At 32.5% G+C, this 117,774-nt stretch overlaps 1 protein-coding gene across 1 annotated transcript; it reads left to right on the top strand.

Annotated features, from left to right (window-relative positions):
- The first annotated feature begins 13,586 nt into the window (after positions 1-13,586).
- On the top strand, positions 13,587-103,030 carry LOC145261104 (RING finger protein 207-like). Its single transcript, XM_080119321.1, has 16 exons — positions 13,587-13,689; positions 31,184-31,447; positions 51,855-51,969; positions 56,010-56,154; positions 61,544-61,625; positions 66,338-66,413; positions 69,399-69,571; positions 73,422-73,563; positions 75,552-75,652; positions 77,449-77,535; positions 81,694-81,871; positions 88,021-88,206; positions 93,457-93,508; positions 94,171-94,288; positions 98,675-98,767; positions 102,904-103,030. The coding sequence occupies exons 2-16, from the start codon at positions 31,242-31,244 to the stop codon at positions 103,007-103,009; spliced, it is 1,860 nt and encodes a 619-aa protein (XP_079975447.1). The 5' UTR covers positions 13,587-13,689; positions 31,184-31,241; the 3' UTR covers positions 103,010-103,030.
- The last annotated feature ends 14,744 nt before the right edge of the window (positions 103,031-117,774 follow it).

Here is a 117,774-nt window from a genome sequence, read left to right as displayed (position 1 = left end):
AAGAATCAATGCAGTCCCAAGCTCGAGTGTTAAGTAATTCCTAGTAACAAAGATGGCGGCAAAGAATCAATGCAGTCCCAAGCTCGAGTGTTAAGTAATTCCTAGTAACAAAGATGGCGGCAAAGAATCAATGCAGTCCCAAGCTCGAGTGTTAAGTAATTCCTAGTAACAAAGATGGCGGCAAAGAATCAATGCAGTCCCAAGCTCGAGTATTAAGTAATTCCTAGTAACAAAGATGGCGGCAAAGAATCAATGCAGTCCCAAGCTCGAGTGTTAAGTAATTCCTAGTAACAAAGATGGCGGCAAAGAATCAATGCAGTCCCAAGCTCGAGTATTAAGTAATTCCTAGTTACAAAGATGGCGGCAAAGAATCAATGCAGTCCCAAGCTCGAGTATTAAGTAATTCCTAGTAACAAAGATGGCGGCGAAGAATCAATGCAGTCCCAAGCTCGAGTGTTAAGTAATTCCTAGTAACAAAGATGGCGGCAAAGAATCAATGCAGTCCCAAGCTCGAGTATTAAGTAATTCCTAGTAACAAAGATGGCGGCAAAGAATCAATGCAGTCCCAAGCTCGAGTATTAAGTAATTCCTAGTAACAAAGATGGCGGCAAAGAATCAATGCAGTCCCAAGCTCGAGTATTAAGTAATTCCTAGTAACAAAGATGGCGGCAAAGAATCAATGCAGTCCCAAGCTCGAGTATTAAGTAATTCCTAGTAACAAAGATGGCGGCAAAGAATCAATGCAGTCCCAAGCTCGAGTGTTAAGTAATTCCTAGTAACAAAGATGGCGGCAAAGAATCAATGCAGTCCCAAGCTCGAGTGTTAAGTAATTCCTAGTAACAAAGATGGCGGCAAAGAATCAATGCAGTCCCAAGCTCGAGTATTAAGTAATTCCTAGTAACAAAGATGGCGGCAAAGAATCAATGCAGTCCCAAGCTCGAGTATTAAGTAATTCCTAGTAACAAAGATGGCGGCAAAGAATCAATGCAGTCCCAAGCTCGAGTATTAAGTAATTCCTAGTAACAAAGATGGCGGCAAAGAATCAATGCAGTCCCAAGCTCGAGTATTAAGTAATTCCTAGTAACAAAGATGGCGGCAAAGAATCAATGCAGTCCCAAGCTCGAGTATTAAGTAATTCCTAGTTACAAAGATGGCGGCAAAGAATCAATGCAGTCCCAAGCTCGAGTATTAAGTAATTCCTAGTAACAAAGATGGCGGCGAAGAATCAATGCAGTCCCAAGCTCGAGTGTTAAGTAATTCCTAGTAACAAAGATGGCGGCAAAGAATCAATGCAGTCCCAAGCTCGAGTATTAAGTAATTCCTAGTAACAAAGATGGCGGCAAAGAATCAATGCAGTCCCAAGCTCGAGTATTAAGTAATTCCTAGTAACAAAGATGGCGGCAAAGAATCAATGCAGTCCCAAGCTCGAGTATTAAGTAATTCCTAGTTACAAAGATGGCGGCAAAGAATCAATGCAGTCCCAAGCTCGAGTATTAAGTAATTCCTAGTAACAAAGATGGCGGCAAAGAATCAATGCAGTCCCAAGCTCGAGTATTAAGTAATTCCTAGTAACAAAGATGGCGGCAAAGAATCAATGCAGTCCCAAGCTCGAGTATTAAGTAATTCCTAGTAACAAAGATGGCGGCAAAGAATCAATGCAGTCCCAAGCTCGAGTATTAAGTAATTCCTAGTAACAAAGATGGCGGCAAAGAATCAATGCAGTCCCAAGCTCGAGTGTTAAGTAATTCCTAGTAACAAAGATGGCGGCAAAGAATCAATGCAGTCCCAAGCTCGAGTATTAAGTAATTCCTAGTAACAAAGATGGCGGCAAAGAATCAATGCAGTCCCAAGCTCGAGTATTAAGTAATTCCTAGTAACAAAGATGGCGGCAAAGAATCAATGCAGTCCCAAGCTCGAGTGTTAAGTAATTCCTAGTAACAAAGATGGCGGCAAAGAATCAATGCAGTCCCAAGCTCGAGTATTAAGTAATTCCTAGTAACAAAGATGGCGGCAAAGAATCAATGCAGTCCCAAGCTCGAGTATTAAGTAATTCCTAGTAACAAAGATGGCGGCAAAGAATCAATGCAGTCCCAAGCTCGAGTGTTAAGTAATTCCTAGTAACAAAGATGGCGGCAAAGAATCAATGCAGTCCCAAGCTCGAGTATTAAGTAATTCCTAGTAACAAAGATGGCGGCAAAGAATCAATGCAGTCCCAAGCTCGAGTATTAAGTAATTCCTAGTAACAAAGATGGCGGCAAAGAATCAATGCAGTCCCAAGCTCGAGTGTTAAGTAATTCCTAGTAACAAAGATGGCGGCAAAGAATCAATGCAGTCCCAAGCTCGAGTGTTAAGTAATTCCTAGTAACAAAGATGGCGGCAAAGAATCAATGCAGTCCCAAGCTCGAGTATTAAGTAATTCCTAGTAACAAAGATGGCGGCAAAGAATCAATGCAGTCCCAAGCTCGAGTGTTAAGTAATTCCTAGTAACAAAGATGGCGGCAAAGAATCAATGCAGTCCCAAGCTCGAGTGTTAAGTAATTCCTAGTAACAAAGATGGCGGCAAAGAATCAATGCAGTCCCAAGCTCGAGTATTAAGTAATTCCTAGTAACAAAGATGGCGGCAAAGAATCAATGCAGTCCCAAGCTCGAGTGTTAAGTAATTCCTAGTAACAAAGATGGCGGCAAAGAATCAATGCAGTCCCAAGCTCGAGTGTTAAGTAATTCCTAGTAACAAAGATGGCGGCAAAGAATCAATGCAGTCCCAAGCTCGAGTATTAAGTAATTCCTAGTAACAAAGATGGCGGCAAAGAATCAATGCAGTCCCAAGCTCGAGTATTAAGTAATTCCTAGTAACAAAGATGGCGGCAAAGAATCAATGCAGTCCCAAGCTCGAGTGTTAAGTAATTCCTAGTAACAAAGATGGCGGCAAAGAATCAATGCAGTCCCAAGCTCGAGTATTAAGTAATTCCTAGTAACAAAGATGGCGGCAAAGAATCAATGCAGTCCCAAGCTCGAGTGTTAAGTAATTCCTAGTAACAAAGATGGCGGCAAAGAATCAATGCAGTCCCAAGCTCGAGTGTTAAGTAATTCCTAGTAACAAAGATGGCGGCAAAGAATCAATGCAGTCCCAAGCTCGAGTGTTAAGTAATTCCTAGTAACAAAGATGGCGGCAAAGAATCAATGCAGTCCCAAGCTCGAGTATTAAGTAATTCCTAGTAACAAAGATGGCGGCAAAGAATCAATGCAGTCCCAAGCTCGAGTGTTAAGTAATTCCTAGTAACAAAGATGGCGGCAAAGAATCAATGCAGTCCCAAGCTCGAGTGTTAAGTAATTCCTAGTAACAAAGATGGCGGCAAAGAATCAATGCAGTCCCAAGCTCGAGTATTAAGTAATTCCTAGTAACAAAGATGGCGGCAAAGAATCAATGCAGTCCCAAGCTCGAGTGTTAAGTAATTCCTAGTAACAAAGATGGCGGCAAAGAATCAATGCAGTCCCAAGCTCGAGTGTTAAGTAATTCCTAGTAACAAAGATGGCGGCAAAGAATCAATGCAGTCCCAAGCTCGAGTGTTAAGTAATTCCTAGTAACAAAGATGGCGGCAAAGAATCAATGCAGTCCCAAGCTCGAGTATTAAGTAATTCCTAGTAACAAAGATGGCGGCAAAGAATCAATGCAGTCCCAAGCTCGAGTATTAAGTAATTCCTAGTAACAAAGATGGCGGCAAAGAATCAATGCAGTCCCAAGCTCGAGTGTTAAGTAATTCCTAGTAACAAAGATGGCGGCAAAGAATCAATGCAGTCCCAAGCTCGAGTGTTAAGTAATTCCTAGTAACAAAGATGGCGGCAAAGAATCAATGCAGTCCCAATCTCGCATGTTAAGTAATTCCTAGTAACAAAGATGGCGGCGAAGAATCAATGTAGTCATCATTCAGTCATTTCGAGACAGAGGTTGGCAGCGAACTGGATTGAATCCAAAATTTAATATTTTTTATAATAACATTTGAAGCTTCTGATTGGTTGATTGTCATAACTGTGGTTATAAAAATGATCTTCAAAATCATTGGAGTCATACCCTCATTAGAAGTCTTTTGATTCTGTGCTGTGTATTATTAGCGATTTCTCCTTTCTGTCTCTCTTCCTTTTTATTTTTCGTCAACGCCTGTTTTTCTTTTTTACGCAGCACTTTTTTTTCCTGCTTCTTTCACTGTTATTTTTAACAGTTTTTGAACTCTTTGTTTTAACCATTTTTTAACGGTTCGGCTATGGCTGCTTCCGCGAGCCAGATGCCTGCCGTCATAAATATGGAGACGGAGAACGTCGCAGCTGCAACGCCGAACCCGTGGACTAAACCCCCAAAAGTCGATATTAACGTCACTCAATTCGTTGAGAAGGCAAAACAATGCCTAGACCAAGTTACTGACACAGGACTAATTGTCAACATCCCGAAATTGGAGGAAATAAGGAGAAGGTGCCTAACACTATTCGTGGTAGATAGGAAGACCAAGAAAGTGATAAGAGCAACGGTGGATATCATCATCAACCTAGTGGCAACCGCAGGACTTAGACCCTTACGCGTCATAAAGTGTAAGGGTTACAATACGTGGAGTGCTCTCTTTAACTCGTCACAAGAGTGCCTCACTATTTCCCAAAAGGAAATAATTACCCAGAAATTCATCCTGAGGACAGAATACTTAGCGAAACGACGCACGACAGTATCGGTCTTCCATGTACCACACCACGTAGATGGCGAACACCTTGGCGACTTTTTCCTAAAGTTTGGGGAAATGGTACACATTGAAATCGATGAATTCCACGGGGTCTGGTCTTTCGACATACTCCTGAACAAGGAAGATTTCATAAGCGTCCCCTTCTTCCTTGAGGTGAGGGAAGAAAAGTTGCTCATCATAGTGGTCGGCAGGCGACCTACATGCTGGCACTGTGGTGAGATCGGACATCTCACATCAGAATGCTCATCCAAAAAGCCTACTCCTAACACAAAGAAAATAATAGGCCAGCATTTTGGAGCCAGCACACCAAAAAGTGTTCCCAATCAAACTACCAGCGAAACGACCAACACCAACGACGAGACCCTCAGAGGAGAACCCTGGCAGATCGCCCCTGGGAAAAAGACCCCCGGACGTATTTCCCTCAACCAGATGAGAGAAACAGCGATGCTACAACACGACCCTGGAAGGGATAAATATATCGAAATTGTCAATCTTTAAAAAAAACTGGACGCTAAAAAACAAACAGCCTAATCCCCATGCAAGTCACCTTCACCTAAACAAAGAATCATCACTAACCCCATTACGCAGTCCCCCACAACATCCAAAACTCCTTCCCCTTTTAAAATGCCTCCTTCAGTCACAACTCCTGTCCTCCCCAAAATGCCCAAACTAATACCACTAAGTCCCCTTAAAAAACATAAATCCCCCTCTCCTGTACCAGCCACCTCTAAGTCCCCTCACAACACTCCTCCTGTATCTCCAGTAAAAACCCCTACTAATCCTACTAACACATATACTGACATGGACACTACCCCCTCACCAGAACACAAAAAAAAGACCCTCTACCTCTAAGAACTTTAAAGGTGCAGACCTCAGCAAACTAATTGATTTCAGGGAGGTAGGGGGGTAAGCTAATAGACATCCCCACCAATTTCCCTAAAGCTAGATGCATACTAACAGTAATTAGAAAAAAAGAAGAGGCAAACGACCTATGGTAAATGCACCCCTCCCTGTATAGGATAGCTAAACTAACCTATCCTCTGCATGTCAGCGGTATCTCTCATGATGGACTCATCGATACTGCGATGGGTACCTATTCCCTCACGAGAGCTGTCGGCACGCTTACGACCGCGATGTTCATTTCTGATTCTCAACCCTAAGGCACAATCATGGATCTCAAGCTTGCTAGTGTGATTGTCCGAGGACTAAGGGCTGACTCGCGAAAATGGTGCTTGAGTTTGGACCTGCAGCACCTCGGAGTGGATATTTGCTGTGTGCAGGAAACCCATTTTATTCCTGGTGACCATTTACGTGCACTGTCTAAGACCTTTAAGGATTATTCAGCGTACTTTAATTCTCACTCTAGAGGGGTCTCCTGGCTAGTTAAAAGGTCCCTAGATGCGTCGTGTGACCCGTGCTACATGGATCCGGAGGGAAGACTATGTGTTTTGGATGTTACCATAAAGGGCAGGGCATTTCGTCTTATTGGGGTTTATGCGCCCAATAGCCACGTTGAGCAGGCTGCCTTTTTTCGGCGAATCGAGCAGTTCATGGATACTTCTCGAACGGTTATCTTAGCGGGAGACTGGAACGCGGTCCTGGATCCCGAGTTAGATCGATTTGGGTTACCTTCTAGGGGAACTAACAGAGATCGGGATGCTGTTTTATTTTGTGAATTTGTGGATAAGTTTGATCTTATCGACAAATTCCGAAATGAAAAGCCCCATGACTTAGTGTGGACTTGGACAGGTAGACACGGCTCCGGTCTGGTACAGCTCTCGAGCTATATCGACTGGTTCTTAGTTAGGAGAGTCGATGTAGGAGTATTGAATTGTCCAAGTTTCCACAATATAGTTTACTCGGATCACAGACTTGTCCGTGTACGGGTAAACTTAGATAGACTTAAGCCTAGATTAGCCGGTTACTGGAAACTCAACACGTCGTTATTCGATGTGAAGGGCTTCCGGGAAGGGCTATTACTAACCATACAGCAGGAATTGACGGGGGCAATTATTGGGAATAAGTGGTGGGTAAAAATTAAGGAAACCATTAGGTCCTTTTCTGCCAACTTTAGTAAAAGACTCAACCTAGATTCTAGGGCAGCTAAAGCGACACTAGAGTCTAGATTGAATTGGGCGGTGGAGGAGGGGGATAGTGCTAGCATTAATGTAATTAAGGCTCAGCTTGCCTCTCTTACTGAAAAGGAGCACCAAGCTTTAGCGATTAGGGCTAGGTTAAAAAGAATGCCCCAGGAAGCAACAAACATTTCCAGGAGCTTTTTTCCATGGAACCCGGTCTGTCATTAGAACAGTTCGACACCTATTTGGCTGACTTTTCTCATCTTACGACGACCGAAGCGGCTAGGTATGAAGGTGGCATAACGGAGGATGAAGTCATTGAAGCCTTAAAGCGGGTCGGCCTTAATAGGTCTCCGGGGATCGATGGTCTGCCCTACGAAGTGTATTTGAGGTTGTCGCGCATCTTTGTCCCTTTGCTGACGGTTTTATTTAACTCATGGTTTAGGAACGGCTCAATCCCCAAGTACTTTACCATGGGTGTGATAAAACTTGTTTGTAAAAACAAAGATGGTGGGGATGGGTTAGGTAATTTCAGGCCCTTAACGATGCTTAACGCGGAGTTAAAGATTTTGGACAAGATTCTCGCAAATCGTCTGCAGCTTGTCTTGGCTCGTCTTATTAGCCCCGAGCAAACGTGTGCCATGAAGGGCAGGACAATCCAGGATAACTTGCACACGATACGCCTGATGATAGAAAAAGTCGACACTGAGGCCGCGCTGATCAATTTAGATCAGTCCAAAGCCTTCGATAGGGTTGATCATCGGTACTTGGGGGCTGTTTTATCGGCGGCTGGTTTTGGCCCGCAATTTCGCTCATGGGTTCATCTTCTCTATGCTAACCCCGTGGTGATGGTAAAAGTAAATGGGAGGAGGTCGAGACCCTTCAATTTGTCACGTTTAATTCGTCAAGGGTGCCCGTTATCACCCATGCTGTACGTGCTCGCAATAGAGCCATTTTTGCGCAAGCTAAGGGTGAACCCGGTCCTACGTGGAATCACTTTGCCAGGTGCAGATGCCCAGATAAAGTACTCCGCCTATGCCGACGACGTAACTGTGCTTGTAACAAGCAGTGCTGAGATTAGTGTCGTCAGTGTAGAAATCAGATTGTATGAAACGGTAACAGGGGCCAAAATTAACTGCGACAAGTCTTCGGGTTTGCGCATCGGTGTCTGGAGGGGTATGCCCCTTCAGGGACCCTTTAGTTGGAGCGACGGGCCTTGCAAGATACTCTGTGTCTGGTCTGGTCCTGACCTCCAGCTGGAGAAAAATTGGTCGGAGGTTCTGAAAGCGGTCCGATCCGCAGCTGCGCTGTGGATCAGTAGAAACCTTTCATTAAAGGGGAGAGCGGAGGTGTGTAATACCCACATCTATCCAATCTTCGTTTATCGTCTATCAGTGCTTCCAATCCCGTCAGATATACTGCTTTATCTGCAGAGGGCTCTTTTCAACTTTTTATGGCTTGGAAGGGCCCCCATGGTCTGTCGCGATGTCTGCTACCTACATCCTTCTGAAGGCGGTCTAGGTATGCCAAACGTGGAGATTCGGCTCCACACACTACGGCTCTACTACCTAGATCCAATGTGCACACAGGATAGGGACGACGGTGCCCTCTGGATGGAGGACACCAAGAAAGTCTTTCCTGCTTTGAGAGGGGGGCACGAGTCCGAGGAGGAGGCACACAGGTTGCCCCGAGGTGAATGCCCCTTCTATCACGAGTGCCGGCGCGCGCTTAAGTTCCTCTTAAGAGTTAAGGAAAGCCTCTCCAACGCTCTGCTGTTGTCCCAAAAGGCATTATATCGGGTGCTAGTGAGGGGATCCGTAAGGGATGTTATTGGTGAGGGGCTCCCTTTGGCGAAGGGACAGCTCCGCTCAATCTGGCCTTGGGCGCCTGGGTCGGGATGCCTCACTAATTACGAGGCATCTTTGACCTGGCTGGTAATTTGGGATGCTCTCTGGGTCGGTAAAAGACTTCACTCAGCTGGCTTGGCGGTTTCGCCTATTTGTAAGCGGTGCGCCGATGAGGTCGAGTCTTTATGTCACGCCTTCGTCTATTGTCACATCGTGGTGCTGCTGATTGAGTTTGTTACAGGTCTCATGGTCTGCATACTGAACGCATCGTTGTTAACTTTGGTTCCTATCAATCTATGTAGCAATTGGGCTCTGACAACAGATAGGATTAGAAAATAATTGTGTTTGACCTTGCTAGCAGTAATGAGAGGTGTTATTTGGAACACACGTATGAGAGTGGTCTACGGATCTGAGGACTTCGCTCCCCTCGACCTTATACGAATCTTCCGTTATCATTTGAAGAGTCGTATCAAGGCTGAGAGAGTTAGACTCTCTTCGTCAGACTTTGTTGAAAGGTGGGTGTCAGTTGCACGTGTGTGTCAGGTGAGAGAAGCAAGTCTTGACTGGTTCTTGGATGTCCCTTAGGTAAAGAACTTTGAGTAACAAAAACGAACGTCAGCCCTGACTCGTTTAAAGTCCAGAGTAGGTCACAGTTTAGGCAAGAGTAGGACCATTTTCTAGGCTCTTGTGTTCATAACCTAACTAGTGTGTGATAGAGATCATTAGGCCCTTTTTAAGTTTGTCCCGTTTTTTTGTTTTTTTTTTAGCCCCATTCCCTTCCCCAATTTAGGTGACAGATCGCTTGATTCGCCAGAGATGCGGGTTCCCTTTCGAAGTTTTCGTAAGAGGTGTTAAAATAAAGCGTTCGGACCCGCATCACCCTTTCGACTGGCGAATCAGCGCACCTGCCACAGTTTAGCAACAGGGGGTTCTTTTGTTACTAACATTGTATATATTCCATTTTATCTTGTATCATAAAATCTTTATATCCCAACCCCCCACCTTTTTCTTATGGGTTTTAATTAGTTTATCATGTTATGATGTTCTTATGGTAAATGACGAAGGATGTATACGCTGATGGATGTATAGTATGAATGTGGTATTGTGGTGAAAGTAGAGTGAATGTAGGAATTAGTTAGGTTAGATTAGTTAGCTTTAGACAAAGAAAACCGCCCTTCCCCCTCCCCCATGTTTCGGCCTTGTGTCAAATTTTTCTTAAAATATTTTTTTGTATTTTATGAAAATAAATATTTACCCTCATTAGAAGTCAAAAACATTTTAACGGAAGGTAATGGCAATCCACCTTCATGTATTCTGCCAACTTCAAAATCATGTGATGTTTCAAAATGGAATCGGCTTATAGAGAACACTAACCATGATTTCATCATTGCAGTTAAATGGGCTGGTATTTTTTTGAAAAAAAAAAAAAAAAGTTCACAGATAGAATTCGTCACTGCATTTCCTCCTTCTCACAATTTTCTCTCTCAACTTCCAGCATGTGTTTGTCCCTCTCACATCTGCCAACAGGCTTTTTATTAAAAGAAACTGACTGCATTTCATTTGCATTTCATTTGCATATGTGTGCGGTGGGAAGTGTGATCTCCTGTGATTCCACGAGACCACACCTTATAAAACCACAGCCGCCATCTTTAATCTCTCTCTCTCTCTCTCTCTTAGATCCCACCTGAAGGTAAGTCATACAGCTACACAAAGCACACACACATGGGCGCTTGCTTCTTTGACTATTACATTCAACTTCACACTCATGAACATGCCCCGATATGAGAAGAAGAAGATCAGCAATGGAAAATTATGTTTTAAACAAAAATATAACATTTACGAATCATTTTTTTTTTTTCATCGAAAATTAGCGTAAAATTTTTCTGGTTTCAATTCTGATAACTGGTGGACGATCTGATTTTTTCGATTCACCATTCTGATTAATCTTTTCAACACACCCACAGTGATGGGAGAGTAATAAAGAGAGAAATAAGCGACCATAGTTAATATGGTTAATAGCAAGTGTTATATTCGCATATCCCTCAATATTCACATGAATAAGCCAGAAAAGCAGCAGCAGCTACGACGGCAACAACAATGGCGACGATAAGATAAATCAGTTCGTCGATGCAATACAATTCATCTCAATAAATGCATACAACAATTTCAAAGCCCATTCTCCCACATACACACATCAATAGAATAGCTCTCACATCACTTCAACCAAGAAAACCGCTAGATAAGGCTGCACAACAAAAGAGAAAACCAAAATTAAAACACAAGATTTGTAGACATTTATGCTGACGACACTACCATTTATGGTAGCACATCTAAGACAGTAGACGACCAAGTTCTCTCCAATTCTCTCTCCTCTGATCTTGAGCACGTAGTACAATGGGGAAAGGAGTGGCTGGTTACTTTTAATGCATCTAAAACCAAGCTTCTCTCTTTACATCATCAACATTCTAATCCACATTTGGCATCAATTGAAATGAATGGCTCTCGTCTTCAGGAGGCCTCAAGTTTTGACAAGCTTCTGGGCTTGACCATTACTCCTGATCTTAAATGGAACACGTACATCAAATCTGTTGCCAAGGCCGCTGGAAAAATGGTGGGATCTTTCTATCGATCCGGTAGATATCTCACTGCTGATGCAATTCTCTATCTATATAAGAGCCAGGTACGTCCAAGGATGGAATACTGTTGCCACATCTGGGCAGGAGCTGCTAGAAAGGACTTGTCCTGCCTTGTTATAGTTCAAAATAGACTTCGTAGCCTCGTAGGAGATGTCCTTTTCTCTTCCCTGCAACCTCTATCTCACAGAAGAGATGTTGCGAGTTTGTCTTTGATGTATCGTTATTTTCATGGAAAGTGTTCGACTGAGCTTCAGTCTATGGTCCCCCCTCGCCTAACTTTCACAAGAAACACTCGTCTAGCTGTATACACTATCAATAATTCCCCCCACTCTTTATCTGTGCCTAAACCTAAACGTAGATTCCATGAACAAAGCTTCTTTCTTAGAACTGCACGCCTGTGGAATTGTCTTCCGTTTTCCTGCTTTCCGGCTGACTACAATATGGTTGTGTTCAAGTCTAACGTAAATAAGTTCTTGATGAGCCGTTCCATATAAGTTATCAAATTTACCAAAATTTTCATTACTAATGATTACTATATTGTCCAATTTCTACTGTACACTCTTTAACCCTTATCCTTGATTGTTAGGGTGGAAAGAAAGTAAAAATTTACCTTTTTTTCTAATGAATTTTAGTTTTGATTTAATAAATTTGATTCAGAAAAATAACGCTTCGCCATAACCCATCCCTTCCCCTTCTATGAAAAAAACAAAACAAATATGAAGAAAACAATTTACACTATTAACGATTACTACACTACCATCTTCCATTCATTAACCCTTATTCTCGAGCGACTTTCGGGCCTTGATATGTGGATATTCCTTGTAAAAAAAAAATCGAAACGATATTTGTACCCATGCATGACGCAAAGAAAATTCCATACATTAAAAGAATCACGTAAGATTCACAATTATCTCCCTTGTTCTGCAAAATGACGTCGAAAGATTGTCGCTCGTCGTTTAGCCATAAAATTTAAACTTCTTTTTTTAAAAATAAAACTATTTTATCAATTTACGTGGTTTTTAATGTACAGTGAGTGCCCGTCAAGGGTGCCTACATCACATCACACAGATTTTTCTTTATTTTTGATTTTTCATGGGGAGGGGGTTTATGGACTTACGCGTAGTTCTTGAAAAAAAAAAGAAGAAGTGAAAAAGTGGTCCTCGTACGCTATATCGATACAAATTGAATGTTACGGTTGTTACGCTCTTTGGTCAGGAAGTGGATGATCAGTTTACGATATAGTAATATAGTAAAATGAATTCCCAAATCTACATTTTTAATTTAATTTGTTTTTTTTTATTTCCAATATGTTGCCGTGTAATCACACACAAAACGGGATATAAAATTTTATGGAATAACAAAAAATAAAAGGGTGCCTACACCACACAAATTTTTCGGGTTTGTATTACTATACACATAGATTCGAAAAAGTTTCAAAAAACAAATATATAACAAATAAATTTTATCAAAGTTACTTTTCTACCTAACTGGATAATTTTCTAGTGTTTTTATTTAATGTCATATGTTTATTCAGCTCGAAAAACATAGTGTTTACCGATGTATGGAAAATACAAAATGGCGCCCTACTCTCTCTTTGACACGGTAAGTTTGGGAAAAGGAGTTAAAAATAAAAAATATACAAAATACTGTTAAAAACCCACCGAATATATGTCAGCCTAGGCCACGGTAACATATATTGAGCGAATTTCTAACAGTACTTTGTCTAGTTTTTTTATATTTATAACATCTTTTCCCAAACTTACCGTGTTAAAGAGAGAGTCAGGCGCCATCCTGAATTTTCCAATACATCGGTAAACACTGTATGTTTTTCGAGCTGAATAAACATGTTACATTGAATAAAAACACAAAAAATATATCCAGTTTGGTAGAAAAGTAACTTATCTTGCCTTTGATAACATTTATTTGTTATATATTTGTTTTTTTGACAACTTTTTCGAATCTATGTGTACAGTAATACAAACCCAATTTTTCTTTTTTTTTTTTTTTTTTGATTTTTCATGGGGAGGGGGTTTATGGACTTGCATCAAAAGCAATATATATACGCGTAGTTCTTGACAAAAAAAAAAAAAATGAAAAAGTGGTCCTCGTACGCTATATTGATACAAACTGGATGTTACGGACGCTCTTTGGTCAGGAAGTGGATGATCAGTTTACGATATAGCAAAATGAATTCCCAAATTTGTTTTTGTTTATTTCCAACATAACGGGAGATAAAATTTTACGAAATAACAAAAAGAGTTAAACCCCGCACAAGGTCAGGTCAAAGGATGTTTGAGGTCAGAGGTTAAAGTTGAAGGCTTGCCCTTGTTAGGCAATCAAACATGGCGGCCTCCTAATGAAAGGGAATATCGTTGTTTTACGAAGTTTTATACAAAAGTGACAGGTTTGTTTAAACTTACATATTTACACCTTGAATTAAATATATATGCATTAGATATGATGGTTTAAAATAATTCTGAACATTCGGTGCGATTTCTATCGTTTTATCGTATACGAAGCGATGAGGAAGGCTTTTTTTTTTGTTTATTTTCTTGTAGGACTTTGCATTTTTTTGTTTTTTTAAAGTTACTATAAACATTTTTCGAGTTTTGTTTTCGCTTCAAAATAACGCAAATAAAATATTAGATTTGGATTTAAATAATTATTTTTTATCTTGAAGTATTTTCATACGTTATTTTTTAAATTGTTATTTAATTTAAAATAATTATTTTTCTTTTACATAAAAAAGATGAAACTGACACCGGTATTCTATTTCTATCTTTTTTTTTCCGGTCATTTTTTTTTTTCTTGAACAGAAAAAAAAACAACAAAAAAAAACAAAACAACAAAACTTTCTCAGCCTTTTTAATAATTTTCGATGATATTTTATTAATTCTTATCGCTTTTAAAATGTGAAACACATTTCATAAGCGGCTTTCAATATAAAAATAAACAATAAAATAATGTTCGTTTTCAAACTTTATGAGAATGAAGATATGAGGAGAATCATTAACAAAGCGAAATGGAAATTACTTTTTTTTTTTTTTTTTTTTAAGATTTAACTACACCACCCGTGACCCGTTAGGTCAGTGTTTGTTATAAATATTTTTTGGCACTTCTGCACTTTTAAAACATTGGTTTCTACTAATTATTTTTTTTTGTGAATTCTAATAAATTACAATCGTAGCTTCCAAATTATGCAGTCGAAATTACCTGAATGTTATTGAATTAATAATTATTAAATCTTTAATCGTGTTAGCAGATGAAAAATTGCGGCCATCTTGTTTAAATCGAAACGGAAAATTACCCCCGCCCCCTTTAAACTCTCCTGTTTCCTACGATCATTTTTGTCAAATTCTATTTATTATTTTCTTTAATAAATAATTTTCTACCTTATCGATTTCCGTAATTTTTGGATATAATCATCTTGAAAATACGGGGAATACGTAGATACCATTATTTTCATGTGAAATTCAGTATTACGATTTCAGAAATTCCGTGCTAATAGTGTAGAAATGCATTTGGTTCTTGTCCAGAATTCCCCCGTATTAAGAAGCAAACAAAAAATAGTATAATAAATGTACCCGTGACTGAACGAAAGTGCCCTATTTCTAAAAATCACGTAAATTGATAAAATAGTTTTATTTTTTACTAAGAAAATCAAATTTTATGAATAAGCGAGGAGGAATTCACGTTGCCACTCTGAAGAAACAAAGCAAGATAACTAAATGATTTAAACTTGCGAGATCAACCTTGTAATGCCTACGAATACCCATTAATCGTTTTAAAGCGCTTAAAAATGATTTCTTTTTTTTATATAAAACTCGGTTAATTAGTTGGTACTAGTGCAGAGAGTGATCCGGACGTAAATAATAACGTTATTATTTAAAAAGCCATTCTTAACATGGGGAGGGCCAGGGAAGGGTGTTTTTTGTACCTATTCTATACTTCAACCTTACAATTGAATAAAAAAAAACATATAAAACTTTAATTAAACTTGGAAATACGATTAAAAAAATAGCGCGGATCACTCTCTACACTAGCACCAATTAGTTTTAGGAGTGAATCCTGTAGCTACAAATATATAAATATATCTAACTTCTTAACATATATCTGGAAAGAATGTGTTTTAAAATAAAATTCCTACTCAATTATTAAAGGTGAATTTTTTTTATTTTATTGTTTTTTTTTTTTTTAATCGAAAGTGAAAGAGAAACTCTAACCCGTTACTGTATGCACCCCCCCTCCCCTCACACATGCAAAACTTTTAGCTTCTGGACATGTTTATTTGGCATACATATATGACACGCCCATTCTCTCCTACTATTGCTTGCTTACCCCCATCCAGTTCACACACACACCCTGACAAAATCGAACACTAGGTCAGTTTTTTTGTATGGTTCCATTTCTCTCCCATCCCTCAATAAAGGGGAAAATAGGTGTAAAAATTAGGGTGAAAGTGCACTGGGAGGGACCACCCGAAGACTTACCTTTAACAAGTTGATTACGGGGAAGTTGAAAACAAGAAAATGCCCTTCAGAATAAACATGTAAAAATTATTTGTTCATAATTTTCAAAACTAAAATTAAATTAAATTTTCAACCTTCCTGATAGACAAAAGTCCATTAGGAGGGTTGAAAATTTAATTTAATTTTGTTTTAGTTTTGAAAATTATGAACAAATAATGAAGGTTGAAAATTTAATTTAATTTTGTTTTAGTTTTGAAAATTATGAACAAATAATTTTAGCCTTATAAGAAAATAAACAGTTAAAAATATCAACATAATATTTGCTGTATTAGCAATATTGTTTCTTTAATTTATATTAACAATGTTATCAAACGTTATGAAAGTACTTTAATTTATATTAACAATGTTATCAAACGTTATGGAAGTATTTTAATTTATATTAACAATGTTATCAAACGATATGAAAGTACTTTAATTTATATTAACAATGTTATCAAACGATATGAAAGTACTTTAATTTATATTAACAATGTTATCAAACGATATGAAAGTACTTTAATTTATATTAACAATGTTATCAAACGATATGAAAGTACTTTAATTTATATTAACAATGTTATCAAACGATATGAAAGTACTTTAATTTATATTAACAATGTTATCAAACGATATGAAAGTACTTTAATTTATATTAACAATGTTATCAAACGATATGAAAGTAGTTTAATTTATATTAACAATGTTATCAAACGATATGAAAGTAGTTTAATTTATATTAACAATGTTATCAAACGATATGAAAGTACTTTAATTTTTATTAACAATGTTATCAAACGATATGAAAGTACTTTAATTTATATTAACAATGTTATCAAACGATATGAAAGTACTTTAATTTATATTAACAATGTTATCAAACGTTATGGAAGTATTTTAATTTATATTAACAATGTTATCAAACGTTATGAAAGTACTTTAATTTATATTAACAATGTTTTCAAACGTTATGAAAGTACTTTAATTTATATTAACAATGTTATCAAACGTTATGGAAGTACTTTAATTTATATTAACAATGTTATCAAACGTTATGGAAGTATTTTAATTTATATTAACAATGTTATCAAACGTTATGAAAGTACTTTAATTTATATTAACAATGTTTTCAAACGTTATGAAAGTACTTTAATTTATATTAACAATGTTATCAAACGTTATGGAAGTATTTTAATTTATATTAACAATGTTATCAAACGTTATGAAAGTACTTTAATTTATATTAACAATGTTATCAAATGTTATGAAAGTACTTTAATTTATATTAACAATGTTATCAAACGTTATGGAAGTATTTTAATTTATATTAACAATGGTATCAAACGTTATGAAAGTACTTTAATTTATATTAACAATTTTATCAAACGTTACGAAAGTACTTTAATTTATATTAACAATGTTATCAAACGTTATGGAAGTATTTTAATTTATATTAACAGTGTTATCAAATGTTATGAAAGTACTTTAATTTATATTAACAATGTTATCAAACGTTATGAAAGTACTTTAATTTATATTAACAATGTTATCAAACGTTATGAAAGTACTTTAATTTATATTAACAATGTTATCAAACGTTATGAAAGTACTTTAATTTATATTAACAATGTTATCAAACGTTATGAAAGTATTTGAATACAGTTCTAATTAAATACACGTTTAATTATTAAGAAATAACATTACTTACTTTACTATATTTGGTTGGAATAAAAATTTTCCCTTCTAATGGTACGTATCCAAATTGAGAAAATTTAGGAAAAGAAGATGTATGTACTTTGGGGCCTTTTGGATAATTTCCCCAGTAATTTGGAACAACGCAAGAATACATCATGTTAGCAAACTGAAAACTAGAGGAAACTGCTACTGAAAGCCTAGACCATATACCTACAACTAAATCTGATAATGACGTCACGCTGTCATGTGCATCGGCCTTCTTTACTCTCGGTAGCCACGGTTAGGTGCTCCTTTTGTGGCTTACTTCTGGGACTCTTTCAGAAGTTCTGATGAGTTCTTTGAGATTCTAGAGAACATGTAGTTTGATGTAATTTGCATATCAATGAGGCAATATGAGGCCGGTTGTCAAGATTATGGGTATGGGGTTTGGGGGGAATTGGACTGAACGGATCAAATATTCAAATCCTACAAGAATCCATTTCATTTTTTTTTAATTAGAAGCTATTTCGTCCTGAAAAATAAAGTTGCTGTGACCGAGACAAAATTTGAAAGCTTCAAGGAAGGGAAAGATTAAACAAGTCACATTGAAATTTGAAAACAAATGATTAAACGAGCCATGCTGAGATTTGAAAGCCTCAAGGAAGGAAAAGATTAAATGAGTTGTATCAAACTGCAAAAATTGAAAGTGTCAAAAGAATGAGAATATTAAATGGCACGCATCGAATTTTAAATTCAGATTAATTTGCTACCTTTGTTAGAGTCCTGACGCACAGGTTTATTAGTTATAGTCTTGTGTTTCTTGACTCCCGACAGAAATGGAGGTCACGATTTAGGAATATTTTGCAACCTTAACACCAGGCCCAACTGTGATTTATCCACTATTTTGGTGTTGAAGAATTTTTGACAGATGTAATGCCTGGGAGGTTGATCTCCCAAGATCAACTAAAACAGATACTACACTTTGACTAGCTTGACCATGTAGTATCAGTGATTGTGATTTAATTTTTTCCTCAGATTTTTATAAATTAAGCATAAAATGTTCAGAATGCTTTTTTTTTTTTTAACTAAGTTGTCGACTTTTTTTTTACATGGGAGTCACGACTTAACAAAGTCTGAAAGCCACCTGAGAATAAAGTTTAATGAGTGTGAGTCCATCTTGTCCACCATTTTGAAAATAAAGATAAAAGGGAGATAACTCAGTAATTCATACTAGATTTATGTTGTAACTAGCCTGGGTACCCAGCATTGCCCGGGTGTGTGGAGGTGTGTTTGAGGGTGTTGGTTGAGAAAAAAAAAACAGCAAGTACCCGTGTGAACACAAAAAAAGAAAAATTAGGAGTAGTAGATCGGCTCGAAACCATAACACGCAGGAGGAAAAGGAGGTAAAAAAAAGCAAATGGTCTTTTATGCGACGTCGTTGACGCAAGGTTTGATTGACTTACAAAGATGTTGACGAAAAAAGTGAAATTCCTCCTTGTAAAAAAAACGGCCCAGTTTTAACGGTGAAAGAATTAATGTTTTTGGCCAATTTTTTTTATATCTGTCGTCCGAGGCATCAAGCTTTAAAATGATACCAGTTTTATCGTGGTCCGACGTGTCTGTCGAAAGTTTTTGGAAGACATACAAACACTCACACACATTTTTCCTTATATACTAGCGGGGGTAGATCTAAACAACACTTTTAATCCTTATCCTCGAGTGGCCTCTTGGCCTTGATAAGTGGTGATCACTATGTAAAAAAAAAAAAAAAAAAAAAAAGTTGTCCGGGTGTTTGGAGGTGTAAAAGAAAAAAAAAAATAGTTTCAGTAGGAAGGTAGGCTTGAACCCCCGAAGCCTTGCCGAGAAGGTGGAAACGAAATGGAAAAAAAACCCTGCGACTCAACCATCTCGCCCACGAGGGGAGAGGAAGTGATAAGCGTCTTAAGTTAACATTCATAAAGTAGAATTGACAGGTGCGAGAAAGTTAAGTTGCGTGATGTTTGACCTTGAAACATGACGTGGCTGCAAGCCAGTTTTCGCTTTTTTTTTATACTGAACAGCGTAGCGAAAACGCAGTGATCGAAAAAGAAAAATCTTGAAAATAGTGTGTAAAAGGCAGGCAAATTAAAAATAGACGCGAGCCCCCCCTTTTTTTTTTTTTTTTTTTTTTTTTTTTACATGGGGGTCACCACTTATCAAGGCCCGAAGGCCACTCAGGGATATTGCGTGTACAGTAATCAATGAGATAGTATTGTAGTAATCATTAGTATTGGGGGTTTTGATAGAGTGTCTTACTTAAGGGGCGGTTTGTTAGGAGTTTGTTTATGTTGGACTTGAAGACGTCCAAGTTGTAGTCAGGTGGGAAACAGGCAAGTGGCAGAGAGTTCCACTGGCGTGCAGTTCTAAGAAAGAAGCTTTGCTCATGGAATCTACGTTTGGACCCCTAGTCATAATTCGTAGATATTATGATTTAGAAGCCTTTGGCGGACATACACAAAAATGCACACACACACACACACACACACACACACTAGCACACATTTTTGCTTTTATATATATAGATAGAAGATAATAGATAGAAGATGCCTGCAAATTTCCATTAATCGCTTAAAAATGATTTTTGATAAAAATAAAACTATTAGATCATTTTTTTTTACAAGGAAGTCACCACTTGTCAAGGCCCAAAGACCACTCGAGGATAAGGGTTAATGAGTGTAAAGTGGTCACTGAGACAACTCCAATAATTAGTAATGGTGGAAATTGAGTAGAATTTGATTATTTAAGAGGATGGCTCAACAACAATTTGTTTACATTGGACTTGAAAACGATTATGTTGTAGTCAGCTGAAAAGAAGCCGCACGGTAAAGAGTTCTGCAGGCAGGTAGTTCTAGAAAAGAAACTTTGCTCATGGAATTTGCAAGAGTAGAGAAAATTGTTGACAGTGGTTGTAGCTAGACGAGCGTTGTGAATATTTTGCAGGGGGATGGGGCCATAGATTGGAGCTCAGTCGAACACTTGCCATGGAATTAATGAGAGCGCAAAGATAAACTTGCAATGTAGCTTCTGTGGGGAAAAGGTTACAAGGAGGAAAAAGGACATCACCTACTAGGTTTTGAAAATTTTTGACAAAGGAGTCCCCACTTATCAAGGCCCAGAGGCCACTCGAGGATAAGGGTTAATGAGTGTACGATAGACTATCGGAAAATGTCGTAATCGTTAGTAGTGGGAATTGGGTAAATTGGATTACTTGAGGGGAACGGCTCATCAAGAACTTGTTTGCATTGAACTTGAACACAACCATTCTTGGTGGCCGAACTGTTAACGTTGCAGATGTTTGTTTTTTTTTGTTGTTTTTTTTCACACTTTATTTTCCTACTTTTACTTATGACTCCGGGTTTGATCCTTCCTACTTACCTACCATAACATTTTTTAAAACTCCCCCCCCCCCCGTCCCGGAAACAAACACTCGGGCAACGCCGGGTACCCCCACTAGTATAAAATAAATGTTAAAACTTTAAAAAATCGAAAAAAGCACAAAAAAAACTAACGTAAGGCAAACGAACGATGTTAAATGTAAAAATCGAAAAAACAAAAAAGAAAACAGAAAAACGAATGTTAAAACTAAAAACCAAAAAAAAACACACTTGAAAAATGGCTTAAATAAGCCTGTTTCGATATTAAAATTTAAAAAATCGGTAGGTACCCGGATGTGTTTGGGTGTGTGTGGTCGGTCGGGGGTGTTAATGAAAATCTAAGAATAAGCGAAGTAAAAAAAACCCAGAAAAACGAACGTTATGTGAAAAATGGCTTAAATAACACTGGTTCAATATTTAAATTTTAAAAATCGGAAAAAAAAGAAGACATCTCACACCATGATTCGAACTCAAAATGTTTAGATAATGAACCAATGCTCTAACCAAATGAGCTAACACGACATACATGAAATTTAGTCAGTTCTTCAACTATTTTAACTAAATCAGGCCATGACATCATCTGACGCATGCGTAGAACCGATCTCGTCATGAGAGGATGGTTTTTGTTGACTCCTCACCCCCCTGTAGAAAATTGTTGATTTCAGGATGAAAAAATTAACGTTTTTGGCCAATTTTTTGATATTTTTCGGGCGAAGGATGGAGCTTCAATATGATACCAAGTTTGTCAATTTTTGTTCTGTCTGTCGAAAGTTTTTAGCGGCCACACAAACACACATACATACATACAAACATACATACATACACACATTTTCGCTTTTATATATATAGACTAGCGAGGGGTACCCGGCGTTGCCCGGGTGTTTTTCGGGGTATATGAAAAAACCCCAAAAATGTGAAAAAAAAACAGGTGCCCGTGAAAAAAAAAAAAGAAGCCTTCACGACGCGCAGTTGGAAAATAGTAGGGTTTAAAAAAAACAGGTGCGCGTTTTTGATTGACGTGAGCGCGATAGGTATTCAGCAGTTAGCATTTTGTGCGGGACAGTTTTGAATGAGGTCAATAAATCGGTTTGTTTGTTTTTAAAAACCCGCTCCCTGTTTATTAGGAGGAGCGAAATGAAAGCTACAGTCTGATATGACGAAGTCGAAATTGAACAAATGTTACTTAGCTCTCTTGAGACAACTGGCTTTCGGCCTGTGATTAGAGTCGAGTTTCGCTTTTTTTTATACCGAAAACTGAATGTAACGCGTGCCGATGCGGGAAATGTGGAATAATTAACGTTTGAAAGTCAATAAAATTAAATAGACAGGCGAGCTCCGTGGTTAAGTGTGAGATATTACAACTTATAGATGATATAAAAAGTTTTAAAAAGTTGTGAACCGAGCAAGCGCTTCTCTGAAAGAAGCCTTTCATGGACATTGAGGAAAAGCGTACATACATACACACATACATTTTCGCTTTTATATATATAGACTAGCGAGGGGTACCCGGCGTTGCCCGGGTGTTTGTAGGTGTGTGTGAAAAAATACAGGTGCCCGTGAAAAAAAAACAAAGCCTTGACGACACGCAGTTGGAAAATAGTAAAGTGTGAAAAAAAAACAGGTGCTCGTTTTTGATTGACGTGACGGCAATAGGTATTCAGCAGTAAGCATTTTGTGCGGGACAGTTTTTAATGAGGTCAATAAATCGGTTTGTTTGTTTTTAAAAAACTGCTCCCTCGTCTCGAAATGAAAGCTACCATCTGATATGACGAAGTCGACATTGACCAAACTGGCTCTGGGCCTGTGATTAGAGTCGAGGTTCGCTTTTTTTATACCGAAAACCGAATGTAACGCGTGCCGATGCGGGAAATGTGGAATAATTAACGTTTGAAAGTCAATAAAATTAAATAGACAGGCGAGCTCCGTGGGTAACTCTGAGATATTACCATTTATAGATGATATAAAAAGTTTTAAGAAGTTGTGAACCGAGCGAGCGCTTCTCTGAAAGAAGCCTTTTGTTGACATCGAGGAAAAGCATACATACATACATACATACATTTTCGCTTATATATATATATATAGATTAAGACTATTGTTGAGGACGAACCCCTTCTGTCTGGAATAATGAACTAATCCATGACGTCACTTTCGTCCATTACATCCCTTCCGGGTAATGAGGACCAGTTTACTAAGTCAGTCAGAGACGGATACGTGGAGAGACCAACAGTGAGCCAAGATATATATAGCTCAATTATCTTTTTTATTTATTTTCGTTAATACATATTTAATTACTGTTACTGTGTTTTCCTCATCAATTATTCAAATAGTAACACCACACAAAAAGATTTTATTTTGAAAATATTGTGTTTTACTTTATGGACTCTGCAGATTATGGCATAATCACGTTGACCCACCGGTTCCCACTTGATCACCGAAGTTAAGCAACGTTGAAACTGGTCAATACTAAATGGGTGACCATTTGGGACTTCTAGATGCTGTATGTGCTCTCTGCTTATCTCGGCATTGTTTCCAGTCGTACTGGTCTTCTCCTTGGCACTGGACCCAAACAGTGCCGATTCAGGAGAGGTGTGGTTGAGGATTGCACAACCCTTACCTCAAAATTACATGCGCTACTGCACTTACAGAGGGTATCCTTTGTCTTTCAAGACTGAACGGAAACATGGGGGGACTCCGCAGAGTGACCAAAGTGTAAACAGCTCTTATGGGTGGAGCTACTAACACTGAATTTAACTGCCTGGCGTTGTCCGAGCAGAGATAACAAAATAAGAGAGATAAGAAATGCAGGTCACAAAACTATGGATAACACCGAGAAAAGATCGGTTGTCTTGTCTAGAAAGATTGGTTGGGTGAATTGAAAAAAAAGTAATAGGGAGAGAGGTGAACGGCTGTAATTCAGTTGATCGATTCCAACTGTGGATAAAGACTTAGATTGATTTTGGCAGATCATTCCGAGTCTGAATGTAGCGTAGGATGGATGTGTGAATGAAAATGCATGCAAAATGGCGTCATCAGGAAAAAAAAAAAAGAGAAAGAGAACGATAACGTGAAAGATGCGGATAACTTTTGCAATCACATGTGAGATATGAAGGACCCTCGAGATCACATAAGGAACATCACAGCGGTAAAGGGAGAATGAAGAAATAAATGTTGTTGCTACAAAGAACAAGCGAGTTGGGATTATTTCCTATTTTTTGTTTTGGTTCCTTTTCCAACTGAAACTGAACACAACGTGTTTTTTTCCCCTGACGTTACATGAATTAGTTTACCTTGTCCTAATAAAAAACATTTGGTTTGGAAACTACAACCGAAATACAAATCTGACTTCAAATCTCACACTAGACCATTTTGTTTTTTTGGCTATAACATTGCAGTTATTTCTTAGCCAATAATTATTTTATTGAAATTTAAAGCAAAATAAATATGTTTGTTGGTCCCCCGTCAAAAGGGGGGGGGGTGGATCTGTAAATTCACCCTTTTCCGTTCGTCTGTCCGCACTTCTCTCAATAACTATGCCTTGGCATTTTTTGAAATTTTGCACAAACATTAAACATGATATGAGTAAAAAAGTAAGAGAACAGATTTTCCGGGAAAACTCTGGTTGCCCCCCCCCCCCCCCGGAAAATTTCGCGTTTAAATGCTAAAATTGACACTTTTGTGTTTATTAAAAAAAATTGATGCTTTGGATTTTTATAAAACTTTCTGAAAAGTTGTAACTAACTTCTATATAATTATGTTCATCTATACTGTGCAGTCGCTCACTTACACACACACGCTCGTACGCAAATAAACGAACGTCTATTCATCTCAATTTTCCCGCGCATTTTGCACAAAAATAAGTTCTTCTAGCGACAGCATAATTTCAAATACGCCCACACACTTTTTCTCACAGCAAAAAAAGTAAAATGAACATATTTCTGGCGGACGTAGTTGATGACAGTATCACATGACACAAGCGACCAATGAGAAAATTCAGAAGCTTGTATTTTTAACGCTTTTCCAAAAACCAAAATATCAGCAGTAGCCATCTTGTTTTGGAGCCCAAAATGTATAAAAACGCATCAAGCATTCTTTCTTCCCTTCTTCTCGCTTCAACGTCACACGAGAATATGCCTCTCATTTTCATAACATCGCCGCTGTCAAAGACGTAAAAAACACGATTACACACACCACGCGGGCATTCAAAAATCACACTTATGCACACATGCACCCATTCCGCACATTTTCTAATTAATAACAACAAATTATTTTCCTCGCGAATTACTTTCCTCATGGAACCTTTTAATAAGGCGAACTTCGCCAGTTAAAACACAAACCTTGAAATAAGGACATTATTTTCACACATGTAATTTTATTAATTCCACGAAGGACTTTCATCTAACATTCTAATCATAATGACTTCGCCAGAACTTTCATTGATCGGACCTTTGCTCATTCATCTTGTTTTTGCTAAAAAATAAATGCGGTGCGTTTTAAACGAGAAGGAGGTGTCATTTTGTTTTATTCCTTTTTTTTTATTATTTTGTTTGGGGCAAAGAGATTTAAGATTTAATTTCACTTAAACTTCTTTTCCCCTACAATACTTCGCAATAACTCTTGGGTGTCCCCCAGGGGCTCTTTTAGGGCGAATAAAAACACTCCATTTTTGGGACTATTTTAACCATATTTGTCCAAATTTTTCTGCGTATGTCTATTTAGCAGTATTGCATGGTGCTGAACTCAAGTTTAAAAAAATTAAGGCCTTGGGAACTTTGCGGGGCTAAATGGGGAGGGGGATAGGCAAATGATGTTTCTTTTTTTGCTTGATGCAGAATTCAAATTTACATATGTTAAGATCTAAAACTGCACCGTTTGTCCATTTTTACCAGGATTTGACATCCCCTGGGGACTTTTGGGGCCAAGGGAGGAGAGGCAAATGCTGAACTTAGTCATTTTTTTTTTTTATGCCTCGTTCACTATGCACTCACGGGAAAACCATGCATGCTTCACTTGTTTTTAATTGAACTGACACGCTAAAGAAAAAAGGTTTGAGCGTATTTCTGCTAGTACTTCATAGTTCTAAATATTCCTTACAGATATTACAGACCAATAAAATAGGTTAAGAAGGATTTATGTAGGGATTATTTTGTATTAATCCTTTCAGATAATCCTTTTTTTATCTCTCTCTCTCTCTCTCTCTCTATATATATATATATATATATATATATATATATATATATATATATATACACACACACACACATACATAATCTCATGAGATCTTAAAATAAACTTACGAAATAGGTTTTGTTGTAGTTTCTTCTTGGCTTATTATCATATGAAGAATGAAATTGTGTTTTCCTATAAAAGTAGCAAAAATTAACTTGATTTCTTTGAGCGTTTGTGCTGGGTTGAGGATATCTATTGCTTGCTTGACCTCAGGAGGCCTATCCTCCCAGGCAGTATCTACTTTAGAGACAGCTCTGGGGTTACTCCAATCATTTCTAATTTTAAGAAGGATTGGTTTATCAATAATTACCTATATACGGCATAATCATGTTGACACACCAGTTCAATTCTCGTTAGATCACTGAAATTAAGCAATATTAAGCCTGGCCAGTACCAGATGAGTGACCATTTGGGAATACCAGGCACTATATGTAGGAAGACATTGATGCTTTGGCAGCTCCTGCATCCGATCTGATCTTTAACTGTCTCGACCCTGTCCTTCCACTGGATCAGCCTTGTTGAGATGAGACAGTGAGGCTGGTAAACCAGTTTCAATTTAAACTTCCAGCATGTGTCGTCCATCATCCTTAGTGTAAGCAAATGGTCTTTGTTGTCCCAACAGACTAATTTTCAATTGGCTGAGAGACCTTCAGTGGGCAATACTGACTGGGTCTATTCACAGCTATTTTTTTTTACTCGCCCAAAGTGATCCCTTTTTTGTGTGTGGAGAGGAGGAGGCTAGAGTCATCAATGATTATCCTAATTGTGATGTTCATTCTGAATATTTTTTCTTTTTACATCTCATGTGCTTGTATCCGATCATTGAAATTAAATTTATTTGCCTGAGGCAATTCGTTTGCTGATAATTTTTCATTTTCTACAAATCTTGAAAACTTTTAGTTTTTTGTGTAAAGTGATAAATCTTGTTTTTTTTTTTGTTTTTTTTTTGTGTTTATTTCTAAATAAGAAGTCAAGAATTATTATGGGATAAGCTGATCTACTTATCTCAGGAATAAATGGACTCACCCAGAGACAAAAAATACAATTACCAGTGAAACTGGCATTTGCAAGTGATTTTTTTTTTTCAACTGGCGATTAGAAATAATAAGACGCTTATCTTTTGGCGATTGTATTTTTTTTTTTCACCGACAATCTTCCAAAGCTCATTAGTGAGTGAAAACGTTTTTTCAACCTTTATTTGTTTGTTTGCTTTTTTAAATAAAACAAGCAAAGTCAAATTATTTCAACAATAAAAATATCTGCCTTGTTTGAGCAGTTAAAGGAAAAAGATTAAATTAACCTTGTGTCATATTTTGACCTTGATAGAGCGTCAGAAAAATAAAGAGACTTCCTAGCTCAACCTAAATTTGTTCTTTTGTTTAGTAAACTTTCTTTTTCTGCATTATCTCTACTTTTATATAAAAGGAACTTTGTATGAGTTTGTATTGGGAACTTTCTGTCAAACTCGGGAATCTGTGTAAAATTTCAAATGGAACCCTTTATATATATATATATATATATATATATATATATATATATATATATATATATATATATTTTATTCAATTTCCACCCCAAACAAGGCACAGTGCCATTTTGAAGTAGGGGGCTACTATCGGGGACATAAATTGCAGGGGTATTATGAAGGGAGATGAGCAGCAAGATGTCTGTTCACATTACACTTGAACTTCTGCATGTCAGTACAGTTGGGAAAGCAGAATCCCAGAAGGGAGTTCCAAAGTCTAGCAGTTCTGGGAAAGAGACTATTTGAGTAGAAGGTTTTCTTACACCTAAGGATCTCTACTGTGAAGGGGTGGGATTTAGCTGCTTGTCAGGTTTGTCGGGGGCTAAGGGGGTACAAGTGCTTGTAGTTCGTCAGAGCATTCACCATTAAAGTCGTTGTAGAACAGACAGAGGGATGCAACATTTTGTCACGTGGTTAGCCTGACTCTTTATTAAGATTCACTTAAGGATTTCGCTTTCATTTCAATACAATCATAACTAAAATAAGGATTTCCATTATTTTCGTCAAAATTTGAAATTATTTTTTGTATTAATTGGACTATTATTCTCATCTTGGTTGGTTTTTTTTTTTTTATTTTTCACCGTTTCGACTGATGTAACCTCCAGCCATGTTCAGGTGCATTCACACTGGATGTTATTGCTGAATAGTGAAAAAATGTTTGGTTTATTTGCTTTTCCAATGTATACAGCCATTAGAAATTTAAAACTTTTTGTTTTTTTTTTATTTTGAAAAAAAAAAAAAAGCGGAATGGACCCGAATTTATTGATTACAAAATTTGAAAAAAATGTTTGTTATTTTGTCAAGCGTTCAATTTTCAGCAGCAGAGGTCCATGCCTGCCATTAACAATGATGGAAATGCTGCCCGTAAAAACGACCAGACTCACACCATCTGACGCAGAGCTGATTATAGTCAACACCATATAGAGCCTTGATGTAAGGGGATGTGCCTATCGTTCCATTGATTTTATTGCCCTGGGGAGCTGGTACCATGCCAGGACAGAACAACCGTTCCTGAAACATCCACTAGCAAGACACTGACAAACCAAGAAACTCTCCCCAGTAAACAATAGTTCTACAAGTACAAATAAAAATGGTTGATCTAAGAGCCAAACTTGTAGCATTAAAGGCAAGAACGTCATTTCTAACATTTAAACTTTATTGAGTCATCTTCGTGAATATGTAAATACAGGGTGGAATGATAAAATTGTCGCCCTAGAAAAGACGACATGATTCCATTTCCGTGTGATAAAAACCGGTTTTCTTTTTTTGTTGCAGACCATCTACTAGTTGGCCAGTTGTGTACAAATCCCAAGAGCGATAGGAGCCTTCTATCATGTCTGAAAGTGACGCAATGATTAACGAGCGAGATCAGAAATGTGCCATTGTACAACTCATGTTCTCTACCGATCCGAGTTATGGCAACAGGACGATTGCCAGCACCCTCAAAATGCATTACTGGATGGTTCAACGCTTGAGAGCACAGCTGAACAAAGTTTCTGGTCACGATTATGGTCTTTGGTGTGGTTTTAAATACGGGCAACATCATGCAACCTCACATCTTCAAAGTCGGCTTGAAAGTCAACAGCAAAGTGTACCTGGGTGTGCTGAAGAGTGTGGGGGTACCCTGGTGCAATCAAGTGCCCACTGGCAGACTCTAGGTATGGCAGTAGGACTCGGTGCCGGCCCGCAAGTCCAAAGAGACTCAGGGTTGGCTTCAGAATGAGTGCTACGACTTTGTACCCTTCTCTCACTGGCCCTCCTCCTTCCCTAACCTGAATCCGCTGGACTATGTCGTTTGGTCATACGATAAGGACATCACCAACATGACCTCCCACAACACCAAAGCTAGCCTGATCGTCGTCATCTGCCAAGTATTTGCAGAGCTCCCGCCGGTACTTGTAGAAAAGGCATGCTCCCAGTTCCGGACCAGTATCGAGGCAGTGATTGAAGCTGAAGGCAACTACACTGAATAGATGTCAGCTCGACCACATTATCAAGTTACCTGAATTGATTTTATCACTAAAAGTTTAAAAATAAAGCTGTTGTGTTGTTTTCTTTAAGGTGACAAATTTATCGTTCTACCCTGTAAATGGAGAAATAAAGTAAAGGGAACATATCCATGAATACAGATGAAGATAAAAAGTTAGAGAATCCCTGTTGTTACATAAATATTCCGTTACTAGAGAACAAAAGAGTTGATGTCCAATATTTTTTATTCCTAATGGAATTTTCCATGTTTTCTGCATAATATAACCTTTTATAGAAAATATTGTTTTTAACTTTTTAAGGAAGATCTTTTTCAGATTTTCTGTCCGGTGACTTAATATCTTAACACTAGTTCTAACTAATTTTTAACTTTTAACTATGCTGTCATATTTTATTATTTAATTAATTGGAATATTTATTGAGATGAGTATTATTTTTTCATTTATTTATTGCGGACTATTATCCTCATCTTTTAGTTGCTGGCCAACTATTCCTGTAGCCTTTGTCAAGTGGTAACTGCGACCGGATAAGAACTTTAAATCTCCAAACTGCATTCGCAGCAATTACTGCCTTCCATAGTTGTTGTTGTCTCACCACATTTTGGCCAAGTAAGTCTCTGGCTGACTTTGGGTAGGATTAAAACCGCTAACTTCAGACAATGCTCACCTGGAACCGTAGAGATTCAACGTCTCTATCCACTGCACCACGGGTCAAAAAATCCAACCTTGATCGCCCTTCGGAGACCGTGGTGCAGTGGATAGAAACGTTGACCAAGAAATAAGAATGACAATTTGAAAAATTGAAAAATTACAATAAAAGTTCATTAAGCAAGAACACTCCGTGTTGTTTAACAATACTTGTCTGAATGAGAACATGCTGCCTAAATACACAACACACACACACACATATATATATATAGGGTGTCCACAAAGTCTGGCTACATTATGTTGCCAGACTTTGTAGAAGCATCCTGTAGATTATGTAGCCAGACTTTGTGGGCACCCTGTGTTTATATATATATATATATATATATATATATATATATATATATATATATATATATATATATATATATAAGCAAACAGTTAATAAAATATGTTAAAAAACACTTTGAAATGAGTTAAAACATATTTAATCTGAAAAGGAAACACTAAATAAATGAATAGTCCTTAATCCACAGAGTTTCGAAGAAATACTTTCCTTCTCATCAGAAGGTAGGAATTAGCAAAATGCGGGATCGGATTTTGCATGCAGAAGTATTTGATGAAACAACAAGAATATATATATATATATATATATATATATATATATATATATATATATACACACAAATACATATATACACACACACACACACACACATATATACACACACAGGGTGCCCACAAAGTCTGGCTACATAATTCCTAGCAGCAGTGTTTATAAATAGAATATTGCACCCCCCCCCCATTTTTTCTGTAATTTAATTTTGTTCAAATGTTAAACATTATTTTTTTTTACATACATCCATTCTTGTACAGCAGATTCGGCTTGTAATTTCATTTTTTTTTGTTTTTTTTTTCTTCACAGGCCAAAGTACGGATAGAAGCGACTGGTTCCGTTTTGTCAATTTCTAATGTAGTTTAGCATGACCGTAATCAGGATGTCTGGGGAAATATTTCAGTCAGTGGATGCATGTACTGAGGCCGATTTCACTAAATTGAATCCCTTATTGTGCTTGATTTGTCGTGAACAGTATGAGAACCCATGCATGTTCAATTGCTACCACAGTTTCTGTGCCGATTGTCTTCGGGGACGAGCAGTTGAAGGCAAAATGGCTTGTCCTCTATGCAAGTAAGTAACATTGTTTAAATGGGTATTTAAAACTAAAAAAAAATAAAACTTGTATAATTAACTTGCAGGCTGCCTGATATTGCCCAATTGTAAAATCCACTTAAATGTGATATTTTAAGTTATAATGATTCCATTTTTATTAATAATATTATAGAGCCAATTCTCTATCGATTCTTATATTCTACTCAATATATAGTAGTGTTCCTTCGAATGTGGTCCTGGATATGACCTTAAACTATATTCGATGGTGAGGCCCCAGCTTGCGGGCTTTGGAGAGTGTGGTCCACCCTTTAATTGCCATTGCTCCCAGGTCCACTCTGACCCGGAGTGGTAGTACCTGTTAGGGTCCCAACTATGGGTTAAATAGAAACCGACTTGAAAAAAACAAATATATTCTATTAAAAAATTGTTCTTCAAAATAACTGGATTCTGCATTAAATAACCTGAAAAAGGTTGATATGCCGTAAAACAAAAACAGACAACCAACTATCCTTCCAATGTGACCCCATCATACAATATACTAAAATATGTTAAGGGTGTGAGTTCCGTTATAGAAGCTTTGATTTAATTTGAATAAAATAGAATACGCATCAGGTGCGTTTGAAAGCCAAATCACAAAGCAATATTACGAAAATAAACAAATATTTTATTTGCTTGAAATTTAAAATTTAAATATATTTCGGAGTCAAACACCATCCTCAGTATTTTGTACTTTTTTCTTTTTTTCTTGATGTTAATCTCGTGTAGCCAACGCATGTTCTGGGCATTTCAAAATACAACCGCTGAGAGACAACTTGCAGATCTTTGCCAACTGATTTTTCTTTCTCCAATTTTACATTATGGCAAAAAAGAAGAAGAAACAAAAGAGAAAAATGTACAGCATACTGAGGATGGTGTTTGACTCCAAAATATATTTAAATTATCATTTTAAAGCGAGTAATATTGCGTTGTGATTTGGTTTTCAAACGCACCTGATGCGTATTCGATTTTATGCCTAAATATATTTCAATTCATGCAGATTTCATATTTATTATTATAGAGCCAATATTCTATTGATTATTATATTGTACCTAATATATAGTGGTGAGTTCAAAAGTTAAAAAAAAAAACTTATATGATTTGAATACCATCAACTAGAATCGAAATCAAAAGTTTAAAAAAAAAAGTTATATGATTTGAATACCATCAACTAGAATCGAAATCAAAAGTTTAAAAAAAAAAGTTATATGATTTGAATACCATCAACTAGAATCGAAATCAAAAGTTAAAAAAAAAAAGTTATATGATTTGAATACCATCAACTAGAATTGAAATCAAAAGTTAAAAAAAAAAGTTATATGATTTGAATACCATCAACTAGAATCGAAATCAAAAGTTAAAAAAAAAGTTATATGATTTGAATACCATAAACTAGAATCGAAATCAAAAGTTAAAAAAAAAGTTATATGATTTGAATACCATCAACTAGAATTGAAATCAAAAGTTAAAAAAAAAAAGTTATATGATTTGAATACAATCAACTAGAATTGAAATAAAAAGTTAAAAAAAAAAATTATATGATTTGAATACCATCAACTAGAATTGAAATAAAAAGTTAAAAATAAAAAGTTATATGATTTGAATACCATCAACTAGAATTGAAATAAAAAGTTAAAAAAAAAAGTTATATGATTTGAATAGTATCAACTAGAATTGAAATCAAAAGTTAAAAAAAAAAAGTTATATGATTTGAATACCATCAACTAGAATCGAAATCAAAAGTTAAAAAAAAAAAAGTTATATGATTTGAATACCATCAACTAGAATTGAAATCAAAAGTTAAAAAAAAAAACTTATATGATTTGAATACCATCAACTAGAATTGAAATCAACAGTTAAAAAAAAAAACTTATATGATTTGAATACCATCAACTAGAATTGAAATCAAAAGTTAAAAAAAAAGTTATATAATTTGAATACCATCAACTAGAATCGAAATCAAAAGTTTAAAAAAAAAAGTTATATGATTTGAATACCATCAACTAGAATCGAAATCAAAAGTTAAAAAAAAAAAGTTATATGATTTGAATACCATCAACTAGAATTGAAATCAAAAGTTAAAAAAAAAAGTTATATGATTTGAATACCATCAACTAGAATTGAAATCAAAAGTTAAAAAAAAAAGTTATATGATTTGAATACCATCAACTAGAATCGAAATCAAAAGTTAAAAAAAAAACTTATATGATTTGAATACCATCAACTAGAATTGAAATCAAAAGTTAAAAATAAAAAGTTATATGATTTGAATACCATCAACTAGAATTGAAATCAAAAGTTAAAAATAAAAAGTTATATGATTTGAATACCTTCAACTAGAATTGAAATAAAAAGTTAAAAAAAAAAGTTATATATTATTTGAATACCATCAACTAGAATTGAAATAAAAAGTTAAAAAAAAAAAAGTTATATGATTTGAATACCATCAACTAGAATCGAAATCAAAAGTTAAAAAAAAAAAGTTATATGATTTGAATACCATCAACTAGAATCGAAATCAAAAGTTAAAAAAAAAGTTATATGATTTGAATACCATCAACTAGAATTGAAATCAAAAGTTAAAAAAAAAAACTTATATGATTTGAATACCATAAACTAGAATTGAAATCAAAAGTTAAAAAAAAAACTTATATGATTTGAATACCATCAACTAGAATTGAAATCAAAAGTTAAAAAAAAAATGTTATATGATTTGAATACCATCAACTAGAATTGAAATCAAAAGTTAAAAATAAAAAGTTATATGATTTGAATACCATCAACTAGAATTGAAATAAAACGTTAAAAAAAAAAGTTATATGATTTGAATACCATCAACTAGAATTGAAATAAAAAGTTAAAAAAAAAAACTTATATGATTTGAATACCATCAACTAGAATCGAAATCAAAAGTTAAAAAAAAAACGTTATATGATTTGAATACCATCAACTAGAATTGAAATAAAAAGTTAAAAAAAAAAACTTATATGATTTGAATACCATAAACTAGAATTGAAATCAAAAGTTAAAAAAAAAAACTTATATGATTTGAATACCATCAACTAGAATTGAAATAAAAAGTTAAAAATAAAAGTTATATGATTTTAATACCATCAACTAGAATTGAAATCAAAAGTTAAAAAAAAAGGTTATATGATTTGAATACCATCAACTAGAATCGAAATCAAAAGTTAAAAAAAAAATGTTATATGATTTGAATACCATAAACTAGAATCAAAATCAAAAGTAAAAAAAAAACTTATATGATTTGAATACCATCAACTAGAATCGAAATCAAAAGTTAAAAAAAAAAGTTATATGATTTGAATACCATCAACTAGAATCGAAATCAAAAGTTAAAAAAAAAAGTTATATGATTTGAATACCATAAACTAGAATCGAAATCAAAAGTTAAAAAAAAAGTTATATGATTTGAATACCATCAACTAGAATTGAAATCAAAAGTTAAAAAAAAAAAGTTATATGATTTGAATATCATCAACTAGAATTGAAATCAAAAGTTAAAAAAAAAAAAGTTATATGATTTGAATACCATCAACTAGAATTGAAATCAAAAGTTAAAAAAAAAAAAAGTTATATGATTTGAATACCATCAACTAGAATCGAAATCAAAAGTTAAAAAAAAAACTTATATGATTTGAATACCATCAACTAGAATCGAAATCAAAAGTTAAAAAAAAAAAGTTATATGATTTGAATACCATCAACTAGAATCGAAATCAAAAGTTAAAAAAAAAAACTTATATGATTTGAATACCATCAACTAGAATTGAAATCAAAAGTTAAAAATAAAAAGTTATATGATTTGAATACCTTCAACTAGAATTGAAATAAAAAGTTAAAAAAAAAAGTTATATGATTTGAATACCATCAACTAGAATTGAAATAAAAAGTTAAAAAAAAAAAGTTATATGATTTGAATACCATCAACTAGAATTGAAATCAAAAGTTTAAAAAAAAAAGTTATATGATTTGAATACCATCAACTAGAATTGAAATCAAAAGTTTAAAAAAAAAAAAAAGTTATATGATTTGAATACCATCAACTAGAATCGAAATCAAAAGTTAAAAAAAAGTTATATGATTTGAATACCATCAACTAGAATTGAAATCAAAAGTTAAAAAAAAAAACTTATATGATTTGAATACCATAAACTAGAATTGAAATCAAAAGTTAAAAAAAAAAACTTATATGATTTGAATACCATCAACTAGAATTGAAATCAAAAGTTAAAAAAAAAATGTTAAATGATTTGAATACCATCAACTAGAATTGAAATCAAAAGTTAAAAATAAAAAGTTATATGATTTGAATACCATCAACTAGAATTGAAATAAAAAGTTAAAAAAAAAAGTTATATGATTTGAATACCATCAACTAGAATTGAAATCAAAAGTTAAAAATAAAAAGTTATATGATTTGAATACCATCAACTAGAATTGAAATCAAAAGTTAAAAATAAAAAGTTATATGATTTGAATACCATCAACTAGAATTGAAATCAAAAGTTTAAAAAAAAAAAAAAGTTATATGATTTGAATACCATCAACTAGAATCGAAATCAAAAGTTAAAAAAAAGTTATATGATTTGAATACCATCAACTAGAATTGAAATCAAAAGTTAAAAAAAAAAACTTATATGATTTGAATACCATAAACTAGAATTGAAATCAAAAGTTAAAAAAAAAGTTATATGATTTGAATACCATCAACTAGAATTGAAATCAAAAGTTAAAAAAAAAAAGTTATATGATTTGAATACCATCAACTAGAATTGAAATCAAAAGTTAAAAAAAAAAGTTATATGATTTGAATACCATCAACTAGAATTGAAATCAAAAGTTAAAAAAAAGGTTATATGATTTGAATACCATCAACTAGAATCGAAATCAAAAGTTAAAAAAAAAATGTTATATGATTTGAATACCATAAACTAGAATCGAAATCAAAAGTTAAAAAAAAAGTTATATGATTTGAATACCATCAACTAGAATTGAAATCAAAAGTTAAAAAAAAAAAGTTATATGATTTGAATACCATCAACTAGAATCGAAATCAAAAGTTAAAAAAAAAGTTATATGATTTGAATACCATCAACTAGAATTGAAATCAAAAGTTAAAAAAAAACTTATATGATTTGAATACCATAAACTAGAATTGAAATCAAAAGTTAAAAAAAAAAACTTATATGATTTGAATACCATCAACTAGAATTGAAATAAAAAGTTAAAAAAAAAATGTTATATGATTTGAATACCATCAACTAGAATTGAAATCAAAAGTTAAAAAAAAAATGTTATATGATTTGAATACCATCAACTAGAATTGAAATCAAAAGTTAAAAAAAAAAATGTTATATGATTTGAATACCATCAACTAGAATTGAAATAAAAAGTTAAAAAAAAAAGTTATATGATTTGAATACCATCAACTAGAATTGAAATCAAAAGTTAAAAAAAAAAAACTTATATGATTTGAATACCATCAACCAGAATTGAAATAAAAAGTTAAAAAAAAAAGTTATATGATGAATACCATCAACTAGAATTGAAATCAAAAGTTAAAAAAAAAACGTTATATGATTTGAATACCATCAACTAGAATCGAAATCAAAAGTTAAAAAAAAAAAGTTATATGATTTGAATACCATAAACTAGAATCGAAATCAAAAGTTAAAAAAAAAGTTATATGATGAATACCATCAACTAGAATTGAAATCAAAAGTTAAAAAAAAAAGTTATATGATTTGAATACCATCAACTAGAATCGAAATCAAAAGTTAAAAAAAAAAAAGTTATATGATTTGAATACCATCAACTAGAATTGAAATCAAAAGTTAAAAAAAAAAACTTATATGATTTGAATACCATAAACTAGAATTGAAATCAAAAGTTAAAAAAAAAAACTTATATGATTTGAATACCATCAACTAGAATTGAAATCAAAAGTTAAAAAAAAAATGTTATATGATTTGAATACCATCAACTAGAATTGAAATCAAAAGTTAAAAATAAAAAGTTATATGATTTGAATACCATCAACTAGAATTGAAATAAAAAGTTAAAAAAAAAAGTTATATGATTTGAATACCATCAACTAGAATTGAAATCAAAAGTTAAAAATAAAAAGTTATATGATTTGAATACCATCAACTAGAATTGAAATCAAAAGTTAAAAATCAAAAGTTATATGATTTGAATACCATCAACTAGAATTGAAATAAAAAGTTAAAAAAAAAAGTTATATGATTTGAATACCATCAACTAGAATTGAAATCAAAAGTTAAAAAAAAAAAGTTATATGATTTGAATACCATAAACTAGAATTGAAATCAAAAGTTAAAAAAAAAAACTTATATGATTTGAATACCATCAACTAGAATTGAAATCAAAAGTTAAAAAAAAAAAGTTATATGATTTGAATACCATCAACTAGAATTGAAATCAAAAGTTAAAAAAAACAGTTATATGATTTGAATACCATCAACTAGAATTGAAATCAAAAGTTAAAAATAAAAAGTTATATGATTTGAATACCATCAACTAGAATTGAAATAAAAAGTTATAAATAAAAAGTTATATGATTTTAATACCATCAACTAGAATTGAAATCAAAAGTAAAAAAAAAAGGTTATATGATTTGAATACCATCAACTAGAATTGAAATCAAAAGTTAAAAAAAAAATGTTATATGATTTGAATACCATCAACTAGAATCGCAATCAAAAGTTAAAAAAAAAATGTTATATGATTTTAATACCATCAACTAGAATTGAAATCAAAAGTTAAAAAAAAAGGTTATATGATTTGAATACCATCAACTAGAATTGAAATCAAAAGTTAAAAAAAAAGGTTATATGATTTGAATACCATCAACTAGAATCGAAATCAAAAGTTTAAAAAAAAAGTTATATGATTTGAATACCATCAACTAGAATTGAAATCAAAAGTTAAAAAAAAAAGGTTATATGATTTGAATACCATCAACTAGAATTGAAATCAAAAGTTAAAAAAAAAGTTATATGATTTGAATACCATAAACTAGAATTGAAATCAAAAGTTAAAAAAAAAGTTATATGATTTGAATACCATCAACTAGAATTGAAATCAAAAGTTAAAAAAAAAACTTATATGATTTGAATACCATAAACTAGAATTGAAATCAAAAGTTAAAAAAAAAAACTTATATGATTTGAATACCATCAACTAGAATTGAAATCAAAAGTTAAAAAAAAAAATGTTATATGATTTGAATACCATCAACTAGAATTGAAATCAAAAGTTAAAAATAAAAAGTTATATGATTTGAATACCATCAACTAGAATTGAAATAAAAAGTTTAAAAAAAAAGTTATATGATTTGAATACCATCAACTAGAATTGAAATCAAAAGTTAAAAATAAAAAGTTATATGATTTGAATACCATCAACTAGAATTGAAATCAAAAGTTAAAAAAAAAATGTTATATGATTTGAATACCATCAACTAGAATTGAAATCAAAAGTTAAAAATAAAAAGTTATATGATTTGAATACCATCAACTAGAATTGAAATAAAAAGTTAAAAAAAAAAGTTATATGATTTGAATACCATCAACTAGAATTGAAATCAAAAGTTAAAAAAAAAAAACTTATATGATTTGAATACCATCAACCAGAATTGAAATAAAAAGTTAAAAAAAAAAGTTATATGATGAATACCATCAACTAGAATTGAAATCAAAAGTTAAAAAAAAAACGTTATATGATTTGAATACCATCAACTAGAATCGAAATCAAAAGTTAAAAAAAAAAAGTTATATGATTTGAATACCATCAACTAGAATCGCAATCAAAAGTTAAAAAAAAAAATGTTATATGATTTTAATACCATCAACTAGAATTGAAATCAAAAGTTAAAAAAAAAAGGTTATATGATTTGAATACCATCAACTAGAATTGAAATCAAAAGTTAAAAAAAAAGGTTATATGATTTGAATACCATCAACTAGAATTGAAATCAAAAGTTAAAAAAAAAGGTTATATGATTTGAATACCATCAACTAGAATTGAAATCAAAAGTTAAAAAAAAAAGGTTATATGATTTGAATACCATCAACTAGAATCGAAATCAAAAGTTAAAAAAAAAAAGTTATATGATTTGAATACCATCAACTAGAATTGAAATCAAAAGTTAAAAAAAAAAGGTTATATGATTTGAATACCATCAACTAGAATTGAAATCAAAAGTTAAAAAAAAAAGTTATATGATTTGAATACCATAAACTAGAATTGAAATCAAAAGTTAAAAAAAAAGTTATATGATTTGAATACTATCAACTAGAATTGAAATCAAAAGTTAAAAAAAAAACTTATATGATTTGTAATACCATAAACTAGAATTGAAATCAAAAGTTAAAAAAAAAAACTTATATGATTTGAATACCATCAACTAGAATTGAAATCAAAAGTTAAAAAAAAAAATGTTATATGATTTGAATACCATCAACTAGAATTGAAATCAAAAGTTAAAAATAAAAAGTTATATGATTTGAATACCATCAACTAGAATTGAAATCAAAAGTTAAAAATAAAAAGTTATATGATTTGAATACCATCAACTAGAATTGAAATAAAAAGTTTAAAAAAAAAGTTATATGATTTGAATACCATCAACTAGAATTGAAATCAAAAGTTAAAAAAAAAAAGTTATATGATTTGAATACCATCAACTAGAATCGAAATCAAAAGTTAAAAAAAAAACGTTATATGATTTGAATACTATCAACTAGAATTGAAATAAAAAGAAAAAAAAAAAACTCATATGATTTGAATACCATCAACTAGAATTGAAATCAAAAGTTAAAAATAAAAAGTTATATGATTTGAATACCATCAACTAGAATTGAAATAAAAAGTTAAAAATAAAAGTTATATGATTTTAATACCATCAACTAGAATTGAAATCAAAAGTTAAAAAAAAAAGTTATATGATTTGAATACCATCAACTAGAATCGAAATCAAAAGTTAAAAAAAAAAAGTTATATGATTTTAATACCATCAACTAGAATTGAAATCAAAAGTTAAAAAAAAAAAGTTAAATGATTTGAATACCATCAACTAGAATCGAAATCAAAAGTTAAAAAAAAATGTTATATGATTTGAATACCATCAACTAGAATCGAAATCAAAAGTTAAAAAAAAAAAGTTAAATGATTTGAATACCATCAACTAGAATCGAAATCAAAAGTAAAAAAAAAAAAGTTAAATGATTTGAATACCATCAACTAGAATCGAAATCAAAAGTTAAAAAAAAAATGTTATATGATTTGAATACCTTAAACTAGAATCGAAATCAAAAGTTAAAAAAAAAAGTTATATGATTTGAATACCATAAACTAGAATTGAAATCAAAAGTTAAAAAAAAAAACTTATATGATTTGAATACCATCAACTAGAATTGAAATCAAAAGTTAAAAAAAAAAATGTTATATGATTTGAATACCATCAACTAGAATTGAAATCAAAAGTTAAAAATAAAAAGTTATATGATTTGAATACCATCAACTAGAATTGAAATAAAAAGTTAAAAAAAAAAGTTATATGATTTGAATACCATCAACTAGAATTGAAATCAAAAGTTAAAAATAAAAAGTTATATGATTTGAATACCATCAACTAGAATTGAAATCAAAAGTTAAAAAAAAAATGTTATATGATTTGAATACCATCAACTAGAATTGAAATCAAAAGTTAAAAATAAAAAGTTATATGATTTGAATACCATCAACTAGAATTGAAATCAAAAGTTAAAAAAAAAGGTTATATGATTTGAATACCATCAACTAGAATTGAAATCAAAAGTTAAAAAAAAAAGGTTATATGATTTGAATACCATCAACTAGAATCGAAATCAAAAGTTTAAAAAAAAAAGTTATATGATTTGAATACCATCAACTAGAATTGAAATCAAAAGTTAAAAAAAAAAGGTTATATGATTTGAATACCATCAACTAGAATTGAAATCAAAAGTTAAAAAAAAAAGTTATATGATTTGAATACCATAAACTAGAATTGAAATCAAAAGTTAAAAAAAAAGTTATATGATTTGAATACCATCAACTAGAATTGAAATCAAAAGTTAAAAAAAAACTTATATGATTTGAATACCATAAACTAGAATTGAAATCAAAAGTTAAAAAAAAAAACTTATATGATTTGAATACCATCAACTAGAATTGAAATCAAAAGTTAAAAAAAAAAATGTTATATGATTTGAATACCATCAACTAGAATTGAAATCAAAAGTTAAAAATAAAAAGTTATATGATTTGAATACCATCAACTAGAATTGAAATAAAAAGTTAAAAATAAAAAGTTATATGATTTGAATACCATCAACTAGAATTGAAATCAAAAGTTAAAAATAAAAAGTTATATGATTTGAATACCATCAACTAGAATTGAAATCAAAAGTTAAAAATAAAAAGTTATATGATTTGAATACCATCAACTAGAATTGAAATAAAAAGTTAAAAAAAAAAGTTATATGATTTGAATACCATCAACTAGAATTGAAATCAAAAGTTAAAAAAAAAAAGTTATATGATTTGAATACCATCAACTAGAATCGAAATCAAAAGTTAAAAAAAACAGTTATATGATTTGAATACTATCAACTAGAATTGAAATAAAAAGAAAAAAAAAAAACTCATATGATTTGAATACCATCAACTAGAATTGAAATCAAAAGTTAAAAATAAAAAGTTATATGATTTGAATACCATCAACTAGAATTGAAATAAAAAGTTAAAAATAAAAGTTATATGATTTTAATACCATCAACTAGAATCGAAATCAAAAGTTAAAAAAAAAAAAGTTATATGATTTTAATACCATCAACTAGAATTGAAATCAAAAGTTAAAAAAAAAAAGTTAAATGATTTGAATACCATCAACTAGAATCGAAATCAAAAGTTAAAAAAAAATGTTATATGATTTGAATACCATCAACTAGAATCGAAATCAAAAGTTAAAAAAAAAAAGTTAAATGATTTGAATACCATCAACTAGAATCGAAATCAAAAGTAAAAAAAAAAAAGTTAAATGATTTGAATACCATAAACTAGAATCGAAATCAAAAGTTAAAAAAAAAAGTTATATGATTTGAATACCATAAACTAGAATTGAAATCAAAAGTTAAAAAAAAAAACTTATATGATTTGAATACCATCAACTAGAATTGAAATCAAAAGTTAAAAAAAAAAATGTTATATGATTTGAATACCATCAACTAGAATTGAAATCAAAAGTTAAAAATAAAAAGTTATATGATTTGAATACCATCAACTAGAATTGAAATAAAAAGTTAAAAAAAAAGTTATATGATTTGAATACCATCAACTAGAATTGAAATCAAAAGTTAAAAATAAAAAGTTATATGATTTGAATACCATCAACTAGAATTGAAATCAAAAGTTAAAAAAAAAATGTTATATGATTTGAATACCATCAACTAGAATTGAAATCAAAAGTTAAAAATAAAAAGTTATATGATTTGAATACCATCAACTAGAATTGAAATAAAAAGTTAAAAAAAAAAGTTATATGATTTGAATACCATCAACTAGAATTGAAATCAAAAGTTAAAAAAAAAAAACTTATATGATTTGAATACCATCAACCAGAATTGAAATAAAAAGTTAAAAAAAAAAAGTTATATGATGAATACCATCAACTAGAATTGAAATCAAAAGTTAAAAAAAAAACGTTATATGATTTGAATACCATCAACTAGAATCGAAATCAAAAGTTAAAAAAAAAAAGTTATATGATTTGAATACCATAAACTAGAATCGAAATCAAAAGTTAAAAAAAAAGTTATATGATGAATACCATCAACTAGAATTGAAATCAAAAGTTAAAAAAAAAAAGTTATATGATTTGAATACCATCAACTAGAATCGAAATCAAAAGTTAAAAAAAAAAAGTTATATGATTTGAATACCATCAACTAGAATTGAAATCAAAAGTTAAAAAAAAAAACTTATATGATTTGAATACCATAAACTAGAATTGAAATCAAAAGTTAAAAAAAAAAACTTATATGATTTGAATACCATCAACTAGAATTGAAATCAAAAGTTAAAAAAAAAAATGTTATATGATTTGAATACCATCAACTAGAATTGAAATCAAAAGTTAAAAATAAAAAGTTATATGATTTGAATACCATCAACTAGAATTGAAATCAAAAGTTAAAAAAAAAAGTTATATGATTTGAATACCATCAACTAGAATTGAAATCAAAAGTTAAAAAAAAAAAGTTATATGATTTGAATACCATAAACTAGAATTGAAATCAAAAGTTAAAAAAAAAACTTATATGATTTGAATACCATCAACTAGAATTGAAATCAAAAGTTAAAAAAAAAAAGTTATATGATTTGAATACCATCAACTAGAATTGAAATCAAAAGTTAAAAAAAAAAAGTTATATGATTTGAATACCATCAACTAGAATTGAAATCAAAAGTTAAAAATAAAAAGTTATATGATTTGAATACCATCAACTAGAATTGAAATAAAAAGTTAAAATAAAAAGTTATATGATTTTAATACCATCAACTAGAATTGAAATCAAAAGTAAAAAAAAAGGTTATATGATTTGAATACCATCAACTAGAATTGAAATCAAAAGTTAAAAAAAAAATGTTATATGATTTGAATACCATCAACTAGAATCGCAATCAAAAGTTAAAAAAAAAATGTTATATGATTTTAATACCATCAACTAGAATTGAAATAAAAAGTTAAAAAAAAAAGTTATATGATTTGAATACCATCAACTAGAATTGAAATCAAAAGTTAAAAATAAAAAGTTATATGATTTGAATACCATCAACTAGAATTGAAATCAAAAGTTAAAAATAAAAAGTTATATGATTTGAATACCATCAACTAGAATTGAAATAAAAAGTTAAAAAAAAAAGTTATATGATTTGAATACCATCAACTAGAATTGAAATCAAAAGTTAAAAAAAAAAAGTTATATGATTTGAATACCATCAACTAGAATCGAAATCAAAAGTTAAAAAAAAAACGTTATATGATTTGAATACTATCAACTAGAATTGAAATAAAAAGAAAAAAAAAAAACTCATATGATTTGAATACCATCAACTAGAATTGAAATCAAAAGTTAAAAATAAAAAGTTATATGATTTGAATACCATCAACTAGAATTGAAATCAAAAGTTAAAAAAAAAGGTTATATGATTTGAATACCATCAACTAGAATTGAAATCAAAAGTTAAAAAAAAAAGGTTATATGATTTGAATACCATCAACTAGAATCGAAATCAAAAGTTTAAAAAAAAAAGTTATATGATTTGAATACCATCAACTAGAATTGAAATCAAAAGTTAAAAAAAAAGTTATATGATTTGAATACCATCAACTAGAATTGAAATCAAAAGTTAAAAAAAAACTTATATGATTTGAATACCATAAACTAGAATTGAAATCAAAAGTTAAAAAAAAAAACTTATATGATTTGAATACCATCAACTAGAATTGAAATCAAAAGTTAAAAAAAAAAATGTTATATGATTTGAATACCATCAACTAGAATTGAAATCAAAAGTTAAAAATAAAAAGTTATATGATTTGAATACCATCAACTAGAATTGAAATAAAAAGTTAAAAATAAAAAGTTATATGATTTGAATACCATCAACTAGAATTGAAATCAAAAGTTAAAAATAAAAAGTTATATGATTTGAATACCATCAACTAGAATTGAAATCTAAAGTTAAAAATAAAAAGTTATATGATTTGAATACCATCAACTAGAATTGAAATAAAAAGTTAAAAAAAAAAGTTATATGATTTGAATACCATCAACTAGAATTGAAATCAAAAGTTAAAAAAAAAAAGTTATATGATTTGAATACCATCAACTAGAATCGAAATCAAAAGTAAAAAAAAACAGTTATATGATTTGAATACTATCAACTAGAATTGAAATAAAAAGAAAAAAAAAAAACTCATATGATTTGAATACCATCAACTAGAATTGAAATCAAAAGTTAAAAATAAAAAGTTATATGATTTGAATACCATCAACTAGAATTGAAATAAAAAGTTAAAAATAAAAGTTATATGATTTTAATACCATCAACTAGAATCGAAATCAAAAGTTAAAAAAAAAAAAGTTATATGATTTTAATACCATCAACTAGAATTGAAATCAAAAGTTAAAAAAAAAAAGTTAAATGATTTGAATACCATCAACTAGAATCGAAATCAAAAGTTAAAAAAAAATGTTATATGATTTGAATACCATCAACTAGAATCGAAATCAAAAGTTAAAAAAAAAAAGTTAAATGATTTGAATACCATCAACTAGAATCGAAATCAAAAGTAAAAAAAAAAAAGTTAAATGATTTGAATACCATAAACTAGAATCGAAATCAAAAGTTAAAAAAAAAAGTTATATGATTTGAATACCATAAACTAGAATTGAAATCAAAAGTTAAAAAAAAAAACTTATATGATTTGAATACCATCAACTAGAATTGAAATCAAAAGTTAAAAAAAAAAATGTTATATGATTTGAATACCATCAACTAGAATTGAAATCAAAAGTTAAAAATAAAAAGTTATATGATTTGAATACCATCAACTAGAATTGAAATAAAAAGTTAAAAAAAAAGTTATATGATTTGAATACCATCAACTAGAATTGAAATCAAAAGTTAAAAATAAAAAGTTATATGATTTGAATACCATCAACTAGAATTGAAATCAAAAGTTAAAAAAAAAATGTTATATGATTTGAATACCATCAACTAGAATTGAAATCAAAAGTTAAAAATAAAAAGTTATATGATTTGAATACCATCAACTAGAATTGAAATAAAAAGTTAAAAAAAAAAGTTATATGATTTGAATACCATCAACTAGAATTGAAATCAAAAGTTAAAAAAAAAAAACTTATATGATTTGAATACCATCAACCAGAATTGAAATAAAAAGTTTAAAAAAAAAAGTTATATGATGAATACCATCAACTAGAATTGAAATCAAAAGTTAAAAAAAAAACGTTATATGATTTGAATACCATCAACTAGAATCGAAATCAAAAGTTAAAAAAAAAAAGTTATATGATTTGAATACCATAAACTAGAATCGAAATCAAAAGTTAAAAAAAAAGTTATATGATGAATACCATCAACTAGAATTGAAATCAAAAGTTAAAAAAAAAAAGTTATATGATTTGAATACCATCAACTAGAATCGAAATCAAAAGTTAAAAAAAAAAAGTTATATGATTTGAATACCATCAACTAGAATTGAAATCAAAAGTTAAAAAAAAAAACTTATATGATTTGAATACCATAAACTAGAATTGAAATCAAAAGTTAAAAAAAAAAACTTATATGATTTGAATACCATCAACTAGAATTGAAATCAAAAGTTAAAAAAAAAAATGTTATATGATTTGAATACCATCAACTAGAATTGAAATCAAAAGTTAAAAATAAAAAGTTATATGATTTGAATACCATCAACTAGAATTGAAATCAAAAGTTAAAAAAAAAAGTTATATGATTTGAATACCATCAACTAGAATTGAAATCAAAAGTTAAAAAAAAAAAAGTTATATGATTTGAATACCATAAACTAGAATTGAAATCAAAAGTTAAAAAAAAAAACTTATATGATTTGAATACCATCAACTAGAATTGAAATCAAAAGTTAAAAAAAAAAAGTTATATGATTTGAATACCATCAACTAGAATCGCAATCAAAAGTTAAAAAAAAAATGTTATATGATTTTAATACCATCAACTAGAATTGAAATAAAAAGTTAAAAAAAAAAGTTATATGATTTGAATACCATCAACTAGAATTGAAATCAAAAGTTAAAAATAAAAAGTTATATGATTTGAATACCATCAACTAGAATTGAAATCAAAAGTTAAAAATAAAAAGTTATATGATTTGAATACCATCAACTAGAATTGAAATAAAAAGTTAAAAAAAAAAGTTATATGATTTGAATACCATCAACTAGAATTGAAATCAAAAGTTAAAAAAAAAAAGTTATATGATTTGAATACCATCAACTAGAATCGAAATCAAAAGTTAAAAAAAAAACGTTATATGATTTGAATACTATCAACTAGAATTGAAATAAAAAGAAAAAAAAAAAACTCATATGATTTGAATACCATCAACTAGAATTGAAATCAAAAGTTAAAAATAAAAAGTTATATGATTTGAATACCATCAACTAGAATTGAAATAAAAAGTTAAAAATAAAAGTTATATGATTTTAATACCATCAACTAGAATTGAAATCAAAAGTTAAAAAAAAAAGTTATATGATTTGAATACCATCAACTAGAATCGAAATCAAAAGTTAAAAAAAAAAAGTTATATGATTTTAATACCATCAACTAGAATTGAAATCAAAAGTTAAAAAAAAAAAGTTAAATGATTTGAATACCATCAACTAGAATCGAAATCAAAAGTTAAAAAAAAATGTTATATGATTTGAATACCATCAACTAGAATCGAAATCAAAAGTTAAAAAAAAAAAGTTAAATGATTTGAATACCATCAACTAGAATCGAAATCAAAAGTAAAAAAAAAAAAGTTAAATGATTTGAATACCATCAACTAGAATCGAAATCAAAAGTTAAAAATAAAAAGTTATATGATTTGAATACCATCAACTAGAATTGAAATAAAAAGTTAAAATAAAAAGTTATATGATTTTAATACCATCAACTAGAATTGAAATCAAAAGTAAAAAAAAAGGTTATATGATTTGAATACCATCAACTAGAATTGAAATCAAAAGTTAAAAAAAAAATGTTATATGATTTGAATACCATCAACTAGAATCGCAATCAAAAGTTAAAAAAAAAATGTTATATGATTTTAATACCATCAACTAGAATTGAAATCAAAAGTTAAAAAAAAAAGGTTATATGATTTGAATACCATCAACTAGAATTGAAATCAAAAGTTAAAAAAAAAGGTTATATGATTTGAATACCATCAACTAGAATTGAAATCAAAAGTTAAAAAAAAAGGTTATATGATTTGAATACCATCAACTAGAATTGAAATCAAAAGTTAAAAAAAAAAGGTTATATGATTTGAATACCATCAACTAGAATCGAAATCAAAAGTTAAAAAAAAAAAGTTATATGATTTGAATACCATCAACTAGAATTGAAATCAAAAGTTAAAAAAAAAAGGTTATATGATTTGAATACCATCAACTAGAATTGAAATCAAAAGTTAAAAAAAAAAGTTATATGATTTGAATACCATAAACTAGAATTGAAATCAAAAGTTAAAAAAAAAGTTATATGATTTGAATATCATCAACTAGAATTGAAATCAAAAGTTAAAAAAAAAAGTTATATGATTTGAATACCATAAACTAGAATTGAAATCAAAAGTTAAAAAAAAAAACTTATATGATTTGAATACCATCAACTAGAATTGAAATCAAAAGTTAAAAAAAAAAATGTTATATGATTTGAATACCATCAACTAGAATTGAAATCAAAAGTTAAAAATAAAAAGTTATATGATTTGAATACCATCAACTAGAATTGAAATAAAAAGTTAAAAAAAAAAGTTATATGATTTGAATACCATCAACTAGAATTGAAATCAAAAGTTAAAAATAAAAAGTTATATGATTTGAATACCATCAACTAGAATTGAAATCAAAAGTTAAAAATAAAAAGTTATATGATTTGAATACCATCAACTAGAATTGAAATAAAAAGTTAAAAAAAAAAGTTATATGATTTGAATACCATCAACTAGAATTGAAATCAAAAGTTAAAAAAAAAAAGTTATATGATTTGAATACCATCAACTAGAATCGAAATCAAAAGTTAAAAAAAAAACGTTATATGATTTGAATACTATCAACTAGAATTGAAATAAAAAGAAAAAAAAAAAACTCATATGATTTGAATACCATCAACTAGAATTGAAATCAAAAGTTAAAAATAAAAAGTTATATGATTTGAATACCATCAACTAGAATTGAAATAAAAAGTTAAAAATAAAAGTTATATGATTTTAATACCATCAACTAGAATTGAAATCAAAAGTTAAAAAAAAAAGTTATATGATTTGAATACCATCAACTAGAATCGAAATCAAAAGTTAAAAAAAAAAAGTTATATGATTTTAATACCATCAACTAGAATTGAAATCAAAAGTTAAAAAAAAAAAGTTAAATGATTTGAATACCATCAACTAGAATCGAAATCAAAAGTTAAAAAAAAATGTTATATGATTTGAATACCATCAACTAGAATCGAAATCAAAAGTTAAAAAAAAAAAGTTAAATGATTTGAATACCATCAACTAGAATCGAAATCAAAAGTAAAAAAAAAAAAGTTAAATGATTTGAATACCATCAACTAGAATCGAAATCAAAAGTTAAAAAAAAAATGTTATATGATTTGAATACCATAAACTAGAATCGAAATCAAAAGTTAAAAAAAAAAGTTATATGATTTGAATACCATCAACTAGAATCGAAATCAAAAGTTAAAAAAAAAGTTATATGATTTGAATACCATAAACTAGAATTGAAATCAAAAGTTAAAAAAAAAAAGTTATATGATTTGAATACCATCAACTAGAATTGAAATCAAAAGTTAAAAAAAAAAAAGTTATATGATTTGAATACCATCAACTAGAATTGAAATCAAAAGTTAAAAAAAAAAACTTATATGATTTGAATACCATAAACTAGAATTGAAATCAAAAGTTAAAAAAAAAGGTTATATGATTTGAATACCATCAACTAGAATTGAAATCAAAAGTTAAAAAAAAAGTTATATGATTTGAATACCATCAACTAGAATTGAAATCAAAAGTTAAAAAAAAAAACTTATATGATTTGAATACCATCAACTAGAATCGAAATCAAAAGTTAAAAAAAAAACTTATATGATTTGAATACCATCAACTAGAATCGAAATCAAAAGTTAAAAAAAAAAGTTATATGATTTGAATACCATCAACTAGAATTGATATCAAAAGTTAAAAAAAAAACTTATATGATTTGAATACCATCAACTAGAATCGAAATCAAAAGTTAAAAAAAAAAAGTTATATGATTTGAATACCATCAACTAGAATTGAAATCAAAAGTTAAAAAAAAAAACTTATATGATTTGAATACCATCAACTAGAATCGAAATCAAAAGTTAAAAAAAAAAAGTTATATGATTTGAATACCATCAACTAGAATCGAAATCAAAAGTTAAAAAAAAAAACTTATATGATTTGAATACCATCTACTAGAATTGAAATCAAAAGTTAAAAAAAAAAGTTATATGATTTGAATACCATCAACTAGAATTGAAATCAAAAGTTAAAAAAAAAACTTATATGATTTGAATACCATCAACTAGAATCGAAATCAAAAGTTAAAAAAAAAAAGTTATATGATTTGAATACCATCAACTAGAATTGAAATCAAAAGTTAAAAAAAAAAAGTTATATGATTTGAATACCATCAACTAGAATCGAAATAAAAAGTTAAAAAAAAAAAGTTAAAAAAAAAAAGTTATATGATTTGAATACCATCAACTAGAATCGAAATCAAAACAAAGTTCTCTAGTATTATTCGTTACTATTTGTGCTAACAACAGATGGGTATCAAAGATTAACAAACTTTAACATATAGCACCAGACTAGATGAATTCTTCTCGTAGAATCCAGTAAGACCAACAGACCACAAGAAAAGTTGGGAAGAGGAAAATTATGTTCTCAACTTCTTTACTCACTCAGTCTTTGTTAGATAAATAACTTCAATGCAATATTCAAATATCTATGTATGTCAGAGTTCAAGTGTTATCCCCGGGCAGGGGGCCCGTAATTTCTGAGAACTTCGACTGAAGTAAAATTAATTATTTATACATAAAAATATATGCTTCTTCTTTGTTATAATAACAAAAATTGATATATTGAATTTCAAATAAAACCTATGGTATCTAGTTATGTCACAGTAATGAACATATCTAAAAATTACAAAAAAAATGATAAGGTAGAAAATTAATTATTAATGAAAATAGTTTTCGAAGACAATTAATGAAACAATTTTGGCCTAATGTTTTCAGCTTACACGTAGAAGTCCACATAAACATTATGTTTTTGCTATATATATGAACAAATATTCTGTATTTAAATTAAATCGTTGTGTTTGTATTTGTTGTTTATCATTACTATGCATTTACGTATGTTTCAAAACTGTCGCACTTAAGTTTGAAACCGTCAAGGTTTAAATGGATGCATCTTTTGAACATCTGTTCTTGCTTTCTCTGTCTATAGTGCTGTCACTGTCTTAAAAGAAGGTGCGTGTCTTCCGTCGTCAGACCAACTCCTCAAATTTCTCGTTGAATCTTCATCGGAAGAAGAACGCGCTGAATGTGCAAACTGTGATTCTGTAAGTTGAATAAAAATTTCTTTTTTTAAATTGATTCACATGGCATGTCGAAATTAGTATAAATGCCAAAAATTATGAGAAATGATCCTGTAGATCTGCAAATCTAGTTTTGACAAAAGCAATCATAGATACTATCTGTCAGACATTTTCTATTTTTGGTCCCCCGATTTATCGGAGAGGGACCTATGTTTTCAGTGGCATCTGTGTGTGCGTCCATTAGTTCGGACGATTGCCAGATAATTATCCATTAGTTTTTCCTGAAATTTCGCCACAAATTGTATTTCATTAAATAGATGTGAACAGTAAAAATTTTTTTTTTTCAAAAATTCCCATTGCATCCCCAGGGGCTCAAAAGAGATCCAAAATGCCAACTAAAAACCAAAAATGACAGGTTTTGTCCCATAACTTAGATCCATCCATTAGATTTTTCTGAATCTTGTCCAAAATGTGGAGCCCATTGTTCTTAATATAACTCCAGTATGGGTGACCCTGGCAGAATTCTGGTTCACGTCCCCAGGGACTTTCAGTGCTTAAAATGCCCCTTTTTGTGGCTCTTTTTACATATTTTTCAACAAAAACTTGATATGTCTGATTATATAGTAGTTTTTTCACAGTGGGCAACTCAACTATACATTTGTTAAGGCCTGAAACTGCACTGTTATCCATTTACACTGGGATTTGGCATCCCCAGGGGCTGAAAAGAGATTTAAAAAAATGACCGAAAATGGCCAAAAATGACACTTTTTGCCCTATATTGTTTGATCCATCCATTAGATTTTCTTGAAACTTGGCCAAAATGTGGAGGCCATTGTTCTTAATATAAATTCAGTATGGGTGACCCTGGCAAAATTCTGGTTCACATCCCTCTGGGACTTTTAGGGCTAAAAAAAACATGCCTTTTTGGAGCTATTTTTCATATTACTTCAAAACTTGATATGTATGTCTATATAGGAGTTTTCCATGGTGCTGAATTCAAATATACATGTCTTAAGGTGTGAAACTGTGCCGTTTGTCCATTTTCACTGGGATTCGGTGTTCCCAAATGCCCCAAAATTGCAAAAAATGACACTTTACCCCATAACTTTTGCCTCATTCATTAGAGTTTTCTGAAACTTGGTGAAAATGTGAAGACAACGTTGGCCCTTCACACTTCTCCCATTCATCATTTCTTTAGTATTTTTGTGGCGTCATCTCACATGCAGCACCAGAGGGGGACCATGTATGTGCGGCTTATTTCAATGGCAGAAAGCAAGGGAGATAATTCAGTTTGTCATACAGAATTAGTTGCAAAGAACTATTCCACATTAAAACATACGACAAAACTTGATAATTTGATAAATTTTATTTTATTTGTAATTATATTTCTACTGGATCATTTTTTGTAGTTTTTTAAATTCATACTAATTTCGACATAATGTGTAAGTACGTAATTTTGCGTTTTTACCTGAAATGCAATTGTTCAGAATCCCATTATATTGCATGAGCACCAAAATTATAATATCTTACATTATTATTGTTCTCATTTGAATGTTATTTTCACAATGTTTCAGTTGAGATTACCTCCGACCTTCAGATGTATTGTGTCAAACTCTGGAATCTTTTTGTCAAACTCGAGAATCTGTGGATATGTGGCATAGTGGACATAGTATTTGCTAAAACTCAGTTGTAAGTGATACTTTTCTAGAGATTTAGGATTCGATCCTCAGCGCGGACAACACTCAAAATACAACTGCAAATTACTTCATCATCATCATCTCATCTTCTGCAGCATCAACCGAGATTGAACTCACTACACCCTTCCAGTATTTCCTATCTGTCATAGCACCCAAAAGATCTTCCTTGGAGAAAAATGTATCTTGTATCCTATCTTGAAAAGTTAACTTTCGTGATCGATTGTGAGATGATGGATGCATCCACAATACAAATGATGATGGATGCATCCATAGTACAAATGATGATGGATGCATCCACAGCACAAATGATGAAACAACTTCATCTGTAGCACGTGCACAATGCCCAGCAAACTGAACACGTTTTTTACAAACTGAGGTTGATATTCTCGGTAAGTCTCCATATATCATTTCTAGAGTTGTGTGGTTTCGCCATGAGAGATTGAGTACTCTTCTCAAAAGACGTGTGTAACATCCATCCAAACGATGCTGTTGTTTTGCGGAAAGAGTCCCAAGTTTCAGATCCATAGAGTAATATTGGTTCAATAAGTATGCAGAAAACTTGGATTTTGAATTTGCGAGTCAATCTGCGAATTACTTAGGACTCGTACCCAGTCATGACTGATGGAACAAGAGCATACTAACCCCATAAAGAGTTCTGTTTGAAATTCTGTGCTGATTCTCGAGTTCAACAGAAAGATTCCCAAGTTCTTTACAGATTAAAATCCCCAACAATCAATTTCATGTTTTTATTATATAAACAATTTGTGACCACCTGCAATTCCCATGTGACCACGCCTTCCCTCATAGAGTATTTTATGCTAAGACAAGTATGTTTTTCTATTAACTTTTTGTAGGTAGTTCCAATGAATAATTAAGTTATTGTTAACAATTGTGTCTTTGTCATCCATCCAGGTGTATGTCAGTGCAAAGCGAAAACTATTTCTGTAAAATGACTTTTCAATACAGAAACCATTTTATTTTTGACAATTGATCATGTTATATTATTTCCTTCCATCCAGGTGTGTGTGGTGATGCCACATGTACCTACTTCTATCAAATAACTAGGATATTTAAAAAAATATATATATTTGTATATTTTGGCAGCAAGCACGTCTGCTTGAACACGACAGAGTTATTCTTTTTTCTGATTTTTCTGGATATCTTTCCCATTCGCTGAGTGGTCTTTTTTATTTTAGCCGGCATGTTGTACAGAATGGCGCCCAAATGTTAATAACTGCACATGACACTAAAATTACTAGAAGCCATACTTATCAAAAAACTACAGCCCCTTTTTAACCGGATCTCATTTAACACCCAACTGGTCAAATATACTAACAATATTTAATAACTAACAAGAAACTAAATAAATAAACTATAAAATAAGAAAATCGAAATTAAAAATAAAAATATTTCGCCTCTAACCTTCCTGTACCCAATAAAAAAAATATATATATAGATACACCAAGCCTCAAAGGAAAAGAAAACGATAACATATCTGGGCAGGGGCTGCTAAAAACAGCCTATCCTGCCTTGACAGAGTACAAAATAGACTTCGTGGCTTAGTGGGGGATGCCTTTTTCTCTACCCTGCAACCTCTCTCCCACAGAAGAGACGTTGCGAGCCTATCCTTGTTCTATCGTTATTTCCATGGCAGGTGCTCATCTGAACTCCAATCTCTGGTCTCCCCTCGCCAATCCTTCACGAAAAACACCCGTCTAGCCGAATCCACTGTGAAAAATTTCCCCCACTCTTTATCTGTGCCTAAATTAAAGCGTATATTCCATTAACAAAGCTTCTTTCTTAGAACTGCACGCCTGTGGACCTCTGTTCCGTCTGCCTGCTTCCCACCTGACTACAACTTAGATGTCTTCAAGTCTAAGGTTAACAAATTCCTAATGAACCGCCCTCTTAAGTAAACACTTCATCAAATCTCCACACTAACGTACTGTACTTGCAATAACCCTTATCCCTGAGTGATTTCCGGGCCTTGAAAAGTGGTGACCACCGTGTAAAAAAACAAAAAACAATAACAATTGCTCCTGATGATAATCGTACGCACCGATAGAAAGCACTTGAGAAGAATATGGCTGAACAACAACATTTGGGCGCCATTCTATACAACACGCCAGCTGAAATAAAAAAGACCGCTCGGCGAATGGAAAAGATATCCATAAAAATCGGAGAAAAGAATAACTTCAATCAGACGTGCTTTAAAAAAATATATAAACTATACAAATATATAATGATAGACAAAAATGAATGCAAAATAAGAAATTAATGTGCCAGAGATTTATTTTTTTATTTCTTCTTCTACTTTTGAAAAGTCTTCTTGTATTCATTCTTTTCTTTTTGTCTTCGTTTCCTCAGAACAAAGGCCACATGTTCTTCTGCAACACCTGCTCTCAACCGCTGTGCGATTTGTGTCGAGAAGAAACTCACAAAGCTAAGATGTTTGCGCGACATGAGATTATTTTATTATCTAAAAAGACGAAAGAACTTCACAAAAGATGTGGTGAGTACTTTTGCACGATCAACACTAAAAACATTTGGTTCGTGGCCGAATGCAAGAGAGGGAAGAAGAAAGATTTCTCGGAAGAGCAGATTCGTTGTTTTGATAGTAATTTGAAATCCTTAGTCTATCTTTCATAAATGCCATCAAAATACATTTAAAGTAAAGATATAATAATCACATGCTGACATTCAAGTGTGAAAAATTACAAAAATAGCATCACATAACAAAAAAGTATTTATCAAAGTTATGGTGCTAATCTAATATATAAATCTCATTATGTCTGTCTGTCTCCATTTTTCAAATTCTATCTCTAACCGGGCCCTGTTGGTGGGGCATTAGAATACGCCGACTGCCCCCCTGCAGAGGGTAAAAGTCCCTCAATGGGGGTCCTGGATATGACCTTAAACTATATCCAGTGGTGAGGCCTCAGCTTGTTGGCTTTGGGGAGTGTGGAGCCACCCTTTAATTACCATTGCTCCCAGGTCCACTCTGACCTGGAGTGGTAGTACCTGTTAGGGTCCCAACTATGGGTTAAATAGAAACCGACATGAAAACAACAAATATATTCTATTAAAAAAATTTTTCTTCAAAATCTTTGGATTCGGCATTAAATAACCCGAAAAGGGTTGATATGCCGTAAAACAAAAACAACCAACCAAGCAATCTATCTCTAACCAGACAGAAGGTTGCTGGATGGCGTGCAGTAGCTCAAAAGATTATATTTTTGGTGCAGAATTTTGTTGGAGGTATTTACTCGGTTAAAATAATTGCTAAGGGGTTTAAAAAGAGGGTCAAAATTGGCAGAAATCACAACTTGCCAAACGTAGCGCAATGGCATCGTTCTACACATGCGTCTTGTAAAACAGACATCTGTTTATTTGATTATTTTGCAACATTTTCAAATCAGTTGTCCCTTTAGTGCACTGGATAGTGTGACTGGCTACTAATCTCAGTGTTGCGGTTTCGATTTTCATCATTTCCCTTTCCTTCTTTTTTTTACGTTCTGATGGTCTTTACTTTTAAATGTTATTATGTAATAATTATAGAAGAACACTTTTAATTAAAAAAATACAGGAGAATGTTTTTTTTTATGTATGTTGATCATACAAAAAAACTTATACAGAATATGAACCTTGCTGAAATAATAATGCTATTTAGAAAGCCATTCTTTGTATGGGGAGGGCAAGTTATTTTTTTTTTTTTACTATTTTGCACTTTCATCTTACAATTTTATAAGCAAAATCTGACTTCTGCAGAATACTGACCGTGCTGAAATAATAACGTTATTATTTAGAAATTCATTCTTAATATGGAGAGAGGAGGGTTTTGTGTAACTATTCTTTACTTTTATGTAACAATTTAATCTCCACGTTAAAAAACGACCCTGGTGTCTAACTCTGTCCCATGGGGAGGCATTGTAAATAGGAACAATTTAATAAAAAAAATTACTTTTACAGAATACAGACCATGCTGAAATAATAACGTTATCATTTAGAAAACCATTCTTAATATGTGGACAGGAGGATGTATTTTGTACTTTCATCTAACAATTTGATAAACAAAACATGACTTGTACAGAATACGGATGATGCTGAAATAATAAATTAGAAAACCATTCTTAATATAATAAGAGATGGGTGTTTTGTCACTATTCTGTACTTTCACCTTACAATTTAATAAAAAAAAAAAAGTAACTTATACAGAATATGGATTGTGCTGAAATAACATTTTTATTTAGAAAGCCATTTTTAATATGGGGAGAGGAGGGTATTTTGTTAACTATTCTGTACTTTCATCTAACAATTAAATAAACAAAAGCTGACTTTTGCAGAATATGGAACATGCTGAAACAGTAATTATTCTCAAGAATTGATCCATCTTCTAAAAATGACTTCATTTTTCTGAAAATTATGGTAACGTTAGTGGGAAGAGAAATTGGTTCATATTTGTTGTACAATGCCTGTCGAGAGTGCGTTTAAGTGTTTCATATATGTATTTACATTATCTGTTCGAGGGTAGGTAAAACTATTTTAAATGTGTGTTTTACATAACCCGTCTTAGGGAAGGTAAAATTATTTGGTATACGTACGGTAAATTACCTGTCCCATTTTTAGCTTAACTTGCTTTTATATTTCACCATTTCGTTTTTTAGTAATAAATGCTTCTCTACATTAAAAACCGACCTTGTGTCTAGCTCTTCCCTCGTGGGGAGGCAAATAAATAGGAAGTAATATGGCGGCTGAAAAATGTTTTTTCAACCACCATAAAAGCATTTTACAATACATTTAAACCCTGAAACATTTTCTGCCATGCGCACTTGTTTTGTGTTTCAAACTTTAAAAAAAAAAAAGCTTTAAAATAGTAAAAACACTAAAGCCTTTTTCGTTTTGGGAGGAAGGTTTCAGGCGCCCCTATTATCCCAAAGAACCAGCTATCTAAACACTTTGCAATATTTTTCAATAATTATTTTTTAAAAATTTCTTTACAGTAAATTTTTATTTAAAATTAAGAAATTATTTTCAAAAATATTTTGTTTATATATGTTTACATTTTGTTTTTAAGTAAAATTAAGAAATTAATTAAAAAAATATTGCTTATAACCATCTTCATTCAAAAGGATTACTTTTCGGTAGCTTCACCGGTCGTTAACCTAAATTTTCCAAATGTCAGAACGAAGCTCGTCTGCAGAACCTACTTATCTAAGCTTCACCGATTTTTGTTATTATGACTTTATCTGTTTTTTTTTTTTTGTTTTATTTTGTTTTTTTGGGATGGATATATTTTTTTTTTCCCCCAGAGTTTATATAATTATTAACAGGAAAATTGGTGAAAGTCAAAATGGAATCCACGCTATTTATAAATATTTTCAAGTTTAATTAAAGTTTTACAATACCCTTTTCTTATTATGGTTTTTGTATTCTTTTCTTTTTGCCAGATTTAACAAACAAACAAAATGAAAACAAGACAAAAAAAAAAAAAAAAAATGGTGCTTATGCATTTATGTTACCATTATTTTTGTTAATGGTTTAAGTGCCTTGCCTAGTGTTTGAAGAGTTTCTAATTGTTTTTTAAAGGAAAATTGGTGAAAGTCAAAATTAGCACTTGTGGCGATAAACAAAAAGCTTTAGCGTGTACATACCTCTCATAGAATGTCGTAGATCGAAACAGTAAACACAGTGAAATGTTATTTGGTACTATTGCACTTATTGATCCGCGCTATTTTTAAAATAGTATTTTCAAGTTTAATGAAAGTTTTACGATACCTGTTTTTATCAAATTGTTAGGTGAAAGTACAGAATAGGTACACAACACCCTCCCAAGAATGGCTTTCTAAATAATGTCATTATTTCAGCACAGCTCAATAAGTCCATGAGTACCTTTTTATTTTCTTGAATAAAATAAAAACTACTCAACGAGAACACTTTTTGTTTTAGTATTTATTTTTTATTCAAAAATAAAAATTCCAATTGTTCAAAACATGTTTTTTTCCCAAAATTTTAATTACCATATTTTTGATGAACATGCTCTAAAAATGTTTCAAAATTATCTAATATTTTTTCACTTTTCATGTTATAAGCCTCTCTATACATGGCCTCATCGACATGAGACCATTTCATTTCTCCTATTGATCCCGATATGTATTTCAGTCTTCTTTTAATACGAGACCAGTAGGCTTCAATATTGTTGGTGCAAACACCAGTAAGCGGATCCACAAAATTTTGTGAATGGTTTATAGTCCTGTGAACATAATTAAACTTGAAAATAATCATTAAAAATAGCGCGGATTCCATTTTGACTTTCACCAATTTTCCTGTTAATAATTATATAAACTCCGGCAACAAAAAAAATATTCATCCAAAAAAAAAAACAAAAAAAACACAGATAAAATCATATTAACAAAAACCATGCGCAAATTTCAAGCCAAAATAAAAATAAAAAAAAAACTGGGTCACACACGCAAAAATTCTTTCCTTGTAAAAATAATAACTTCTCCCTCAGTCGAAACAATGTACAACATTCAAGCTGATGTGTATTTCACTACAGGGGTAGCATTCGTGTATGTCTGCCCTTTTTCTTTATATTTTTTTAATATATAAAATAACTCCTGAAATTGATTGTTATTAATTTCATGGTGCATGTTTAATTCATGGTTAAAATATTTGTTTTGACTTTTATCTTCAATGAAAGAAATTTTACGAAAAAAATCAAATCGTTTTCGAAATTCCCTTAATTGTATTTCCACTTTTTCGCTGTACCAAATTTTTTTTCCTACACAAAAACTTTCGATTATATAATGGTATATTTCAAATCAACAATTCCATGGGAATCGGAATCGTACTTGGTATCAGAATCGTTAATCAACATTTTTCTGGAATCGGAATCGGAAAAAATTTAGGAATCGTCCCAACATTGGTACTTACCCATCACCAAAGAAAAATGATATTTCAGAAATCCTGTAAATTGATCAAGTATTTTTTTTTTTTTTTTTTAGAAAATCAAATTTTATGAAGAAACAAAAATGGAGCGTCTCGCTCAGGCACCTTTAATTCATCACTGGTTACCCCCTTCCCCCTTTTTACACCCCCTCCAGAAATAGAGATCAAAATCAGCCTTGTAATGACTACAATTTACTATTAATCATTAAAAGTTGTACAAAAATGATTTTCTATATATAAAAAATACTCAATCAATTTATATGGTTTTTGGAATATGACATTTTCATTCCATAATGGGTACATCATAAAGATTTTTGTGTGTTTTTCTGGTACTTGTTTCGTTTAATTAAGATATTAAAAAAATGAAAATATTGAATAAAACTTATATTGTACGTACCCATTATGGAATTAAGTTCTCTGAAAAAAATTTTTCACTTAATTTTATTAAGTAAATTTTTTATAGCGGAAAAACAATTTTTTATAACACCGAGCAAAAGGTAACCATGTTTAGACTACAAGGAAGGGAGAGAAGCTATTATTTAACATGGGGAGGGGATTTGTCGGCGCTTTAAGCCGAGTTATCTCCCCGTGGCGCCCCTCCTCCCTTCCTCGTGGTCTAAAAATCCAAATATGGCTACCTTTTGCTTGGTGTCATAACAGATTGTAAAAAAAACAAACTACTTGATCAAATTAAGTGAAATGTTTTTTTGGAGAACTTCATTCCATAACGAGTACGTCCAATATAACTTTTTTTCACTATCTTTATTTTTTTTGATGTCTTGAATAAACTGTACAAGTACCATTTTTTTTTTTGTAATGTAGGTGTATTCTTGACAACAACCCCTATGTTTGGGGAACTTTTATTTTTATTATTTATCCACATAGAACATAATCCCAAAGTTATGTTTAATACTTTATTTATTTTTTAATTCATAACTATTTTTGTTTTCCAGCCCTCCATGGAGAGCAATACATCATGTTTTCAACAGAGAAGAAAGTCATGTTATGTATTAATTGTTTCCGTGATATGAAAATGTAAGTATTTGTCAGGAAGGGTGGTTACGTTGGTGATACCATTAGGGCACAGGGGTGGAGTAGGTGCAATTGTGATTGTACTAATTATGTGGAGATGATCTGCCATTACTAATCAGCAGAGTGTTACCAACAGGAAAATAGTCTATCAGACATGGGTACGCAATGTGATGATGCATCTTTTTATTATTGTTTTTTTTTTTACTTAAAGTCACCGCTTATCAAGGCCCGGAGGCCACTCGAGAATAGAGGTTAATGAGTATACGGTAGTCAATGGGATAATATCGTAGTAATCGTTAGTAATGGGAATATGGTAAATTGGATTACTTAAGGAGACGGTTTAATAAGAATTTGTTTATATTGGACTTGAAGATGACCAAATTGTAGTCAGCTGGAAAGCAGACAAACGGAACAGAGTTCCACAGGTGTGCAGTTCTAAGAAAGAAGCTTTGTTCATGGAATCTACGTTTAGGTTTAGGCACAGATAAAGAGTGGGGGAAATTATTGATAGTGGTTTTGGCTAGACAGGTGTTTTTTGTGAAAGTTTGGCGAGGGGGGGGGGGGCGTAGATTTGAGCTCAGACAAGCACTTGCCGTGAAAATAATGATAATATAGAGACAAACTTACAACATCTCTTCTGTGAGAAAGAGGTTGCAGGGAAGAGAAAAAGGCATCCCCTACTAGGCTATGAAGTCTATTTTGAACTCTGTCAAGGCAGGATAAGCTGCTTCTAGCATCCTTGAACATATTTGGCTTTTATACAGATAGAGAATTGCATCAATAGTGAGATATCTAATATCACCAACAAAATGAAAGGAAAATAGTACTCAGTTTTCTTCTATGAATAAGTTGTTATAACAATAAAACTCTCAGAAAACAACAAAAAAATGATTTTAATCATTTAAGAAATATATATATACTAGCGAGGGGTACCCGACGTTGCTCGGGTGTGTGTGTGGGGGGGGGGGTAAAAAAAAAATTAAGTATGAGGATCGAACCCGAACCGTTGAGGCAAAGTTGTAAATTAAAGTGTGAAAAAAAAGCCGTGCGACGTTAACCATTGCCCCACCGTGAGATGCTAACGGAAACACGTTTGAATTTATTTAATTACTTGGATTTAGCAGGTTTCCCATTTTAATGAGTTAATGAGGTCAAGTTTGACTGCGGAATAGTATTCATTTACTGCTGAACGCTTTTTTTTTTCCCGACAAGATGTTATAGGAAAAAGACTAACCCACATGCGGTGAGTGACAAATATTGAATATTTATCTTCCCGAAAACGAGCAAATTAAACAGACAGGCGAGCTTCGTTGTTAACTGTGAGATATTACGATTTATATGTGATATAAAAAGTTTTAAAAAGTTGTGAAGCGAGCGACCGCTTCTCTGAAAGAAGCCTTTTGTTGACATACAGAAAAAGCAAACACACATACATACATTTTCGCTTTTATATATAGATAACATAAAATATGCATTAAGTGCGATTCAAAGCCAAATGCAACGTAATATTAGGAAAATAAACAAATATTTTACTTGTTTGAAATTTATTGCAAATATATTTACGAAGTATCCTCCATCTTCAGTGTATTGTTTCTTTTTTTTTCTTTTCTTCTTCCTTGCCATGTTGTAAATTTGGAGAAATTTACAACATGGCAAGGAAGAAGAAAAAAACAACATATGAAATACATTTGTGATAAATTGCAAACAAGTAAAATATTTGTTTATTTTCCTAATATTACGCTGTATTTGACTTGAAGCGCACTTGATGTGTATTTTATTTATTCAAATTAAAACAACGTTTCTATATGAACTCTCATTCTTTGACGTTATATATATAATATATATATATTGAGAAATAATGTTTTCAAGAATGTGATCAAGTTTCTTTATTCATATTTCTGTTTTTTTTCTAATTTTAAATTTTAATATTTTTCATTCACAAAAAAACATTTTTTTAATATAAAACGTGGTATGAAGTCAAAATTCTTGCATCGTTGTGTTGTTGCGTCACCATGTTGTTGCGTCGTTGTGTTGTTGCATCATGTTGCGTCGTTATATCATCATGTTGTTGCGTCATCATGGAGTTGCATCATCGTGTTGTTGCATCATCATGTTGTTGCGTCATCATGTTGTTGCGACGTCATGTTGTTACATCGTCACGTTGTTGCATCGTCACGTTGTTGCATCGTCACGTTGCATCGTCACGTTGCATCGTCACGTTGTTGCATCGTCACGTTGTTACATCGTCACATTGTTGCATCGTCACATTGTTGCATCGTCACGTTGTTGCATCGTCACGTTGTTGCGTCGTCACGTTGTTGCGTCGTCACGTTGTTACATCGTCACTTTGTTACATCGTCATGTTGTTACATCGTCACGTTGTTGCGTCGTCGTGTTGTTGCATCATCATGTTGTTGCGTCATCATGTTGTTGCGACGTCATGTTGTTACATCGTCACGTTGTTGCATCGTCACGTTGTTGCATCGTCACGTTGCATCGTCACGTTGCATCGTCACGTTGTTGCATCGTCACGTTGTTACATCGTCACGTTGTTGCATCGTCACATTGTTGCATCGTCACGTTGTTGCATCGTCACGTTGTTGCGTCGTCACGTTGTTACGTCGTCACGTTGTTGCGTCGTCACGTTGTTACATCGTCACGTTGTTGCACTGTCACGTTGTTGCGTCGTCACGTTGTTACGTCGTCACGTTGTTGCGTCGTCACGTTGTTACATCGTCACGTTGTTACATCGTCACGTTGTTGCGTCGTCGTGTTGTTGCATCATCATGTTGTTGCGTCATCATGTTGTTGCGTCGTCACGTTGTTGCGTCGTCGTGTTGTTGCATCATCATGTTGTTGCGTCATCATGTTGTTGCGTCATCATGTTGTTGCGTCGTCACGTTGTTACGTCGTCACGTTGTTGCGTCGTCACGTTGTTACATCGTCACGTTGTTACATCGTCACGTTGTTACATCGTCACGTTGTTGCGTCGTCACGTTGTTACATCGTCACTTTGTTACATCGTCATGTTGTTACATCGTCACGTTGTTGCGTCGTCGTGTTGTTGCATCATCATGTTGTTGCGTCATCATGTTGTTGCGACGTCATGTTGTTACATCGTCACGTTGTTGCATCGTCACGTTGTTGCATCGTCACGTTGCATCGTCACGTTGCATCGTCACGTTGTTGCATCGTCACGTTGTTGCATCGTCACGTTGTTGCATCGTCACGTTGTTGCATCGTCACGTTGTTGCGTCGTCACGTTGTTGCGTCGTCACGTTGTTACGTCGTCACGTTGTTGCGTCGTCACGTTGTTACATCGTCACGTTGTTGCGTCGTCACGTTGTTACATCGTCACGTTGTTACATCGTCACGTTGTTACATCGTCACGTTGTTGCGTCATCACGTTGTTACATCGTCACTTTGTTACATCGTCATGTTGTTACATCGTCACGTTGTTGCGTCGTCGTGTTGTTGTCTCGTCATGCTGTTATATTGTCATGTTGTTGCATCATCACGTTGTTACACCATCACATTGTTGCGTCATCATGTTGTTGCATCTTCATGTTGTTACATGGTCACGTTGTTACATCGTCACGTTGTTGCATCGTCATGTTGTTACATCGTCACGTTGTTACATCGTCATGTTGTTACATCGTCACGTTGTTATATCATCATGTTGTTACATCGTCATGTTGTTACATCGTCACGTTGTTACATCGTCATGTTGTTACATCATCACGTTGTTACATCGTCATGTTGTTACATCGTCACGTTGTTACATCATCACGTTGTTACATCGTCACGTTGTTACATCGTCACGTTGTTACATCGTCATGTTGTTACATCGTAACGTTGTTGTGTCGTCGTGTTGTTGTCTCGTCATGTTGTTACATCATCACGTTGTTACATCGTCACGTTGTTACTTCGTCATGTTGTTATATCGTCACGTTGTTGCGTCGTCGTGTTGTTGTCTCGTCATGTTGGTATATCGTCATGTTGTTGCATCGTTACGTTGTTACACCATCACGTTGTTGCGTCTTCATGTTGTTACATCGTCACGTTGTTACATCGTCACGTTGTTGCGTCGTCACGTTGTTACATGTCTGTGCTTGTTTTACGCATACTACCACAACGAATTCCGATGAACGTAATGATAGCAGAAGATTTTCTAGTTCGATAGTTTTTTTCTTGGTACTGCTTGTCTATGAAATTCCATTTCTGCTCCCTGTTTCTGGATCATATCAACATGTAGAAATTTAAATGTATCTGAACAAACATCTTGCTGCACAAATTGCCACCTATAAATCTGGCTTGTATCACAGTAGCTCCTTATGCTTCAAGGGCAAAATAATTTGTTTGGCATAAACAAAAAAAAATTATTTGTGAAATCTTTTAATTTTTTTTGTCATTATTAGGGCTAGGACAACAGCATATTCTTTTCATTGTTTTGATTCTCAAGTGTGTATCCGTTGATATTTTATATGCTTTTATAAAGAGTGATGTGATTTGCGGTTGATTAACTGTGTTTGTGTCGGATATATACTCGAGAGTCAAAACAATGAAAAGAATATGCTGTTGTCACAGCCCTAGTCATTATACATCAAATATCCATTTTTTTAACAGATAATTTGTTTACTGAAAAAAATAACTTTTGAACTGTATTTTTGTTTTTTCTTTTTCTAGATTTAACTTTAATATTTTTTTTTTTTCAGAGAAAGCCGAGCACACTGTGTCGACTTAGAAACGGCTTATAAACAAGGCTGTAATAAACTGGATCAAGCCGTACAGGTGACTCTTTGTTTTTCAAAGTTGGACTAATTTAATTAATATTGAATTTAGAGAAATACAAAATGTATTATTTAAAAAAAACACCTTGTCATTTAAAACTATAAAATGCAATATAATTTTATAATTTAGGGAAGTTTTTATATTTTAATTCAGTTTTAAGAGATTTTTTGGGGTTAAATACTTGAGTCCTTACTTGCACAATTTAATCAAGACATTAAAAATATGAAAATATTGAAAAAAAAGTTATACTGTACATATCCGTTATGGAATGAAGTTCTCCAAAAAGAAATTTCACTTAATTTGATTAAGTATTTTTTTTTTTTTTACAGCAGAAAAACAATTTTTTATGACAGCGAGCTGAAAAGTAGTCATATTTGAATTTTTAGACCACAAGGAAGGGAAGGGGAAGGGAGACACCACAGGGAAATAACTCTGTCTAAAGCGCCGACACCTCCTTCCCCATGTTAAATAATAGCTTTTCTTCTTTCCTTGTAGTTTAAAAAGCAAAACATGGATACCTTTTGCTTGCTGTCATAACAAATTGCCGCTGTCAAAAGAAACCAAAAAACTACTTGATCAAATTAAATGAAAATTTTTTTCGGAGAACTTCAGTCCATAACAGTTATATACAATATAACTTTTTTTCAATATTTTCATTTTTTTAAGTCTTGATAAAACTAAACAAGTACCCTTGGTTCTGCTATCTATTAAATCTATATCCAAGTGCACTTTTGGGTATAGACCTTGCTCCTTTAAGGGATGCTATTTGTGCTTGGTCTTCCAGCGATTGTGTCTAAGTATTTCTTTAGATTTTTTTTTTTTTTCATTAGACCAGTTCTCTCTACCGCAATCAGTATAATGCTTATCTCTTTCAGGAGTCATGTCATTTTCAAGTCATTCTTCAGGTCTTGGTATTTCAAATTTTTTTCCGCATTCAGCTCTATCTATTTCCGACTGTTCAAATGGTGTCCTGCATGATGCAGACATTAACGGCTATGACTCTCCATCTATCTCTCTCTCCCTTGAGGTATTCATGAATTCATTGTTGCTCATCATGCAGAAACCCATTCACGCTGTTTCTTGAAAGTGTTTGATGTATTGGTGTAATGTGGGAGAAAGAGGTGTCTGCTTATATTGCGCATCAAATATCCACTTTACGACACATCCGCGATTTTGAGTGGTTTATAAGAAATGAAGCAGAGTTTTACCTTTTATATTTTCTGTGCATAGAAAGCTTGTGTGGGTCAGCCATGAGAAGGAGATTTTATTTGGGCCACGAATTCTATATGGTTTTGAATATTTGGCCAGAGTTTACTTTGAGAGCAAAGTTTCCTCATGCAAGTTTGCCCTCTTGCACAGAGAAACCTTAAGTACTTGAGGATATTGTCTAGTAGGCTTTCAGTTCTCTGAAGTTTAAGTTTTCTTATCATTTTGTTTTTCATGGAGATGGGGCTTCCTACCGGATGCCAGACACTCATCTACAATTTCAATCACTCCAACCGTGAGATCTACTTAAGATTTTAACCGTTTTTTTTTTTTTGCTTTTTTTTTCAGTTTGTTCAACCTATTGGATATCAAACATTTACCTGCTATTCCAACCATTTCTCTCTTTGTTTTAATCTTCTTATCACATTGTTTTTCCTGGGGATGGGACATTCTACCGGATGCCAAACATTTACCAGCTATCTTATCTATTCCAACCGTTTCTCTCTTTGTTTTAATTTTCTTATCACATTGTTTTTCTTGGGGATGGGGCATTCTACCAGATTCCAAACGTTCTCCTATTAGTTTAGTAACTCCAACCGAGGAATCTTTTTAAGATTCTAATCGTCCCTTTAAGTGCAATTGTTTGTATTTCTTTTGCACTTGGTTCACCGGGTATATTCGCCAGATAGTTTTTGAAATTCTTTTTTTTATTATCCCCGTTGCTCCTATAATGACTGGAATGATTGATACCTTCTTAAGATTCCAGTTTCTTTTCATGTCGTTCATAAGTCGTTGGTATTTTGTTATTTTCTCCCTCTCTGCTCTGTTAAGGCCAGCATCATTAGGGACGTTTACTTCAACTAGGGTTGCCACTTTCTCCCTCTTGTCGCATATCACTATGTTAGACTAAATAGCCCCATTTTCTATGTATGCAGCTGTAGGAATTTTGTAGTCATAGTGGATGGTGTATGACTTATTTCCAACTGTTCTTTCTGGTAAACATGTTCCCAAGATTTGCTATTACATGGGATATTCAGGTTTTTACAGATTTTCCAGTGGAGATATTTACACACTCCATTGTGTCGCATTGTATAATAGCCCCCCCCCCAACAGGATTTTACAACTGGATGTCAGGTGGCTCACACTCTCTACTTCTGTGTGGCAGAACCTGAACTTTTTGTTATTGCTGAGACCACTCATCTTTTTCTTTCTTTTTTTTTAACCGTTTTTTTTTTTCTTTCTTTGAAGATTCTAATGCTGGGTATGGGGCAGCCAAACCAACTGCCAACATTGCCCTGCTTTTTATTTAAACGAACCGAGAGCTCTTTTTCGTATCCTCGCTGTTCTCTTAAGTGCAATTGTTTTGATCTCTTTTACACTTGGTTCACCAGGTTCTTCTTCATAAGCCCTGTGGCACCTATAATAACTGGTATGATTGATATCTCCCTAAGATTCCAGTTTCTTTTCATATCATACATGAGACCTTGATGTGTGTCTGCATGTCTAGCGAAAGGAATGCGCTGAGTAGAGATGAAGGAGGAAGTGTGGAGGGGAGAGGGGGGGTTAAATGGGAACAAATAGAAAAGGATGAAGAAGTGTAGAGAGGGCGAGAAAAAAGAGAGAGAAACAAAGAAGAATAAAGACAGAGAAGATTTAATAGAAATATGTTACAATTATATCCCGGGCAATTCCAGATATCCATGCGAGTATGTAATAATAATAATTTTATAATTTAATAATATTTAAACTCAATTCTTTTTTTTTTTTTCTTTCCAAAAGTCAATCCAAGACTTGCAGAACTCTGTGAAAGAAGGAATCCAAGTTCTTCGGTCGTTGCTGGTAGAGATTCGAAATAACACAGAAACTGAGAAAGAAGCCATTATCCTATTATACGATTCGATGCAGCAACGAATTACAGAGAAAAAACGGGAACTTCTTGAAGAAGTCGAAAGGTTTTTAAAAAAATTTAAACACTTTGTTTTCTTTGTTTTTGTTTACTTTTCATTATTTTATATTTTGTCTAAAAACTTTAAAAAATGTTTTTTGTCGTTACGAACTTGCTGATACACCACAATAGTTAAGCAATATGAATAAAATTAGACTGAAATGAGAAAAATAAACTAGATTTTTAACCCATTAAAAACGGGGGGAAAAGTGTTTACTTAAAATGTGTGTTTTATAACAAACTAGCCTGGGTGCCCGGCGTTGCCGTTGTGTGTTAAGCAAAAAAAAAAAAAATTTGTAGTAGGCAGGCAGGCTCGAACCTGATCTGCGAAGGGGGAAAAGAACATGAAAACAAAAAAACATAACATCTTTGCTGTTGCGTCCATCGCCAAACCGGGAGTGACGTAAGTTTGAATTAAGGCTAGTCAATCGAAAAGAGGGATGATTTTTGAAAATATCGGTGAAAAAAGCGACCCCTCCCTGTAAAAAAGTACCCAGTTGAGGGTGAAGGGATTAATGTTTTTAGCCAATTCTTCAATATTTGTTGTCTGAAGTGTCCAGCTTCAAAAGAATACCGATTTTGTGAAAATCTGTCGCCTCTGTCGAAAGTTTTATGCAGAAATACAAACGCATACATACATACATACAATTAAGCAAACAGGTGAAATTTATATTATAGATTAATGATGATTGAATATGGTTAAATTTGTGCTCGTTTTTGCATTAAATGCTAATTCATACTAATTCCTATTCCTAATTGTACATCAAACAGACACCATAATACTTATTTAACTACACCTTATAACAAAGGTCGATACACAATTTCAGATCAGTTCAGTAGTTTCCAAGAAAAAATAGAATGAAATGAACAGATAAACAGACAGACTAAGAGAAATATTTGAACCTTGTCTGGAAAAATAAAGAAAAATGGCAGTCAACTAGCGAATATGCAATATTCACAACTTCTGGTCATTAGAGCAATCTCTGACTTCTTCACTGTTATGCCCGCATTTGGCATTTATAGGTGTTTAATTTCCCTTAATTCTTGTATCAATTGATGCTGGCCAAGAAGTACAGTATTAGCAAAGGGAGTTAAAGGTGATTTTGTAGCTGGGTTCGAATCACTTGACCAGCAGAAATTATTAATTCCTGCACTGATGATTGCAAGAGCATGAAACACTAGTATTCGGTTGGTGCAAAAATAATGTCATTTTTTGACTTCAACTAAGGCAAAATATGTGTTAGTGTGTGTGTGCAGTTTTTGTATATGTCCAGCAAAGGCTTTGAGGTAGGGTGGGGTGGGAGCTCGGGGAGGTAGTCACTGTTGCTTAGAACTTTTTATATGCTCCCTAGATTATAATATCTCCGATTTATGAAAGGGTGTTGTGTGTATCTTTTATTTGGGCAACTTTTACACGCTATTTTTGCAGTATTTCTTAGTCTCCACATGTTTCTTTGGCTTTTTCGTATAAAAAACCGATATCAGATAATTGCTATTCATTAGGACACTCCCCTTTTTATGAGAAGCTGGTTTTCCCCAACATCTTGGGGAAACAAAGTTAAGTTTCCCCTATGGCGTGATGTTTGACCTCATTAAATTTACGCACGTGTCACTTAACTCTTAATCGTTAAATTTGAATGCTTTTCAATTCCTATCCCATTGTAGCCGAGCAGTAAGATGTCAGGGTTTTTTTTCCCTTTAACCTTCACGTCAAAGATTCGGGTTCGAGCCTACCTGCCTACCAAAACTTCTTTTTTTGTTTTACACCTTTAAACACCCGGGCAACGTCAGGCACCCCCACTAGTATATATATAAAAACAACATTATTTTTGCACCAACCTAATATCTGAAGGAATTGATTTGCCTTGCCACCGCTTTTGGTAGTGCTCCACAGAAAATTAGTATACTAGCTGACTATAACCAAAAATTTAATTTGACTGTTTTTCATATTTATTCACCAGATAATAAATAACTATAAAATATCTTCATTCAAATCAAGATTTATTTAATTTATTGATATTCATTCAAGCACGGTAGAGTTTTTAATATATGGTTAAGTGGCAGTTTTAGTCATTTAGAACTGCTTTAAAGCTTCACCACTCACTCATTTTTCGACACAAATTTCCAACAATTATTACAGTTTATAGATCACCTTCTCAACTATATTGCAGAAAAAAATTTTTTTTCAATTTTTGTTTAGTAAAACAAAAGTTATAATGAATTTACTGGTGTTCAAAATCATAAAAAAATATAAGGAGGTGAGCGACGTTTTTTATGATTGGTTTCCATAGCAACCATGTCGCTTCAGTGACTACTGTTACTACCAATTCACCGCTCTCGTGAAAAGAGAAGTAATTAGTGAAGCAAAGAGAATGAAAGAATGAAAGGGAGATAATTGGGGGGGGGTTTATTGAAAACAGATGAGTGCCGTACATTGTTATATATGTGCATGTTATGTTTATGGGAGAAAAAAAATAAGATTGAAATTAAACAACGAACAAGTGAATTTACTGTTACTGGAAGCCTGGAAGAATCATGGATTACAATAAAAAAAATGCGATCATGAAAAGTAATATGGTTAAAGTAAAAGTATGGAAAAGTAAAGGATAAGTTGTTAAAATTGGAAAAGAAAAGGACAAGATATTCTAGTAAAAAATATAAATTTATAACTTAAAATATTACAAAATAATATTTTTTTTAAATTCAATTTATAAAATTAGATAATCAATTCTTAATGCTGCAATATTTGAAGTTATAAATTTTTTATATTTTTTACTGGAATATCTTGTCGTTTTCTTTTCCAGTTTTAACAACTAGTTCTTTACATTTTTCCATGTTTAAGCTTAACCATATTACTTTTCATGCTCGCATTTTTCTATTGTAATAAATAATAGTTTTGCTTTTTGTTCACATATCCCCCCCTTTTTATTTTTGTTCACAGTTGGCCAATCTTTACTAAATCTGTAGCGATTGAATTTTCTGCAACATAGTCATCGTCTGCATGTGTGAAACTTACAAAACATGGCGTCACAAAAAACGATTATTATATTTTTCTGTTTCTGTTACGTTTCAACTTTGCGTCATACATGCAGCTGTCGTAATCATTAGAGAAACATTAAAGTTCACAAATTATATTTATAACTTGGTGTTCCCCTTGTATGTGCTTCTGTGTGATCCTTCCAGACCGAGAAATGATGCTCCATAAATACGTGTTTTATTTATCTCCCTCCCACAGCGGGAAGATGTGACACAGTGCTCAGCAAATGGAATTAATAAGCCAGCGTCATAGAGAAAGAATATTCTGACCTGCAAAAAATGCCTGGACAGCCCTGTTGGCATTCCCTGCCAGGAGTGCCTCAGGTGATCAGCCATAAACAAACCCCTTTTCAAAAGGAGAAATTAAAGCCTGGGAGTGTGGCCGTCCTAGACTTACACAGGACCAGCAACATACAGAGAAAAAGCCATTTTAATAATGTCCTAGACAGTAGACTTTGGTGCCGAGGGAAAACCCTGGTTGAATGAGTGCTGTTTATATTTAGAAAATAACTAACTCGAACAAAACTGATGGAAGAAACCAAACATTTATTACTTTGTTCCAAATCAGTGACCAAAGAGATACGGAATGATCAAAATCACTAATTAATTATATTTTGTCAGCCTATATCATTTTACACATGTATGCTGTTTTTTATCACACTCTCTCTGTGAGCATCCTTTTCTATTATATTCTCAAAGGCCTATTAATTTTAATCTGACAAAATTGACTATAGTTGAACTCTTGGCTGTTTCCATTTCTGTTTTATGTATTAGTGGATTCACTCACCTAATATCTAACATTTCTTGTTTTCTTCTTTCAGACAATATAAAGCCAAAGAGAAATTATTTCAAGCTCAACTCCACAATCTAAACACGCTGCTTCCAACTCTTCACGTTAATCTAGTCACCTGCAGTGCCTTTTCGAGTTCAGCTAACAAATTTGAATTCTTAAATCTGTCCTTTGTAAGTAAATCACTTCAAACCAAATCACTTTTCTATCTATTTATCTTAAGATTAAGTGTTGGATTTTCTAAGTTAGACCTAATCTAGCATATAAATTTAAGTTGGTCACTTTTTCTAACGTGGAACTAATCTGTATATATATATATATATATATATATATATATATATATATATATATATATATATATATATATATATATATAATAAAGATGGAGGGTTATGCATGTGAAAAAAAGTGTGTGTGTATATATGTATATATATGTACATGTGTGTATATTTCGATGCCTCCGTTCAGTATCGAAAGACAAAGGATACCCCCTGTAGAAGCAAGGGTTGCACAATCTCCAACCACACCTCTCCTGAATCGGCACTGTGAGTCCAGTGGCAAGGAAAAGTCCAGGATGACTGGAAACAATGCCGAGATAAGCAGAGAGCACATACAGCACCTGGAAATCCTAAATAGTCACCCATATAGTACTTGCCAGGCTCATCGTTGCTTAATTTCGGTGATCCAGCGGGAACCGGTGTATCAACGTGATTATGCCGTATATATATATATATATATCAAATCTGCAAAAAAATTCTAAAGTTTGTTCTTCACTTAATAATCAGTGAAAATTTCATCTTGATTAGATAATTACCTGAAATGTATCTATGATGACCAAGGGGAAAAGCTTAATTGTCTGACAGAGACAGAGCTAACTAAAAAGGAGCAGGTGACATCGAGACATTTGCGCTACCTGGAATTTAAGTACTGGCCAAAATTAACCAGACAGTCGACACCATCTGTAGAAAATGCAGCGTGAGGGAGGAGACCGCAGAACCTGGCATCTATGATTGTCCGGCATCCACTGCCCGCCACCTCCAGACACTCTCAAGGTAGACCCGTCCTTGCCTTGCCCATCTCATAAGCAATTTCAAGCAGCAGCAGTGATCATGATGCCATCAGCATAATGAATATTAGTTGAAACCCAATTGCAAGTTCTTTCATTCTAAATTCTAAGCAACCGAACAGATAAAAGATGTACTTCTACAGTCACTTCAAACTAATTTTTGTGATATATCTGTTTGGACAATTTCAGAATAATTAGTTTCTCTTTTGTAAATACAATATATATATCTGTAAAAGTGAAATTGTTTGTGTGTGTGTCTGTGTGTGTACATTTTCCTACCAAACTACTCTATCAATTTTCAGTGTACAGACTCAAGATTTAACATAAGGGGTATTGAGATTTGGGAAAATCTTTTTAATCGGTTTTTGGCCAGAAATTTGGCATTCAAGGAGTTAAAGTTCAACGATTTGACCTTTGAAAACTCTATCAAACTCCTCTGCCAATTTTGGGTCTAAACACTTGAAATTTTAGCTGAAGGTTACTTGGACATGGATCAAACGTTTTAATTTGATTTGAGCTCAAAACAATAAATGTTAAGGGGTCAAAATTGGGTCAAAGTTTAAAAAACTTGACCTCTGCAGCCAATATTTGGTCTAAACATTTAAAATTTTACATAAAGTGCTGTCAAGGAGTTAAAGTTCAAAAGATTTTACCTTTGCGGTCTCTAGCAAACTATTCCCCCAATTTTGGGTCTAAACATTTGAAATTTTGCATAAATGGTATTCAGACATGCGGCAAGCTTTTTAATCAGTTTTTGAGCGAAAATTTGGCTGCCAAGATGTCAAAGTTGAAAGAGTTGACCGTTGCAGACTCTTCTGCCAATTTTGGGTCTAAACACTTGAAACTTTAGATGTAGCTTACCTGGACATGAGTCAAACTTTTTGATATATATATATATATATATATATATATATATATATATATATACATACATATGCACATAAAGTTGTAAACAGTACATAGGAGATGAGCAAAACCAGGCTGAACAGCTAGTTTTAAAAAAATGTAAAAATTTGTTTAAAAAAATATAATAATTGCAAATTTAATTTTAAAAAAAATTGCAAAGAATATTATTTTTGTTTTTCTTTATTGTAGGTATTGATGGAACGTCTTCACTCAATTGCTCAAAAACAACACCCTCTCCGTCCAACACAAGGCAGTCAAATAAACACGGACCACAAAAACGAATATGCAAAGTGTGTAGTTTTAATCTCATCTTGTAGTATGAAATTAGAATAGTTGATATTTTCTCATTTTTAAAATGTACAAGTTTTTTTGTTTTTTTTTTACTCATGCTACTATTTGTGATTATGTCTAATTGGGGATTGTGAGGAGTTAAGCAGTGAGATGTTTGTTCATATTACATTTAAACCAGCATTTAGCACAGTCAGAGAAGCAAGAAACAGAGGGTGTTCCAAAGTCTAGCAGGAGTAAATTTGTTTTACAATGTAATTTTGTTATTTGTATTGAACTATGTAACACAATATTACTTTCTTAGTATTTACTAGTACGTATTAATTTCTCATTTGGGCCAGTTCTTCTCTAAGGCTGTAAATGACAAAGTTCTCTCTGATTCTCTCTCCTCTGATCTCAAGCGCGTGGTTCAGTGGGGGAAGATGTGGCTGGTTACCTTTAATGCATCCAAAACCAAACTCCTATCCTTACATCATCAACGCTCTGATCCCCAGCTGGCATCAATTGTGATGGATGGCTCTCGTCTGGGTGAGGCCCCGTGTTTTGACAAGCTTCTGGGTTTGACCTTTACTCCTGATCTGAAATGGAACACGTACATCAAGTCTGTTGCCAAAGTCGCTGGAAAGATGGTGGGATCCTTCTACCGCTCCAGAAGATATCTCGCTAATGATGCAATTCTCTATCTATATAAAAGCCAAGTACGTCCAAGGATGGAATACTGTTGCCATATCTGGGCAGGAGCTGCCAAAAACAGCCTATCCTGCCTTGACAGAGTACAAAATAGACTTCGTGGCTTAGTGGGGGATGCCCTTTTCTCTACCCTGCAACCTCTCTCCCACAGAAGAGACGTTGCGAGCCTGTCCTTGTTTTATCATTATTTCCATGGCAGATGCTCGTCTGAACTCCAATCTCTGGTCCCCCCTCGCCAATCTTTCACGAAAAACACCCGTCTAGCTGAATCCACTGTGAAAAAGTTCCCCCACTCTATATCTGTGCCTAAATCAAAACGCGGTTTCCATGAACAAAGCTTCTTTCTTAGAACTGCACGCCTGTGGAACTCTGTTCCGTCTGCCTGCTTCCCTCCGGACTGCAACTTGGATGTCTTCAAGTCCAATGTTAACAAATTCCTAATGAACCGCCCCCATAAGTAAACACTTCATCAAATCTCCACACTAACGTAATGTACTTGCAATAACCCTTATCCCTGAGTGGCTTCTGGGCCTTGATAAGTGGTGATCACTGTGTAAAAAAAAAAAAAAAAAAGTTCTATATATAAAATACAATGGACATTATTTTCATAGAAATTTTAATAAACTGTTATTTGCTACACTTATAGAATTTAATGAAGTAAATGTATTAAAGATGGTGTAAATCATGTTTTCTAATGGTCTACTTATAGAATTTTAGGTTTATTTTTAATTAAGTTTTAATGATAAGTTTATTTTTTTAATGACATGGGATTTTATGTGTATTTGTTTTTTAATGATTGTCTTTTTATCCCTTCATTTTTTGATAGATGTTTAAATTATCAACTAATGTTGTAGCCGTCTTGTCCTGCAATTTTATAGAATTTAATGAATTCAATGCAAGGATGCTATAAAACATGTTTTTAATGGCTTATGTGCAGAATTTTATGTTTATTTTTAATGGTTATAAACTTTTTTTTAATGACTTTTAATGATTGGGATTTTATGCTTATATTTAATGGTTATGAACTTTTTTTAATAACTTCTAATGAGTGGGATTTTATGTTTATTTGTTTTTAATGATTATATTTTTCCCCTTCATCTTTTGGTAGATGTCTCGAGCCTATACTGTTTCCAAATTTACGACGAGAGTTTTCCACATCTTCAAATGGTAATGGCTGTTCCACACCCAATACCAGGTAATCATTTCTTTTGTTGCATAGTTCTTATTAGAAGAGGACTGATATAATATATTGTTGTTGTTGTTGTAATGTTTGTCTTAGTAGAGAGTTTTAGAGGTTCATGTCGTGTGGAGATATATCGCGTATATATCAAGAGATTATGAGATAGATACAGTCTTATATATAAAGAGACAGGGTACAGGCTAATACAGGAGAGCAGAGCATGTAATTCAATGAGAAGAGATTTATGATATATTGATAGATAGACCGAGAGATAATGCGTTTGGCATTTACGTTTGACAGTTCTGTGAATGGAAGTGTTTCTATAAACATTGACACATATATTTCTTACCTATTTTTGAGATGAGGATTTTCACAAGTTCTTATAATATAAATGGACAATACCTTTTCTGTTGAAAACATAACTCGAAGATGCAGATACAAAAAGATGATGATTCCGTTTATTATACCATATGGTGTGACCGGTCAATGGCTTTGCATCAAGGAATTCAAGTCTTACATGATTCTTCTTCTAACCCCGCTTCCAAGATTCTATGATCCTCTCTGCTTCTTTGATTCTCTGATCTCTATCTAATATCTCTTTTTTAACTCTTCAAACCCTTTCCTATATTGAGAAATCATTTCTGCCATGACGTCACACGTATGTCTGGCAAACGTGACCACAACTCACGTGTTTCAAACATGCACGATTTGCACGTTTTGAAACCATTTCTGACGACCAGGAAATTTCCCATTCTCTTTGTTTACAAAGGAATTTAACCTCCTTGTTAATTCTCTAACCGATATTTTTATTATGCATTCGAAGAATGTGAATAGATTTTCTAGCCAAATTTTATTTATAAAATATTTTAAAAGAATTAAAAATTTAACTGGACATTCCATTTAAAACCTATTGTTCTTTAAAACTTATCTACAGGGTTCGATTCTTGTTTTATCTGATATCATTTTCATTTAACTAATTCTCTTTTTTTTACTTACGTGAAAAGGGAACACCCCTTTTCATGTAACATATATATATATATATATATATATATATATATAAGTAGATTGTAGTTTGCTTGAAGCATTGTTGAAGAAAATTATAAGGTAAAATTAAAAGCCAAGAACAATGCGAGATTTTTTTTTTTTATATATAGAGTAAAATTAAATGAAAACAAAAGAAATAAATTTCTTTTTTTTGTTGTTTGTTTTTTCTTTTTCACACAAATTTTAACTCTAAACAACAGTAAATTTTTTTTTTTTTTTCTGTTGTATTCAATGATGTTATAAATCTCAATATATTTCAGACCTATTAGTCCTTTTTCAAGAGAAGACAGCGGAAGAGTGTTCAAAATTGGAAAAGCAGCTATAGAGTTTGCCACGTGATACCGTGAAATATAGAACAAAAAATGACGTTAGGAGAACGTTAAAATAAATCAGTTGGTGTTTAAAATACTTGTTGCGTCTGTGAATCAAGGGAGATGACTATTCATCAAGGGTTGAAGGGAAGCAACTCTGTGAGATTTTATTAATCTTTTAATTATTTTAAAACAATAATTTTTTTTTTTTTTTTTCCTTTCTTTTTATTATTTTAATTATTGTTTTTCTTATGTTTTAAACTTATATTATAAAAGCGGAGCTCAATTCCAGTCTATTGTTTAGTGTGGGAGTATTTTTTGAAATAATTAAAGATTCGAGAATATGAAGTTGACCTACGTTTCTTGAAGAAGCAAGAATGTTGATGTGAAAATCCGGTTCTGAATTAATGCAAGTGCGAATATGTTTATAGAACGTTCTATAAAATCATTTGTTAAAAAAATATAAAATATTTTTTTATTTCTCGCTTAGTGTTGCACACTTCCATCGGTAAACAGGAGTAGGAAGCAGCATAGCAGTGCTCGTGGCTAACATTGCACTCTGACTGACTCCTCTTTCACCTTGCTTGTTTATATCGACCTGTCCTTTCACAGGCGTTTAACCCCGTCAACTGTGAGGTCAACTATTTGACTTATTTACCTCGGTACTTTAGCCTGCCGTCCGCCTGTGTGTGTGCACAGTCTTAGCACGCAATACATATATGGAGGAAATATATACAAAGTTATTGAAGTTGTTCAGAAGTTTTATTATTTAGGTGATATCATTGAAGCACAGGGAGGAGCAGGTGCCAGTGCGATTAATATTTAGTTTAACATCCAACTTTACCTGCTGGCATGTGTTTGATGACTTTGAGAAATTGACTTGTAAACTAACCTATCTTGGATAAATGACTAAGTAAAATTCAGATCTAAGTTACATTCTTCTAGAGGTTGAAGGTTCAATCTTCAGTGCGGGTAATACTAATGTAACAGAGCGTGGATGCGTATATGCAAATGCGTATGAAATGCGAAATGAGGTAAAGAAAAAGACTATAAAAAGGAGTCGATCAAGAATATACAAACTTTGTGGGTGTTTGTTTTATAGTCAATTAACTTTAACTGAACACACACACACATACACAGAGACAACTTTCCATTGCAAAAAACTGGAAAAATAGGCCAACCAACAGTGTGTCAAGTATTTTCTGGATGAATTCACCCAGGACTATGTAGATGAAGAAGGCGCCATAGACTGACTGAAAAGAGGATCACTCCACTGTGATCAAAAGAGAATTATAATGGTTGCCCAAGATCAAGGCTTGATGACTAATGCTTTTAAGCAGATGAGTGGTCTCAGCAATGACAACAAATCCAGGTTCTGCCACACTGAAGTAGAGAGCGTGAGCCACCTGGCATCCAACTATAAGGTTCTGTTGAGGGGCGGCTACCATACAATCTGACATGATGGAGTGTGTAAATATCTCCACTGGACAATCTGTAAAAAGTTGAATATCGAATGTAGCAGCAAGTCCTGAGGACATGTTTACCAGAAAGAACAATTGGAAAGGAATCGTACATTATTTGCTATCACGTTTTGTACCTAGAAATTATTAGTTATTAGACCTGACATACTGATATTGGACATGAAGGAGAAAGAAGCAACCTTAGAAGAAGTTAATATCTCCAATGATACTGCGTTTAAATAGACCTGAAAAGGAAAAAGATAACGAAATAAAAAGGTCTTATGTACGACATGAAAAGAAACTGGAATCTTGGGAAGATCGCCATCATTCCAGTAATTATAGGAGCAACCAGACTCCTGAAAAAGTATTTAAAAAACTGCCTGGCAAATATACCCAGTGAACAAAGTACAAAAGATATTACAGCAATTGCTCCATCCTTTACTTGAACAAAATGATAAGAAAATTGAAAAAAAGAGACAACTGTCCTTTATATAATAGACTAGTGGGGGTGCCCGGCGTTGCCCGGGTGTTTATATGTGTGTGTGGAGGGAAAAAAAAGTACTTGAACCCGAAGTGCGTAGGAGGAAAAGAACGTGAAAACAAGAAAAAGAAAATGTTAGTAGGCAGGCAGGTTTGAACTCGTGATGCGATGCAAAAGGAGAAAAGAAAGTGAAAAAAATTGTGAGATTTTACCGCTGCGCTAAGAGGCGAGTGGAAGTGAAAAGCGTTTAAATTTAGCGATTAAAAAGTGTGCAGAAAACGAAAGTTAAGTGAATGAGTTGAGGCTGTTAGCCAGTTAAGCTTACAGCTTTCTGCGAGCTGTATTTCTTTTCCCATGATGTTGGAGAAAACCAGCTCCCCATAAAAAGGGAGTACCTAAATGAATACCAATTGTCTGATATGAGAGGTTTCCCCCACATTGATCAAAGCTAATTGCTTTGTGAATGTCTCTGGCGGGAAAGCCAAGGAACTGCCTTCGCTTCAATTAGTTTCACTTTATACTAAAAAGCCGAACAAACACGTGAGAGGATGGAATAGCGGGAATTTTATAAAAGTCAATCAAAATAAATCTACAAACAACGTCCGTTCGCAAATCGTTGATATTATAATCTAGGAAGTATATAAAAAGTTGTAAAACATTGTAACCCCCCCCCCAAGAACCCCTAGTGAACAAAAGCCTTTGCTGGACATACAAAAAAAACACGCATGCCTCTTTTGTCTTTTATATATATACTAGCGGGGGGTACCCGGTGATGCCCGGGTGTTTGGAGGTGTGTGTGGTGTTAAATAAAATACATACATTTTCGCTTTTATATTTATATATATATATATAGATAGAGATTTTTTTTTTATTTCAGATTGGAAATGAACAAAGCTCCGTCCAATGGCAGCTATCCAAATCCAGCCTCATTAATATACAACCTGAATTTCAGCAACCAACGGCGTTCCAATACTCACAGTAACAGTATCATAAAGTTTATTGATGCCAAGGGCCCATTTGCCGATCATTGCTCCGATTTTGATATTATTCACAGAGTTAGTTCCCTTTTTTTTTTAATTTTTGATGTTTATCAGGAAATGTGTTTGTCTTTATTGCTGTGTGTTATTCCCTTGTTATGGTTTGATCTTCCCAGAATTGGTTCATTAGTTTTAGTTAAATTCTGCATGAAGCAGGATGAGAGCTCACACATGGTATACTTAATAATCTTTCAAGTCAAGAGTCGGCAACTCATTCGACTCTGCGATCCAGATCATGTTGAAGGCCAATAATGAAATATTGAAGGAAATTACATGTGCAGACTGCTGTCAAGCTTAATATTTAAAACCGTAATGAAAATAAATCAGAAAACTAAAAAAAAAATCTGCAATTTTAAAGACACCTCATAAAAACTAGTTTTTTTCAAGGAACGTGAAAATATTTCAAAGTGAAAAAAAAATCATTTGAAGCAAAGTGGATGAATTTATGAAGTGTATGTTTCAAACTGCTGTAAAGATAAAAACATGGCTCAGTGAAAGATTCCAACAACTTGCATAGTGTAAGTGATGGGGGGGGGTTCACTGTTGAAGGAATGAAATAAAAACTGAGACAACATTGTCACTTTAAAACTGTCTATATCTAATGTTTGTTGGTTAAACTGGTTCTAGGTTTTTTATTTTATTTTTAAAATTTTTGACATAGAAATGGAGTTGATTGAGTTTTGATCATGTTTTTTTTTTTTTTTCAGTCATTGTATTCAAATTTGGTGGATCAGAGGTTGAATTCGAGAGCCTCGTTTCACATGTTAAATATAAAGTCTTTGGTAATCAGGCTCACGGGCCAATCAAAATGCCTTTGTGGGCTGGATCCAGCCCGCAGATTGTAGGCTGCTGACATTTTTGTATCTATCTATGCAATAATATCTAGCAGTTTATAAATATTATTCTTTAATTTTTAGAGCTAATAATATTTTATCATTTTTTTTATGAATAAGCATTTTCAAATTTTATTAGAATTTTGTTCAATTTTGAGTTTAGAATTGAAAATTCACACTCTTAATATTGCCAGCCATGTCCAAATGGTGGCTTGAGATATGCCCAACACAGTGTCAGATATCTTTCTTACGTTTTTTTTCTCTGATTGTTTTTCGTTATTTTGATTTACTGTTTTTCTCATCTATGATAAGCAATTTCCTTCTTTTTATTTTATCATTTTTTTTTGTTTTTACTGAATTTTTTGTCTTTAACGAATATTCAGATGAACTTTAGAAAAATTTTTTTCATTAGGGACTGTGATTGTTTCCTTCAATAATTACAAGCAATCTACTCTATCACCAATAGCAATGGCCAAAAACACATTACCTGAAAGTACTTCCTTTAAACTCCCCGGGTTAACGTTCGCAGGGAACATGAGTTGGAACCGATACATTGAGAGCATTGCCAAGGCTGCTGCAAAGAAAGTGGGCTCTCTCTACCATGCTAGAAAGCTACTTACGCCTGAAAGTATTTTGTACCTCTATAAGGCTACCATTCGCCCATGTATGAAGTACTATTGTCATATTTGAGCTGGCTCATCTGCTGCTAGTCTCTCACTCTGAGACAGGGTTCAAAGGAGAGCCGCCAACCTGATATGTCCTGAACTGTTATCTTAGCTTCAGCCTCTGTCCCATCGACAAAATGTTGCATCTCTCTGCCTGTTCTACAAGTATTTTAATGGTGAATGCTCTGATAAACTACAAGCACTTGTACCCTCTCAACGTAAATACCCCCGAAAAACCCGACAAGCAACTAAATCCCACCGCTGCACAGTAGAGATCCCTAGGTGTAAGAAAGCCTTCTACTTCAATAGTTTCTTCCCCAGAACTGCTCAACTTTGGAACTCCCTTCCAGGATTCTGTAATTTTTTAAATGTAATGTGAGCAGACATCTTACTACTCATTTCCTTTCATAATATCCCTGCAACTTATGTCCCCGATAGTAGCCCCCTACTTCAAAGTGGCACTGTGCCTTGATTGGGGTGAAAATAGAATTTAAAAGACAGTAAAGAAGAAAATCTAGGCATTTGCCAAAATAAACAAATTAAAAAAAAAACTATTAATATCCAAAGAAAATGCCACTCATGGAAGCTTTAATAAAATCCATAATCTCTCCTACAAACAACTGCTATAAATAAACTTCGGTTTATGTCTGACTCATCCATGACTCATGGCTATTTAACTTTGATTTATCTCCACTCAATTAGGTCCTGAATATGACCTTAATCTATATCCGATGGTGAGGCCCCAGCTTGTGGGCTGTGGGGAGTGTGGAGCAACCCTTTAATTGCCATTGCTCCCAGATCCACTCTGACCCGGAGTGGTAGTACCTGTTAGGGTTTCAACTATGGGTTAAATAGAAACTGACTTGAAAAAAAAAAATATATATATTCTATTAAAAGATTTTTCTTCAAAATAACTAGATTCAGCATTAAATAACCTGAAAAGGGTTGATATGCCGTAAAACAAAGACAACCAACCAATCCACTCAATGATAAGCACACTTGGATGCAGTGTCGAATATTGCCAATAATTCTGACTTTCACCTCTTCTTTTAACACTAACTTGAATTTGGCTGTGACAGTGCTCTTCAGTTCAGGGTTAGTTTGGGAATTGTTTTTATAGACGTTATCTTTGAGATTAACCCACAGATCTGAGGAGTTATGGTCTAACCATTTTTATCACCTTGCAGTGGTAAACACACCTGGATACGACATGCAAAATTGTCAATGATTCTGACACTCTCGTCTCTTGACACGGCCCTCATTTGAGCTGATTGTTGTCTTCAGTGTAAGAATAATATGAGGATTGTTTTGATAGATATTATCTTTGAGATAACACCACAGATAAAAATCTGGGAGGTAAAGATCTGGTGAGTGTGAAACCCATGCAGGATCACACCTTCTACTGATGAGACTATCACCAAAGTATCCCTACATATCAGTTGAATAGTAATAAACAAAGACTGTTTGACACTCATGACTGAAACTTGGTGGACAAGCCAGACATAGACTGAAGTTTAATTACACCAAATGTGATTACATTGCAGAAAGGATTGTGGATTTTATGGTACTTATCTGATTTACAACAAAATCTTCAGCATCTTCACGTCAGCATCTTCCAGTAGATTACATAAGCAACCAGAAAAAGTCAATGCAAAAACTGCCAAATGATAAATTCAAAACACAGTGTCTTCCCTTCCCTATGTTAAGAATGGCGTTTTTAAATAGAAAGCCATTCTTAACGTGAAAAAAAGGGAGGAGATTTCACTTCGATGTCATCTGTTTGAAAGTTATTTTCGTTTTTGTTGTGGGGATTCACCCATGCACAAGATGCAAACCCTTCCGAACTGTATAAATAGACTGAGAAATACCAAGTGCTACGACTGTTGTTCTCTGTATATTCCGTTTTGTTCTCAATACAAATATCTTTTTCTAACCCATGTCTGTGTCCGTGTCTTCTGGGCCACAACAGCTTTAAAATACTTCATTCGTTTTATGAATTTCACACTTTCATTGAAACTTGTCGCCTGACAGCTGATTGGATAACTGGTTCAGCATCTGATAGCTGCTTTCGTAACATGCTGGAAGATGCTGATGCAGTTGCCTAAGATGGGTTATGAACTGGGCAAGTACCAATTTTATTAACAATTCCCTCAATGGAAATTTGTGTTTTTTTTGGTGGTGGTGGGGGGGGGGGTCAGTAATCAGTTTAACTCTTTATGCACTGCACCTATCTTCATTGTCTTTTTTCTTCTCTTTTCTTTTCTTGTCAGGCTGTCTCAAGATATTGGTTTCCTGACTTCAATGTATCAAACATTGATATTATTGTTTTTTTTTTTCCCTTTTGCAAAATTCAATAAAAGCCCATAACAGAAACAACAATTTTTTTTTCTACAAAACAACCAAACTAAACACCATGAATAACTATTTAAAGGTAAAAACAACTTGATGTAACATGATCCGGGAACCAACATGTTGTAGCCTCAGTCACAAATCAAACAAAGAATAGAAAAAAAAAACTTTAACTCGCTTTTTTGTTGTACAACAACATTTATTTTCCATTCTCTATTTACCACTGTGACATTTTCTCAAACGTATTCTTGAATGTCATCCCCGTCTCTAACATGATCATCTTCTCGAACATGCTCTCTCCTTTTTATAGTCTTCTTTTTCCTTACTGTGATGACATTTCGCTCATGGCTCGGTAGTTGCATATAGCTGTCAGTGCTGTGTTGCATAAAAACGTTTTTTCGGAAATTACTGTATTCGGCATTAAATTACCCGACAATGATTGATATGCCATAAAACAAAACAGCTAAACTAAACCGATAATTTTTTTTTTTTTTTTTACACAGGCATCACCACATTATCAAGGCCAAGAGGTCACTCAAGGATAAGGGTTAAAGAGTGTACAGTAGAAATTGGACAATATAGTAATCATTAGTAATGAAAATTTGGTAAATTTGATAACTTATATGGAACGGCTCATCAAGAACTTATTTATGTTAGACTTGAACACAACCATATTGTAGTCAGCCGGAAAGCAGGAAAACGGAAGACAATTCCACAAGCGTGCAGTTCTAAGAAAGAAGCTTTGTTCATGGAATCTACGTTTAGGTTTAGGCACAAATAAAGAGTGGGGGGAATTATTGATAGTGTTTTCAGCTAGACGATTATATGTCCTTATTCATTCATGATGTTTTTGTTTTTCGGGGTAGTGGGAGAGAGTTATTGTAATCAATTTAATGTTTCCTACGCTGCATGGCCCTGTCGATGGGGCATTAGAATACGCTGACTGCCCCCCTGCAGAGGGTAAAAGTCCCTCAATGGGGGTCCTGGATATGACCTTAAACTATATCCAGTGGTGAGGCCCCAGCTTGTGGGCTTTGGGGAGTGTGGAGCCACCCTTTAATTACCATTGCTCCCAGGTCCACTCTGACCCGGAATGATAGTACCTGTTAGGGTCCCAACTGTGGGTTAAATAGAAACCGACGTGAAAACAACAAATATATACTATTAAAAAAATTTTTCTTCAAAATCTTTGGATTCGGCATTAAATAACCCGAAAAGGTTATGTTTTGCCGTAAAACAAAAACAACCAACCAACCTACGCTGCACTCATCTTCTTTTTTCTCTTTTTCTTTCCTCTATCAATTATGTTTCCTTATTCATTGCTGATATTATCTCATTAGCTACAATCGTATCCATTCGGCTGATCATACACCTGACCTTTTGTCAGAGTTTTTCATAACAGATAATGTGATGTGACCCATTTTTATGTTTCAGCGTTCGAAAAGATGCACCTGAAGAAGGCCAGAGGTTACATTGGTCAAAATATCGTGAAAATGATGATGAAAATGAGTGTTATATAAAAAGGGACACACCCCAGTAATCAAATAGATAAGTTTGAAAATGATATTTGGAAAAGGATAGAATCGAACCCAGTAAGCAATGAGTTAAAAAGAGAATAGAGATATTCAATTTATGAATGCAGTCGATTGTGCATTCTTTTAGAAACAACTGGATATTAAATGGAAAATACAAGTTAGATAATGATTAAATAAATAGATTATAAATGAAACAATTCATTTAGGAATTTCTTTGTTACCAATCCCAGAATACAAATGTCCCCACCCCCAGAATATAAATGCCTCTCCCTTGTTATAAATGCCAATCCCCTTGTTATAAATGTCTCCCCATCATCAGTCAGTATCCCGATATACACACTTGACGATATACACACACACACGTCTAGCCGAATCCACTGTGAAAAATTTCGCCCACTCCTTATCTGTGCCTAAATCAAAACGTGGATTCTATGAACAAAGCTTCTTTCGTAGAACTGCGCGCCTGTGGAACTCTGTTCCGTCTGCCTGCTTCCCACCTGACTACAACTTGGATGTGTTCAAGTCCAACGTTAACAAATTCCTAATGAACGCCCCCTTAAGTAAACACTTCATCAAATCTCCACACTAACGTAATGTACTTGCAATAACCCTTATCCCTGAGTGGCTTCTGGGCCTTGATAAGTGGTGACCACTGTGTAAAAAAAAAAGAAAAAAAAACCACGCTGGTATACTGTTCGATATATATACACACATGACGATTTAGCATGAGTACAGTAGTTTGAGTACTACAAATGATCCATTTCTGTTTCGTTTCTCATAAACAGGATTTGCTTCAGAAGCTGGAGAAGTTAAAAATAGAAGCACAAGAATTACACCGAGACATGACATTACGAAGATGCCTCGCTAAGAAAACAGTGGTTTCCGATCTCAGGAATATCGTCAGCATTTTGGGAGAGCAACTGCATTATCATTATGGCAACCTGGAACACAAGCAGAAGATTTTAGAAAAGGTTGGTAAACGTTGATAACGCTGTTTTTAAATTGTGGCAAAATATTTTAAATATCTATTAAATAGTTGGAATATCTAGCATTCATGTACTGTAATAAAATAGCTCTTATCTCTAATTCTAATCTATAAAGTTTTAAAATGGAATTTTCCACTTTTTGGCTTAATGTATCCTCATGTGAGAAATACCGTTTTTAACATTATTTTTACATACTCAATCTTTTTATTATCATACATACACATGTATCCATTTTATTGTATTACTAGAAGATGTACCCGGCATTGCCCGGTATTAAATTCCTTAAAAAAAATAAAAAAACAGAAATGGGGACATGATCATGCGAGTATAATGTTTTTTTTTTCTAAACACTTCACTTCTTGTAATTAAAAAAAAAATACTCGAGCTGATATCGAAACTGAAACCTAAAGACAATTAACCAAGTACGATATCTATTAAGCCCGCTTGACTTGATTTTCCAGAATGTTTTCAAACCTACTTATACTTAACATAATGTAAACGATTCGTGCATGCGCAGTCATGAACAGTTAGCAAACAAGTAAAACTCTGACGACTCCCACGTATGAATTTTTAAATTTTGACCCCTTAGCAACCCTTTTTTCCAGATGAAAACAGATTAAAATTTTTTAACACGTCTGAGTATCCTATATACCAAATTTCATGTCTTTAGATCAAACATTCGTTGAGTATATAGGTTGAGAAATGTCCTCACACACATTCTCACTTTTATAGATATATAGATTTCTCTTATTCAGGTTCTGATGTTTTCTCAAACTTGATTGATTCAATATAAATTTTATTGATGAAGATTCTATTTTATGGCTTGCATCCAAGTTTGTCAAAATGTAAATTGAAAATGCATAATTTTTTTCACTCAAATTTAAAAGGAAACCTTAACTGTGTTTTTTTTGTATACAAAAGTTCACAGTGTTGCGATACTATGGACTGCCATGCCCCCCTCCTCCCAAGCTAAGACACTGTGGTGCTACCAGATTGGGCTGTCCAAAGATACTAGTTTCCTGACTTAAAATGCACTAAACATTGAAGTTATTGTTTTTTTCCCTCTTTTTCAAAGCTCAATTATGTTCTAAGTCAAAAACAACAGCAATTTTTTTTTACTACCAAACAACTTAACCAAACATCACAAATAAATATTTAAAAAGATAAAGAACTTGAAGTATAGTAGCTTTTTCCAAAATTACTGGATTTGGTATTAAATAACCCAGAAAGGGTTAAAACGACCAAACAAAAAGTTAAAACAACCAAACAAAAAGATAAAACAACAAACAAAAAGATAAAACAACCAAACAAAAAGATAAAAAAAACCAAACAAAAAGATAAAACAACAAACAAAAAGATAAAACAACCAAACAAAATGTTAAAACAACCAAACAAAAAGTTAATACAACCAAACAAAAAGATAAAACAACCAAACAAAAAGATAAAACAACAAACAAAAAGTTAAAACAACAAACAAAAAGATAAAACAACCAAACAAAAAGTTAATACAACCAAACAAAAAGATAAAACAACCAAACAAAAAGATAAAACAACAAACAAAAAGTTAAAACAACAAACAAAAAGTTAAAACAACAAACAAAAAGTTAAAACAACCAAACAAAAAGTTAAAACAACCAAACAAAAAGATGAAACAACGAAACTAAAAGATAAAACAACCAAACAAAAAGATTAAGCAACCAAACAAAAAGATAAAACAACCAAACAAAAAGTTAATACAACCAAAAAAAAGATAAAACAACCAAACAAAAAGATAAAACAACAAACAAAAAGTTAATACAACCAAACAAAAAGATAAAACAACCAAACAAAAAGATAAAACAACCAAACAAAAAGATAAAACAACAAACAAAAGATAAAACAACAAACAAAAAGATAAAACAACCAAACAAAAAGTTAAAACAACCAAACAAAAAGTTAATACAACCAAACAAAAAGATAAAACAACAAACAAAAAGTTAAAACAACCAAACAAAAAGTTAAAACAACCAAACAAAAAGTTAATACAACCAAACAAAAAGATAAAACAACCAAACAAAAAGTTAAAACAACCAAACAAAAAGATAAAACAACCAAACAAAAAGTTAAAACAACCAAACAAAAAGATAAAACAACCAAACAAAAAGTTAAAACAACAAACAAAAAGATAAAACAACAAACAAAAAGATAAAACAACAAACAAAAAGTTAAAACAACAAACAAAAAGTTAAAACAACCAAACAAAAAGTTAAAACAACCAAACAAAAAGATGAAACAACGAAACTAAAAGATAAAACAACCAAACAAAAAGATAAAACAACAAACTAAAAGATAAAACAACATACTAAAAGTTAAAACAACCAAACCAAAATATAAAACTACCAAACAAAAATTTAAAACAACCAAACAAAAAGATAAAACAACAAACAAAAAGATAAAACAACAAACAAAAAGATAAAACAACCAAACAAAAAGATAAAACAACCAAACAAAAAGATAAAACAACCAAACAAAAAGATAAAACAACAAACAAAAAGATAAAACAACAAACAAAAAGATAAAACAACCAAACAAAAAGTTAAAACAACCAAACAAAAAGTTAATACAACCAAACAAAAAGATAAAACAACAAACAAAAAGTTAAAACAAGCAAACAAAAAGTTAAAACAACCAAACAAAAAGTTAATACAACCAAACAAAAAGATAAAACAACCAAACAAAAAGTTAAAACAACCAAACAAAAAGATAAAACAACCAAACAAAAGGTTAAAACAACCAAAAAAAGAGATAAAACAACCAAACAAAAAGTTAAAACAACAAACAAAAAGATAAAACAACAAACAAAAAGATAAAACAACAAACAAAAAGATAAAACAACAAACAAAAAGATAAAACAACCAAACAAAAAGATAAAACAACCAAACAAAAAGATAAAACAACCAAACAAAAAGATAAAACAACAAACAAAAAGATAAAACAACCAAACAAAAAGATAAAAAACAAACAAAAAGATAAAACAACCGAACAAAAAGATAAAACAACCGAACTAAAAGTTAAAACAACAAACAAAAAGATAAAACAACAAACAAAAAGTTAAAACAACCAAACAAAAAGATAAAACAACAAACAAAAAGATAAAACAACCAAACAAAAAGTTAAAACAAGCAAACAAAAAGTTAATACAACCAAACAAAAAGATAAAACAACCAAACAAAAAGATAAAGCAACCAAACAAAAAGATAAAACAACCAAACAAAAAGATAAAACAACCAAACAAAAAGTTAATACAACCTAACAAAAAGATAAAACAACCAAACAAAAAGATAAAACAACCAAACAAAAAGTTAATACAACCAAACAAAAAGATAAAACAACCAAACAAAAAGATAAAACAACCAAACAAAAAGATAAAACAACCAAACAAAAAGATAAAACAACCAAACAAAAAGATAAAACAACAAACAAAAAGATAAAACAACCAAACAAAAAGTTAATACAACCAAACAAAAAGATAAAACAACCAAACAAAAAGATAAAACAACAAACAAAAAGTTAAAACAACAAACAAAAAGTTAAAACAACAAACAAAAAGTTAAAACAACCAAACAAAAAGTTAAAACAACCAAACAAAAAGATGAAACAACGAAACTAAAAGATAAAACAACCAAACAAAAAGATTAAGCAACCAAACAAAAAGATAAAACAACCAAACAAAAAGTTAATACAACCAAAAAAAAGATAAAACAACCAAACAAAAAGATAAAACAACAAACAAAAAGTTAATACAACCAAACAAAAAGATAAAACAACCAAACAAAAAGATAAAACAACCAAACAAAAAGATAAAACAACAAACAAAAGATAAAACAACAAACAAAAAGATAAAACAACCAAACAAAAAGTTAAAACAACCAAACAAAAAGTTAATACAACCAAACAAAAAGATAAAACAACAAACAAAAAGTTAAAACAACCAAACAAAAAGTTAAAACAACCAAACAAAAAGTTAATACAACCAAACAAAAAGATAAAACAACCAAACAAAAAGTTAAAACAACCAAACAAAAAGATAAAACAACCAAACAAAAAGTTAAAACAACCAAACAAAAAGATAAAACAACCAAACAAAAAGTTAAAACAACAAACAAAAAGATAAAACAACAAACAAAAAGATAAAACAACAAACAAAAAGTTAAAACAACAAACAAAAAGTTAAAACAACCAAACAAAAAGTTAAAACAACCAAACAAAAAGATGAAACAACGAAACTAAAAGATAAAACAACCAAACAAAAAGATAAAACAACAAACTAAAAGATAAAACAACATACTAAAAGTTAAAACAACCAAACCAAAATATAAAACTACCAAACAAAAATTTAAAACAACCAAACAAAAAGATAAAACAAACAAACAAATCCCAATGAATAAACATTTAAAAATATAAAGAAATGTAAAAAAAACATTTTCTAAAGTCACTGGATTTGGCATAAAATAACCTAAAAAGTGTTACCTTGCCTTAAATAAAACACAAAGCAAACCCTAAGACCTTGAGGAATGTTAGGAAATGATTTACAAAACAGAAAGTAAAAAAAAAAGAGCCATGACCCAGAAAAATAGGAGAAAATAATTTGCAAAAAAATGAAAAGTAATCAAAAGTTGAAAAAAAAAAAAAAAAAAAAGGGGCGACCAGATCTAAATCACGTAGTCAGCTGTACTCTGACACAAAGACCCAGTGTTTAGGATTTCCAGTCAAGGTTAATATATTGAGTAATCACTTTAGTTTATGACAGTTTTTGTGTCTTGGGAATTTGTGACACTTTTCAGATGATTGTAGACTCAAAGAAGCAGGTAGGGCGTTAGCAGATAAGATTTGCTAATGAACCAACTAAGAATGATGCTTTGATAGACAGTCATGAACAGACGACTCTTGGCAGTCATTTTCCTACACTGACGATACCACACACACAACTGAATGTATCGGAGTTGATGTTTTATCATGTGAGTTTGTATTGTTACTTTAATTTTTGTGTATTTGTAAGCCAGTGTTTGCACCCTTGGCAATCTCCAAGATGAAAAGGCCAGAAAGAGAAGGAAATGGAGAAGAAAACTATGGCACCAAAATATTGGGCTCAGCGGTTATTGAGGAACAGTTGATTATATTTTCTTTTTTAAGCAAAAAAGAAAATATAATCAACATAATGCACTAACTTATTTTTTTAATATTTTTTCTGATTAGCACTGGGAAGATTCTGTCCAACGGATTGCAAATGAACAAGAATTATACCAAGGTAATTTCGACTTTTTTAATTCATTTTTGTTTATTTGATGGAAATTGATTTTTGGCATTTTAAAAGTTGTCTCCCTTGAAATAATATTTTCTTTGGTCTGTTGTATATATTATTTTTTAAATAGCATTTTCTTTATATATATTATTATTTTTTTTAATATTTAAAAAAAAAAAAAAAAAAAATAATAATAATATGTATAATACCATTCGGTACAAACTCGACAATGGAAATCCAACCTTTGGCGCAGTGGATAGAGGTGTTGAGTCTACGGTTCCAGGTGAGCATTATGTGAAGATAGCGGTTTCAATTCTACCCAAAGCAGGTCAGAGGATTAGTTGGCCAAAACGTAGTGAGACAACAACTATGGAAGGCAGTAATTACTATGAATACAGTTAATAAGACTCAGCAGAAGGCCAAAGGATAAGTTGTGGTGAAACAATAATTATCAAGATAAGGATAACAGTCTGCAGTAAAATGAAAACAAAGCATTTTCTTTGGTCGTTCATGCTATTTTGAAATAACATTGACATTTCTAAACGCAAAGATTTGATAGATACAAATCCAGACTAATCTTCTTAATTTCTTTTTTACTGCCATAACTATTATCGTTTTTATTTCATATTTTTAAACATGAACATTTTTTTAAATTCTTGTCCTTTCAGCCCAATTGAATGATGTAAATCGATTGAAACAGGAATGCGAACGTTTGTCGACGATTGTCATTCAGCTCTCATCTTTTGTCTGCTCGATATCAGCTGTGACAGAACGTATTGCACCAAAGTAAGTATTTATTGAGACATGAAGGAAATGTGTTGATCAGAACGGTCCTATAATCTAAAAGGTGTCGGTTCAAACCTTATACAAGGCAGCACATTTTTATCTTTTTAAAAATACATTTCATAATAAAATATCCAAATAGAATTAGGTGATATAATTAATTCATTGTTTAATGCAACCAAATTTTGTCGATCTTTATAGAATTAGATGTGTATACATTAATATATTTGTATGCCTGAGAATTAGTTCCTATTTACAATGTCTCCCCACGGGGCAGAGTTAGACACGAGGGTCGTTTTTTAATGTGGAGAAAAGGAACAAAAATAAAAATTGTCTCAGCCGTGAAAGATTTCTCCTCCACTGACAGAGAACAAGAAATTGAAGTGCAGCATCTGAAGAACAGATACTACACTTTGATCTAGTTGCACAGCAGCTGTGTATGGAGTCCCATGATATATGGTAGTGAATGCCTGGCCCTCATCCAGGTCAACAAAGTTCAATACGTAGCCAGTTCTAGGAAAGCTTTGTTCATGGAATTTGTGTTTAGATTTAAACAGAAAAACTCAACTAGCTACAACCACTCTCAACAATTTCATTCCTTGCCAAACTTTCACAAAAAAAACACTTGACTAGCTACAACCGCTATATATGATTTCCCCCACTCTCTATTTGTGCCTTAATCTAAACGCAGATTCCATGAACAAAGCTTCTTTCGTAGAACTTCCTTCCATGTGAAACACTGTTCCACTGGCCTGCTTCTTGGCTGATTACAATATGCTAGCCTTCAAGTCCAATGTAAACAAGTTCTTGTTGAGTTATCCACTTAAATAATCCAAATTCTACCCAAACCTACACCATTAACAATAACTATACCATTTTACATTCGTTAACCCTTATCCTCGAGTGGCCTACGGGCCTTGATAAATGGTGACTTCCCTGTAAAAATGAAATAGATGGAGTGGAGGAAACTGTTAATGGTTGTTGCAACTTGACAAGTGTTTTTTGTGAAAGTTTGGCAAGGTGGGGGGGGGGGGAGGTGGGGCATAGATTGAAGCTCAGACGAGCACTTGCAATGAAAATAACTATAGAGCAACAAAAATAAAAATTCCTTCAATCTAGAAGGATTTCTTCTTCACTGACTGAGGACAGAATAGCGTAGCATCAGAACAGTTACTACACTTTGTTCATAACAAATATAACAATCATCGGGAATACATTTATTGGTATGTGTATGACATCAATGAAAACCTGTTTTTTCAACATAGTTTATTGCTCGAATCTGCAGGAGCTACGGACTAATTTTTATTTGGTCCCCGACAAAAGGAGGGTGGACCTTTCAATTCACTCTTGTCCGTTTACCCGTCCACACTTTTCTCAATAACTACGCCTTGGAATTTTTTGAAATTTTGCACAAACATTAAACATGATATGAGTAAAAAAAGTAATAGAACAGATTTTCTGGGAAAACTCTGGTTGCCTCCCTAGGGGTGCCTTTCGAGTTAAAATGGCTAAAATTGACACTTTTGTGTTTATTAAAAAAAAATTGATGCCTTGGATTTTTATAAAGCTTTCTGAAAAGTTGTAACTAACTGATATCTATATAAATTTGTTTGTCTATACTTTGCGATAACTCTTTTTGGCTAACACTCCATTTTTGGGACTATTTTACTATATTTTTCCAAAATTTTCTGTGTATGTCTATTTAACAGTTTTGCATGGTGTTGAACTGAAATTTAAATATGTTAAGGCCTTGGGGAGTTTTGGGGTTAAATGGGGTGGGGGTGGGGTAAATGGTGGACTTAGTCATGCATGGTGCAGAACTCAAATTTACATATGTTAAAGTCTAAAACTGCATCTTTTTTTCATTTTCACCAGGATTTGACATTTGACGACCTCTGAGGACTTTTGGGGCTAAATGGGGGTGAGGGGGAACAAATGCTGAACGTAGTCATTTTTTTATGCCTCGTTCACTGTGCACTTATGTGGGACCATGCATGCTTCACTTGTTTTCTTTTGTTTTCTTTTACTTCCAAGTCGAAGTTCTCAAAAATCAAGAGGCTTCTTCCTAACGCCTAACACTTTTTTTTTTTTTTTTTTTTTTTTACATGGGGGTCACCACTTATCAAGGCCCGAAGGCCACTCAGGGATAAGGGTTAAAGAGTGTACAGTAGAAATTGGACAATATAGTAATCATTAGTAATGAAAATTTGGTAAATTTGATAACTTATATGGAACGGCTCATCAAGAACTTATTTACGTTAGACTTGAAGACAACCATATTGTAGTCAGCCGGAAAGCAGGAAAACGGAAGACAATTCCACAGACGTGCAGTTCTAAGAAAGAAGCTTTGTTCATGGAATCTACATTTAGGTTTAGGCAGAGATAAAGAGTGGGGGAAATTATTGATAGTGTTTACAGCTAGACGAGTGTTTCTTGTGAAAGTTTGGCGAGGGGGGACCATAGATTGAAGCTCAGTCGAACACTTTCCATGAAAATAACGATACATCAGAGACAAACTCGCAACATTTCTTCTGTGAGATAGAGGTTGCAAGGAAGAGAAAAGGACATCTCCTATGAGGCTACGATACATACATATTCAAATATTTCATTAAATCTCCTTTAGTAATTGTCTATATTTTTGAGATGAGGTGTTTTCATTGATTGAGATTCTTGGACTGACTTCCTCAACTTGGTTGTTATCGTCACAACGTTTCGGCCGTTTTGCCCTCCGGCCTTCATCAGGTGTTTTGGTTAGGTTCGAGACTCCTAACAAACGGTTCCCCAGTTCGATACAAAACACCTGATGAAGGCCGGAGGGCAAAACGGCCGAAACGTTGTGATGATAACAACCAAGATGAGGAAGTCAGTCCGACAATCCCAAATCTCCTTTACGTCTCAAATGTTCAGTTATTAAAGAACTTAAGAGTATTAATTGTCCTCTCCTCAATTGACTACACCTCTACAAGGCCACAATTCACCCATGTATGGAGTATTGTTCTCACATTTGGGCTGGTGCATTTGCTACTAGTCTCTCGCTCCAGGACAGGATTCAAAAGGGAGTCGCCAACTTAATAGGTCCTGAACTGTCAGCCACGCTTCAACCACTGTCCCACCAACGAAATGTTGCATCCCTCCTCTGCCTGTTTTGCAAGTATTTTAATGGTAGATGCTCCGACGAACTACAAGCCTGTGTACCCCCTCAACCTAAATACCCCCACCAAACCCGACAATCAGCAAAATCCCACCCCTACACAGTATAGAGATCCCCAGATGCCAGAAAGCCTTCTACTCTAATAGTTTCTTCCCCAGAACTGCTAGACTTTGGAACTCCTTTCCGGGTTCCTTCTTTACTCGACTGTACTGACATGCAGAAGTTCAAGTGTAATGTGAACAGACATCTTGCTGCTCAACTCCCTACATAGTATCTCTGCAATTATGTCCCGAATAGTTATTGTCTGGGGTGGCAATACAATAAAAAAAAAAAAATGTTATACCTTTCTTGTGGTCTCTTGGTCTTGATGGATTCCAAGACAAGAATTCATCTAGTCTGGTGGAGTATCCAGCTTCGTGCTATTACTCGAGGTGACATCATTTGGCGAAGGTTTACCATTCCTCAAAAGCCAGTGAAGCCATATTGAGATGTTATTTGGCGGGGGGGGGGGGGGGTGTGAATACTTGGATAAGGTGTGCCATTCCTTGTGTAAGTCACTGTGGGTTAGCCATATTGAGGAGATCTTATTTGGGCCGCGAATACCATGTCAAGGTTTACTTGTAGTGAAAATAATTCTCATGCTAGATTGTCCTGACAAACTTCTGTACAGAGAGACCTTAGATACTCAAGGGCTATGTCTAGTAGCCAATCAAGTTTTCTACAGTAGGCATTTTTCAGTTTTAGCAATAAATGTGTTAAATCATATTAATTTATTTTTATTTCAGACTATTATTCTCATCTTTATTAGTTGTTGTTTTTATCTTTATTCATTGTTGATTTTTCATGACGTTTCAGCCAACTATTCCTCTGGCCTTCGTCAGGTGGTAACCGCGACGGATAGGAACTTTGAATCTCCAGTGATTGCTGAGAATGCAGTTAGGAGATTCAAAGTTTCTATCCGTCGCGATTACCACCTGACGAAGGCCAGAGGAAGAGTTGACCGAAATGTCGTGAAAAACAACAACTAATAAAGATGAGAATAATAGTCCGAAATAAAAATAAATTAATATGTATAATGCTCATCTCAAAAATGGATTGCAATGAATTCCAATTAAATCATATTTTTTATTTTTCGTGTTTGATCTAAAAGCTCACTGTTCATAATGCTTCCACAATGTTTTACAACAAATGACTTAACGGATTATTAAAACAACTTCATTAACTTATTTTCTGTTCAGGTTGGGCCAATCAAGTAAAGATGCCGATCATGAGAATCAAATTCATGCCTTATTTGAACAAATTAATACAATGACTCCAGACTCGCAGCACAGGTGAGCTATGACATTTGATTTCATTTCCCTTAATACATCCAAGGTGCAAATAAATTTGGCTCTATGTATGTGTGCATTATATTCTACACAAGCATCTATCTTTCTATATATATATATATATATATATATATATATATATATATATGTGTGTGTGTGTGTATGTAATTAACAAAATATAGTAATAATAATAATTATGTCTGCCCCTTTAAGAACCGGGTTATTATTGTTGAACACTTTATGTTGAAATGAAAACGGGCAGTGTCTAGTAGCCATTCAAGTTCTCTCCAGTAGGCAATCAAGTTCTCTACAGTCAAATTCATGCCTTATTTGAACAGATTAATACAATGACCCCAGACTCGCAGCACGGGTGAGCTATGGCATTTGATTTCACTTTCCTTAATACATCCAAGGTGGAAATAAATTTGGTTGTGTGTGTGTGTGTGTGTGTGTGTGTATTATATTGAACACAAGCATATTACTATCTTCCTATATATTCCTATATCATTCAAACACTACTGTGTTTGAATATATGGTTAAGTGGCAGTTTTAGTCATTTAGAACTGCTTTAAAGCTTCACCGCTCACTCATTTTTCAACCAAATTTCAAACAATTTTTACAGTTTATAGATCACCTTCTCAGCTATATTATGAAAAAAAAAATTTAATTTTTGTTCAGTAAAACAAAAGCTATGATGAATTTTCTGGTGTCAAAATCGTAAAAATATGTAAGGCCGTGAGTGACACTTTTTATGACTGGTTTCCATAGCAACAAACAGAATAAAAGCATGAAAGGGAGATAATTGGGGGTATTTTATTGAAAGCAGACGAGTGCCATGCATTGCTATTGCATATGTGTTTATGGGGGCAAAAAAATAAGATTGAAATTAAACAAAAAACAAGTGAATTTATTGGAAACTTGGAAAAATCATGGATTACAATAGAAAAATGCGAGCATGAAAAGTAATAATTATTACTGTAATTATTATTATTTTTTTGTTAATTACATACACACACGTATATATATTACAATAGAAAAATGTGAGCATGAAAAGTAATATGGTTAAGCTTAAACATGGAAAAGTAAAGGAATAGTTGTTAAAACTGGAAAAGAAAAAGACAAGATATTCTAGTAAAAATATTAATAAATTTATAACTTAAAATATTGCAGCAATAAGAATTTTTTTTAATTCATTTTATAACATTATATAATCAGTTCTTAATGCTGCAATATTTTAAATTATAAATTTATTAATATCTTTACTTGAATATCTTGTCCTTTTCTTTTCCAGTTTTAACAACTAGTCCTTTACTTTTCCATGTTTAAGCTTAATCATATTACTTTTCATGCTCGCATTTTTCTATTGTAATATATATACGTGTGTGTATGTAATTAACAAAAAATAATAATAATTACAGTAATAATTATTACTAGCAGTTCAGCCCGGCTTTGACCAGGCCCTATGTACTCTTAATAACTTTGTATGCATATGTATATATATTAAGAAGTTTGTACTTATGTATAGGTAACCTACATTTAAAATTTTTAGTGTTTGGACCAAAAATTGGCGAAGGAGTTTGGTAAAGTTTCAAAGCTCAAATCGTTGAACTTTGACCCCTTAACAACAAAATCTTTGGCCAAAATCCAATTAAAAAGATTTTCCCAAATCTCAAAAACCCTTTTGTTAAATCTTGAGTCTTTAGACTAAAAATTAACAGAGTAGTATGCTAGGGAAATGTGTACACACACAAACAATATTACTTTAATAGATATAATAGATAGATTAATTCACTATTAATCTCAAACCCAAAATTATTTGCTACTAATTTGCTATTATTTTTAAATCCAAACTTATTTACTATTAATTCACTATTAATCTCAAACCCATAAAATATTTGCTATTAATTTACTATTGTTCTCAACTCCAAACTTTTTTATGAATAATTCACTATTAATCTGAAACCCAAAATTATTTGATACAAATTTACTATTGTTCTCAACTCCAAACTTTTTTACGAATAATTCACTATTAATCTGAAACCCAAAATTATTTGATACAAATTTACTATTACTCTTAAATCCAAACTTATTTACTATTAATTCATTACTGATCTCAAACAGAAAATTATTTGCTATTAATTTACTATTGTTCTCAAATCTATACTTATTTAGTAATAATTCACTATTAATCTCAAACCCAAAATTATTTGCTATTAAATTACTATTACTCTCAAATCCAAACCTATTTACTATTAATTTACTATTAATCTCAAACCCAAAATTATTTGCTACTTATTTACTAATTGTTCTCAACTCCAAACTTATTTACTTATAATTCACTATTAATCTCAAACCCAAAATTATTTGCTATCAATTTACTATTACTCTCAAAAACCACCTTATTCACTACTTGCATTTGTGCCCGGCTTTGCTCGGCCCCTATGTACTGTTCATAACTTGCCCGATGTGTGAATGCACTTTATAAAATTTCAAATGTTTAGACCAAAATTTGTGTGAGTAATTTTGTAGAAACTACAGAAGTCAATTTATTTTACATTTGACCCATATTTTGACCCCTTAGCATTTCTTATTATGGTCTCAAATCAAAACACAAAGTTTTACTCATATCCAAGTTACCTACATTTTAAATTTCAAGTCTTTAGACCCAAAATTGGCAGAGGAATTTGGTAGAATCTGCAAAGGTCAACTCTTTCAACTTTGACCTTTGGCAGCAAAATTTTTGCCTCCAAACTGATTAAAATGTTTGCCAAATGTCTGATTACTTGTTATGTATAAATTTCAAATGTTTAGACACAAAATTGGCTGAGTAGTTTACTAGACACTGCAAAGGTCAAATCTTTTGAACTTTGACTCCAATTTTTGACTCAAACCGATTAAAAAGCTTACCCTATCTCTGAATATCCTTTATGTAAAATTTCAAATGTTTAGACCAGAAATTGGCTGAGTAATTTGGAAAAGACCGCAGAGATCAATTTTTTTTAAAACTTTGACCCCAATTTTAACCCCTTAACATTTATTTTTTGGGGCTCTAATCAAATTAAAAAGTTTGATCCATGTCAAAGTAACCTACATTTACAATTTCATGTGTTTAGACCCAAAATTGGTGGACAAGTTTGGTAGAGTTTTCAAAAATCAACTTTGACCCCTCGACAGCCAAATTTATGGCCGAACACTGATAAAAAAGATTTTCCCAAATCTCAATATCCCTTATGTCAAATCTCGAGTCTCTAGATCGAAAGTTGACAGAGTTATTTGGTAGGGAAATGTACACAGACAGACCTTTTCACTTTTATAGATAGATTAATTCACTATTAATTTGAAACCCAAAATTATTTGCTATTAATTTACTATTTTCTCAACACCAAACATATTTACTATTAGAATAAAATAAAATACACATTGATGCCAAATCACAACATAATATTAGGAAAATAAACAAATATTTTAGTTGTTTGAAATTTATCACAAATATATTTCCGAGGTACACTCCGTCTTCAGTGTGTTGTTTTGTTTCTTTTTTTTTTCCTTTTCTTCTTTCTTGCCATGTTGTAAATTTGGAAAAAGAAGTCTGTTTGTAAAGAGCTGTGCATTGTATCTAGCGGTTGCATTTTGATTTGAGCCCAAAACGATAAATGTTAAGGAGTCCAAATTGGGGTCAAAGTTTTTAAAAAAATTGACCTCTGTGGTTTCTAACAAATTACTCAGCCAATTTTTGGTCTAAACATTTGAAATTTTACATGAAGGGTATTCAGACATGCAGCAAGTATTTTAATCAGTTTTTGGACGAAAATTTGGCTACCAAGAAGTCAAAGTTGAAAAAGTTGACCTTTGTAGACTCTACCTAACTCCTTCACCAATTTTGGGTCTAAACACTTGAAATTTTAGATGTAGGTTATCTGGACATGAGTCAAACTTTTTAATATATATATATATATATATATATATACATGCACATAAAGTTATGAACAGTACATAGGGCCCAAACAAAGCCAGGCTGAACTGCTAGTATATACTAGCAGACCACCTAGTCTTGCTCGGTCGTAAAATACATATAAATATTATATTTTTGTTCAGTTTACTTTACAGATCGTCTAACGTTTTATCTTTATTCTTTGCAGGCATTCTGGAATTGCAACTACAAATACAGTCTTGTGCAAATCAGAGAAAGTTCCGAGTCGTATTCAATATCCAGATCTAAGAACAGAAAATGTCACCAAAAAATGAAAAAAAAACAAAAACTTTTTTACTCTCATTCTGTCACATTTTCTATTCATATATGGCGCCCGTAATATCAATGTGTTTTTTTCCCCACATATTTTTCATTCATAAAAGAGAATCTATGGGGGAAAGTAAATGTTCCAGGTATGGATGATCCTTATTTTTTTTCTATAAGAAATTGTTAAAAAAAAAATGTACTGCCGAAATAGGCATTCATGTAGTACAGTTACCAGATCAGAAATCGGTGGTGGGGTTGGAGGACAAAATATAAAACAAATAATTTAGTACTTCTGCAGTTTAAGGACCATAATAATAAATTAATAATGTTATTATTTAGAAACCCATAGGGAAGGTCCGCTTTGTTAGCCATTGTGTACTTTCACCTAACAATTTAATAAACAGCAGGTAATGTAGAAATTGAATTTAATTTGAAAATCCCATCTGAGAAATAGTGTGGTTTATAAACTGCAGAAACACCAGTAACTTTATCAAATGTAAGAAAAATTAATTTTTACCCAATATTTAAAATTTTTTATTTCAATATAAAATTTTATTGATATCGCTCTTTCAGGAACCATAAAAATCCAATATGGCAGACCATGTTGTTGGTGATGATGTTTTGTTTCTTTAAAAATAGTTTAAAAAATGACTTCCCTCATCACTAACCCTAAGTTCGATTGCACCCCTTCCACAGACTTAGGGTTAGTGTTGAGAAAAAAAAAACCCTTTTTTTTACTATCTTTTAAGCCTGGAATTAGTGATCATCTCCAAATAAAGTGGACTGCCATTTTTTTTTTATTTCCTTTTGTTTGACTAAATAAAAGTGACAATAACGAATTCATCTTACAATCAGTTTCCACACTTTAAAATTATACAGGTCGGTAGAAAATTAGATTTTCTTGCATTTGATAAATGTTATTTTTGTATATTTTGGTTGTTTTCCTTTTCTCTGCTGTTAATGATACTGCATGATTGACAAGAAACATAGTCTTTGGTTGTTCGGAAAACATTTTTTTTTTGTTTACCTCATTTTTAAAAAAGTCTATTTAAGTTTTTATTTTTGTTATTTTACACAAATTTTTATGTGCTTAAGAATTGATGTGTGTCTGTATGATAACACGTTTATGCTTATCTGTACATTATCACTTTTCACATGCATTAAAAATAATGAGATCGTCTGATTAACAAAGATGACACTTAGTGGTTAATCTGATGTCATTGATGTAAAAAAAAAAAATTCAGACTTTATCCATTGTAAAATAAATGGTTCTTAAATCAAAAATCAAAAAGAAATAGAATTACAAATATATTTCAAAAACTGACATCCATTAAAGAATATTTAACCAACAATTACTTTTATAAGAATAAGATTGAATATTTATTGTTTTAAAAACAATTAGACAATATGGGCTTTCATAGGTAGAGTAGGCAACATGTCCAACCAATGCTGATGTCACGTGGAAACTAAAAATTGTAAAATGTGGCGACAGGAACAAAATAAGTATGTTTCCTACATTTGATTTTACATGCGAGGTAAACCGAATAAACTTGATGTTAACATCTGAATGATGGCAAATAATCTGAAGCAAATGCACGAAGTTTAAGTAAATGCGCTTAACAAATAAATAGTTGTTGCTGAAATCAGTCGTTATTTTCTGAACAGCTTTATAAATAAAAAAAGAAAGAAGCAGCTCGTTTTTTTTAGTTACTGTTTAAAAAAAAATATTTATTAAAAATAATTTTGCAAAACAAAACGTTTTTTCTTGTTTTTTGTAAAAATATATATTTTTTAAATATCCAAGAAAATATTTTTTTTTTTTATTCATTTATCTTAAGTGATTTTGGACAAGACATTAAGCCTGGATTTAGCGACCATCTCAAAACAAAATTGACCGCCATTTTTTATTTACTCTTGTTTGATTAAAGAAAAGTGACGATAACAAATAACGTCAGCATGCATATGTGTTTTGTCTCCTTTCAATAAACCGATGCTGATTTGGCTCTCGTCTTAACACAATTATTTGGTGTGGAAGTTTTAAGCTCAGAAAAAAGAAAAGCTAAAAATGATTTCCAATTTTTAATTTTTGTTTTACTGTACAGGTTCTTGAACGCCAGATAGATTTTCTAGTACTTCTCTCAGTTGCTTGCTGTTGGAATTTTCTCCTTGCTTCATCTTTCCCCAACTGTACCAACATGATGAAACTTAAATATAATATAAATAAACACCTTGCTGATCAACTTCCTAGCCAAATGGCTTTACTATAACTCTGGCCCCTATCATTGTAGTCATTTATGTTTCAGTGACAACAAAGAATAAAAAAAAATACAAAAGATGTCTCAGCTGAGAAAAAATAGGAATTGTACTTGAGAATAAATTCAGACAAGTGAAACTTTTGAAGAAAAAGGACAACAAACGTGTATAGTAATTGAACAATTTGTATTATAAAAAGTTTTCTGTTCACAAGTGAAGTGCGCAACACTTCAGCTTTCATGGCTTTTGCAGTTGTTGAAGAAAAGCTCTGATTGCAACAACCATCTGGGGAGGGAGAGGCTTGTGTTATAGTCTAGTCAACCGTTAACTGTTTTATATTAATATCATTATTTCAAAAACTGTAACACCTTTCTGGCATCTCCTGCAGCTGTGCTCATATTGGCTTGCCCTTCCATCAGACTTTGTCTGCAACTGAGAGGAGGACCCTAGTAACTGGGCAAACCTAGGTCTTCTCATCTTCATCCGGAGAAGCAGTTCTAGTTTGGACTGTATAGCCACAGCAGATGCCATTATCTCACGAGACAAAAGGTTGCCATCATCATCATTTCCAAAAAAATAATTTATTTTTTATGAGTTCATCTACTAACCTGAGTGAATATTCAGCACGTATACAAAGTTTATCTGGCTTGAAACTACCATTGTACAGTTTTGTCTGAGACAAAAAAGGACCCATGTCTATCTAAAGGTTAAACAGGGAAGCAGGAGAACAAATGAATTGAATTTCTTTTTCATTAAGTCGTTACTTTAAAAAACATTTGCACAAAGAAAAACATTTTTTCTGTTTTAAAATTGTTTTTTTTTTTTGTTTTTTTCAAAATTTTTTTTAATTCATATTTTGGTACTCATCCTAATCTCCGGCAATTTTGTGTCGGCATCTTCTGGCAAGTTATGTAAGGAATATGCTGAAGTGGAGATTTCTAAATGATTAATCAAAACTTGCATCCTTCCCCATGTTGAGAATGGTGAATGGCTTTCTCAATAGAAAGCTATTCCTAACATGCGAAAAGGGGGAATTTCACGTTGACATTGCATGTTGAAAGTTATTTTTTGTTTAAAAAAGTTTCATGATTTAATAAATTTTATACTTTCATTGAAATTTGTCGGCTTCTGACAGCTGATTGGATAATTGCTTCAACTGCTTACATAACGCACTGGAAGATGCCGATGCAGAGTTGCCAGGTTAACTGGATAAGTACTCAGTTTTATTTTTCCAATTTTTTTTCTTTTATTTTTTTTTCAAAATGTTTTCATTCATTTTTATTTTTAAAAATTTTCTTTTTCTTTTCAAAATGTTTTAATTCATTTTTATCTTTCAAATTTTTTTTTTTCTAAATACTTTCATTTTTATTTTTCAAAAGTTTTTCTTTTTCTAGTTTTCAAAATGCTTTCATTCATTTTTATTTTACAAATTTTTTCTTTTTTTTTCTATTTTTCATAATGCTTTCATTCATTTTTCTTTTCTCAAAATTTTTTCTTTTTTTTCTTTTATCAAAATGTCTATTCAAAATTTTTTATTTTTTAAAAAATGTTTTCATTCATTTTTATTTTTTGAAGTTTTTTCTTTTTTTCCAAATGTTTTTATTCATTTTTATCTTTCAACAATTACTAATCTTTGTTCTTTTTTTTTTTTTCAAGATTTTTTAATTCCTTTTTATTTTTTAAATATTTTTTTTTTTCTTTCAAATTTTTTTCAGTAAATTTTCCTTTTCAATTTTTTTTATTGTTTTTCTTTTTCCAAAGGTTTCCAGCAATTTTCTTTTTCAATTTTTTTTAATCTTTGTTCCATTTTTTTTTTTCAAAATATTTTCAGTCAATTTTCTTTTTCAATTTTTGTATTCTTTGTTTTTTTGGGTTTTTTTCAAAGGTTACCAGCAATTTTCTTTTTTAATTTTTTTAATTTTTGTTCTTTTTTTTTAAATGTATTCAATTAATTTTCTTTTTCAAAAACTTTTTAATCATTGTATGTTTTTTTTAAAAAGGTTTTCAGTCAATTTTCTTTTTCAAATTTTGAAAAATTCTTTTTTTTTTTTTTTTTTTCCAGCCATTTTCCTTTTTCAATTTTTTTTTCCAATAACATTCATTGCCAGCAGAAGATTTTACTTTTCAAATCCCAAATTCAATTCTCTTTTATGAAAAATAACTTAAAAACAATGTTACTCAATACTTGTATATACACTTTCATTAGGCAGCCATAACGTCATATTCGTCCGTGAAAATTATATACATGTCATTAATACTATTTTATTACATATACTTTTATAATAAACTTTAACTTTAAGGAATTTTTTAAAAAAATGTTGCTTGGCCTTATTTCAAAACACCTTATCACTTTAACCAATTATTTGGATTATTTCAACTATTATTCCCATCTTGTTATTTTCAAACCCATTCAACCCCTTCACCTTCTTCACGTGTACCATTTTGAACTTGGAAATATTAGAATTGGATAAGAACGAGATTACAATGGTCACTCCAAAAGTAAGGCCTCCTATTTTCTAACTAAAAAATTAAAATGTTGAACAGCTATGAAGACAGGAGCGATACCATTAAAATGAGCGACCTTTTGTGCTCCAGAATTTATTTTTCTACATAGTCACCACCATTCTCAATGCAGTTTTGCTATCTTTTTTTTGATATGTCAGTCGTAAAAGTGCACTATTTCACTCCATCTTCTAACTGTGCTGACTCCAACTGCATCAACTTAGTAAATGTTTAACAAGCGCCTGTTGATTAATGTTGATTAATTCTGATAAATCGCCCCCTTTAAGTAAGACACTTTATCAAATCTCCATTACTAACGATTACTACGATATTATTCCATTGATTACTACACACGCAATAACCTTATCCCCGAGTGGCTTCTGGGCCTACCATGTAAAAACAAAAAATTTTCTGCATGGAGGAATTTAATGATGCATCTCTGCTTCTGAGACACGTCCATGATAGGAGTTGCTTTCTTAGAGTCTTGTCAATATCTGCAACAGAGAAATGAAACTTTCAGGCCATGAATGCATAAGTACAGTCATCATAACAATGTAATTTGCACTCCCTTCTGATCTATTTGGGTGAAATAAGTGCCCCTCGTAATTGGACGAGAAAGATATCAGAAGAATATCAGGTATTTGATTAGTGATATATGATCACCACACTCTCCTCCCCCATCCAAACGTTGATTACAACAAAACTGAATAAATATATATTCTTGCTTCATTTGAATATTCGATACTTTTACAGTTTAATCAAGACATTAAAAAATGAAAATATCAAAAAAAGGTTATATTTCATGTATCCGTTATGGACTGAAGGTCTCCGAAAAAAAATTTCACTTAATTTCATCAAGTAGTTTTTTTTTTTGTTTTTTTTTTATTTATTTTATTTTATTTTTTTTTTCCAACATTATATGTTCGTATATATCAATTAACGAAATCTACAGTAACGTTTAAAAAAAAAAATAAACGTGTGTGGCGTGTGTGTGTGAGTGCGTGTAGGTGGGTGCGTATGTGCAGACAATCCAGACAACCTAGACCCAAAATAAGTGCAAACTCTTGGAAAAGAGATTCCACTTCACACCCACTCAGCTTATTATCCAAATCTGCTCATCAATATCCAGCTGTATATGTGAACACGTCCATAAAAGTGGGTGCGCGTATGCTGTGTATGTATGAGTACGTGAACAATTTGTTATGATCCCAAGCAAAAGGTTCGATTTTTAGGAAGAAAAGCTAGCATTAAAGATGGGGAAGGAGTGTCATCGCTTTACATTGAGTTATCTCCCCGTGGTGTGTTCAATTAATTCCATAATGGCTGACTTAAATGCGCTCTCAAAAGAACATGTTTTTCCGCTGTAAAAAAAAACTACTCGATCAAATTAAATGAAATTTTTTTTCGGAGATCTTCAGTCCAAAACAGATACGTACAATATAACCTTTTTTCGATATTTTCATTTTTGAATGTCTTCATTAAACTGTACAAGTGCCGAATATTCATATTATTCATACTACTATTCTCATCTTAGTTGTTATTTTCATGTTTCAGCAAATGTAACCTGTGACTCTTAGGTGCACCTTTTCAAACATGAAAATCTTTACACAATTACATAAGAAATTAATATAGCTTGCTTGAAGCATTGTTTAATGTGTATATAAAAAGTAATTTATAGAAAGCAATACAATGTAACTGATCAATAAGTTTACAACAGCTCCTGTATGTACATTTGAAGTTGAGTCAAACATATATCTAAAGAAGGAAAATTTTCCCGAAATATCATAAGATATGGAACTTTCATCAAACCACACTGATGCAAGTAAGAACACAATGCAATATAAAAAATAAAATATTTAAGTACAAAGAAAAATTTTTAATATTCATATTATTTAAGGTTAATATTCTCATCTTAGTTGCTATTATCACGTTTCGGACGATGTAACTTCACGCTTTCTTCATCTTTTATTTATTACTTATCATTATTCACCTTCTTGTATCATGTTGACGTTAAATGTTTTGTGAATGACTTGCAATTTCTTTTTTTGTCTGTTGCTAATCCAACAAAAAAATGGGCATCAAAGCTGATGAAAAAATTATAAAATTAAATCTATTTTTTATCCAGAAAACATGGAACATAATATGCAGAAGGTGTTTTGAAATAGTGTCAACCGGCATTTTTTTTTTTTTTTTGATTCCCCTAAAGTTGAAATGACCCCTATACTCAATACCGGTAATTATAATGAATAAAATGTGATATTCACATATTGTTAAACAGAAACCAAAAATTATATCCAACAGAAATATTTTGTACAATTATGTAAAACCAATTGAATTATATTTCGTCCTGCTTTTCAAAAATGTCTGAAATTCTTTTTATTTTTATGTTTCAAACGTTTTGAGATGAAGGTAATTTGGATTAGTCAAATTACTGTTCTCATCTTGGACGTTACATTCACCACGTTTCGGTCAACATAACCTCCAATCTTCCTCATTTGCCTGCAGGCTAAGATCAAAGTGTAGTATCTGTTCTTCAGATGCTACACTTCAATTTCTTGTTCTTTGTCAGTGGAGGGAAAATCCTTCACGATTGAGACAATTTTAAATTTTTGTTCCTTTCTCCATGTTAAAAAGCGATCCTGGTGTCTAACTCTGCCCTCGTGGGGAGGCAAAGTAAATAGGAACCTTCCTCATGTATCTATCTCCGAATTTGGGAACCTTCTCGTCAAATTTGGAAATCTTTCTATTGAACTCCGCGACTTTTATTGAATTTTGAACTGAACTTCTTTCTTCCTCGTTTAACATCCTTTTTCCTTTGTTCGAAGGTCAAAATCTTACTAATATTATGCAAGCTTAGTCTTCAGTTCTTACAGATCAGCAGTTTCCAGATTCAACTCCGTGCAGTCTTATCCAATCACTTGCTTTCAAGTTTTCCTTGGCCAGCTAACCCTTCCTGCGACTTAGGACATTCAAGCTTCTGCAATGGTTTATCCAGGAGGATGACCATACCAGCATGATAGAAATTCATTTAACATAATTTTTTTTTAAGGTCAAACATTTTCGGATATTACACAACTCCATTCTCTACTTCTTATGTCAGCAGTTTCCAAATTCTACAAATACATGACCATACCAGCGTAATTGATTCCTTTATTTGATCCATGAGGGTAGATTAGAAGAGTTCAATCTATTGGTTGGCCAGTTTAAATCAAGGGAGGTAACTTGAAAATGATTCAAGGGAAATATATTGATGCAACCAGCTTTATTAAATTGAGTATAAAACTTTCATTAGAATTACTTATTTCATGGTTCAGCAGTTTCCAAATTCCATTCTGTGCTGTCTTATCCAGTCACTTTCTTCCAAGTTTTCCATGGCCAGTCAACCTTCCTGCAGTTTAGGACATTCAAGCTTTTGCAATGGTTTATCCAAGAGAAGCAACACGTCACATGATCATACTCGTGTAATTGATTTATTCTTAGGATAATAAAATCCATGCTGTTCCTTTCTGTTCAAAAAACTTTTTTTCTACTTAACATCACTTTTCCGTTGGTCAAGGTTCAAATGTGTTCTAATATTACACAAGCCCACCCTCCAGTTTTTGTGAATCAGAAGTCTCCAAATCCCACCCTGTGCAGTCTTGTCCAATCACTTGCTTTGAAGTTTTCCTTGTTTTTCTTTTTGTTTTTTTTTACAAAGAAAACACCACTTATCAAAGCCCAGAAGCCACTCAAGGATTAATAAGGGTTAATGTGTGTATACGGTAGTCATTGAGACAATGGAGTAGTAATCATTTGTTGTGGAAATTTGGTATGATTAGATTATTTAAGAGAATGGTTCAACAAGAACTTGTTTACGTTGGACTTGAAGATGACAATATTGTAGTCAGCTGGAAAGCAGACCAGTGGAGCAGAGTTCCACAGGCAGGTGGTGGTCAACCTTCCAACAATTCAAGGCATCCATGCTTCTTCAGATGGATAAATCTTCCACATAACCATACCAGCATAATCAATTCCTTTTATTTAGTCCATGAGAGTAGATTGGTCTCGTTCTGTCAGCCATCACCAGGTAGAACTATTAATTTATGCTATTCTTTATGATTATGCCTGTAGTAAGGATTGAACCTTCAACCTCCAGAAGACTGTCATTTAGAACTGATTATTCATCAACACCATTGCCCGTTATGCATAAAATATGTAAAGGTGTTAACAATCAGATCTGGAGGTTGCAGGTTCGATCTTTATTGCAGGCGATAATAAGTGAGAACAACATAAAATTCATACAAGAATTGCATACTATTTTTTTACAAGGGAATCACCACTTGTCAAGGCCCGAAGGCCACTCGAGGATAAGGGTTTCTATTTACAATGCCTCCCCACGGGTCGTTTTTTAATGTGGAGAAAAAGAACAAAATTAAAAATTGTCTCAGTCGTGAAGGATTTCTCCGTCAATGACAGAGAACAAGAAATTGAAGTGCAGCATATGAAGAACAGATACTACACTTTGATCTTGGCCCGAAGGAATGAATGTAATATGGTAGTGTAGTAATCATTAATGGTGTAAATTGGGTAAAATTTGATTATTTATTCGGACGGCTCAACAAGAACTTGTTTACATTAGATTTGAAGGCTACCATGTTGTATTCAACTGGGAAGCAGGCCAGTGGTACAGTGTCGCACAGGCGGTCAGTTCTAGAAACAAGCTTTGTTAATGGAATCTGCGTTTCGATTAACGCAAAGATAGAGAGTGGGGAAGATCATATATAGTGGTTGTAACTAGTCGAGTGTTTTTTTTGTGAAAGTTTAGCAAGGGGGAACCATAGATTGGAGTTCAGTCGAGCATTTGCTATGAAAATAATGTTAGAGCTGAGACAGGCTCGCAAGGTCTCTTGTGGGAAAGAGGTTGCAGGGAAGAGAAAAGAGCATCACCTACTTGGTTTTGAAGTCAGATAGGGCGTGCCAAGCAGCTCCTGCCCAGATGTGGCAACAGTATTTCATTTTCGGACGTACCTAGACGTACAGCATAGCAAGTAATGGCATTGGTTATGAGTAACTTTTAACTGACAGTTTTCTGTAGGTTGAAGGTTCAATCCTTATTGCAGGTGATAATAATTAAGAATAACATAAATAGATTTTTTTAGCCCGTTAAAAACTGGCGAACCGTTGACTTAGAAAAAGGTTTTTCATACCAAATTAATGGTTAAATATGGTTAACTTTATGCTTTACATTAAATATTTATCCCTATTAACCCCTAACTTTTCATCAAACAGATACCATAATACTTAGTACTCTGCACCTTATCATGACAAAGGACAAAGGTCCACATAACATTTCAGTCAGATCAGCCCAGGAGTTTCCAAGAAAAAATAGAATGGACATACAGAGAGACAGATGAAGAGAAATAGAATACACTTATATTTGGTGAAGGTTAATGGAACAAGAACATTCTACTCCTGCTAATGAAATAAAAAACTTAGTTCAAAATTCCATATTGATTCCCGGGTTCAGCATGAAGATTATCAACTTTGAAAAGATGCATGTGATGAAGGTTGGAGGTTACATCGGCCGAAATGTTGTGAATATAACACTTGATGCAAGAATGGTAATATGGAAATCTCAAATAAAACATTTTGTTTTCATGTTTTGACTTTTTTTTCGCAATTATTTAAAACTTTTTTCTGATTAAAAAAAAACAAACAATATAAACAATTGTAAAAATATTTATTATCAATAAAAACAACTTTAAAAAATGAAAACTTTTTATTTTCATTTGAATATTTTTGCTTTGTCTGACAATTGGTCAACGTCTCATCTAAGTATTAGGTTGTTGCTCTTAAGTTCCCGCCATTTTTTTTTTTTTTTTTTTTAGAAAATCAAAGGAATTTTAACAGCAAAAGTAAGTTTGTGTGGAACCCAAACTCCAAATTTTTGTGCGAATCCCATCGACTGAAGGTGGTGTGAAATTTTCACAAAATCACACTTCATCTATTTACCCAATTCTCTAAACACCTAATGGCCATCTTCCTTCAAAAGAACCCTGAATTCATCTATCCTGATTGGTCTTCCAGAACAAGGAGCGTCAGTGAGGTCAAAATTACCATGTTTGGTAAACCAATCTTGAACAGTTCTCTCAGCTATAGGGTTTTCTCCATAGACAACACAAATATCCTTGGTCACTTCACTCGCTTTTTGATCTCGATTAAAGCCGAAAAGAAGGTGTCGAAAATGTGATTTTTTTTATCTACTTGACAATCCATTTGTTGGTTCTGGAAAACGAGAAAAATTATATGAGCAAAAATTGATGACGATTATCTTGTAGAACAGAATATGTGCTTTCTAATGATATATAACGCTTTGGCAAATATCAAAACTTGTTTTAGAACGAAATTTTTTTATGAAACAGCGGGAACTTATGCAACAACCTGATATTTGGAGTTTTGACAAGGGGAAAAGGTTGAAAGTTTATAACTCTATCTCTACTTAAACCCTATGTACCGTTTTATTGCAGGTCAATATTTTTAATTTTTTTAATTTTGAAATGCAGAGAAGTGAAATTTGGTATAACACTGGAAGAGCATAACAAGGTGTCTTATTTCCCTGATTTTTGTGGAATTTGAACAAATATTTTGAAAGTTATGCTTATTTTTCTATTTTGTAGTAAAATGCCTCATTTTATAAAAATGTAAATTTCTGAATTAAATGTTTGAAATGTAGCTTTTTTATTTTCATAGCCTTTTAAGTTATAGTATTGGTAACCTAAAGTGGGGAGAGTTTAAAATCTATCCTTTAAAAAAAAGGAAGTGGTTTTAAATTTTTGATCAGGAGTGTATTTTTTTAATGTGTCGTAAATATCAGCTCTTAGCAAAGTAGACATTTTGTTTAACCAGAAAAAGTAAGACTTTAAGGCAGACAAGTGACTAAAGAAAATGGCTACTTTGCTCACAACCAACATTTACAACAACTTAAAATGTTTATATCTCATGTTAAATAAACTTGTTGCATGAGGAACTAATTATGGTTTACACCACCTTGAGCGGTGTTTGTGTAGTTTGCCTTGAATAAAAGAAGCAATGATTTTGCATGCGTTTATTGTATTTTATTGATTACCATAATAATGGAACATGGTGGCAGTTGTGATATAGAATGATTTTCAAGCATGAAGGATGTAATGGAGAATGTATTTTAAGAGGACAAATGCGGATAAGTAACGTTTAATTGTTTTGTTAGTCTGTGTGCACACAGAGTAAAAAAAAAGATGGCTGAAGTCGGCATGATAGAAACAAGGAATTGTTACTGCGATAAGACCTCCATTACCCCTATTTATAGAAGGGAATTTGTCAGCAAATTGAAGGCTTTTTAAGATTAAATGGCAGAATTATGCCATTATTACGTATCTGGGGAAAACACCCAATAAAATATCAAACATCACTGTTGCTGCACACGCTGGGAGACAAAGTGTTGAATGTTTATGGTGGATTTCATTTTTTTATGCCTGGAGATGAGAGAACACCCCATGAAATAATTCAGACGTTCGATAAATACGCTATAGGTGAAACAAACGAAACTTGTATAGAAGATGTAATATGAACGTTACGTCTTCAATACAATGAAACCGGGAGAATCAGAAACTGTTTATTACGTCGCTTCATATGTTGATAAAAACATGCAATTTTTGTGACCGTTGTGTCTCACCGATGTTACGAGATCAAATAATTCTTGGAACACACAATCCCAATACACAAGCAGAATTACTAAAAATGAGACAGATTAAGAAACTTGCATTGTAAGCTGTCAGAAAACGCTACAGTACAAAATCCTGAGACCCAAGAAAGTGAACAGAGTTTAATGTAAAACTAAGAAAAAAACATTGGCACAAAGTGACAGGAGTGTAAGACGTGCATTGTGATATGAACCGAGCAGAGAATTGTGTTTTGTTTTTGGAAAGAAATGTTTAAAATGCAATGGGAAGAACCACTCTGTTAATAAATGCAGATCCACGAGGAAAAAAATATATGTGCAGTTAAAACACAATACGTTCAGTAAGACTAGAGGGAATAAAGGCGGATGGTGAAAGGAAAGCCAATTGTTTTCCAGCTTGAAAGTGGAGCATCGGTCAACATATGGAATGAGAAGCATGTGAGGGAAAAAACACTTGGACACTCAAATAAGACACTTGTCATGTGGAATGGGTCAGAAACAAAGCCATTAGGTGAGTGCCGGGTGAAAATGATAAACCCCAAAACTGGGTAGAAATACGCAATAAAGTTTGTTACTGTAAAGGAGGATTTCCACCCCCTATTTGGGGCTAAAGCGATTCAGAAGATGGCACTCGTTACAATCAATTTTTGTTGATCGAGGTGGAGTGGGGGTGGGGGGTCAAGCCCACCTAATCCTCAATATAAGGAAAGGCATAAATAACCTAGACAACACACTGCCAAAAGTCTGGGGACTCTACACCAGTCAGAGAGAAACAACTCTATTCTAAGCCCCTGAATATATACTGGGAAAAGACAAGCACCAGACTTAGGATTGATTGCGCCGACTTTACCAATGGAAGCCGCCAGTCTCCAAGCATTTGTGTCAGAAACTTCTGAACGATCAGAGTTTTGTAACTTTCAGTAAATAATTATTTTTTTGTTTATGAGAAAAATGACTACTGATTTTTCTTTATTTGTTCATTGCCTTTCGAATCGAAGGTGCAAACTAAATCGGTTACCTCCCCCCACAAAAAAAAAAATAAATAAATAAAAAAGCAAACTCTTCAAGGTGGTCTTGTGTCAAATCGCAAAAAAGTCACTCTGTCTGACATTTTTGGAAACAATTTTTTTTATTAAAAAATGCCGGCTATACTGGCAGGGTGTTTTTGACAGTGTTGCCAAAGTATCTCACCTGGATGAAGTCAACAAATGCATTTACTTCGGTTGACGTTGTACATCGCTCTGACGTTGTGCTAGGTTTCCTTCTCGCAACAGCCTGGTTGGTCTCTTCACCATCTGGGCGTCGGGGTAGATCTGAAATCAACTGCCCCTTCAATTCGTCAGGCAATGAACAAATAAAGAAAGTAGTCATTTTTCTCATAAACAAAAAAATAATTATTTACTGAAAGTTACAAAACTCTGATTGTTCAGAAGTTTCTGACACAAATGCTTGGAGACTGGCGGCTTCCATTGGTAAAGTTGAGGCAATCAATCCTAAGTCTGGTGCTTGTCTTTTCCCAGTATATATTCAGGGGCTTAGAATAGAGTGAGACTTAAGTCAGGTGTTTCTCTCTGATTGGTGTAGAGTCCCCAGACTGTTGGCAGAGTGTGTTGTCTAGGTTATTTATGCTTTTCCTTATATTGAGGATTAGGTGGGCTTGACCCTCCACCCCCACCTCGATCAACAGCATTAGATCTTGTAATTCTCAATAATTCAATCTCAGGCAGTTTTTATAATTCTTAAATTAAAAAAAATAATAATCTTCTTCTTCTTCTTCTTCAAATCTATATCTCTCACTGCCACCCTCCCACCTTACTCTAGTGGGAGGGTTCGTTTGCTTTCGCCCTCTTTTTGGGCCCTACCTCTCACTATCACTCTAGTGGGAGGGTTCATCCCCGCACCCTAGCTACATTTGCATAATTTAGGTTTTTTCCCCACGAGGCAATTCAGTAAAGGAGAAAAAAATAAAAAAATAAAATAAATCGGTTATCTTTGTTTTGTTTTTTTAAAAAAAAATAAATGAATAAAAAAGCAAACTCTTAAGGGTGGTCTTGTGTCAAATCGCAAAAAAGGCAGTCTGTCTGACGTTTTTGGAAACATTTTTTTTTATCAAAGATGCCCGCTATACTGGCAGGGTGTTTTTATCTGGACTGTCACCTGTCAGTCGCAATTAGAAGAAAGCAAAACCATCTTCTCAGTATCAGGCCACAAACAACTGTGTGTATCAACTAATGCACAATAACTCCCCCTCCTCAAAAATGCCCTCTCTTACCACCACAACCATCATCACTATCATCATCAATCATCATCATTGTTACATCC

The sequence above is a fragment of the Euprymna scolopes genome, chromosome 37 (genome assembly GCF_053919585.1).
Source record: "Euprymna scolopes isolate OS-2025 chromosome 37, ASM5391958v1, whole genome shotgun sequence".
Lineage (NCBI taxonomy): Eukaryota > Metazoa > Mollusca > Cephalopoda > Sepiida > Sepiolidae > Euprymna > Euprymna scolopes.
Note: the sequence above shows the minus strand (reverse complement) of the source record. Positions and strands in the feature narration are given on the sequence as shown.

Coding starts and splice junctions, on each gene's coding strand:
- LOC145261104 (XM_080119321.1), top strand. CDS start 31,242: ATGACCGTAATCAGGATGTCTGGGGAAATATTTCAGTCAGTGGATGCA. Junction 56,155..61,543: donor AGAACTTCACAAAAGATGTG/GTGAGTACTTTT, acceptor TTTGTTTTCCAG/CCCTCCATGGAGAGCAATAC. Junction 94,289..98,674: donor ACAGAACGTATTGCACCAAA/GTAAGTATTTAT, acceptor TTTTCTGTTCAG/GTTGGGCCAATCAAGTAAAG.